This window comes from Miniopterus schreibersii (assembly GCF_964146895.1).
Source record: "Miniopterus schreibersii genome assembly, chromosome: 20".
Classification (NCBI taxonomy): domain Eukaryota; kingdom Metazoa; phylum Chordata; class Mammalia; order Chiroptera; family Miniopteridae; genus Miniopterus; species Miniopterus schreibersii.
Window position 1 is genome coordinate 68,197 of NC_138122.1, and position 144,179 is coordinate 212,375.

The 144,179-nt window shown below is 43.9% G+C and overlaps 1 long non-coding RNA gene across 1 annotated transcript; it reads right to left on the reverse strand.

Moving 5' to 3' along the window:
• Nucleotides 1-33,939: 33,939 nt before the first annotated feature.
• LOC308550040 lies at nucleotides 33,940-72,277 on the reverse strand. Its single transcript, XR_013997830.1, has 6 exons — nucleotides 72,128-72,277; nucleotides 50,728-50,897; nucleotides 48,740-48,854; nucleotides 38,227-38,387; nucleotides 35,095-35,228; nucleotides 33,940-34,013 (listed from the first exon to the last, which is right to left on the reverse strand). It is a non-coding gene; the product is annotated as an uncharacterized lncRNA (long non-coding RNA).
• Between the last annotated feature and the right edge of the window lie 71,902 nt (nucleotides 72,278-144,179).

Consider the following 144,179-nt stretch of genomic DNA (forward strand, 5'->3'; position numbering starts at 1 on the left):
CCACCTCTCGGGAGGGAGAGACGCTCGGCGGCCGTCCTCCCGGCCGTCCTCCCCAGGCCGTTCAAACAGCAGCCAGGAGGGGAAGAGAAGAGAAGGGCGCCCCTGGTGGAAACGGCGAAGCCGGCGGTCTTGGGTCGGTCGAGATCGAGGGACCGGCTCCTTCGCATCACAGGCCGTCCACCTGGACCGGGATCTCTGGCACGGCCGTCTTGGAAAACTTAGACGCCCCCGGCCGGCCCGGGCGTGGCTCAGCCAGTCTGCTGAGTTAAATGGAGCATCCCCCCATCTCCCAAGGTGGTGGATCCGATCACCAGTCCGGGCACATACAAGAAACAACGAAGCCCTGGCCGGTTTGCCTAGTATCGAACACACAATGCAACATCGTACCAACACATCCTGAACCATCACCTGAACACACACCATCTGAACACATCCTGAATCATCATCTAAACACACACGGCAACACCATCTGAACACATCCCGAAACATCATCTGAATACGTACCGCATGGAGCCCAAAGTATAACCTCTCTCTCTGTCCCCAGTTGTTCCGACTCGCCTACTCTCCACGCCCCGCCCTTTTTTTCTCTTTTCTTCTTTTTTTCTTAAGCGGCCACCAGGTGGCGCCCATCAATCAGCAAAAACAAATTCAGCTGGACATTTCCCGGTGACAGCCTGCAGACAGGCAAGAGCGCCCTGTTGCTGGGACAGGACGGATCTGCTCCCCGCCCACTTCCAACCGGGTCTCCTTGCCCACGGCTGGCAGGGGGTAGCGGGTAGAAGGAGCACAATAGATCTGGTTGAATGGGGATGTCTGTGTCATTTTAAGAGGCACCTTCCACATTCACAGAGTTTCTCGAGCAGGTAGCCGAGAGCACATCAGCATACTCACGAATCAAGGCCGGGGAAGTAGGCAGTTCTAAGAGTGCAGGAAAGGAAGATGTCACCGAGAGGCGCACGCCTTACCTCCGCCTTCTCAGTGTCCATGGCCCATGCAGGCCAGCTCAAACCATTCACTCGACATGAGGGAATGAGAGGAAGGGAGAGAGAGAGACAGAGAGAGAGACAGGGACACCTCTGAAAGGGGGAAAAAGGCACAGTTTTATTTCCCTTAACTTTCATGTGGCATGACGCGGGGGGTTCACTGTCTGGGAATCAACATCGAAGCATCAGGATCCCCTGGGACAGGCCACAGTTCACATGTTTCTGGTTATTGATGTAAAATACTGACCAGAGCCAGAAATCAGCACATACTTGCACATCTCATCATATGTCAACCAAGCAAAGTCAATAGGGAGGGGAGTGAACCCAAACTCAGCACATTGTGACAGTTTTCCTTACCCACTATCCTGCAAAGATGCCCAGAGACGGTCTGTCGTGCCACAGCTGTCCACTTTCTAGTTGCTCATCGGTATCCTGCAAAATCATTGGTAAGCCAGGCCGTGACATTCCTTCCTCTGTCAGCAGGTCATAGGGAGCTCCCCAAGATTCCTAGGTCTACACTGAAGAGGGATCCGTGGCATAGCACTAGGGAGTAAGAACAATTCATCCATTACTTATATAACTGCTTTGTCCTCTGGGGTCCTCCCAGGTTTGATCATGTATGTACCACTTTAAATTGATGTTGTAGTCTTCCTGTGGTGGCCTCTTTATGACTCCATAGGTGACGTCACACCCAGGTCATAAAGGACAGCTCAGATGGCGTGGTAACTTGGTGGCCATGGTTAACCATTTCTTGTTTGAAGCCAAAGAAACTGGTTGGGACAAATCTCAGTCCATTTTGAGGGGTGATGAAAGCATCCACTCCTGAACACTTCCCCCTCCTAGCTAGGACTGCTTTGGGCTTTAGATGGAATGGAAGCCACCCTTGACACCCAGATGGACCTCAGCCAGAAACTGGAACTCTTGCCTCCCCACAGTTGTCTGGGGAACCAGGACCCTCAAAGAGCTTGGCCTCTATGGTTCCTTCTTGCCCACCTCTCTACACCCAGTGAACCATGATAATCAGGTTTGCCAGCTTCTGGGCCCAGTTTCTGTTGTTTCCCAGTACTCAGGAGGAAGGAGCAGTGTGGACGGGCTTGCTGGCCTTTGTTCTGGCCCCCACTGTGCTTTTTCATTCAGGACACTAATCTGACAGAAGAGGACACATAAATGCCTATTTTCTGGGTGGAGATGATTTTGCATTTGAGCGATGGTCCAACCACATGGCTCCATTTTTATGAAAGGACTTTCTTTGTCAGATTTGACTCAAAAGAAGGCCAACAGTTGCTACTCAAAAGAGCAATATTTATTTGTGAATGATATGAAGACTTTGGTTGAAAATCCTGAGCATCTGCACTTTGATTCCCTTCCAGGTCTTCCTAAAGCTCCAACCAGAATCTCTACCTGCCAGTGAAACTTCTAGGACCATCACCTCTGCTGCAGTATATGGCCCAGGGCACAGAGCAGCTTCTACATCAGCCTGGACCTGTCCCAGTGCCCTCTCTTTGTCAGAGTCCAGCTTAAAAGGAGCAGATGTTCAGGTCACTCCATAAGTTTGCTGCGGTCACATGCTCCACTGAGGAATGTGCTGCCTCTAAATTCAAGAGGCCCACTGGGCACTGTGCCTCCATCTGGGTGGCAGGTGAAACCTGATGCCACAAATTATTGTTTTGAAACAATTACTGCTCCTACTAAATATGACTGGACCCACAATATTTCATGGAATGAGAATAGTCTGAATTTTGGTCAGATTTACTCCTCAACTTCTGACACTAAAAGTGTATCAAGTCTACAGTAGTGCTGTTCCCACTCATTAGGTCCCATCGGCATAACGTCACCCCTGTAATGCAATGGAGGAAGGATAGAAATGGCCGCGAAGGCCTCTGCAAAAGACGGAGGCTGCGGAGGAGACACACCCAGAGGTAAGGTGACGCAGGTGTACGCTGGCCCTGCCGGCTGAGGGAGGGCAACTCTGGTTGAACTTCAGAGACACATAGGGAAGGATTTGCCAGAACAGCAGGTGGGCACAAGGCGCTGTGTCCACTGAGTTACTCAAGCTAAGTAAACACATCAGTTCAGCAGCCGTGGCCAGAATCACCTGCAGGTAAAGTTTCTGTTAATTCACGACCACTTTCTAAGTTGTTTCTCCTCCTCCTGCTCCTGCTCCTCCTCCTGCTCCTCCTCCTCCTACTCCTGTTCCTCCTCCTCTCCCTCCTCTTCCCTCTTTTCTCCTCTTTCTCCTTTTCTCACAAGCACCATAGAAACTTTACTGAGGAGGTGGCCTGATCTGCACTCCTGCGTCTTTCAAACTCTCGATTTTGGCACAAAGCTCTCCTATTAAACCATTTGTGTGCTAGAGCTTTTCATTTACTACTTACCGAGGGAGAGGCGTCTAAAGACTTCTGTTTAGACTTTCTCACCCCAGTAGCCCTCACTCCTCATGGATCCAGGGTGGGGCTTTCCCCTGCTATGGCTATTTCACCCTGCATTCTAGAACACGGGCAACACGGGATGGGGGTGACGGCATACGCACCCACTTCAAACGGGCCTCAGCCCAAGCTCCACTGGTCACCTAACCCTCAAAGCTCCCAGGCTCCGTGGAGGCCCACAGTAACAGTTTGGTTTACGAGACCAATTATAGTTCAATACAAGTCTCCCGTAGTCCCTGAATTATCTGATTCTTTGCATTCTCCCAAAAAGACAGTTACCCTGCTAAAAAGGACTATCCGTCCCTTGGGGAGAGGCAAGAGGTAAAGTTAAATGTATAAATTTTTTGTTGTCTTTTGGGGGTCTTTCCTCATTTAAGAATTCTGGGTGTGTGACCTGGCTCGTGTGCGGGATTGGTCTATGGGCTGACTGGAAGTTTCTGTGATCCCAGTGGCACCATTGCTCACATCAGATAGAGCATTTCTCCTTCAACAAAGGGAGGAGGAACGTAGTGGGCTTGCTGTCCTCACCTCTAGGAAAACGACAATTGATCAGCCTACACGGTAGGTCAATAGCAGTCAGACGCTTTGATGCTGCCGTCTTTAGTGTGATCAAATCTACAATGAGCTCAATGGTTGCACACGGTTGAGTGCCCCTGCCACCAGGGGATCCAACATCTCCCACCACATTTAGATTTTCTGATTGAGAAGCTTCAGTTCCCAATGTTTAGTCTTCAGAAAAAAGTCATCACACAGCTCTTCAAATACACTGTTTCCACACCTTCAATAGATTTCTCAATGTATTGGTGAAAGGTATGCATATGTGACTCACAGGTGACTCATGTGACCAATCCACTGGAACATTCCTGCCTTGCTAAGCATTTCAAATACTTCTTCTACATTAAAACAAGACACTGTGGTCATTTCCATACCACACTTATTGGGCCATCATTGGATGCATTTTTCAGCCAACAATGCCAATAAACATTTAAAGCCTTTTCTAATGACACAAGCTATAGCACAATCTCTGTCTGGTGGGCCCAAATGAATACATTCCCTCTCATCCAAATTTACCACTGTCACATAACAATTATTTCCACACATATCCCCTATTTTTCTGCTTCTTTAAAGTACAGAACTAACATAGTTCTTCAATAGTGTACCACACTTGCTTAAGGGTCACACATCCCACAACTTTAGGGTCGTTCTGGGCCTTGAGTCTACTCAAGGTGGAAACAGCCACAGGAGGGGACACTACCATTATTACCCATGTGTGTTTACTCTTGCACATTTTTCCAGTCCATGACAAATCCTGAATTATTCTAGTTTCCTCCAATATTGATTACAACTCTACCATAAACCTTTACAGTTTGCCTCACAACTGGTTTGGAACCATTGAGAGAGAAAAACAACTCATGTCACACTGGCTGGTGTGTCTCAGTGGAAAGAATGTCAGCTCAAGGACTGAAGGGTCTGGGGCTCAATTCCAGGTCAAGGGAACCTACCTGGGTTGCAGGTTCAATTCAGGGCCCTGGTCGGCTGTCTGCAGGAGGCAACCAATTGATGTCTTGCTCTCTCTCTCTCCCTCTCTTCTCCCTCCCTTCCTCCCACTCTCTAAAATCAATGGAAAACATATCCTTGGGAGAGGATAAAACAAACAAAACAGCAGACTCAGGTCCCGAGGTTTTAAGCTGAATCTGGAGTCTCGGATATAAAGTAAAGAGGCATACCAAGTGATGAGAAGTAGCATGTCCATGTCAGCTGCTGGGGACCGCTCAGAAACTTTTCAGAACTTCTGTGTCATCACCACAGACATGGAAACTAGAGCCCAGGGATCCCAGGGGACTGCAAGCTGTCCTTACTCCTTCGTCTAGTGATGCTGCAGCCCAGTACTTAGAAATTGTTTTGCTTGGTGGGAGTCTAGAATCAGCACTTGCTTTTGTAACTCTTAACCACTGACTTTCTTTTCTTTTCTTTTCTTCTCACTAACCATATGATAGCTAAAGCCGTCCAGCACACCTTCTACTGCCCAGTCTCAACAGATTATTTACCTGGACCTCAGTGAACAAATGGTAGGTAGACAAAAATGTGCTTATCGTATTCAAAAACAAAAACAAAAATGTCTCTTCTTTTCTTTAACGAGAATGGGACTAACATTTTCTTTTAAAAATTATTTTATTTTAGCCCTGCCGGGCATGGCTCAGTGGTTGAGTGTCGGCCTAGGATCCAGGTGATCAGGGTTCCATGCCCCTCAGGGCACATGCCCGGGCTGGGGGCTCGATCAATGACTCTCTCATCATGGATGTTTCTATCTCTCTCTCTCCCTCTCTCTTTCTGTCTATATATCAATAAAGATATATTTAAAAAATAAAAATAAAAAATAAAAATTTTATTATTAAATTTGAGGGGTAATGTGTTTCATAACATTATATAAACTTCGCTTGTACAGCTTTATAGTACGACATAGCATACTCTGTTATCTCTTCTCCCAAAGTCTAGTTTCCTCTGTCCTGGTGTATTTGACCCCCTTACCCTCCTTGTCCTTTCCTATTTTTTTTCCCTTCTAGTAATCACCATGATTTGGTCTGTATGTAGATTTTGTTTGTTTGTTTGTGATTTTACATTCCATAGATTAGGGAATGCGCAACTTTGTCCTCTTGATTAATAAAAATCTCCACTTTGAGGCTTCACTGTGATGAACAATATGTGAGATGCAAGTATCTTTGTATATTTTTGCCCATGGTGTGAGGCCTGTCAGACAAAGTTCTGCCCAAATGTCATGGTGAAGGATTTTCCAATCATGTTTCTTTCATATCTCCAACTATTGTTGCAAGATAATGACCAAAGCCATGAATCAGTATCTGCTTGTGTATCTGGTAGTTTGCTATCCAAGAAATTGAATGAGGAGTTGAATTGCCCCAAACTCAGCACATTATGATGGTTTCCCTTATCCAGTGTCTTGAACAGATGTCCAGAGATGGTCTGCCATGCTGTAGCTGTCCACTTTCTGATTGGTCATCGATATCATGCAAAATAATTAGTAATCCAGGCCACGATATTCTTTCCTCTGTCAACAGGTCATAGGAGGCTTTCCATGAGTCCAAAGGGATAGGCTGAAAGAGGGATCCATTGTATAGATGTAGGGACTGAGGTCAATTGGACCACCACTTATATAAGTACTTTGGTCCTCCCAAGTTCGATCATGTATGTACCCCTTTAAATTGATGTAGTCTTCCTGTGGTTGGACTCTTTATGATTCTGTGTGTGAAATTACACCCAGGTCATAAAGGACAGCTCACTTTGGATGGTAACTTGGTGGCCCATGGTTAAACACTTTTTCTTTGAAATTGAGATAACAATTATAATAACAATTTGTAGGAAAAATCACAGTCCATATTCAGGGTCATGTGAATCCCTTGCCCTGAATATTGGTCCCTTTTCTAGGGCTGCTTTGGGATAAGAGGGGACAGAAGCCATGAGTGATGCCCAAATGGACCTCAGCCAGAGAAAGGAACCCTTGCTTCCCCACAGTTCTCTGGGAAGCCACTGTCCTTATGGAATTTGGCCCCTAAAGTTACTTTTGGTTTTACTCAAACTCTCCAGAGAAAGCCCAGGCTGCCAGGGCCCTGGGATTCACTCAACATCTCAGAGAGGTTCTGCTCTTCGGAGATAGGCATGGCTCTCTGCAACTTTGAGGCTGAGCTCACAGGCTCAAAGGCTAGGGTTGACTCTGAGAATAGTCTAGACTTTGAGGCTAGCATCAGTCTTTAATGATGTCACACTGCACGTTGGCAAGTCACAAGCTTTGTTCATATGTTGGTAGTGGCAACTTACAATGAGTCTAACTCGCCTGCAGGGAACAGACACTCACCCCCACCCCCCCAATTCTTTCCAAGTTCCATCCTGGGCCTATATAAAGAGCAACAGCTACTGTAGACTGGTTTCATTTGAGTGTACATCAATTTTACATGGAATTATAAAAACTTTTACAGACCTTCCATAGTGTTCCTATAATCAGGAATGGCTAAAGAATGCCTAATTTGCATGGAAAAGATTGTCTTTATTGAAAAAGATATCTCCAAAGTTTTTAAACAGCTATACAAAGATTATACAGGGAATTCAAGGTCCTAGAGCTCAGAAGTCAGCTAGACCTTTTTTATAACAACCAGAGAGTAAATGGCTTATGGTCTCTGTTGAAACTCCAGGTCTGTCCTCACACTTGGAGAGCAGTCATAGACAATATGTCAACAAATAGGTGAGGCTTATTCAAATAAAACTTTAAATGTGGACAATAGAATGTGAATTTCATGTGATTGACATGTATTAGGCTGCAAGGCATCCCTGGGACTTTCTGAGAGAGGTCCATGGTCCATGCTGCCAGGGCCCAGGGCCTCGGTGGGACCCTTGGAGAAAGAGGCTCTTATCTTCGAGGCTAGGCTCAGCTCTTCAGGGATAGGCTCAGCTCTCCAAGGCTCCAAGGCTTGGCTCGCAAGCTCCAAATCTAGGATAAACTCTCAGTAAAGGTAGTTGTAAGGACAGAAAAAAGGCCTCTCTTTTTCTTTGCTGTGGACTTCCACAACTTATGAGAAGCACCTGTAAATAAACCCCAAGACTGTTGGCTTTTTTGTTCAAACTGTTGGACAAGATAAACTACTCTCAAGGCTACATTCTTGCATCCCCCTCCTTCCTGCAGTTTTCACAACTCAGGGATAATTTGCACCAAGGAGTCTATAGTTAGTCAAAATTTCCCTTCCCCGTCCCCTGTAAACAAGCCTGTTTTGAAGTCTTCATAACTTTTCCTCTAATCGTGTTTTACACCCTTGGGAAAAGTACTGATAAGACACCTCCCTAAGAACATCTACTGGACTGTTTCCTGGAAAGCACACATACTGTAACTTTTCCCTTTTTTCTTTTTTTAAATACATCTTTATTGATTTCAGAGAGAGGAAAGGAGAGGGAGAGAGAGAGATAGAAACATCAATGACAAGAGAGTCATTGGGGATGGAGCCCACAACCTGGGCATGTGCCCTGACAGGGAATCAAACCCTGATCGCCTGGATCCTAGGTCGACGCTCAACCACTGAGCCATGCCTGGCTGGGCCATACTGTAACTTTTCAAGACAGCTCCTGGTATCTCCTCTACTTCAAGACAACCTCCCCCTTTCTTCCTTGTCACCTAGCAACAGCAATTCTCCAAAGAGAAGGCAGACCTTTGTTTATTGCCCTGTATTGATTAGCAATGCATTGGCTCTTTCCCCTTTGGGAAAGTAAAATAAATTTATTCTGTGCATCTTTTCTTTTAGTTGGAAATTCTTTCACAGCCCATGTCACTGGCCAAATCCTAACATTCTGGTGGCCCACATGGGGAGTTAACTTCTCCTCCAACATCTCCTCTGTCTCTGATGAGTCATTGATCAGCTGCCTCCTGCACACCCCCCTACTGAGGATTGAACCATGATCTCCTGGATCCTAGGTCTATGCTCAATCTCTGAGCCATGCCTGGCCGGGTAACATCTAAATATTTTAAAATAACATGTGTTATGTCTGAGAATCAAATCCCCTATGCTGCGGAAAAACAATCACTCCAGAGCTGATAATGTAACAGCAAAAGGGACTTTTATTCCAGCTAGCTGGGGTTCGGTCGTATCCAATGCAGTGGAATTCTGACTTGAACCCTGATCTAAATTTACCACAAGCTTATATAGGGCTCCAGTGAGCAAGCAATCATTGTCAGTTACAAAGTTACATGGGTTATAAATTCTTTAGGAAGGGTGGGCTCAGGATGTTTCTCAACCACAGGTGCCTGAAGCTGGAGTGCCCCTGGTATTCGTCAAACCCACCGATTTAAGTTAATTCCTGGAACTGCCTCCACCCTCTGCAGTTTACTGAGTCACTCATGTATGCCTTTTGTCCTGCCCCGGGGCCTAGGGGCCTGCCTCTGTCTTGGTGGGTCCTCACATTCCCCCCTTTTCTTTTTCCTCATAATGAGGAATCGTCCTCATTCATATGAGAGGGTAGGGAGTGCTAGTTGCCGTAGTATCATTAACTGGATGGTATTAACCCTGTCTTTTACAAAAGATATGAGTTTGTTAAAAATGCAAGGACCCACAGTAAGTAATAGGAGCAGGATTATTAATGGTCCTGCTAAGGTTGAGATAAGGGTGGTTAGCCAGGGAGATTTATTGGACCGAGACTCAAACCAGCTCTCCTGGGCTTCCCGTTCCTGTTTTCTCTTTTCAAGCCCCTCTCTCACCTTGGCCGTTGACTCTTTCACTACGCCGGTGTGGTCGGCGTAGAAGGAGCATTCCTCCCCTAATGCCGCACATAGGCCCCCTTGTTGGAGAAATACTAGGTCGAGGGCCCGCCAATTCTGTAAAACTACCTCGGATAGGGAGTTCAGAGACTCGGTAAGGTGGGAGATGGATTTCTCTATTCTGTCTATATCTTCATCTACGGCGGCCCTTAGGGAGCTTAGTCCCTGATGGTGAGTGGCGTGAGACGCAATGCCAGCTCCTGCTCCCGCTAGCCCTAACCCGAATAGGGTGGCTATGGTGACGGCAGTAATTGGTTTGCGGCGCCTCCTTGGAGAGGCAGGGGGTTGGGGCCCCCAGTGAGAGAACATTTCTTCTTCTGGGTGATATAGTACTTTGGAGAGTACCCCAACCATTACGCAACACTCACTACTGGCATCAAAAACATTCTTGCTTAAACATGGGGTCAGCCCTGTTCTAGAACAAATCCACCATCCCCCAGTCGCTGGTATGGTCCATTTAGCTATTAGAGTGGTATTGATTGAGCTACATAGCTCCTGCTGAGTTGGGTATGGTTCCTACACACATTCCTCGTCCGGACACCTCCTGGAGGGTTAATCCAACCCTCCTGTCCCCCCAGTTACACTCAGTAGGAGACGCGTCCTCCGAGGTGGTGAATGTAGAATTTAGACCAACGGCTTCATAGAAAGGGGGTCGGATATCATAGCAAAGCCAGCAGGAGGTAGTTACATTTGGGTTGGAGGTATTCAGAGCGGCATAAGCAGTAGTTAGGAGCTCCCAAAGGGGCTCGTTCCTTTCTCCCGGGGGGGTGGTGGGGGTGGGAGTAAACTTAGACTCGCCTGTAGCCGTGGCTCTATCTGTCTGAGGCTTGGGTGAGGGAGTTATGGGGACGGTTTTGCTTCTATTATGGGGAGGTTTTAGGACTAGATTTGGTCCTACTGCTTGCCTTCTCAGAGGGAGATCTTCCCTTTTAATGAGTAGTAACCCTCCCCTGTCTCTTCCATTCTCCCAATACCAGAAACCCCATGTCTTTCCTGTGGCCCATCCAGGGTCATTGGGGTTGGTGACATTTAGGAACAAGTACTGACAGGTGACCCTTTGGCCAAATGGGTTCCAGTAAACATTAATAGGAGTGCACCCGTACGGGCCCCATACTACCTGGAGGAATTTATCTCTGTTCCCTGGAGTCCAAGCTGTAGCTAAGGTTACACAGTCCCAATAAGCACAGTAGTATTCTCCAGGAGCATTGCAATATGTCCTTCCTGGATTACTGCTGGGGCATAGATAGTAGGCTATTTGATTGAGGCAAGGTTTAATTGGCGCTAGGTCGCATGGGTATGCCGTAAAAGCAGGACCCCCCACAGTTGTTATTGTCTGTATTACCTTCGTGTCTGTCTTCCCATCAGGTCAGAGTCCACTTATAGGGGGTATGAGGACTGGGGTCTGTAGCCCCCCAGTCTGTGAGCAGCGTTAGCAAAGTCAATAGTCCTTGGCCCGTTGTTTTATACATCCTTTCTGCTTATCTTAAGCTTCAGTGGGTCCTCTTGATGAGGCTCAACTCTCCAGCTGGTTCGGGCGTCCTCCTGTTCCCGGGCGCTGGCCTTCCTGACGTGGGAGTGGGGAATCCAGGAACCTATACTGTCAACCTTGAGGGCAGTAGGGGTCATAAGAAGCACAACATAAGGCCCTTTCCAGCCAGGTTCTAGAGTTTTTGTCTGATGTCTCTGCACCCATACCCAGTCTCCGGGCTCAATCCCATGTTTTGGGTGGGAAGTCAGCTCCGAACACCTATGTGCCGCCGCGATGGCAGGCCAAATCTCCTTCTGGATAGCTTGTAATGCCTGGATGGCCTTTGTAAGTTCGGCCGATTCTGACAGAACCTCCCCCTTGGGTTCTGGTCTGGTGGGGTACACGGGGGGGGCTACCATAAAGGATTTCAAATGGCGTGAGGTTAAGTACATATGGGGTATTTCTAACCCGGAACAACGCATAAGGTAGGAGCGTGACCCAGTCCCCGCCAGTTTCTATTGCCAATTTAGATAGAGTCTCCTTGATTGATCTATTCATCCTTTCTACTTGCCCAGAACTTTGGGGATTATATTCACAATGTAGTTTTCAATCAGTCCCCAAGATCCGGGACAGACCCTGTATGATTTTACTGACAAAAGCAGGGCTGTTGTCTGAACCTATTTTCTCAGACATCCCGCATCGTGGGACGATATCTTCTAAAATTTTCTTTGCTACTATGGAGGCAGTTTCTCTCTTTGTGGGGAATGCTTCAGCCCACCCAGAAAAGGTGTCAACTAGTACTAGTAGATATTTACATCCATACCTTCCGGGCCTTACCTCTGTAAAGTCTATCTCCCAGCTTACTCCCGGCTTCCACCCTCTCCCCCTCCTACCTGAATGTTGATGGGTTACTTTTCTAGACTTCATGACCTGGCAGGCACGACACTGGTCGATCATTCCTCTGAGAGTCCTCCTTTGATGGTGAAACCGGAGCTTTGCGGTCTCTGAGAGGTAGCCCACTTTCTTTTCTCCTAGATGTGTAGTCTGGTGCAGATGTAGGATTAGATGTTTTCCCAGGTCCTCTGGCAGCAGCAGTTTCCCTTCAGGGTCTCGACACCAGAGGTCCGACCCAGCCTCGGCGCCTGCCTTCTGAGTGACCCACTGGATAGCGTACTTGGAATACAAGGGGGGGGTAGCTTACCCATGCCTGGTGGTGGGAGCCGCAGACTCAGAATGGAAGTTGGACCGCGTCTCGCCGCCTCGCGCGCCGCAGCATCGGCCGCCCCGTTTCCTGCTGCCTCCGGAGCTCCTCCCTTCTGAGGGCCGGGGACACGCACGATGGCAACGGCTTTCGGTTTCTGTACCGCCGATAGCAGCCGTAAAATGTCCTCCTTGTTTTTAATCTCTTTCCTTCAGCAGTGAGGAAACCGCGCTCCCGATAGATTGCCCCGTGGAGATGCGCAGTCCCAAAGGCGTGTCGGCTGTGTGTGAACAGTGAGGCTCCGTCCCTCTGCCCACCTGAGGGCTTCGGCAGGGCTATCAGTTCTGCTCGCTGGGCCGATGTGCTGCTCGGTAGCCCTGGGCCCAGACTACTTTCCCTTTCTGATCTCCCACTGCCGCTCCGCGTATCGCTCCCCTCGCTCTGCGTGGCTGCTCCCGTCTGCATACCAAGTCAGGTCAGGATTGTTTAACGGCCGGTCCCGTAAGTCTCTTTGAACCGCCGTCACCTCGGCTAGGATTTCTGAGCAGTCGTGTAGCGGGGCTTCCAGATCAGGCACAGGGAGTAGGGTGGCGGGGTTCAGGGCAGCCGGGGCTTCAAACGTGACCCGGGGCGCATCTAATAGGAGGCCTTGGTAGTGAGTCAGCCGGGCGTTGGATAGCCACTTACCAGGGGGTTGCCTTAATATTCCCTCTATTGCATGGGGGGTGGTGATCACCAGTTTCTGTCCGAAAGTCAGTTTGTCAGCGTCATGTACTAGTGTCGCCGTGGCAGCTATGATCCGTAAGCACGAAGGCCATCCTGCCGCGACAGGGTTCAATTTCTTTGATAAGTAAGCAACCGGCTTTCGCCAGGGTCCTAGAATCTGGAGCGATACCCCCTTAGCTACCCCCTTTCTTTCATCTACAAATAGCTGGAAAGGCTTGGTTGGATCAGGTAGCATTAAGGCCGGCGCTTCCAGTAGGGCCCTCTGTAAGCCTTCAAAGGCCTCTTTCATTTCTTTGGTCCACTCCCACTCTTTTCCCTTTTTTGTGGCTGCATACAAGGGCTTAGCCTTTTCGGTGAAGCCTGGTATCCATAGCCTGCAGTACCCGACAGAGCCAAGGAATTCTCTTGCTTCTCTAGGTGACCTAGGTTCCGGGGTTCAAACTACAGTGTCCTTCATTGCCTGGGTAAGCCACCGACTGCCTTGCTTTAACTTGTAATCTAGGTAGGTTACCTCCTCCTGGCAGATCTGGGCCTTCCTAGCGCTAGCCCTGTATCCTAGGTCTCCCAGTACTCTTAGTAGACCTCAAGTCCCTGCCAGGCACTCCTGCCTGGTCCTAGCAGCAATGAGAAGGTCATCCACATATTGTAAGAGAGTTAGTGCAGGCCATTGTGCCCAAAATCCCCTCAAATCCTCCTGTTAGGCTTCATTAAAGAGAGTGGGTGAGTTCTTGAAACCTTGGGGCAGTCTGGTCCAAGTTAGCTGCCCCACGCCTCCCTTCTCCTCATTATACCATTAGAAAGCGAAGATCTCCTGGCTCTGCGGGGCTAATGGCAGGCTGAAGAATGCATCCTTCAGGTTTTGAGTGGTGTACCATATGTGGCCGGGAGGTAAACTGCTTAATAATGTATACGGGTTGGGTACCCTTGGATGAATATCCGTGACCTGTTTGTTTACCTCCCTTAAGTCCTGTACTGGCCTATAGTCCTTGTCCCCTGGTTTCTTGACAGGCAACAGTGGGGTATTCCACGGGGACTGACATGGAGTTAGTATCCCTTGTTGCAAGAGGCGCTTGATATGAGGGGCAATTCCTTTCCTGGCCTCTAACGGAATCGGGTACTGGTGTACTCTTACTGGCCTTCCAGCTGGCTTTAAGTCTATTATGATAGGGGCTCGGTGGGCGGCATATCCTGTCCCAGCTGTTTCTGCCCACGCGTTGGGGAATTCCTTAAGCCAGGCCGCCATGTCAGGAGTTAGTTCGGGGCCGGGGGATGGTTGGCACCGCCTGTACTCATCCTGTAGGGACATGGTTAATACCTGGATAGGCTGCCCTTCTCCATCAGTGACGTGTACACCTGTCTCCTCGAAGTAGATTCTGGCACGTACTTTGGTTAACAGGTCCCGGCACATTAACGGGGCTGGACATTCAGGGATAACTAAGAAGGAGTGCTTTACTTGCTGCTTTCCTAAATTGACTGTTCTTTGGGTGGTCCAAGGGTAGGATTTGGACCCAGTCGCCCCTTGAACAATGCTGGTCTTACTGGACTTTTTCCCAGTGTCCTTGTTGATTACAGAGTACTGTGCCCCAGTATCCACTAGGAAGCCAACTGGTTTCCCCTCCACCTCCAAGGTTACCCAGGACTCAGAGAGGGGCTCCGAGTCCCATTGGCCCTAGTCACTGTCGTCCCCGGCTACAAGTACCCGAGCGGCCTCTCTGGGCTTAAACTCCATGGACTCCTTGTCTGTCCCTCTATGGGATGGGCACTCCATCTTCCAGTGTCCTTTTTTCTTGTAGAGGGCACATTGATCTCTCCCTAGTCTGGACTGTCGCAGGCCTCGGCCAGCCTGCCAGGGTTTCTCCTGCCTAATCTTTTCCGGTCCCTCCCTGGAGCCTGCAAAAAATATCTTGGCTAGTTCTTTCTGGTGTCTTCGATTTTCCTTAACTTGAAATTCCCTATCTTCTTGTCTAATTTTCTCCATTCTCTCCTGATCTTCCCTCCTGAGCCTGTCTGCTCATTCTTCTGGTGTCTCCCGGTTGTTATACACTTTCTCTGCTACTTTTAGTAAGTCCTGCACTGACTGTTCCCCGAGCCCCTCTATCTTTTGTAACTTCTTCCTAATGTCAGGGGCTGCTTGGTTCACAAAAGCCAAGACTACCGCAGCCTTAGATTCTGTGGTTAAGGGGTTCATAGGAGTATATTGCCTGAAGGCCTCATAGAGTCTCTCGAGAAAAGCTCCCGGAGTCTCATTGGCTTCCTGCCTGACTGCATTTACCTTTGCCAAATTAGTGGGCTTTCGAGCCGCAGCACGGAGACCGGCCATTAGAACCTGGCGGTACACTCAAAGACGCTCCCTACCTTAATCTTGGTCGAAATCCCAAGTGGGACGGTCCAGGGGAAATCCTTCATTAATGAGGTTAGGCTGAGTGGTGGGCCGCCCGTCAACGCCCGGGACTAGCTTCCGAGCCTCCACCAGGATCCTTTCTCTCTCTTTGGTTGTGAAAAGAACCTTTAAAAGCTGTTGACAGTCATCCCAAGTGGGATTATGAGTAAAAATGACAGAATCTAAGAGATCAATGAATTCCTTGGGGTTCTCAGAGAAAGGCGCATTCTGGGATTTCCAATTGTAGAGGTCACTAGAGGAGAAAGGCCAGTATTGGTAGGCTCACTGTCCGTTAGCCCCTACAGGACCAATGGCTCGGAGAGGGAGAGCAACTGTAGAGGAAGGGCCCTCTCCCTCTCCTGGGTCTTCTTGGCGCCGTGGTCTCCGCAGTTGTTCGGCAATGCTGTCCCCCCGGGGCCCTGAACTGGAGACTACAGCTTCTGGTCCTGCCGGTGGAGGAGCATAAGGGGGGGAGGACCTCCTCTACATCTAGATCTATGAGGGAAGGATAAATGCCATCATCGGAGAGAATAGGTTTAGGAGGAGCTGATGGCGCTGGCACCGGGCCGTGGGAGTCCATAGGCTGAGTCTTCGCGGTCACTGCCAGCACCTGGGCTCCTGTTGGTTCGGGAGGCAAAAAAGGTTTTAACCAGGATGGGGGGCTTTCAACCATCACCTGCCGTATGAGAATATATGGGAATTGGTCAGGATGTCTGTGGGGTCCACCTCGGTTTACAATTTCCTGGACCTTCTTAATTGTGGGGACATAGAATGTCCCCTTGGGTGGCCACCCTACCCCAAACGTCGGCCATTCTACCGAACAGAAGGTCTGTAGTTTTCTCTTACGGACTTCCATGCCATAATTTTGTCCTCAGGACCTAAACTCGGAAAAATGGTCAACAAAGACAGAGAGTGGGGTGGACTGGGTCTGTCCCATAGCCAGGTCCCAGACGAAGGGTCCAAAGATACCTAAACAGAGCAAACTTGTAACAAAGGCGACAACAAAAATTTGACATGATGTAGACAACAGTGAACAGAAAACAAAACGCCAGCGCGTTCCCGTAATTTCTCTCTCCTACCCACTCTTACCGAACGGTGCCCACCGTTCTCTAGCGGGTTCTGGAGCCTCGGGGACGTCTCCCCAGCTCCCCCGGTGGCCTTCCCCGCGTCCGCACAGGCACACTGCCAGGATTTACGGGACCTTCCTAGGCTCCCTTGCCTAGGGTCAGACGGATCGCTCTATCGATCCACTCGGGCCTCTCGGCCCCTAAGAGTTGCCCCCAAGTAACCGCGGCTCCCTACAGAGTATGTCCCTATATCAGCAGTGGAGGGTTGCCTGATCCTCTGCCTGGGGATCCCGGAAGAGCCCCCAAATGTTATGTCCGAGAATCAGATCCCCTATGTGGCGGAAAAATAATCACTCCAGAGCTGATAATGTAACAGCAAAAGGGACTTTTATTCCAGCTAGCTGGGGTTCGGTCGTATCCAATGCAGTGGAATTCTGACTTGAACCCTGATCTAAATTTACCACAAGCTTATATAGGGTTACAGTGAGCAAGCAATCATTGTCAGTTACAAAGTTACATGGGTTATAAATTCTTTAGGAAGGGTGGGCTCAGGATGTTTCTCAACCACAGGTGCCTGAAGCTGGAGTGCACCTGGTATTTGTCAAACCCACCGATTTAAGTTAATTCCTGGAACTGCCTCCATCCTCTGCAGTTTACTGAGTCACTCATGTATGCCTTTTGTCCTGCCCCGGGGCCTAGGGGCCTGCCTCTGTCTTGGTGGGTCCTCACACATGAAGTGCTCAAACTTTAATTATTGGACAAGTTCGCTTACTTTTAGCTTTAATTGCACGAAGTCTATAAAGTGCAATTTGGAAATGTTGATATAATGCCTTATGATTTGTTGAAGGTGTGTTTCTTGAAAGTAAGGGTATGTTTAAAGTATATAAGCAGAGAAAGACAAACATCACATGATCTCACTTATATGTGGAATCTAAAGAACTTAATAAACTGATGGACAGAAATGACTCAATGACATGGAAGCAAGAATGAGACTGATGAATCTCAGAGGGATGGGGGGGGGGGGTAGGTGGGTGGAGAGGGAGAGATTAACCAAAGAATTTATATGCATATATGCACAACCCAAGCGCACAGACAATGGTCTGGTGAGGGACTGGGGGAGGGGTTGGGGCTGGGTGGAATGGGTCATTGGGGAGAAAAGGGGACATCTGTAATATTTTGAACAATAATAAAAGTATATTCATAAACATCAATAAAAAAATAATGGTTGGTTGCTTTTTTGGCTGGCTCTTAACCTGTCAGTCACTCACTCCTTACATTTTTCTTCCTCCGCCTCCAACTTTCTCAATCTCTTTCTGTTTCTCTCAAGGATTTATTTATGTATGAGTCAGCTCCTTGATGCAGAACTTGAATTCAAGGCACTGTTTTTTGAGTTCCTGTTAGCCACCACCAGATTAAAACATGTTATGGCTGATCTCCAAAACTATGTAGGCTAGGGCCTGGTTAGTGGTAGGTTTGGACAAAAACTTAATGTTCCTGAGGGCTCGCCCCTCCACAGCATGAGAATGGAACTTTTAGATGAATTCACTTCACTAGCCACATTCTGTTCATCATGCCCGGCAACTTTCACTCCCTGCATGAGAAAGTAACTTTTAGATGATCTCAAGCAACAACCTGTTCCTTATATTCAATACTTTCTACTCCAGCTCAGAAAAACTATGCCCTCACCAGAAAGTTCCCTCCCTAACCTTATAAAGAGAATTCCTCCCAACCACTCCGGCTGACTCCACTTCAGCTCAGCCCATCTGTATTCAAATGCTTTAACCATCTGTATTCAGATGCCCTAATAAAATTGTCTTTATCTTCTCATCTGGCCTCGTGTGTTCCTCCTCAGCCAGCCTAACAGTACCTGGTGGGAAGACGTTTTGTGAAGGCAGCCTGTCTCAGGTTTGCCTCTCTTTTCTTTTGCCTCCAAACATTACTTCCCCTGCCCCTTCTCTTTGGACAAACCCAGTAGCAAAAATTGATAACACAAACCCTAAATGAAGACAGAAAAATAAAAAAAACACTTCCTCAGGGCTACTGGTTCTTTGGAACTGCAGGATAGAAATACACAAACAGAATATTACCCAAAGGCAGAAAGAGTCACTATTATGCATACATGGAAAAAATCCCAGTCCTGGTCATGCTCTCCACAAACAAGGTTCTCTGTGTGACATAGTTTGATGGGGTTACCTATGCCTTAGGTGTGACCCCAAACATTCACACTAATAAAGGCCCCCTTGCAATTTTGACAATACTGTTATCTGGAGGGAGAACCCTTGCTTCAGACCCCATATGTTGGGGAGAAAGCTACAGCTACTAATAAGAAAACCCAGGCATTCCAGGTGTAGCCAGCAGCAAATGATCCACATTATTGTGGAGACAACAACCTCACCCTGTGCTACTTTGGCAGCTCCTTCTATGCTACTGTGGATAATATGTGCTCAGGTAAAGCACCCTCCTTACCTTGGTAAATTTGTTACCATGTGGGGGGGTCGACACCAGCCAACCTGGGGAAGTTGCTGGTTACTACAAAAAAAATTTTCTTGATTTGAGATGGTGATCTGTTTCACAGCTTGGAATTAATCCTTCTGCTCAACTTTGAAAACATCCATCTCTGTGCAGGTTCCCCAGAGACACTGCACAAGGTGATGCATTCATTACTGGGGAGTACCCAGGCCCTGGAGGAGCCTTTAACTCACTTGAGCATTAGCAAAAGAGTCCCTGGTGCTTCGGAGGAAAATTGCTGTCCTGAATTGGTGCCCAGCCCCACTACCTCACTGTTTGGAGAGACTTACAGGATTGCTTAGTGAATATTGTGCCTACGATTAAGGATTGAATGACCCTGCCCTGGGGAAATTAACTCCCCATGCTATTGTAAAAAACCTGTGCTTCCCAAGGCCCATGCCCTGTCCTTGCCAGCCAGTGTTCCATGCTACTTTGAGTACCCTGCTCCCAGATTTTGAGGTCCTAGTGCCTGGGATAGAAAGACATAATTTCCATCTTTGAAGTGATTCCAGGGATATAGAATAAAGTCCTGCTCCCACAAATTGGAAGGGGAACATATTCTTTGCATTCTCAATAGGAATCCCAGGCTTGACAGGGGCCCTACCCCACCATTCTGAAATTGAAGAGCTGGTGTCAGGTGAAAGCCATGGGGAAGTTGTATGTGTCGAGGGGCAGTGCCCACTCATTGTACACCACTAGCTCCTACTGAGCTTAAAAGCCAAGTCTAGGTTCTTGGAGCAACTGAGCATGTGATCAATCTAGAAAATTTGGAAATGATCAGTCGTGTGATAGGGAAGCCCTTGGAAACACCTGGTGCTGTAAGTCTGCCCCTCATGTATTTTCTCATGCTCGCCTGCGCCCTCTCAGAACACCTTTTGCCCCTCGTCCCTCCAATGTGAACTTGTCCAGACTGGAAATTTCCAACCATCATAAATCAATAAAAAGAAAGTACACATGAGTTCAGGGTTTCCCAAGACCACCAAGTCCAGCCTAGTGAACCCCAAACAGTATTGCACAAAAAAGGCAACATCTGAGCAGAAATGAATGTCTGAGACGTTGCCTTCCTGTGCTGGGGCACAGGCTTGACTGCCCCGCCTAGGTTCCTGCTTCCCTGCCTGAGGTTACCCAGAGAAACATCACCCTTTGCTGTGAAAACTCCCATGGCAGCACATCCTCAGAGTGTTTCTTCCAGAGACACTGTCCCAGCCTATGTGAATTTCACGGTCTGTGTTGCTTGTAAGCTATTAGACTGTGTTAAAGAAATGGAATCCCAGCAACGACCATAGATTGAAACCTAATAATTTCAGTCAAAAAAAAGGCAATTGAAAACAAAAGCATGTTTAGAAAATGGAGGCATTCCACAAGCTGACTTCCTAGAGTTAAAAATTTTAGAAGTAAAATGTTGTAATTGGCTTTTCATTCACTGAAGATTATTAAATGGACATAATTTGTGTAGACTATAGAAATATAATTAAATGTCAAATTTAACATTGCCTTGAGATTTTTGAAACTGACCCAACATTTTCCCAAAATTTAAGAAAGCTGCAGAATCTGGGCTACACATTACACTTGTGTGGGATCAACTGCCTCCTGCACACCACCAACTGGGGATGGAGCCTGAAACCCAGGCATGTGCCCTGATCAGGAATTGAATCTGCAACCTTTCAGTGCATGGGGTGACGCTGAGCCAACTGAGCCACACGGGCCACAGCTAATTTGGCATTTAAATGAAACAAATGGGCAAATAGAGTTTTAACATCTTTATGACAGAATGTTTTCTATTTCAAAGACCACAGTGTTCATGAGCCACATTGTTACCCAGAATTATTTTAAATCAACCGTTTCCTCTCTTTTCCCTCTCTTCTCCCTCTTCTCTGCCTCTCCCCCACCCATTTGGTCTTTAAAACTTTGACCTCAAAAGCCTTAAAGTTGAACAGGATTCTATTGGTGGGGGGAGGATAGGGACTGGGGGCTGGGGGGTGGCAGGCAGAGGTAGCCATGGAGACAAACATTCTTGTGCAAGATCTGGCATCTTAACGTCCAAAATTTTATATTACAAATTAAAGTATAAATTTGTTTCTTTTTTGAAAAGGTTGACCAACAAACAATCTCATGAACCATACCACCTTTCTTTAGAATAGGAGATGTAAAAGGAAAATCTGTGAAGTCATTCAAGACTAAAACCACATTTGTGTAAAAGTGGAAATTTTCAAGTAATCAGAACTCCATGGGTTCTGTTTTGGGTAAAAACAAATGAACAAAAATTATGATGTACAGTGCTGGGAATAACATTTCACATTGTTCATTTATTTTATATTTTACTTTCCACAATGTTCTTTCCTTCTGTGTTCAAATTATAGTTGGAAAGAATGAGACAACTTCTATCTAGAAAACTGAAAACAGCTCCCTTGACACTATATAGACTCTCCCATGTCAGTCTCTATTTTGAATTTAAAGAACAAATTTTAAATTCTTTGCTCCTCAACTGTCCTGAATATTAACTACCTTAACAGGTGGGAGCAAGGGTACCACCAAGCTTCTATCTGGTTCCTTCACTTAGGTACCATCTGGAAAGTTAAGAATGGATAAATAAAATGGATCCTCCAATAGTGAGGCATTAAAGTTTTCATTGCAAAAGGAAGAAAACATTCCCAAAAGTTTCATAACGTCTCACAAAAAGCTAACTGGTGATATAAACAAGAATGACTGAGGACTGGAGTGTCCTAGCCAAGATCAAAAAATGAAAATAAGGGAAAGACCTGAGCTTTCAGGTAGTACAGCAAAAAAACTGGCTGGACTGAAGGGGGAAACAGAAGGGGCGGGGTGCCAGGCCTAGCCAGCATTGGTCCCTGATATTCAGCCATGAAAAAGTTGGCTCCAGACAAGAAGGAGCCTGAGGCCGTAGGTGCCTCCCCAGGGACCCAGGGAACAACAAAATCCAGAGGTACACCTGCGAGTGCACCATGTCCAAGGCCTCCTTACCTTTGAGCCTCTGCAGGTCAATGATTTGCTGTAGATGCTGTTGCTCACTGCCTCCAACATCCAACTTGGGCTTCAGGGAAGCGGGCGATGCTGCTACTGTCACCGTGTTGCCAGCTGTCACCTCAGGAACTTCGGGCTTGTAGTCTGAGCTTCGGCCCAGCTTGGGGCTGGCATTGGGCTTCGAGCAACAGCTCAGCTCATTGCCCGCTATGTGCCTTCACGCCTTGCTTCTGTTAACACCTTAACTTGTCACCTGCCTTCCCCGCCTTCAGCAGTCCCTCCCCCACAACGATGACACAGCTGGCACCCTCAGGCAGGCACAGACTAGCTCCCTGATGGCCTGGCTGCCGGGCTCGGGGCCCCACAGGGCTCAGGGCCCAGCCACACAGGCTCTGGTGGGTACCACCGCCTCCCTCTATTTGACTAGTATGTGAGGACCGCTACCAACCAAACATACTTAAAAGCGGCAGGAAACAGACCAGTGCTGAGAAGGACAACCACTTGGGGAAAAGAACACAACCAAAGCTGCTGCTCCTTCGGGGCCAACTAAGGAGCATTCTCAACGGAAGAGGATTCTCCTTGCTGGCGCCGGCCAATCAGAACACATTCTGCGGTCACCTGGTTACCAGAGACCAATCATGCAGAATTTTCGTTCTGTGCCCGCCTCACAGAATAAGCGTATGATTGGCTGGCGGCCGGCGGAGTGGCTGAGCGTTAACCTGGGATCCCGGAAGTGGAGGCTGGGTTCCTCAGGGCGCAGGCCTGGGCTGCAGCCTCAGCCCTCACTAGGGGCTGTGCAGGAGGCGGCCAGTCAGCGGCTCTCATCATTCATGTTTCTCTCTCTCTCCCTTCCTCTCTCTGAAATAATAAATACTTTAAAGTAAAGAAAGAAAAAGAAAAGACATGTTTGCAATGCCTCCCCCCGCCCTCTCCCCTCCCCAAGCCCAGACCACTGCTCTCCTTCACCTCACTAGTAGCTGTGCCAGGTTTTCCTTCATTACAGGGGTGAGGCATGCCTGGCCCACTGGCCATACACAGCTTGAAAAATCATTTGGTCTGGCCCTACCAAGTCAACTGAGGTGGGACTCAAAATTCAATTAATCTAGGAGATTTTTTAATAGCTAATCTTTAAGTTGATGATTTTGTATGGTGTGAGAACGACGTCATAAATATCCAAATGGACCTTGGCACATAAAACGTTCCCCACCCCTACATGATTTCAGGCTGCCTGGAGCTTTCTGGTTGTGTGCAAAGTGCAGCAGGCATCTCTTAAGGCAAGCAAGCCGGTTTCATTAGAAACTCAGTTTCTTTGGGCCTCACAGCTGACTGCTTTGATGTGTTGCTCACCAAACTTATGTACACCCTGTTGACCATTTTCCTAACTAAATTATCCTCCTTTTTGCCTTCCAAAAACTGTTAGTTTTCACCTGCATCTTGACCATAGCAACCCCTGCAGCCTTGGTCCTACTCTCAATAAACAGACTCTAAAATGAGGCTCAAAGACACCTTACCCCCCCCCCCACTTCCTCATGGATAAAATCAGAACCAAACTCATCCTTCCCAGATCAGAAATGCAGGAATTCACAGGTTTGCATTTCTCATTTCTGTTTCTCCCTACCACAGAAGGAGTTTCCAGTTTTTCTTTCTTTGCCAACAATAAAGCTTAAAGCATGATTTTCTCACTCAAAATTGAAAAACCCAAAGTGAGGTACCACTATCCTGATTTGATGAAGTTGATAATGATGGTAACATTTGGCAAGCACTTTCTATGTCCCTAATCTTGTTTCAAGTGAGATATTTATTTAACCATCGAAAACAATCCTTATATTGCAAACTTTACAGAAGAAATTGAGACACAGAAGTAAAGAAATGCTTCTGAGGTCACATGAGTTTTCAGGGGTGGAGCCAGGATTTGATTCCATGTAGTGTGGGATAAGGACCTTCTATCAGGAATTTTTTAAAATTTTTTGATGTGGTTCTTTAATATATTTTCTGTCTTTCAACAGTAAATTTCTCATGTTCCAGACACTGTATGTGTGAAACACTCCTGCTTTCAGTGAGTCCAGGCAGGTAGAAAAAACAAAGGCTTAGAGAGTCTCCTGATCTGAGGGCATGAAGTAGGAAAGTACTTTAACCTGGGACTCAAACCTACATCTGTCTGACCCCAAAGTACATGCTGGTGTAAAGATTCTAAGTTTTATTCTGGAAACACAGACCAATTGATGTGTGGGAAAGTGTGAGGGCAGAATGGCAAGAGATGAGGTCAGAAGTGGAGGCAGGGTACCATGTGGTCCTGAAGCACCCTGCAGGCCTTGGAAAGGACTTGAGATCATACTCTGGAGGAGGAAGAAAATCACTGGAGAATCATCAAACCTGACAACCTTTCTAAGGTTCCTACCAGAGGAAATGTGAGGTGGGGTTGCTGGGTTGGGCCAGGCAGGACCCATCGCCTGCATCTGTCCTCATGGAGCTGCCTCTCACAACCCTTGGCAATGATCTTCTGTCCACTGTGACACAGACGCATCCAGATTAAAGGTAATTCCTAAAGGCTTCATTAAGGGCAACCTGTCTGTCTTTGTTAGCAAATGGTGGTGATGGCAGGGGCATGGATGGATCTGTTAAAAGTTAGGGAAAAGTAGAATGAGACTGAAAAAAAAAGTTGTAAAGAACTTAATTTGCCAGCCCTTTCTCCATCACAGCTCAAGGAGAATTTCAGAGTTTTACAGAGTTGAAGGCAAGTCTGTAAGAATGGACTTATTGAGCCCCCACATTTTACAGGGGGCTGGTGACCACTGAACATACAATATACATTGTCTGAGATGCCTAGGGGGTGGATCCAAGACGGAAAGGGGAGGTGGTGACCCAGCCCGGTCTGTGGGGTGTAAGGATGTTGGAAGAACTACACCTGAGAGATTTGGGATCTGATCTAATTCAGTTCTACCCAAACTTATTGAGTTGTTGTGACTTTGGAGTGAACCAGACAGACACTGCCTTCATGGAGCTCAGCCTGGGGAGGAAGCTGGATTTTGAATTGATTACCTGCAATCTGTTGGGAGCCGGTAACGTGTCTGGACATGGTCCACGTAGCCTGAGGGCCTGGAGCCAGGGACTCAACCCTCCCCACAGGTTCCTGTGGGGAGCTGAAATGAAGATAGTTAAAAGGTCTGAGTTCATGCAGGACGCAGGACGTTTACACTGAAAGTGTGTTTGTGCAGCCTGGAAAGAACTACTCTGTATCACCCTCCCCTCCTTACCGGTTGTTTGTTACTCACTCTATAATAAAGGCGTTGAAGCCATTGGGGGCTGCCCCTCATCGGAGGGCAGCCCTCCCGATCCCATAACTGCGTTTGTCTCTTTCATTCCCACCACTCGAACTCAGGTTTGTTTGTCTTTCAGGCTGGTTCCTGACAGCAATCCAAGTGTAGGTTGCTGTGGGAATGTGCATGTGTGTCTGTTGGAGGTTACTACTCAACTTAGAGTGTGTGTGTGTGTTGGGGTGGGGTTGGTGGAGGGCAGTCAGTTAGGAAAAACCTCCCAGAGAAAGGCTGATGCTGAGTAAGAAGCCTGACAAAGTGGAGCCCAATGATTAGAGCTTCTGAGTCTGGGTCAGGAGATCCAGGGATCCAGGGCCTGCACGAATGCACAATAATAAATTTTGAATGAATGAATAACTGAACAAGGAGGAGAGAGTTCCAGGCAAAGGGAACACTATGAAAGTCTGGTCTGAAGAGAGTGAACATGTTAAAGAAACCCAGAGAAAGTAAGTCTGGTTGGAACCTGGGAGGTCAAGGGGGACTGCAGTGAGATGGGTCCAGAAAAGTAAACAGGTGGAGTCTCAAGCCTGAGGGAAGGAGAAAGCCACTGAAAAGTTTGATGCTGTGGGATTTGCCTTTTTAAATTGAGAGAAGCTGGCAGTCAAATGGCACCTGGAGGACAGGGACAGATCGTTTTGGTCTCAGTGTTGCCCCTGGTGCCTGACTCCTCAACCATCCTTTATTGATGGAGGGATAAATTGATCTGTTTAGAACATTCTCAATCTGGACCATTTCCTTTCAAGGGAGTCATGGAATAGGGCCCTTTATAGCTGAGCTGAAAGGACCAGGTCATGGGCCCCTCAGCTCACACTGTCTTGACCTGGGATGCCTTGCCTGGTGTTCACACCAGAGCTGAACTGGGGTATGAGAGAGAGCCAGAAACCCAGAGAGGACTCCTTCTGGTTTGGCTGTGCCTCTCTGTGTGGTCAGTGAGGACGGTCCCTGCCTGAGAACGCCTAGAGGCTAATGATAAGCAAACCTGAGTTGAGCCTTTTTACATGTAGAGTTTTAATAATTGAACCAAGCCCAATGTGTTAGTGTTAGTGCTTGCATTTGTTGTATCAGTGGTAACAAGGGCCAAAGACACGAGAAACTGATTAACATATTTTAAAGAATGGTCTTTAAGGAAGGGAGATGAAATGAAGCTTTGCTGGCACTGGGGGCCTTAAAGTATCCAGTGGGTCCTGCTGTGCCTTGAGACCCTTTTCCTTTGCCTCCCAGTGCTGTGGTTCTACAACTCCAAGTCCCTGGTCTGGACAGGCCCATCTCTGCTGAGCTGTGGCTCCCTGGCCCTGGACACTCCCACCACAACCAGATGGTAGCCAGCAGTGCCTCCATGCCTCTCTGGACTCCTGTTACTTGAGGTGCTGGTTCTGGCTCCCCAAACAGAGACACCGCTCCTGTAACGGACGGAGGAGCCAGGCCAAGATCCTGACCCCTTGGACGTGCAGGACTGCCATTTCTGTCCCCCACGCTCTGGTCTGGCCTTGATAGGCCCAAACCAGGAAGAGATGTTCAGAATAGAAGTCAGTATTGATTCTAATGACTTTGGGTTTATCCAGCAATGCTTGGGGTAGGTGTAGAGTTTTATAACACAATGAGATGTAAGAAAATAATTAATTGTAAATGAATTATGTGAAAATAAATAGCTTTTTCGTGTAGGCTCTTTCCCACAATGTTATGTCAGGGAAACAATGCTTTTGCTCACATCCTCTGAATACCATCACTGCTTCACTCCCGCGCCCCCTCCCGGGCCTGCCTGCCACTTTGAATCCTCACCCTTTGTGCTGTCCTTCCTGCTGTCGTCTCCATTTTCCCTCCTGGTCTGGGTGCAGGGCCATCAGCAGGCCGTGGTCCTTTGTTCTGCTCCCCTCTACTCCTGGTCTGGTGAGTAGGGGGCTTCCTGCACTCTGACACATGCTTTCACTATGTGTAGCATGTGAGTGTGTCACTGAAGGGCTGAAGATGGGTAGGCTTTGTCAGGTGTGATGCAAAATGGGGTTTTCAAATGCGACCCTTCCTGTGTTATTTATTTTATATGTCTGTGTCTTGCCCAAATAAAATCTTATGGGAAATCTCTATATAAAATGAGTTAGAGTAGACCGGTCCCAGCTGAATTTGAAATGGGAGCTTTTAGCCCTGTTCAGCTTTATCTAAGCCCCTCTTCCCCAACCCTCATCCTACTCCCACCATGCGTCCAGACCAGGGTCCCCCACCTGTGGCACTGTTTCCTCATGGTTTTCCTGGGCCTCTTAGTAGCTCATGACCCAGAGGGTCTTCCCAGGATTTGGGTGGGGCCAATAGGAAGCAGCTGCCTTTGTTTCTAACTTGGTTGAGGGTTATCTGGATTGCGTGGGCTTGCAACTTTGTTGTCTTTCATTCTTTGCCAGAGACCTTCTTGTGGTTTCATTCTTAGTCATTTCCTGGGACCAGAGACCTCTGAGGGTCTCATAGAAAGAGTGGTGTGATGGCCTAAGGATCATGTCCACCACTTTTGCAACCCCTTTCCTGCAGGGGCATGAGAACTAAACTTTCCCAGATTCCCTTGCTGCTATAAGTAAGATTCTCATAATGAGCTATGTGGATGTGAGACTGGAAGCCAGAAGGGGCAGAAGACCCTTTTCTTCAGTGGTGGTGGCAGTTATGTGTAGGGTCCAGCAGACACAAGTTTGTGCAGAGGCCAAACGCTACACCCCACAGTCCAGTCACCTGCTTAACGAGCATGGTGTACTTGTGAGCCGTGTGGTTTTCTACCGCTTCCTGGCCTTGGACTGCAGCTGCTGTGGTGTTTAATGTGGTGCCTCTGATTTCTGCAACTGCAGCCATTCCCAAAGCTTCGTAAGCACCTGCTCCTGCTTGAAACACCAAGCGCAGCTTCTGACATCTGCACTGAACTCTGAGTAATAGCAGTGGTGCTCCCTTCAGTTCTGGGACTTGAGTCGTTCATTTTGACAGGTATGGGCCTGCAGGTGGGGAGGTGGAGGTAAGATGAGAGGGTTGAATTCCTATGACCGACTAAGTTCTTCCAGCTTCCTGTGAGGGGGTGGTTGGCTTTATCCAGAGGCCCACCTCCTAGCTGTGCATTTCCAGTTTCTTGGCTCACATTATGGCTGAGGAAGCAAACAGACCCTTGCTGGCAGGGTTGCCACACTCCATCTTAGCACTGGCCCAGCTGACCCTGCTTTTGAGGTGGCAGGGACTCTAATGTACCTGGGTGGCACTTGGCCAGTATTGGTGAAAGCATGGGCTCTTCTAAGGATTGTAATACAGCCAGGTAGAGTCGGGGAACTGGCCTCGTGGGTCAGGGTCTTATTATCTTCTCATTTCCTACCAGTTGTCATGCTCATAGCATCAACCTCCCATGGTGATGGCTCTGAGTCTTTCTCTGGCCTAGAAATCTGGTTTTCATCTTCCCCCAGGGCCATGTGACTGAAGTGTGTCCCAGGCCTTTCATATTTGCATGAAGAGGAAGGAAGCATGCTAGATTTCACTGTTCAATACTGTAATGTTCCTGGGAGGATTTTATCTATGATATTGACATTGTCAGCTTCTGAATCATTTAACTGTTCATCCATACTCATCTCCATCTCCCATTATGTCAGACAGAAATTTATTCATTCTCTTCGAAGCCAAGATGGTTTGTTGAAAAAAGTTATTTTAGTCTTGGGAATCTCAATAATTTATTTCTTCTAAGGTGACAGTGTGTTTCCCTGTACCTCTGGTAGGGACACTTACCTTCCTTCTCCTGTTGAAGCACCTCTGGTCAGTCTTGTTGGATCAGGCATCAGGGGAAGGGGAGGGGAAGTGGCTACCAGGGATGGTCAAGTAGCTGAGTCCTTGTATTAGCAATTCTAGGAGAGAAGGAGGAGATTCTGCTGCTCTTTCCTGGGAATGTTCTTCAGTCACCCTCTCGGAAGACTTGGGACACAAATCTCTTTGGTGAGTCCATCTAGTCTGGGCCTAAATTGAAGCTCCTCTTAGATCCTTGGGGCTGGATGTGAATGTAAAGCTAACATTTCTTCAATTACATGATGGTGTCTCCGAAAAGTCAGTGGTGAAAGGAAACAGTTGCTACAAAGCATATTATTCTAAAAATCTTTTCCAACTAAACTATCTGCATTTTGAGAAGCAGCACAGAAACATTTTCCTTACAAAGCATCCGACTTTGTGCTTTTGCATCTAGATTTTGTTTTCCTTCCCTTGGATTGTAGCGGAAAAGACTCAGGCCGTACACCAGAGGAGGCGAAAGGATAACTTTATTTAACGCATGCGGTCCCAGAGGAGGCAGTCTCCAAATTCTGGGCCCCGAACAAAGGGCTTAGGTCAGCTTTATAGGGTCGTAGGTTGGGCCTGCTTTTGGCGAGAAAATAGTGGCTGGGGTTACAGAGATTAGATAAGGTTACATATACAGTCAGGCAGGTAACCTGATACCTGAAATGGGGAATCTTCCTAAAATGGCGGCGGTTCCTACCTCAGGATCAAACTGAGGGAACAGGAGCTCTCCCAATTTGATGCAGGATAGATGACTCCCTTTTAGTCTCATTTGTAGGAAGGAGTCTTCTGGGTTGGTCTTTTCAGAAGAGGGGGCTTGGGGGGAGGGTGTCCACCGCACATGCCCGCCACCTGGCCCAGTGCCCGCACCACAGACCTGTGGGTGGGGGTGGTTCCCTCTTCTCTTCCTTTTCTGTCCCCAGGGGCTGGCTTGGGGATGGCCCAATGCAAACTGGAGAGGTTTTGGGTTTGTCTTTGTAGTTGACCACTTTGAGCTCAGACCTGTCTAATGGGCTGTTGCAGTGCTATAGCCGACACTATGGTCTTAAGATACCCCTTTCAACTCCAAATACCCTCCTGTATTTAAAGCCTCCTCAGTATTTATCTGCTTATTGTCTGCTGTCTAGTCCCCCCCTCCCCCATGCTGCTATATCCTCTCGTTCCATCCTCACGTTGCACTGATTATAGCTTTATAAGTTACGGCACCTCTTCCCAGCCTAAGAGACGATAATTGCCAACCATTGCCTACAAGGAAGGGCCACATTTATTAACACACCAGCCTTTCAGGATGTGTCCCCAGCTTCTCTCTTTTTTGTTTTGAAGACAAAGGTCCCCAGCATTACACATTTCCTCTGCCTACTGTGCTTCAGCCCAACTGAAGGCCTCATGATGTCTATAGTCATGCCACACATCGCCACTAGAGGTTCTAAACATCACTGTTCTCTGCCCATGTGCTCTCCTGCCTCCTCTCCTGGTGAGCCCAGATCACTGATCAGCACCCAGCTCAACTGTTGCCTCCTTGCTGGAGCTTTCCCAGAATCCTCCAGACAGTGTTAGCTGCTCCTTCTGAATTCCCACAGCATTGTGCACACACTTTTATTTTGGTAATTATCATAGTATATTATAATTTATTCATTATCTCTACTCTCCACCCCATGAGTTTTGGGTAGGCAGGGACTATGACATCTTTGTATTTCCAGTATCTATCATAGTATTCCTAATCAATATTTTCTGGATTAATCCATAAGTGACTGCCTAAAATCCCACCACTAGCAAATATCAGTTATCACCTTTTTTACCCTCTTTTAAAAACACCTTTAATTAATGAGTTATAATTAAAAAATAATAAAATCCACATAAAATTATACATGAATTAAAATGTATAATTAATACATGTATTAATAATGTATATTAAAATAAAATGTATAATTTAGTAGCTTTTAGTTAATTTACCAAGTTGTACAACCATCACAACAATTTAATTTTAGAACTTTATTATCCCCCCAAAAATCTGTGTCCATTGCAGTCACCATTTCTACACCATGCAACATAAATATACTTTCTGTCTGTATAGATTTTGGTTTTCTGCAAATTTCATATAAATGGAACCATACAACATAAGGTATTTTGTATCTGGCTTGTTTTGCTTAGCATAACATTTCTGAAGTTTATTCATGTTGAACATGTATCAGTAATTTATACCTTCTTATGGCTGAAAAATATTACATTGCATAGATATACCAGTGCTTATTTATCCATTCACCGGTTGATAAGACATTCAGGTTGTTTCCACTTTTGGGCTATTATGACTATGCTGTTATGAACATCTGTTTATAAGTTTTTGTGTGTGCACATGTTTTCATTTTCTCTGGGTATATACAGATAAAGAAATTTTTGGGTCAGATGGTAAGTCTATTTAAAAAAATTTTTGAAGCAGCAGCACCATTTTACATTGCTACAAGAAATGCATATTCTTGCCACCTTTTGTTTCTATATGTCCTTTTTATTATAGTCATTCTAGTGGGTGTGAAGTGGCTTTAATTTTCATTTTGCTAATGACTGAGCATTTTTTCATGTGCTTATTGGGCATTTGTAGGTCTTTTTTGGTGAAATATCTACTCAAATCTTTTGCTCATTCCCCCCCACCCCCATTGGATCATTTTTCTTCTTACTGTTGAGTTATAGGAATTCTTTATATACTTTTTATACAACTGCCTTATCAGAGATATGATTGTAAATATTTTCTCTCAGTCTGTGGCTTTCTCTTTTCACTTTCTTGATCGTGTTTGTTGAAATGTGAAAGTTTTAAACGTTTTAAACATTGTATTATTTTTTCTTTTATTGCTGTGCTTTTTCATATCTGAGGAGTCATTGCCTAACCAAAGGTCACAAAGATTTACTTCTATGATTTCTTCTAAGAGTTTTATAGTTTTAGGTCTCATATTTAGATATATTACTCCTTTTGAATTTTGTGTATACGGTGTGAGATAAGGATCCAAGTTCATCCTTTTACAGATGGATATCTGATTGTCCCAGAATCAGTTGTTAAAAGACTGTCCTCCCCCCACTGAGTTGTCCTGGTATCTTTGTTAAAAATCAATTTACCATAAATATACATGGTTTATTTCTTGATTCTCAATTCTATTGCATTGGCTCATATGTGTATTCTTATGCCAGTACCACACTGACTTGATTATTGTAGCTTTGCAGAAGTTTTGAAATTGGGAAATTAACTCTTCTGACTGTTCTCTTTTTTTTCAAGATTGTTTTTGTTATTTGGAGCCCTTAGCATTTCCATACAAATGTTATGATTAGCTTGCCAATTTCTGAAAAAATGCTAAAGAGGATTGTGTTAAATGTATAGATGAGCCTGTGAATTGTTGCCATTTTAACAATATTGTGTTTCTCAATTCATGAACATATCACATCTCTCCATGTATTTAGGTCATCTTTAATATTTTTGGCAATGCTTTTCAGATTTCAGTGTACAAGCCTTCACTTTTGTTCATTTTTTTTGCTAGTATTATGTCTAGGGTTTTTTTTGTTTTGTTTTGGTTTTTTTGGTGCATGAATTTCTTAGATTTTTCTATATACAAGATCATGTCATTTGCAAATCATGACAGGTTTACTTTTTCCATTCTAATCTGGATGACTTTTATTTTTTCCCCTAGTCTAATTTCCCTGGCTAGAATCTCCAAAGCAATGTTAAATAGAAGTAGTGACAGTGGATACATTTTTGTCTTGTTCCTTTTTATTCTTTTAAAAACACAGTTACTTCCTTGCCCAAGTGGCTCGATTGGTTAGTGTCATCCTGATATGCCAAGGTTGCAGGTTCAATCCTGGGTCAGGGTGCATACAAGAATTAACCAATGAATGCAGAAGTAAGTGGAACAAGAAACCGATGTTTCTCTCTCTCTCCCTCCCTCAGTGGCTCAGTGGTTAAGTATCAATTTATGATCCAGGAGACCTCAGTTTGATTCTTGGTCAGGGCACATGCTCGGATGGCAGGCTCCATCCCCAGCTGGGGGCATGCAGGAGGCAGCCAATCCATGACTCTCTCATCACTGATGTTTCTCTCTCTTTCTCTCCCTCTCCCTTCCTCTCTCTGAAATCAATAAAGACATTAAAAAAATATATATACTGACACTAATGCTCCATCTGGTGGAGAGAGCTTCCCCTAGTGTCCTAAGGAGCGTGTCCATCATGCAGGCTCTTCAGTCACGCCACGCTCTGCTGACTGCATACTTACTTCTCTCCGGGGTTTTTTTTTTAAACTGGTACAGAGAATAATAATCTTTGTTTCATGACTTTTCATAATGAAATCTTTCCCTCTGTTTGTTTTCTACCTATCCCACCTTAATTTCTTAATTCTAAACTGATGATTGATTATACCAGAGTATTGGTCCTATGTTCTCTTCTCTTGGTTTCAAATTTTCTCTAAATTTTAAACCACTTCCTCATCTCAACAGCTTTTACTAGAACAAGGGCCTCATACCTGCAAACCTCGATCTTCTTGGATCTCCTGTAAGAACTTGTTTACTTATATCTTACATCTTTAATCTTTGTTTTATTTCTATAGTGATTTTTTTCTCTATAGACTACACACATTTGAAAAGCAGTAAGCCAGTCTAATCAAGGCACCATCTAGAAATACAGATTTGAAGAGTCAGAATTCAAGGAAAAGACCACAGGATGGACACAGCAGTGAGACTGGAACAGAAGGAAGGAGACCACAGCAGTGAGATTGGAACAGAAGGAAAGAGAAAGTATTGCTCATCTGAAGATCATCTTTCAGGGTACTTGGGACTCCAGCCACAGGGAGGAAGCTCTGAAGGTTGGTACAGCCACTCAAGTAGGAACAGATGAGACTAAAATTACTGCAAGAAAAATGAGAGTTTAATGATATATATGTGTCAAAAGGGAAGAACAAAAAAATCCCAAAATTTTCCTTACAGGTCAGTGGTGCTGATTTCAGAAATTGAGTCTAGAGGGGAAACAGATTTTGGGGAATGAGGCATAGCTGAGATCACTTTACTGCTTTGAGTCTGACCTGCCACAATTGTCCAGGTGATGGTGGTCTGTAGTCAGATCAGAATAGAGCTGAGAGGCAACGCTGTGAGATACCGAGACAAGGGGAGTGCAGAACTCAGCAACTGATTTAAAACTACTTGGGTTCAGACACAGAACAAGGCATCACAATGCCATTGGTAAGCTTTCATTTAATTCTTACTTTTTATTTATTTTAACAAAATACACTTTCTTGTTTCTATTCAGAACCAGAGTTGAGTGCACCTGGACAACTGTATGGAAGAAACAAATGCCGAATATTATTTGTCTCCATTTTTGTACAACTATATTTTCTTCAAAATATGAAGGTGTCATTTCAGTAAATTCTCACCTGATATTTGTATGTAAGCTTTTTGGAGGGTTGTTGGTTACCTGGATTTAGATGGAACATAAGTGGCAGAGAAGGTGATTTTACAGATTTGCATTATTTCTGAATAACACATGTGGACCAAAGCCACTGAAAAAATGTAGATAACCAATGCCCACGGGGTATCCTGGCACCTCCATGCCTGCTCTGTAATTTACTCAGACTCCGTCCTGGGAGAACAGGGCCTGGTGGGGTCCTCACACCTACAGTGGGTAAACCACCTGCACAATCCCTTCTGAACATCCCTGTGTGAACATCCTCAGATGCTGCTCACATATTGGAATCTTTCAGGACTGAAATCCAGTACCCTGAAGGTCTTCCTGTCTCTCAAATGTTGAAACATTCCTTTAACTCTGGGAAGGATCCTGTTCTCATCACTCTGCAGCCTTAACAGTTTTTGATAGAGGGGAAAAGGGGATGAACTGAATGACCAGCAGGCCTAGGGCATGAGGATGGGCGGTGGCTTAGGAAGCTGTTTCCCTGCTCACTATCTGGGGAAGAGATGCTGCCTCCCACCTCCTCACCTGGACGGCTCAGACATTCACACAGTTCTGCACGGGTCCGAGCTCCCTGGACCCGCTGGATGAACACTCTGAGGCCAGTCACTTCATGTGACTCCAATCACCTGCACAGGTTACCTTGACGGAGTTTTCAAGAACTGTAACAGGAAATGTACTATTAGGCATGGAACTTAAAAAAAGTCAAAAACTGTCCTTGATCGCAATATCTATTTAAAATGAAGACAAAACAATAAAAACGGAAATGCTTAACTCCTATTAATACTTTTCTATAAGCAGTTATTATTATAGGGTAGCAAAAAAATTCTGTAAGCTCTGTTTAAAGACTAGTTTATCTTTTTAAAGTGTGTTGTAAAATGTTCTCAGGGAATCTTTACAGAAATCTTCATACAGGAGGGTCTGGCAGTCTAAACCTTGGCACATTTGAGTAAAGATATGAGAGATGTTAATTTTCAATACCTGGAGGAGAAGTTAAGGGCCTTCCCTTTGAAATGGAGAAAATTTTCATTTGAAAAAGAGGACAGTGACTGCCAGTGCACTTATGCTCATGAAGTTTTTTTCTTAAACATTCGATTTAAGGCAAATTGCATGAAAGTGGTGAGGAAGCCTATGGAGAAGAAAGGGACTTCTCCCTTCTGCAGAGAAGGGGCAGAGGGAACCAAGGGAGCAGGGAAATGGAGAGACCTCAAGTGCAGTATCAGGAGGTTAAGTCAATATACTTTCAGAGCTAAGAAATGAGAATATAAGAAAGATTGTGTTTCATTCTAGGTTAAAAATGCCAGAGCAATGTTGGGAAAGTCATCATTCACATCACAGGAAGATGAGAGAATCATCCAAAGACGACTTTCTTGGCACTGGTTTTTAAGTACATTCATATTGTTTTTCCAACATGCCAAGCTGGCTCCGTCCCTGGGCATCTACACTACCTGTTCCTTCTGCCTGGAATGTTTTTCCTTTGACTCCCTCACTTTCTTCAAGTCTTGATCAAATGTCACCTTCTCAAAGAGGTCTTCCTGGACTACACCATTTAAAATTGCTATCCACCCTTCCTCTCTACCCACATTCTATCCTGACCTTTCTGGTTTTCCTTATTCCCCTTTTAATGTTTTCCAAAGCACTGACCATATTCTGTTTCACCATATAAATTACTTATCATGTGGTTTCTTTATTTTCTGTCTCTCCTGGCTAGAACATAAGCTTGAGGAGGACAGCTATCTGTGGTAGTTTTGTTCACCGACATACCCTAAGCATTCAGAACAGTGCATGGCACATAGTAGGTTCTCAAATTTTATTGAATGAATGACTGCAGATCAAGGTTGAATTTATGCTTCTTTGAGCTAAGTTAATGAGCTACTTTACAGAGCCAAAGTTAAAAGTTATTTCTAGTACAACTCTAGAGCAACACTAAAATTACTCACAGGTAGCAACTATTGGGCATAGAAGTCACACATCAACCGAAGTTTTAGGGATAAAAATTTCACTAACAAAAAAACCTGAAGAATAAAAAAAGCCAGGTTTAGGGAAGTGTTTTGCATTTCCCCCCACACATTTTCTCTTATAACTGCTAAAGCATCAAGAGTCTTAGTTTTCACAGACATCATAGAAGTTTAGAGCTGGAATGGAATCTCAGAAATCATCTTAGCATGAGACTTCTAGCAACAATATGATGCAATCATTTTATAGCTGGGGAAACTGAGTACCAGAGTGGGAATGTAATATGCACAGTCAGGAAGTGGTGGGGGTAGAACTTTACTTGGGTCTTAAAATTTCAAGTCCAGAGTTTTTGTTTCTTTTTTTTGTTCACTTTTTCTTTTCAGCTAATTACCTGAATGTATTTTATTTTATATCGGTTCAAGTTAAACATCAGAACTCAAATGGTTAATAAATGACTGTAAAAGGGCCAGGGGAGGATTTTCCTATCTACTTAAGCGTTAGTGAGATGCAATTACTTAGAACCTACTAAGGGCTTCTGGCTTCCACAGCCGGCCAGCTTCCTTGAAGAACTGGCACATGATCCTGTATGGATCATGGCAAGCTGAACATGTCTTTTTATTCTGAAGGCTCATGTAGCACCACTGCAGCAAACTGCCTTTTAGATGCCTTCCCCAGCATTTTTTCTTAATTATAATCCTAATCGTTGGGATTCCTAAATCATAAGGTAGACATTCTTGTCATTTTTCTTTAATCATTTAAATGGAAATAAGCCACAGTGCTATCTGGAACAAGGCCACCTCTTATATGCAGTGCAAGAGTGGAAAGAGTGGAGATTTTGGACAGTAGATGGAAATGACTCTTCAGCCTTGTTAGAAGCAGCCTGCAGGAGACAGGGAAGGGGAACCAGGAAACCAGGGGCCTTTAGGGGAAGGCTGCAAAGCCCTGGCTATGGCTGGTAACCATTGCAGGCTGGCCATTCTAAGGGAGCAGCTCTCCCCCTTAATGGGCACTATGAAGTAAAGTCCCTTATAAGACCAGCTGCATAGCTCTCACCTTTCCAGGAAGCTTTCTGTGGTTGAGACACAAAGGAAGACCCCAGAGGAGGACTCCAGATACTATAGGTTGGTGATTCTCTCCCATGGCTTCCTGGCAGGGTGAAGAAGCAGGGCCCACCCTATTTATGACCAATAATATATTCTTAAGGTTTCAATTATTTTTATACTAACACTTTAAAATGAGTAGATTGTAACTACTTTTCTCTTTGCAGCCCATTATACATTCTTGAGTGGGAAAGAAGGTGGTAATACTGTAGCTAGGATAAAAAGTGGTAAAACACTGCTCTAAGGAAACTGATGATAATCTCAACTCTGTTTCCTAACTTCTCTCCTTCTATAGTGAAAGATTTAATTTCCTGCTTTGTTTAAATTCATTTTTCTATTTCTTTTTATCATGCCTATATGTAATCTTTTTTGAATTGGAATGGCTTCCCACAGACAGCAACCTGAAACAGAAATTGTCCAGTAAGTGATACCCTTACCTAGGTCTGAAGACCTTTTTTCTCATCTGGGTTGTGTAATTTAACTAATGGCTCTCAAATTTCTCCTCTTTAATATGGGGAAATAATAAAGAATTATTATAAGGAATCAATTCAACAAGAAAGGCTACATAAAATGGTATTATGCAAATGATATGTGTTCAACATACTTGGATCTGTGAAGGTTATAATTAGCTCTTCCATTGCCAACATCCAAAAAACAGCAAGATGGCAGTTTTGCAAAAATGCCCAGTTTCCTGATTTCATAGCATCTTTGATCATTCATTCAGCAATGGGTCCTTGTCCTTGCCCCAGTGAAATTGATTGCACCCTGAGTTGAACAATAACAACAATGCTGTTTTGTAAGTAATGAAATTATTAAGATATTTAAATATAGTAGACTCTTGCTTAGAATAAGCACATGTTTAAAATCCTCATTCTGGCCTAGCTGGTTTGTTTCAGTGGCCTTGGCCCTTGGGTTGGAGGGCCTCAGGTTTGATTCGGTCAAGGGAACTTTGCTGCATTGCAGGCTCAATCCAAGAGGCAGCCAATTGATGTTTCTCTCTCTCCCCCTTCCACTCTCTCTGAAAAGAATGGAAAAAATATCAGTGAGCGAGATTAAAAAAAAAATTATAAAATGCTCATTCTGATAGATGTACAAATGTTTTGTTCTTATTTCCTTGTCTGTGTGTGTTTTTTTAAAACCACTTTTACTGTAACACATATAAAAATGTGCAAAGAACAAATATACAGCTCTATGAATTATTGCAAATGAACATCTGTGGTTGAGAAGAAAACTTTGCCAACATCTCAGAGACATCTCTCCTATACCCCTTTCCATTCCAATCATTTTCCCTTCCTTTTTCCCAAAGGCATGCACTATCCTGACTTCCAACCTTATAGGTCAGTTTTGAAAAGATTAAAAAAAAAAGTTGAAGTCTACCACATATTTAGGAAAAGTACACAAATCATTAATGCATGACCTACTGAATTCTCCCAAGGTGAATACACACATGTACCACCACTGAGGACAAAATAAAGAACATCATCATCATCCTCCCAGTCAGGATCCATCTTCCTTCTCAAAGGCAATTTTGAATTCTAACACCATAGGTCAGTCTTGCCTGTTTTTGAATTTTATATAAGTGGAATTCTATAGTTTATTTATTTTTATTTGGTCTATTTCAATCAACATTATTTTTTTAGGTTAACTCACATTATTGTGTGTCACTGTGTTCATTCATTTTTATTGCTATAAACTGTGGTTAGACCACAATTTATTTATCTATTCTGCTCTCGATGGTCATTTGGATTGTTTATGGCCCTTGGCTATTATATGCAATGCTTCAACAAACATTCTTGTACATGTCTTTGGGTACACATGTGCACTCCATTTTGTTGTGTATATTCCTAGGAGTGGAACTACTGGTTGGACAGAGTTTGTTTATGTTTAAATTTTTTATAATATCAAACTTTTCCAAAGGGATGTCACCAGTCCACATTTCTCCCAGCAGCAGATGAGAGTACTTGTCTCACCATTTCTTTGCTAACACCTGATAAATGTGTAGTGGTATCTCATTGAGGTTTTAATTGTTTCCTCTTTTCATAGGTTTACTTATTGCCCTCTTGGCTAACTCCCTTTTGTATCTCCCCTTGATCTCTTCTTCCTTTTTTTCTATTGAATCACCTGTCTTTTTTAAAATTTTTATTTTATTTCTCAGAGTTCTTTATATTGGATATAAACCCTCTGTTCTCTTTTTACTGTCTCCATAGTTTTGCCTTTTCCCAGAATAACATATAGTTGGAATCATACAGTATGGAGCCTTTTCAGATTGGCTTCTTTACTTAGTAATATGCATTTAATATCCCTCCATGTCTTTTCATGGCTTGATAGCTCCTTTCTTTTTAGTGCTGAGTAATAGTCCACTGTATGGACATACCACTCTTTGTTTACTTATTCACCTACTGAAAGACATCTTGGTTGCCTCCAAGTTTTGGTGATTATGTAAACATCCATGTGCAGGTTTTTCCATGGATATAGTTTTCAACTCCTTGGGTAAATATCAAGCACTGTGACTGCTAGATAGAATGGTAAGAGTATGTTTAATTTTGTAAGAAAACACTGAACTGTCTTTCAAAGTGGCTGTACCATTGTGCATTCCCATCAGCAATGAAGAGAGTTCCTGTTGCTAATATGCTTTAATATAGTCTGCTTTTATTTTCAGTAATCTGGAAGCAGAAACTAACTTCCCCACAGTGAGTGCCTGAAAGAGAAACTTATAAGTAAGGGGAAGAATATGCCCAGCTACACCAGCTGGCCTGCACCCGAAAGACTCTGCAGAAGACTCTGGAGTAAGACCCAGCAACCACAAGGGGGAAGCAAAGGAGCTGACAAAAAGAGGTGGTCCACAGAGAGCCTCAGATCAGCCAACTACCTAAGGACACCAGAGCCAAACCTAGACAGCTTCTGACATTGGCTGATACACAAGTACCTCCCAGGAGAACTGAAATCAGCATACAAATCAGTGACCCTCAGACAACATAAGCTGCCCAGATGAAACTCAGCTGACTGACTTTTTAAATTTTTTCTTAGGAAAAAGAGAGAAAAGAAAAAAATTTCCTCTTTAAGCTAAAAAAATTTTTTTTCAATTAATTAAAAAAATATATTGTTTAGCTTTGTTTGTTTTCTTGTTTTGTTTATTTGCTTTGTTTTGTCTTTTGTTCTATTATCAAGATTTTCTTGATAGTCAGCTTAATTGCTGGGAAATGATCATTATAACCAATAAGTTTACTACTTTCCTCTATCGTTTCCCTATATCTCTTATTGGGCTCCCTTTGTGCCCTTGCTTTATCTCTCTCTCTTCTTGTTCCATTGGCATACCTTCTTTTTTCTTTTTCTCCCTTTTCTCTTCCTGTCTTTTTCTTTGTTTGTTTCTGTTTGTCTCTTTATTGTATTTAAAAAAAGTTTTTTTTAATTTTCAACTATTTTCTATTCCTACACTCTACCCTTAATTTTTTGATTGCCCTTTTTTCAGAATCTTTTCTCTGCCCCCTTTATCTCCCAGTAGGGTCTCTATTTTTTACTTTTTATATTAGTTTATTATTTTTTATTTTTTGTTACTATTACCAATAATATAATTTTCTCTATATATTTTTTGTTTGTTTGTTTGTTTGCTTTAGCATTTGTGATCTCACTTTGCTTTCCCAATTCTACTTCCACTTGGGATGTTTTCATTGTGATTGTCAAGATATTTTGTAAGATACTGCTTGTTTCCTGGCAGTTTGATTGGGTACTGTCTTGCTTTGCCAGCACCTGTACAACAGCTCACGTGACGTGGTTGGGGCTGAGACACACAGTTAACCAACCTGAGAGGAGAGTCCTTCCAAGAATGGGTCAACACCCTAGACCCAATCACAACAGCAGAGACCAAAGAATTCACAAAAGGGATACTCACAAAAGAGATACACATAGAGCAAAGAGCTCAGAATTACAAGAAAAATACCCCTCTGGGCTCCACTAAACATACACTACAAAATCCCACCCTACAAGACTGGGAGACAGCAAATATATCTAATATACAGATACAAACACTAAGAGCCACCAAAATGGGGAGACAAAGAAACAATCCCAAAACTAAAGAAAAGGGAAAATCACCAGAAAAAACCCTGATAAGATGGAGTTAAACAAGTTATCAGAAACAGAGTTCAGAGTAGTGGTTATAAAGATACTCAAGGAAATTAATGAGAACAACAAAACACTTACTGGAAAGGTCGAGGAACTTAGTGAAAACATGAAAAAAGAGCTAAATACAATAAATAAGAATCAGGCAGAAATGAAGAATATTATATCTGATATCAAGAATATGCTGGAGGGTATTAAAAGCAGGCTAAATGAAGCAGAGGATAGAATAAGTGACTTAGAAGATAAGGTAGAAAAAGCCACTCAATCAGAGAAGCAAAAATAAAAACACTTAAAAAGCATAAGGACAGTCTAAGGGAGCTTTGGGACAACATGAAGCAAAACAACATTCATATCATAGGGGTGCCAGAAGAGGTGGAAATAGAGCAAGGGATAGAGAACTTGGTAAAGAAAATAATGACAGAAAATTTCCTACATTGGGGAGGGGAAAAGACACACAGGTTCAGGAAGCACAGAGGGTTCCAAACAAGAAGGACTCAAAGAGAACCATTCTAAGACACATCATAATTAAAAAGGCAAATGTCAAGGAAAAAGAGAATATTAAGGGCTTCAAGAGAGAGACAAGCAGTGACCTACAAGGGAACTCCCATAAGGCTGACAGCAGATTTCTCAAAAGAAACTCTTCAGGCAAGGAGGGAGTGGCAGGAAGTTCTCAAAGTAATGAAAAGCAAGAACATGCAACCAAGACTGCTTTATCCAGCAAGGCTATCATTTAAAATTGAAGGTGAAATTAAGAGCTTCCCAGACAAAAGAAGGCTGAAGGAGTTCAGTACCACTCAACCAGCACTGCAAGAAATGCTGAAAGGACTGCTTTAAGAAAAAGAAGAAATATTAAGAGAAAGGTACATAAGAAGAAATACTGAGAGAAAAGCATGAAGCAGAAAAATGGAATTAAAAAGTATATATCAATATGACTTTAAATGTAAATGGAACAAAAGCTTTAATCAAAAAACATAAGGTAGCTGAATGGATAAGAAAACAGCACCCAAATATATGTTGTCTACAAGAGACCCACCTGAGAGCAAAAGATTAACACAGGCTTAAAGTGAAGGGATGGAAAAAAATAGTCCATGAAAATGGAAACAAAAAAACAAAAAGATAAAGCAGCAATACTTATTTTTAACAAAATAGACTTCAAAATAAAGACCATAACAAGAGACAAAGATGGTCACTATATAATACTAAAGGGATCAATCTAACAGGAGGAAATAACCCTTATAAATATATATGCACCCAATATAGGAGCACTTAAATATATAAAAAATTTCTTGGTGGACTTTAAGGGGGAGATCGACAGCAACACAATCATAGTGTGGAACTTTAACATCCCACTGTCATCACTGGACAGATCATTAAGACAAAAAACCCACAGGGAAACACAGACCTTAAATGACATACTAAATCTAATTGATTTAATTGACATTTACAGAACATTTCATCCCAGAGCAGCAGAATACACATTCTTCTCATGGGAACATGGGACATTCTCAAAAATAGACCACGTGTTAGGGCACAAAGCAAGTCCGTACAAATTCAAGAAGATTGAAATTATATCAAGCATCTTTTCAGATCACAATGCCATGAAACTAGAAATCAACCATTATAAAAAAACTCAAAAATATTCAAACACATGGAGAATAAATATCATGTTATTAAAAAATGAATGGGTTACCAATGAGATCAAGGAAGAAATCAAACACTTCTTGGAAAAAACCCCAAAATGAACAGACAACTCAAAATCTATGGGACACAGCAAAAGCAGTCCTGAGAGGAAAGTTCATAGCAGTACAGGCCTATCTTAAGACATAGGAAAAATCTCTACTAAACCATCTAACACAACAACTAAAAGAACTAGAACAAGAACAGTAAGAAAATCACTGAGAAAGTAGAAGGAAGGAAATAATAAAGATCAGAGCAGAAATTAATGACATGGAGACTAAAAAATCAATACAAAAAAATCTATAAAACCTAGCGCTGGTTCTTTGAAAAGATTAATAAGATTTATGCACCTTTAGCCAGACTCACCAGGAAACAAAGAGAGAGGACCCAAACAAATAAAATCAGAAATGAAAAAGGCGATATAACAACCAACCCAACAGAAATACGAAGGATTGTAAGAAAATACTATGAGCAACTATATGCCAACAAACTGGATAACCTTGGTGAAATGGATAAATTCCTAGAAGCAAACAGTCTTCCAAAGCTGAATCAAAAAGAGCCAGTAAACCTGAATTGGCCGATGACAACTAGTGAAATTGAAGCAACAATCAAAAAACTCCCAGGAAACAAAAGTCCTAGTTCAGATGGAGTTACAGGCGAATTTTACCAAACATTCAAAGAAAAATAAACACCTATCTTCCTCAAACTATTCCACAAAGTTCAAGAGAGGGAAAACTCCCAAACTCTTTTTATGAGGCCAGCATCATCCTAATCCCAAAACCAGATAAACATACTACAAAGAAAGAAAATTACAGGACAATGTCCCTGATGAACATAGATGCTAAAATCTTCACTAAAATACTAGCAAGCTGGATCCAGCAGTACATTAAAAAGATCATACGCCACAACCAAGTGGGATTTATTCTGGGGATGCAAGGCTGGTATTATATCTGCAAATCAATAAATGTGATGTAAAAAAAAAAAAAAAAAAAAAAAAAAAGGACAAAAATCATATAATCATATCAATAGGTGCAAAAAAGCATTCAACAAAATCCAGTACCCATTTTGCTAAAAACTCTCAGCAAAGTGGGAATAGAAGGAACATACATCAACTTAATAAAGGCTATAACGGACAAACCTACAGCCAACATCACACTCAATGGGCAAAAACGAAAACCATTTCTGTTAAAAACAGGAACAAGACAGGGGTGTCCACTTTCACCCTCTTATTCAACATAGTACTAGAAGTCCTTGCCACAGCCATCAGACAGGAAGAAAACATAAAAGGTATCCAAATTGGAAAGGAGGAAGTAAAACTGTCATTATTTGCAGATCACATGGTACTGTACATAGAAAACCCTAAAGAGTCCATCAAAGTGCTACTAGATTTGACAAATGAATTCGGCAAGGTAGCTGGATACAAATATAACATCCGAAAATTGATGTCATTTTTATACACCAACAATGAACTCTGAGGAAGAGAAACAAACAAAAAACAATACCAATTACCATTGAAAATAAAAAAATAAGATACCTGGGGATAAACTTAACCAAGGATGCAAAAGACCTGTACTCAGAAAACTAGAGGACACTGAAAAAAGAAATAGAAGAAGATATAAACAAGTGGAATAATATACCATGTTCATGGATTGGAAGACTTAATATCATTAAAATGTCCATACTACCCAAAGCAATCTATAGATTCAATGCAATTCCTATTAAAATACCAACAGCATATTTCACAGAACTAGAACAAATATTCCAAAAATTTATATGGAACCAAAAAAGACCCCGAATAGCTGCAACCACCTTGAGAAAGAAGAACAGAGTGGGAGGGATCACTTTACCAGATATCAAACTGTACTACAAAGTCACTGAAATCAAAACAGCCTGGTATTGGTACAACAACAGACATATAGATCAATGGAACAGAACACAGACTCCAGTAATAGACCCATGCAATTATGGTCCGTTAATATTTGACAAAGGAGGCAAGAGCATAGAATGGAGTAAAGACAGTCTCTTCAGTGAATTGTGCTGGAAAAATTGGACAGCTACATGCAGAAAAGTGAAACTAGATGACCAACTTTCACCATACACAAAAATAACCTCAATATGGATAAAAGACTTAAATGTAAGTAGCGAAACCATAAAATCCTGGAAGAAAACTTAGGCAGTAAAGTCACAGACATCTCACGTAGTGCACTTTTCACTAATACATCTCCTAGGGCAAGAGAAACAAAAGAAAAAATAAACATATGGGACTACATAAAACTTAAAAGCTTCTACCCAGCCAAAGAAATCAGCCTCAAAATACAAAGGGACCCCACTGTCTGGGAGAATATATTTGCCAAGAATGTGTCTGATAAGGGGCTAATTTCCAAAGTGTACAAAGAACTCATACAACTCAACAAGAGGAAGACAAACAATCCAATTAAAAAATGGGCAAAGGACCTAAATACACATTTCTCCTAATTAGGACATACGGATGGCCAAGAGACATATGAAAAAATGCTCAATGTCCCTATTCATCAGAGAACTGCAAATTAAAACCACAATGAGGTATCACTTCTCACCTGTCAGAATGGCTCCATCAACAAATCAACAAACAACATGTGCTGGCAAGGGTGTGGAGAAAGGGGAGCCCTGATACACTGCTGGTGGGAATGCAGACTGGTGCAGGCACTATGGGAAACAGTATGGAGGTTCCTCAAAAATTAAAAATGGGCCCAGCCGGGCATGGCTCAGTGGTTGAGCATCGAACTAAGGTCCAGGCAATTGGGTTCGATTCCCGGTCAAGGCACATGCCCAGGTTGCGGGCTCCATCCCCAGTTGGGGGAATGCAGGAGGCAGCCGATCAGTGACTCATCATTGATGTTTCTATCTCTCTCTCTTCCTCTTCTTTCATCTCTCTGAAATCAATAAAGATATATTTAAAAAAAAATTAAAAATGGGACTGCCTTTGACCCAGTGATCCCACTTCTAATAATATATCCTAAGAATCCTGAAACATTAATCTGAAAGAACATATGCACACCTATGTTCATAGCAGTGCACTTTATAATAGCTAAGATCTGGAAACAGCCCAAGTGCCCATCAGTACATGAGTGGATAAAAAAGCTGTGGAACATTTACACCATGGAATACTATGCAATTGTAAAGAAGAAGGATCTCGTACCTTTGGGACAATATGGAAGGACGTGGAGAATATTATGCTAAGTGACATAAGCCAGGCAGAGAAAGACAAACATCACATGATCTCACTCATATGTGGAATCTAAGAACTTAAAAACTGGTGAACAGAATAGATTCAGTGACATGGAAGCATGGATGAGACTTACGATTCTCAGAGGAACAGAAGAGGGTGGGTGGATGCAGGGGAGGGATTAACTCAAGAATTTATATGCATATATGCACAAGCCAAGGACACAGACAATGGTGTGGTGAGGGATTGAGGAGGGGGGGTGGAAGGGGTCAATGGGGAGAAAAAGGGACATCTGTAATATTTTGAACAATAAAAAAATATTAATTTAATTTTAAAAAAATCATTGTTGAAGGTATTACAGATGTCTCCTTTTCTCCCTACACTGACCCCTCTCCTGCCTAGGCCTTCACTCCACTATTGTCTGTGTGGATGGGTTATGCATATATGCATCTAAATTCTTTGGTTAATCTCTTCCTCTCCTTTATCAGAGTAAAAGAAAGTCCTGTTCCTGGTTTTATTTTTCTAAGGAATGATTTCTAGATTCTTAGTTTACTAGAACTATTTTTCCCATGAATGCATGTTGAATTTCAACAAATACTTTTTCTGCATCTGTTGAAATACTTTTCTTATTTACTTAAAGGGGTTTTCTCCTTTAACCTTTGAATGTGGTCAATTACATTACTTTATTTTCTATATTTTAACCATCCTTGCATTGCTAGAATAAACCCAGCACTATGGGAGGGTTTATTTTATTGTTGATTCTATTACTGATGTTATGTAGGAATTCATAATCTACAGAGGGAACAAAAAGGAAAATTGCCGCATCCTCTCCCAACCATGTCATCTGACAAAATCCGGACGTGGAGAGGAAGCTTCAAGGAAGGCGTCTTCTGGGGAGAGGACGTGGCATGTGGGTGGGAGGAATTGGCTTAACGGGAATATCCCTTCTCCTCCTTGGAGGGGGATTTTGGGCCGTAAAATCAATAACTAACCTGGGAATGGTAAACAATGTTCTCACTTCTGAAGAAATCCTGATTTCCCCAAGCCCAGTCACTATCACATGTGCCAGATGCTTTAACAAATAGTTATTAGAAGAAGCCAGGAAAACTCCCCCTGGCTCCCCAATAAGGAATTTATGGAGGAACCAGGGAAAGCTGAGCTCACCCACCCGCCTGTCCTCCAGTGCCCCGCCTATGACTGCAGGATTAGTCGAGGACAAGAAAAAGGCCATCGCCCTTTGCCTGCTGTACAAGGACCACCCTGGGTAGCACGTAGAATAAATGGCAGATTGTGGCATCCCCCTAAAAAGGGCTAACAGTATGGAAAGGCCACCAGACCCTCCTCAGCCTTACACAGGTGCTTCCAACGGGAACGGAATCAGAACAGTTACTGTAAACGGAAGGCACGGTCAGCGTGAGAACCTGCCCTTCAGGAAACGCTCGGCAAGGCGGCGGCCACGCCGGTGCTCGCTCCCAAAGAAACAAAAGCAAAGCATTCTTAGCAGTTAATCCATAGCTATGGCAAAAGGCACTCTGTTCTTAGAAGAAAATGGCAAGAAGAATATAATAGCTTAAGAATAGGTCCATAGTTAAAATATAACCAGAAGAAGTAGTAACCACAGGCAAACATTATATAAAATTTCTGTCTCACAAACTAATATATTCCTGCTGCAAACAAAGCCACATCTACCACTCTATAGGTCACTGATTTTTCCTTTCTCCTCTATTCTAAAAAATAAAAGTAAAAATTATTCTGTTCTGATGAAATCGAAACTTGTATTGTTTAACCTGTGAATAATATTTCTTGCTTGCTAACCGAAAAAAGGTAATCGTAGCCAAAAAAGAAAGTATAAAAGATTATGTTGATTCTCAATAAAGTGGAACAGCGTCACACCACCTCCGAGTCCTGTAGTCTGCTGTCTCCCAGCGCCGACGCCTTGCCCGCCTTCGGCACCCCTGACTCCCACTGCGGCTGGACCGCGGCAGAAAATTTTATCAGGGAGATGCTCATAGGAGTTGTTAAACCTGCTAAATGTGACCTTACCATTCTGAATACCCACTGTCCTGGGAAATCTATGAAATGCGCCCATGGGATCTGAGCCCGTGCTTAAGATAAATACCAGGGGAGTGTTGTATGACATGTCTTGATATAGAGTAGGCAGGTCCATAGGTGCTGTCTCTATAAAGCGTTTTCCAAGGTTTTTTTATTACAAAGTCTGGAACAGCGAAAACCACCTGCAAGATGAAAAGAAAAACATTAAAAAAATGTGTTGCTTGAGTATCCTTCATAATTTTACCCTATTTCCCCCTCAGCTTCTCAGAGGTTGGTGCCCTGCCCTTTGAACTCATTCTTTCTTGATCAGGTATATTTCTTCCTATGGATCAATTTGGAGAAATTGTACCCCGCATAACCGCTGACAGCCATGGTTCTCCTGACTTCACTGAGCAGGATGAACTATTGGATGAGAGGAACGTCCCTCATCCTTCCGTCTGTCTGTAAACCTGCTGTTTCCCCATCCTGCCTCCTTTGGTTCTATCCCTCCTGCATTCTCGTGGACTTTACTGTCAGCCCTTCCATTTCTCTCTGCATTATTGATCTCTCCCTACCATCATACAATTGGGTTCTACTGTCTCCTATTCTTAAAACCCAATCCCGAGCCTTCCCTTGATTGTAGTCCCTTCCCAGCTGCTATTTCGTTTCATTGCTCCTCATTCACAAGCCAACTTCTCAGAAGAACTGACTGCATATATCGTCTCACCATCTTTATCTCATTTACACATCAGCGTCTTCTGACCTCTCTTGGGAACCAGCCTCAGGCCCTGCCTGGCCATTTTCTACACCAATGTGTTTCCTTCACTGATCTCACCCCAGCCAATGGACCCCTTTTCTGCTCTTGCAGATCATGTCTCTCTGTAGCCCATATGGAGCCTTTGTTTGAGATAGAAAGAGGTGTCCTTTTCCAAGATACTTGTGCCAGAAAACTGTCATGATAAATATACAAACCTAACCTACCATATTTATGATGTGAATGGCTGCCTTAAAGGTGGTGCAGGGCACATCCTTCACAGCTGTAGGCAGCACCAGGGCTTTAATGTTAGCCCTCCAGTAGGTGTTGACAGCACCCTGTCCAAACAAGTCTTACCACGTTTTTGTTGCTGTTTGGGGGGGAGAAGGTGGGACATCCTCCCCGGTTCAGGGTGAAGGATTTGGATGGCACCCCAATGTGGCCACACTGGGAAAAGATGTTCACATGCTTTCCCACTTCAGTGAGGCTATATTGTGGTGCTGACTGTAAAGGTAGCCTGGTCCAGAAGGCACAGCGCCTGCAACAAGTCCAAGGGTTTGGAACTTTGTTCTAGCTGTGTCACTGTGTGATTAAATATAATTCCAGCACTAACTTCTTTATTATATTTATTTAAAATATTTTCAATAATATGAGCTATTTATTTGCTTTTACTTTTACAAAAAAGCGCTCATAGTGTTTACAGTAAATAACAGGATGAAGCATCAGTAACATTTCTTGGGGCTATTATGTAAATATAAAAGTGGAACACACTCATGAAATGCTTTTGAATTTAAACAGTTGGAGAAATCTAGGTTTCCAATGGCTTTATTAATGAAAGATCACAAACCATTTGGTTACATGTGCAATTCCTCATGTGTATGAACTGATTTTCTCTGTGAAATGTTTCAAACATGTAGAAAATAACTTTGCATAAAACACACACTTGGTTAGGCTCTACTCTACATAATATATACCCAGCAATACATATATCCAAGAACATGGTCAAATACATAGAATCCGGAAAGGAGATGCATCAGGTAAATCAATAGAGCCAGGTCTCCTGTGGAATTAGCATGCAGTTTCCTGTCTTTAGATTTGCCATAGTGCTATTTGTGTCTCTAGTGGTAAGTAAGGTTCATGATTCCCAGGTGGAGGAAGAGGCCACACAATAGAGGTGAGTGTGTCTGCACACCAGCCCACGGATGCGTGTCTCACCACCATGGCTAACAGCTCAAACTAATCAGTTCATGGATAATAACTAGCTGGTGAGCTTTAGTAGAAATAGTTATAACACAGTCCTCTAGTTTAAAAAAATAACTTACCTTTTCTTCTTGACAACATTTAATAAGGATTAGCTCATGGAAAGAGCTTAATTTTGAAAGCCACGAATCCTGGCTTGTGGCCTCGACTTCCTCTGTCATGAATTTCATTTCTTTCTTCATTTTGGGGCATGCTTCCAATTCTTGTGGGTTAATGTAAGTCTCAAAAGATCCTGGAAACATAATTTAAAAAGATGCCTTAATTAGAGTTATTTTGACTTTGAAATTAAGTAAATATATTTGGTAATTTAAGCATGTCCATATTTACTATAAAAGTTTTCTATAAATGTAAATATACTAATCTCCCCCTCCCAACCTTAATTAAAGAGCAAAGAATTTAAAACTGGATCAGAAAATAGTCAACAGAAAGCCATCTATGAAAAGCAAAGCTAAACAAATAACAGAGAGGTTAAAAATAAAAGGATGCACAGAAATACATCAATCAAATGTGAACAAAAAAGAAAACAAGGGGTAAGGGTAACATTGGATAAATAAGAATAAAAGGCTGATATGATGAAATGGGAAAAATCAGGCCAGTTTTACTGAAATACAGACCTCACAATAAGACACAATAACATGAACCAATATGTTCCAGATACTAGCACAAGAAAATATCAATCACTGCTGGAGTTAGAGAAAAAAAGGAGAAAAAAAAATTGTGGTAGGAAATAACACACCCTGATCAGTCTGTGACAGATGAGGCCAACTGAAACCTCTGGCTTACATAATTTGAACAATATAAATAACATATGACTAAATCGACATCTATACTACGTTATTCCCTGATAAGCATAATACACTGCTCCCCCTCCCCCACGGAGTGGTTATAAGACAAAGGCTTGCATTCCACGTGCCGGCTAGGATCCTACTTAGCCCTTACAAAGGTTGTCAGGTTCACTGGTTCTCCAGTGATTTTCCTCCTCGCCCAGAGTATGATCTGAAGTCCTTTCCAAGGCCTGCAGGGTGCTTCAGGACCCTGAGGTTTCTGCCTCCTCTTCTGACCTCATCTCCTGCCGTTCTGCCCTCACACACTCTCCTAGACATCAATCAGTCTGTGTTTCCAGAATAAAACTCAGAATCTTTACACCAGCATCTACTTTGGGGTCAGACAGATCTAGGTTTCAGTCCCAGGTTAAAGTACTTTCCCACTTCGTGGCCTCAGACCATGGGTCTCTCTAAGCCTTTGTGTTTTCTATCTGCCTGGACTCACTGAAAGCAGGACTTTCACCCATACAGTGTCTGGCACATAGGAGAACGTTACTGTTGAAAGACAGAAAATATATTAAAGATCCACATCAAAAAAATTAAAAAAAATTCCTGATAGAAGGTCCTTACCTCCCACATGATCTGAAATCAAATCCTGGTTCAACCCCCAAACAACCATGACACCCCAGAAGCATTCCTTTACTTCTGTGTCTCAATTTCTTCTGTAAAATGAAGATTGTTTTCAATGGTTAAATAAATATCTCACTTGAAACAAGATTGGTGGCATAGTAAGCGCTTGCCAAATGTTACCATCATTATCATCAACTTCATCAAATCAGGATAGTGATACCCCACTTTGGGTTTCTCAATTTTGAGTGAGAAAATCATGCTTTAAGCTTTATTGTTGGCAAAGAAAGAAAAACTGGAAACTCCTTCTGTGGTAGGGAGAAACAGAAATGAGAAAAGCAAACCTGTGAATTCCTGCATTTCTGAACTGGGAAGGATGAGTTTGGTTCTGATTTTATCCATGAGGAAGTGGGGGGGGGGGTAAGGTGTCTTTGAGCCTCATTTTAGAGTCTGTTTATTGAGAGTAGGACCAAGGCTGCAAGGGTTGCTATGGTCAAGATGCAGGTGAAAACTAACAGTTTTTGGAAGGCAAAAAGGAGGATAATTTAGTTAGGAAAATGGTCAACAGGGTGTACATAAGTTTGGTGAGCAACACATCAAAGCAGTCAGCTGTGAGACCCAAAGAAACTGAGTTTCTAATGAAACCGGCTTGCTTGCCTTAACAAATGCCTGCTGCACTTTGCACACAACCAGAAAGCTCCAGGCAGCCTGAAATCATGTAGGGGTGGGGAACGTTTTATGTGCCAAGGTCCATTTGGATATTTATGACGTCATTCTCACACCATACAAAATCATCAACTTAAAAATGTCAGTGCAAATAATGAACATAATCGTACTGATTATTATATACAATTACTCTGTGTCCACCAGTATTCTAAACACTTTAAACAAACTGACTCTTTAATCTCACAACAGTCCTATGAGCAAAGTACTAGTACTTCCCTATTTACAAATGAAGATACTGAGGCACAGAGAGATTAAAAGCTTAAGGTCACACATCTAGTAAGTAGAAGAGACAGGATTTGAAACCCAGACATTTGGCTCCAGGCCATTTAGAGTTTGTTTATTAAAGGCTGCATATGATTCTATTATACAGATGTATCATATATTATTTAATCAATACCATATTGATCTACATTTATATTGTTTTCAGCAGTTCACTACTACACACTCCTCCTAGTGTTTGCAGTGCCCAGGACAACAGTACAAATAGAGGCTCACATACCACATGTTTAAACATTTAAAGTTATAAAACCAGCTAGCATACTGTTCAGTAAAATACATTCTATTCTTCTGCATGACAGATATAATTTCATAACACATTAAAAAATGTGAAGAGGGGTGGTTTCTCTATTAAGTGAAACAGGGCCAAATATCACAGATGGCTATATTTGTGTTATGCAGGTTTAGGTGTTCTTCTGGGAAGGTTTGAAAATGTCGAAATAAAGACATACCTGATTCATAAATTATTAGAAGTGCATTCTACACATTATTTTTGTGCTTTCACTTAAGCATAATTACTAATTCTGTTGTTATGAACATTTTCACATAGTGTGTTGTATAGATAGTTATGAGCTAAACAATTAAAAATGAAATGTAATTATATTCAAAGTGTACAAAATTTGATCACACAGTCTATTTTCTTTTTCAATTTTTAATGTATTTTATATTAACTTTATTCAGATGACATTGGTTAATAAAATTATATAGGTTTCAGGTGTACAATTTTATAACACCTCTGTATGTTGCACTGTGTTCACCTCCCCAAGTCAAGTCTCCTTCCATCACCATTTATCCCTCCCATACCCTCTTCTACCTCCCCCACTCCCTTTCTCACTGGTAATCACCCTACTGTTGTCTGTGTCAATGAGTTTTTTTTCTTAATTCCTTCACTTATTTCACCCAGCCCCCAACTCTCCTGCCCTCTGACAGTTGTCAGTCTCCTCTCTATATCTAGGAGTCTGTTTCTATTTTGTTTGTTAATATTGTTCATTAGCTTCCACATAGGAGTGAAACCATATGGTATTTGTCTTTCTCTGGCTGGCTTATTTCACTTAGCATAATGCTCTCCAGGTCCATCCATGCTGTGACAAAGGGTAAGATTTCCTTTTTTTCTTTTTTTATGGCCAAGTAGTATTCCATTGTGCAAATGTACCACAACTTTTTTATCCACTCATCTATTGATGAACACTTGGGTCCTTCCAAATCTTGGCTATTGTAAATAATGCTACAGTGAAGGCAGAGGTGCGTATATTCTTTTAAACTAGTGTTTCAGGTTTCTTTGTGTATATTACCAGAAGTGGAATCATTGGTTCATAAAGCAGTTCTAGTTTTAATTTTTTTAAGGTAACTCCAGACTGTTTTCCACAGTGGCTGCAACAACCTGCATTCCCATGAACAGTGCACAAGGGTTCTCTTTTCTTCACAGCCTCTCCAACTCTAGTTGTTTGCTGATTTATTGATGAAAGACAGGCACCTTCTTAAATATATTTTTAAAATTTATTTTAGAGAGAGAGGAAGGGAAAGAAAGAAACATCAATGTAAGAGAGAAACATTGACTGCTTGCCTCCCACACATGTCCCATCCGGGGACTGAACAAGCAACCTGGACGTGTTCCCTGACCAGGAATAAAACCAGTGACCTTTCAGTGCATGGGATGATGCTCAGCCAACGGGGCCACACCAGCCAGGGCAACAGGCCCTTTCTTAAAGGGCCAATGCACAAAATCTCATTTGCAGCCAGTCACCACAAGAGTAGTCAATTATTAGATCTCACACTGATTGTGCTCTACTGTGTGCTATGCACTATAAATACTAAGTGTCTCCTATATTGTTGTTGTGTTTTTCATTAAACCTCATTACAACTTGTGGGGTTGATATTTCTACTGTGCCCATTTCAAAGATGTAGACAATGAGACCCTGAGAAGATGATTCTATGACTTGTCCAAGAGGTTCCCGATTTAGAAACTGATAGACATGGATTCTACTAATGTAAAAACTCTCTGCATGCCTCACATCTGCCAGAATGGCTGCCATCAATAAATCAACAAACAACAAGTGCTGGGGAGGGTGTGGAGAAAAGGGAGCCCTAGTACGATGCTGTTGGGAATGCAAACTGGTGCAGCCACTATGGAAAACAGTGTGGAGGTTCCTCAAAAAATTAAAAATGGAACTGCCATTTGACCCAGTGATCCCACTTCTAAGAATATATTGTAAGAGGCCTAAAACACCAATTGGAAAGTATATATGCACCCCTATGTTCATAGCAGCACTACTTACAATAGCTAAGATCTGGAAACAGCCCAAGTGCCCATCAGTCAATGAGTGGATAAAAAAGCTGTGGGACATTTACACCATGGAACACTATGCAGCTATAAAAAAAGAAGGATCTCTTACAATTTGGGACAGCAAGGATGGATCTGGAGAGTATTATGCTAAGTGAAATAAGCCATTCAGAGAAAGACAAGTGTCACATGATCTCACTAATATGTGGTATCTAATGAACAAAATAAACTGAGAAACAAAATAGATCCAGAGACATTGAAGTATGGAACAGACTAACATATTTCAGAGGGAAGGAGTAGGGGGAGGGAAGAGATCAACCAAAGAACTTATATGCATATATGCACAACTCATGGACACAGACAATAGTGGGTGGGCCTGGGGAGGGGGGAACTGAGGGGGTCAATGGGAAAAAAAGGGGACTTCTGTAATACTTTCAACAATAAAGAGAAAATTTTTAAAAATCTCCCTGCATCGAAAATTTATATGGAACCAAAAAAGACCCCGAATAGCTGCAGCCATCTTGAGAAAAAACAACAGAGTGGGAGGGATCACATTACTAGACTTCAAACTGTATTACAAAGCCACTGTAATAAAAATGGCCTGGTATTGGTACAACAACAGGCATATAGATCAATGGAACAGAACAGAGACCCCAGAAATAGACCCACACCACTATGGTCAGTTAATATTTGACAAAGGAGGCAAGAGTATCCAATGGAGTAAAGACAGTCTCTTCAATAAGTGGTGCTGGGAAAATTGGACAGATATATGCAAAAGAATGAAACTAGACCACCAACTTTCACCATACACAAAAATAAACTCAAAATGGATAAAAGACTTAAATGTAAGTCACAAAACTACAAAAATCCTGGAAGAAAACATAGGCAGTAAAGTCACAGACATCTCACGTAGTGGACTTTTCACTGATACATCTCCTAGGGCAAGAAAAACAAAAGAAAAAATTAACATATGGGACTACATCAAACTAAAAAGCTTCTGCACAGCAAAAGAAAACAGCCTCAACATACAAAGAAACCCCACGGTCTGGGAAAACATATTTGCCAAGGATGTATCTGATAAGGGGCTACTTTCCAAAGTGTACAAAGAACTCATAGCACTCACCAAGAGGAAGACAAACAACCTCATTAAGAAATGGGCAAAGGACTTCAATAGACAATTCTCCAAAGAGGACATACGGATGGCCAAGAGACACATGAGAAAATGTTCAACGTCAGAAATCATCAGAGAGATGCAAATTAAAACCACAATGAGGTATCCCCTCACACCTGTAAGAATGGCTCCAGCAACAAATCAACAAACGACATGTGCTGGTGAGGGTGTGGGGAAAGGGGAGCCTAGTACACTGCTGGTGGGGATGCAGACTGGTGCAGCCACTATGGAAAACGGTATGGAGGTTCCTCAAAAAATTAGAAATGGAGTTGCCTTTTGACCCAGTGATTTCACTCCTAGGAATGTATCCTAAGAATCCTGAAACATTCATCAGAAAGGATATATGTACCTTGATGTTCATAGCAGCACAGTTTACAGTAGTTAAGATCTGGAAACAGCCCAAGTGCCCATCAGTAGATGAGTGGATAAAAAAGCTGTGGAACATTTACACCATGGAATACTATGCAGGTGTAAAGGAGAAGAATCTCGTACTTTTTGGGACAGTATGGATGGACCTGGAGAATATTATGCTAAGTGAAATAAGCCAGGCAGCGAAAGACAAACATCACATGATCTCGCTTATACATGGAATCTAAAGAACTTAATAAACTCATGAATAGAATGTATTCAATGACATGGAAGCACAGATGAGACTGACGAATGTCAGAGGGATGGAGGAGGGCAGGTGGGTGGAGGGGGAGAGAATAACTAGAGAATTTATATGCATATATGCACAACCCAAAGACATGGACAATGCTGGGGAGAGGGACTGGGGGGAGAAATAGGATGGGGTAGAATGGGTCATCGGGGAGAAAAAGGGACATATGTAATATTTAAAAAAATAATTAAAAAAATCTCCCTGTAGAAAATGCAAATCAAAACCCAAAAACCCTGATAATATCAAGTGTTGCCAAGAATATGGAGTAACTGGAATGCTCACTCATTGAGCCACACTGGCGGGGCTAAGCATAACTTTTACATGCACTAGGAAACCAAAAATTTCGTTTGACTCGCTTTATTGTGATATACTCTTTATTGTGGTGGTTTGGAGCCGAGCCCACAGTATACCCAAAGTGTACTTGTAGTGCTTAGAACAAAATTCTAACCATGCATCAGCATGGCTGAATCTCAGAAGCGTTAGGGTGGGTGAAAGCCTGACTCACAAGGCTACGTACTGTGTCATCCTATGTGTAGGACATTCTGGAAAAGGCAGAACGGTTGGGAAGGAAAAGAGGAGTGATTGCCTGGGGCTGGGGCATTGAGGACAAAGACAAATGAGGGGGGGGATAAATGTTTAGAGTGATGAACACATTCTACATCTTGACTGTGCTGATAGTTACACGACTGAATACACCTGTCAAAACGCAAAGAACAGTAAACAAAAAGAAATAAACCAAGTTAAACTTCAACAAACTTAACATTAAAAAAGTCTGTGAAGATAAGCTCACGGGTGGGTAAGCTTACTTAGTCAGAAGTTTTCTGCACTATTTCTGACCAAATCTATCCTTGTGCTAACTGGTAAGCTAATCTGAACTTACCGTCCCATTTCCCTACTGATCTTTGGCAGACAAGTGAATGAGGAAATAATAACCGACAAAAGACCACCAGGCAGGAGCAGCTGAGAGCAGAGATGGTCCACACGTGCAGAGTGACCCAAGCTCCTAACTGGCAAAGTGGTTCCAGCCTCATTATGTCTCTTGATCTGTTCAAAGACCTCAGTTTTACTAGAAGCTGTGGCTGCCTCCTCATTGCCATCATCTGACGGAAAACACTCCCATGTGTTTAAAAAAATAATAAGTGTGAGAACCTTAAGTGCTGAAGACAGTGAGTATAACAACAAAATATTTTCATATTAATTGAAAGACATGGTATTTTGCTATCTTACAACAAAGTCTGTCAGCACCAGTGCTGCCCCAACAGCTGCATCGTTGTTCCCGGATCACCAAAACATGGGGGGAGCTCACAGAGCAGTCTGACTCCCTCCTGTCCCAAGGAGGGGCCGGCGCGGCGGGGGCCGCAGCGGGCCGAGCTGTGGAACAGGGCGGGCGCGTCCAAGGAGTGGGGGGTCAGCGCCGTCAGGCTGGGGCGCCCCGGGCAAGGACCGCACCTGCCTGGCTCTCCATGCCCACTGCCCAGCACAGGGCCTGGTCCGTGAACACATCAGAAGGTGCTCGGTGTTTCTGGAGGGAAAGTGGCATATGCAACACAACTGCTAACGTCTACACATGTTGACTAGCCATGACCATCTCTTATTTAACCTGTTTATTAATTTAGCCCAGTGTCCAGTGAGGAGCAAACGCAGCTCCTCACACTTCCTCATTTCCCACAGTAGAGTCTCATGTGTGCTACCAAGAAAATAAGCACTCAGATAAAATGAGCAAGATTTTAACATTGAAAGCATTTTTAAATGTGAATTTACTATTTATGTATTAGAATTATATATCTTCTCTGATGCCTCCCATTTGCTGATCTCTAAGGAAAGGAGGGAGGTGACCCGTAAGCACAGTGCCTCTTCTGGACACTTCCACACCTTTTTCATAGGCGGTGCCACCACTCAGGAAGAGCTCGTAAGTCCTACAAAAGAAGGGTGCAGTGTGACCGAGGCCTGCGGTGGACGTTCTGAAGCACTGGACTCATCAATTACTTTTTAGCAGATACTTCTGCAGACACCTATGTTTCATTGATGAGTGAGAATGAAAGTTGATCCTTCTGTGGGGCACCATCTCAGTAAATGTCTTTTCCTTTCTTACCTATGAACCATAGAAATATATTTTCCACATTAACATGAGAAAGATTATTGATGTCATTAGTCTTTTGTCATTAAAATGTTTTGTATCATCATTTGAATAAAGCAATATGAGTTTATATTATTTTTAAAATATAAAGGTAACATGCAGACTGCTGTAGAAAGTCTGAATGGCATAGAAATAATAAGGAAAAAACGACAGCCTCCCTCCCCAAGTTTGGCAGTCCCTTGCCCTACCTTGTTTTAGGCAAATACAAACAAATACAGTGAACAGTCAATCTCAAACTGAGCATGCTTTCCTTTAAAATTGCACACTCCTGAAGTGTGGAAAGCAGAAGGTAAAAGGCCTCCCTCATACCACTTCGCCAGCTCCCACTCCTGCTCCTCGGGGCCGCCTCTGGGATCAGTTCACATAAATCCACCCACATATGCGCACAAACACAGTTCCTCGTGAACCAAACTGGAGTCACAGTATACACACCATCCTGCTACTTGCCTTTCTCGTGTAAAAATGTACAATGGAAATGATTCTGTATCAATACACAGGCCTCAACCTCATTAAAAATAAAAAGGCTGTGACTGGCCCCGTTGGGCGCACCAAAAGGCTGCAAGTTCCATCCCTGGTCAGGGCGCATTCGGGAGGAGGCACCCGATCAATGTTTCTCTCTAGCATCAATGTTTCTCTCTCTCCCTCTGTCTTTTTCCCTCCCTCCCTCCCTCCCTCCCTCCCTCCCTCCCTCCCTCCCTCCCTCCCTCCCTCCCTCCCTCCCTCCCTCCCTCCCTCCCTCCCTCCACGATCAATTAAAAAAAACAAAAAAAAGCTGTGACTTCACTTCAGGAAAGACTGAGTAGACACACCTTTCCCTCTTACTAACTACAACTAGAACCCTGAACATTATTATTAAAACCCTAAACCCCCAAATCATGAGAAGCCTGGGCTTCTACATCTACTGGGGAGCTGGGGGAGATGTGGGGGTAAAAAAGTGCCCCACCCCCTTCTGCCTGGTGACATCAAAGGACTAGTCCAGTCAGGACTTTCAATTCTGTCCTGTGGTAAAGGGTTTGCCACCCTGTGGTGTGAGCAGAGGTGGAGGGGGGAGCTTGACCCGAATTAAACCTTTGGGGTTAAAAACTATGATAGTCCCCATTCTCAAATTGGGAAAACTGCAACTTGGAGACTGAGTTACACAGATACAGGGGAACCAGAGACCTGAATTTTATGCAAATCTGCATCTTCATCACCCTCTTCCTGCATGCCCACCTGTATCCCTGTGAATTTCCTGTTTATATCCTACACTTAGATTTCTGTGTGCACCCATTTTACAGTTAGATGTCTGTGTGTGCCCATTTTAGAATTTAGATTATCTTCTTAATTTCTGAGGGTGCTTTTTATATCAGGGATAGTAATCTTCTGTTATGTACATATTGTAAAAACTTTCTGTCTTAGATTTTAAATCTGCTTACAGTGGCTGCCATGAAAACGTCGATGTCCTACCTACAGAAGAAAGGCAGAGTCACAGAGGACCTGGGGACCTCAACTTAGCTTTTCCTCTTTTTGGAGGGAACTGGGCTGTTTCAGCACCTTGAAAATTGCTAATCCCACTGAGAACAATCTCAGCAGACAGTGATGCAAACATCTCTTAAGATCCCTTTTTTATGTGTCACCTCCCCGCCCTAGCAGGAAACTGTACATGCTGTTTTCACACACTGCCTAAGGAACCATAAAATCAACATTCAAAGCCCTCCCCCCACAAGTTATTGAAATGCTAACAGAGCATACATTCTGCAAACCTAAGGTATTTAGATTCTAAAAACTGAATTTCTACAAAGTTACCAAAAGATAATGGCCATCCTTACAGTGGGAAGTGATAGTTTGTGGTTCAGATTTGCATTTCCCTGGTGATTAGATGCTGAGCATCCTCTACATTTTCACTTTAAATGCTACTGAGTAAGCAGCACTACATCTAAAATAAAAACCAGTGATTTCCATTCCTCAGAGATTAAAATTCTATTACACACAGACCTCAATTATTTTACTTGTAAATACAAGGTTTTATTAAAAACCTTCCCTTTTAACTGATACATTAGAATGCTTTGTCTTTCAACTGACATACATTGTGAATATAAGAAATTCCAAGTTCAAATAATATTCCAAGATCTGGAGATGAAGAATTTGACCTGATAAAACAGTCACCGTCAGGCAAGCACAGTAAGGTGCTAATAACCTGAATAGTAAGAAAGCTAAGGTTACCAATAAACATTAAACCTCGGGGGGGGGGGGGGTAGGGGGGGTCAGCTCCATTCACCTGTAAATGGTTTATGCCCTTTTAAACAAACCTGGGTGTTACAACATGTAGATATTTTTAAAAGTCATTTTTATATGTTTATTTGTTAAGTTTTGCATTTAAAAAACTAGTGTTCTCCATCCTCTATCTTAAACATAACATGCAGACATTTCTTTCCAGACTTGGTCATGGGTGAATTAAGGATTTTTATCATGGTTCTATCATAACTTCAGTTTCAAAGTTAAAAATTAAAACAAGAGCATTGTATTTGGTCTCATAAACTTAGTTTGCTGGAACATGGTGCTTAGAAGGTCTGAGTCATGTGTTCCTGCACATAAAGCACATGTAAGCTATTCCCTAAGTAATTATGAGTGTGATGGGACACTGACCCAAAACTCCAGAGACATTTTTGGACACTTTCTGATAAAGAAATACAAACTACTACCACCACTTTTCTCTATTTCTTCCTTCCTTCCTTCTTTGCATCAAAGTAAAGGTCTTTTAAAGGAAACAAAAAGCAGATGGACTGGACTCATCTGAATCAATGATTTGAAATTTAAAACTTAACCTTATGTTAAAGGGAAATACGCTTCCCTTCACTTACCTTGTCCTTGGAGAGGTTAAGTAAAACAAGTACTGTACCTAGGTCCCCAGAGGTGTGAGAAACATCATTTGCATATATAAAATATTTATGCTAATCATAGTTCTCTGTAAATAGAACTAAAATGAAAGAATTCATACACACATTGGTTAATTTTACTGAGGTGAGCCTTGTGAACATCTCTTTCCCTTCCTTTTTTTTCATTCCATTCCCTCTCCAGGGACATTCACATCCCTCTTTCCTGCCTATAAAATCCCATCCATTCTTCAAGGTCTAGTTTCTCTTCTATAAAACTTTCCTGAGCCTGTAATTAATTTCTCCCTTCTTTGTGCTTCCACAGGGCTTGGAGTCCCATAAGTGCTATATTCTGCCATTGGGACAGTTATCAGCAGTATCCACCCTGTAGGGTACTCTGAGGATTACAGGAGATAGTGCACCGGGTTAGAGCTTCATAAACACAGGTACTGTGATATGTGCACAGGTTTCTTCCAAACAGTTCATCTTAGCATCTGAGAAGACATTAGAAAACTCCACCCTAAACACTTCACATACACAGAAGGCCACGTCAGAACTAGGAAGTGTTGTGCAAATACAAGCAGCAGGTGCTTTGAGGACCACAGGGACTTCCAGGATTGTATTCTAGACACACTTGAACACACAGAGCACACAAGCCTGGGGGCCGTGCCCCTGCCACATCTGCTGCCTCTCACTGAACCTCTGTCTTGCTTTCAGACCTCCTGATGCCATAAAAGAGGTTAATGCCGGTTCTTAGGGGGCAGTTCTTAGGGGAACTCGTGTGGCAGGGAAGTAAATACTAAGGCAATGAAAAGTTGGAGGAAGAAAAATTAAGTGAAATACACTACAGACAACTAATCTTATCAAAAGAACACAGATATCTTTGCCTTCACTGCCCCTTGTAGGACTGACCCAATGGTCTGGAACCACCCTGCGTCACTGCAGTCCGTCTCATTCTGGTCCTGATGGTCCCTGGGTGGGATGTCCCAGTCCCCTAGGCGTCACTCTTCATTTCATTTGAAGAAAGCAGGGCTCTCATTAACAAAGTGGGAGCTTTCATTTTTCAAAAACACATCCCAAATGTTATATTTTTGTTTTCATCAGAGAGCATTTTTTACAATTGAATCCTGAAGTCCAATGAAATAGATGATTCACAGGAATTATAATTTTGTCGAGTCAGAAACATGAGTCAAAGTGTTCAAAGAACATTAAATAATCTAAAGATTATAATTGGAATCCATATTTTCTGTGCTAAACATAATTATGTCGTTTCAGAAAACACTTCAACAGCTTCACCTTAGAAATTAATTGCATACCACCTGACAGGTAATAGAAGTTCATATTTCATTCCATTCACTCAGCATGACTCTCCTGGGAAGAAAGGTCCATGTTTGGGGCTTTTTAGCTTGCCATGTGGCTCTGACTACAAGAAGGTTGTTCAGACCTGAAATGAGATTTTCTGATTTGAAATCATGTAGAAAGCTCTCTGAAAGATCAGGAAACTTCCAGGCCCCAAACAGTTAACAATGACGATGCTGTGTGGAGCAGAGAGAGAAGGGATCGTTCACTTCTCACCTTGTGCAATTCTGTCGTTTTTTTCTTTGAATATCAAGGAATACATAACTTTTAAAATGATTAACAAAAATAAGTATTACAGGACTTATTTACTTATTTATTGGTTAATCCTCACCCAAGGGTATTTTTTCAATTGATTTTTCGAGTGGAAGGGAGGGAGGGGAAAAAAGAGAGAGAAACATTGATGTGAGAGAGAGACATTGATTGGTTGCCTCCTGCATGCTCCCCGACCAGGTTTGGGGATGAACCTGCAACTGGGTACGTGCCCTTGACTGGCAATCAAACCCTTGGTGCTTGGGCTGACTGACTAACCACTGAGCCCACCAGCCAGGACACAAGATGAGGTTCTCAGTGTAAGTATAGAAGGCAACTATTTGAAATGATTCTATTTTGAAGGAGAGAGGGTAACAACAATTAAAGGGAGGTCAGGTTTCTATTTGTGACTCAGACTGGAGTGGTGACACTGGTAGACTGGTGAGTCCTGTGTGTACAACTAACACTCAGAGCAACCACTAAAACGCTGCACAGAGGTCCGCTCAGGAGTGACTGTGCAAGTACATACGTTCAAGCAACACCAAGGCCGGAAAAGAAACAGACGGGTGAAAAAGAGAGGAAATAAAGAGAAGACCCCCCAGCAGACTAACAATTTCAGACTCCTTTCCAGTAACTACCTGCTTTTAGATGCTTTTCGGTGCCTTCAGGCAGTTGCTTTTTGTATGTTGCCCAGAATTTACCGTTTTCACCACTGGGCAAGTTGCTCCAAGAGGAGCTTACTCAGCCATTATTGGAAGCAAGCAGTGTCTCATTAATCAATTTTACAAAAATGCTTTTTATTTGTAACAAGGCTTAGATTTATTAAAGTACTCAAGTCAATAGCATCAGTAGTTGTTCTATAGCTTCTCAATTTGGAAAGCTGACATAAATTGCTTTCATATCTTCTACTATTTTTATGTAAAATAACTTCTATTATTCAGAATGAAATTCCAATCTTTGTTATATGTTCTCATATATGAAAACACGGAGAGGTAGAGTGAAAAGTATCATAGCAGATCCAAGGGGAAGGAGGCAATTCATCTCTTCTTGGTCACTGATGACACCTACTAGCTCCCTCATGGCAGCGGCAGGTACTGTGCAGAGTGGAAGTGAGGGAGGGTCCCTGGAACACAAGCTCATTTACTCCCAGTTTAGATGAAAGGACAGCACTTTCCTCCTGCCATGAGTTAGACATCTACTAGGGGTAAGCAAAGCAAAACCCACCAACCCCTCCAGACCTAATCTGTTCTCAGTGTCCCAACCTAACTGAACCTCAGCACTATAAGAACAGATGCCCCCTCCCTCACCTGCGACATCTGATTCACCACCAAATTGTGTTGTTTTCACCTGTCTCATTTCTACCTTCACCTCTCCAATCTAAGTCGTCGCCATCATCTCCCACATGCCTACTATGTTCTTTGTAGATTCTAACCCATTAATTAACTCTCACACTGACCCTAATAGGTGTGTACAGGTGAGGAGAGTGAGAGCAGATCAGGTTCTTGGTCAGCGATGGACAGTGAGCAGCTAGTGGGCCCAGGGTTAATCCTAGGCAGGCTGATTTGTTTTCATGAAGGTGACACTTGCTGTCCTTTCACCACCACTGTGCCAAAGCCCCCAAATGTCTACTCAAATGTAATAGCTTTTCAATTTAAGAAATGAGAGCTGAATGAATATTTAGTTCTCTGGATACAAGTTCATGAAATTACATGCCATTTATTTCAGTACCAGTACACTAAACAGACCAAATATGACATCTTTGTTGTTTGCAATAAAATTCACTTAACACAAAGAAGGCTCCAGGCAATACTAGGGTTGAGAGAAAAAAAGGGCACTAAAATTCTGTACCAATCCTCCCACAAAACCTGCCCACAGGGGGATGTTTTATCTCCCCTGGAGGCTGTCTGGGAGAAAGGGACAAAAAGTGGCAGGTAAACAGGAAGGGAGTGATGAGCTCCAATACAGTGCTGCTCTGCTAAAAAGTTGGAGAGTAGAATTTTTTCCATTTGGAACAGTTGAGAGAATATAAAATAGGCTAACGTTGCTATATTGCCAATAATAGAGTCCAAAAATCCACCTTCTCTCAATGCCCTAAGTCCTCTAGTAATTAAATAACTGGCATCACAGTGAAATGAAAGGTGGTTTTCTATCAACCAAGCCCACCCCACCTCCAAAAAGGGCACAGGAGCTGCAGCAGTTCTGAGGGAGACAGTGAGGGGCAGAGAGGTTTGTGTAAGGAACAGGCTCAGGAAGTGGGTTCTGCATCTGGAGTCCTTGGTGCAACTGAAATGGTCCTGTCCTAGATCATGGCAGGAGGTGGTCCCACACGTATAAGTCACTTTCCAAACACTTGCTGAGTCTCCAGCAGCCACCAGGTCTGCCCTGTGGCTCATCCTGTGTTCAGATCAGGTGAACTCCGGGTATATAAGACATGTCAGGTCCTCATGAGTCCAATCTTTTGTCCACTCAAATTTTTCTGCTCTTGGCCCCTTCCTAGGTCCACAGGTTTTAATGCTAAAAGCTTAAGTTCCCCTGGGTTTCAGGAACCTGCTTGATTAAAAACAGTAGAGACAATTTTAAAAAATATTGATGCCTAGCCCTTGCTGGTGTTTCTCAGTAGTTAGAGCATCAGCCTGTGCATCGAAGGGTCAAGGGTCTGATTCCTATTCCATGGCATCTACCTGGGTTTCAGGTTTGATACCTAGCCCCGTGGGGGCATGTGTGGGAGGCAACCAATCAATGTATCTCAAATGGTGTTTCTCTCTCTTCCTTTCCTCTCCCTTTCCTTTCTTTCCATTCTCTCTAAAAATTCAATGGAAAAAATATACTCAGGTGAGGATTAACAACAGCCAAAATATATATATTGATGCCTAAGCCCCAGCCCAGAGAACTGAGTCAGAATCTCTGGGTGAGGCAGGCATCAGCATTTCCAGAAAATCCCAGGTGACCTGATGGGCAGCCAAGGTCTGCCCAGAGGCTGCCCAACCGGGTCCTGCTCATACCACCACCAGCGTGCCGCAGCTGCATTCATTCCACTGAGCTCCCACTGGGTGCTGGTCCCTGCCCCTGTAGTGGGGAAGACAGACAAAAACTGGAAACCTATCACAATGAATTATTATAAACATCACAAGCCCCATAGAGGTCAATAATGAAAACACAAGAGTGTTTTGTAGTGGGGTTGCGGAGGCCTCTGTGGAGAGGGGCTTGTTCCCACAGAGACCAGGAAGACAGGAAGGGGCCAGGTGGTGTGTTCCTGAGGCCTTTTTTATGGTTCACCCCTCAGAGTTCCCCAGGCAGGGGCTGTGTGAGACATCCAACCACATAGAATTTTTAAACCAACTTCTGTTTGCAATCCCCTTGCTCCTTTTCCCCTCCCAAAGCCCAGAACAGCTCCAAACCTCTGAGAACTGCAAAGGTCTCACCTGTTTTTCAGGTAACCTGGAAAGACAGTGAGAACCCCTATAAAATCAGATTATAGCACACAGGGCTCCCAGCATCTCCCAGCATCTTCCTGTCCAACTGATCCTGTGCTGGCCCTGGCTTGGGGACACATCTCCCTGTGCTTCTGGCCTTGGGCTCTGGGCTTGATGTTATGTTTTGTTTTATAATCTGCAGAGTAGGTGGAGACTCCTTGCTCTGCTGGGTGGGTCCACTATGACCCCACACTAGGCCGCTGCTGCTTTTTGGAAATTAATCAACAGGAGTGGAGGCCCTGAGAGTCCCTGCAATGGGAAGGAATGGGAGCCACAGGAGGATTCTAAACAAGGGACAACACAGTCAGGCTCACCTTCAAATCCCATTCTGGCTATTATGTGGGAATCAGCCCTTACTCATGTGTTCATTGCAGGTGAGGAGGAACCCAATTAAACCAAGGTCTGAGACTCCATCAACCCAGCTCACACTGTTTGCCCCAACCTGGTGATTCCGAGGTCCCACCCCACCCAACTTGCAGGCCCACCTAAGCAGTTTCTACAGCCTTTTCCATATGAATGGCCTGCCTTTGCTCATGTTTCAGATTTTCCTAAAATCTCTCAAAGAAGCAACATCTGGCCTCAGCATGCCACAATCCTCTCACTAAGTGGCCCCAGGTCTGGCACTAGCAGCAGTCAGCCTTGGTTCAAAGCTTGGCCTTGCTGGGCACTTCCAAGCCCAGCACAAGTAGCAGCCATCTGCAGATCACTTTGTAGCTCACGCCAGGTGGCCCCAGGCAGAACACTGGCAGTGGCTGACTTGGTTTGCACCTCTTGGGAAGCCCCAGATCAAGTGCACTCAGTGGACAGCTTCAGACCACATCAAAGCACCACCACCACCCAACCACCTCTACAAGTGACACACTCAAAGAGTGGACTCAGGGCACCAGGAACCTGCTGAAGTAAGTCCTGTTCTGTGGGGTAGACCCTGCACAGCTGATCCCCCATGGTGGTAGGAGGTCAGTGTTTTATGGTTGCAGCCAGTCCTTGCAGCTGATCAGCCTGAGGGTAAATCTCTCCCATTGACGTGCCAACAGCAATCAAGGTTCAACTACAACAGGAAGGTGTACACAGACTACAAGGGAGGGTACACCTTGAGTGCCCAGCTTGGGTGATCCAGGAGGTTACGGCACTCCACCCTACAAGACACCTAATACATTAGGCACTCTATGAAGCCTGGGAGACTTAGCAACTCTATCTAATACATAGAAGAAAACACAGGGAGGCTGCCAAAATGAGAAGAAAAAGAAACAGGTCCCAAATGAAAGAACAGAACAGAACTCCAGGAAAAAAACTAAAGAAAATGGATACAAACAATCTACTAGATGCAGAGTTCAATACATTAGTTATAAGGCTGTTCAATGAACTTAGTGAGAATTTCAACAGCATAAAAAGGGACATGGAAACCATAAAAAAGAACCAGTCAGAAATGAAGGATACACTAACTGAAATGAAGAATAATTTACAGGGAGTCAACAGTAGAGTAGATGAAGCCAAGAATCAAATTGGAATATAAGGAAGCAAAAAACACCCAATCAGAACAGCAAAAAGAAAAAAGAATCCAAAAAATGAGGATAGTGTAAGGAGCCTCTTGGACAACTTAGAGTGTACCAACATTTGCATCATGGGGGTCTTGAGGAAGAAGAGAGAGGGACAAGAAATTGAAAATCTATTTGAAAAAACAATGACAGAAAATGTCCCTAATCTGGTGAAGAAATAGACATAGAAGTCCAAGAAAGGCAGAAAATTCCAAACAAGATGAACCCAAAGAGGCCCACACCAAGACACATCATAATTAAAATGCAAAAAGTTAAAGACAAAGAGAGAATCTTAAAAGCAGCAAGAGTAAAGCAGTTAGTTAACTACAAGGGAGCTCCCATAAGACTGTCAGGTGATTTCTCAACAGAAACCTTCTGGGTCAAAAGGGATTTGCAAGAAATACTCAAACTGATGAAAATCAAGCACCTACAATCAAGATTACTCTACCTCACAAAGCTATCATTTAGAATCAAAGGACAGATAAAGAGTTTCCCAGACAACAAAAGCTAAAGGAATTCATCACCATCCAACCAGTACTGTATAAATGTTAAAGCACCTTCTTTAAGAAGAAGAAGAGAAAAAAGATAAAAAATATGAACAATAAAATGTCAATAAATACTTATATATCAACAATTGAATCTAAAAATCAAAATTAACAAACAGAACAGAACAGAAACAGACTCATAAATACAGAGAATGTTCTAACGGTTGCCAGATGGGAGGGGATGTTGGAGGAATGGGTATAAAAAGGTGAAGGGATTAAAAGTGCAAATTGGTTGTTATAGAATAGTCACGGGATATAAAGTGTAGCATAGGGATTATAGAAATTATATTCTATGAACTATGTATGGTGTGAGATGAGTACCAGATTTATTGGGATAATCCCTTAGTAATTTACATAATGTGTAATCACTGGGGTGCACACCTGAAGATAATAGTATGTCAACTGTAATTGAAAATAAAAAATGGTTAGAGAAAAAAAAAAAAACTTTCTAAAAATTACGTATATGTGACATATGCCCTGCTTACTTCCTAAAAGCATTTGAAACTATTATTATAAAGCCTGAATGCAATGGGAAATTGAAGTTCTCCCTGGGAAAATATTGATGGTATATTGTAATGTATGTTACAGCATTACTTTGGGAATAATACACCAACATTTAAGTGTTTTAAAAGCCCAATTTGTTCTAAAGGTTGAGTTTAGCTGCACACTCAGCCTCATCATGAGCCAGGTCCTGGAAATGTCCTCCTTGTTACTCATTTTTATTTCTCCTCTATCCTCTGTCAGTGCCTAAGAACCCCCCTTTGCCAGGTTTTGCTGCTCACTAGCACCCTCACTAGACACTGATTAGACAGGAAGGACTAAAATGCCCCTGGGTCAGCAGATTCACTTCTGCCTGAAAGTGGCTTTCAGGGATGCTTTTTGTATGTACGGGGGTTGAAGGATTCCTGGATTAAAGTGATGGGTAAATGTTGATTATGTATCCATTCTTCTCCAGCAAGTGTCTACACACACAGTCCAGCCAGTGTATCTCTCTCTCCTGTCTTGGTAAGCAAACCACTTGGAGCCACAATTCCCAATATGAAAATCTTAAAACTACACTGGGATTCTAATTCTCATTTTTAATCCCTTTGCACAGCACTCTTACTTCTGCCCTAATTCTGCCAGTTAGTATATCATTCTTTAAGCTTTTTCAAGTAAGCTCCAACACTATCAGACATATCCCAGGTAAATTGAAAAAACAAAAAACAAAAGGTAGAACAATAAAAATTGGAGAAATTTTTCACTTTTTCTGCTCCGAAGATTTTAACAGGCCTTTCATGATTATCTCACTAAAGCTGCCTGTCAGCTACAAACATCTTTTATTACAGCTTTTTTGAAATGTAGAGAAAGAAAAACACTCTATTTTTTAATATCTTACACCAAAAGCATTGTTCCCATTCCTTTTCCCATACTTTTCCCCACATTCACTACCTCCAAGACTATTTCTATCAGCCCACACTAACAGAAAAATAGAACAGATTGGTGGAAATGAAAAATGGGTCTGGTAGAAATGCTAAGGAATTTGAGTGTTTGGGGCATGAAGAACAGGCTTGCTTTAGTTCTTTGATGTTTGTTTCAAATTGTTGTGTTGCCCCAAATTATAAATTGCTTATAAGTAATTTAATGTGCAAAAGGAGGCACAGCTTAAGAATTTTTCACTTGACCAACTGAGCTTTCAAAAAACCCCCACAACAACAACCTCAAAAGGAAAAGTTTTAAGTAAACTGCTTAACCTTAACCTGGTATTCTTAAAAAACACCTTTGGCTCTAATAGTTGAAAACAACTCAGCCATATTCATGGTACATACAAAACAAAACAAAAACCTGTAGGCTGAATGGAAATAGTTTAGCCAAGGAAAAACGTCTTGGATGTGCTTATTTAGCATCCGTTTCCCCCCCATTTCTTTGTGTTCTTGGTAAGGCCTGGTTAAGTTTCTCCCTGTTTCCAAGAGAAGTGGACCTGTGGTCAGACTTCTAAGCTGTTTACCCCTGACACCCAAACCAGCTATGGAAGCAGAACCTGCCTGCCTGCATCCAGCGGGCATCTACACTGGCACTGTGTGCACACCGGGCAGAACTGGGCTAAACCAAGAAGCAGTCCAAGCCCTGGGGACCTTGTCCTACAATAACAGAGGTACGGGAATGCTGCCCCTGTCTCCTGGCTCTGCACCCTCACAGCGTGTCTTGCTTGTGGGCGCTAGTTAGTACTGCCCCTGAAGACCCAGTAGGAGCAGCCTGAGGGAGGGCTGCCCCTCCGTGATCCACCCTTGGTCCACGGTGCCCCAAAAGCCACCCCAACTCCCCAGCCTGAGCATCTGCTAAGGGGTCCCCAGAGTTCCCGCCAGGGCAGGCCCAACCTCACAGAAGAGTCTAGCATAGTTTTCCGCATATTCCCCGAACCCCCAGACATGCAACCACAGTCTTTTAGGAGGAAAACTTGGGGACTCAAAGAGAGCCTATGGAGGGGGAACTCCTCCAGGTGGGAAGGGGCCTGCGGTGACCTCCACCGGACCCTCACCTGCTCCATTGGACTAGCCTACAGCGCCCTGGAGTGGTTTTGGGCCCAGAGCTCCCCTCCAGGCACCTCCAGGAGTGGTCAGGTGGTTGCAAAACTGCCCAGCAGCTCGGGCGCCTCCCCAGGCCTCCCAACTCCACTCAGCGTCCCCTCCCCCAGCTCTGCATCCCTGCTTCCCAGCCAGGACCAACAGGCCCCGGCCTGATCACCCCACTCCCAGCACGAGCCACAGTACCCAAGTCTCCTGCCCCCTTCCCCAAACCCCCACCTTTGAGTCCAAATCCCCACGCTCACCCCTTCTCTAGAGCGAGGGAGGAGGAGCCCCTGCGGCAGCAGCGGGGCCACACCATCTGGGACCGTGGGTCTGGAAATTCTTCCCCACTGAGGGGCTGCGTGGACTGCAAAGTCGCACAGTCTCTCCCCTAGCGGCCCATGAGGAGTGGAGCCCCAAGTGCTGAGACTGGAAGGGGGCGGGCCTGGGGCGGGCCCAAGGGACAGGAAGGGAGGGAGCCCAGAGGGGCGGGAGCAGAGGCCTGGTGCTCGGAGGCAAGGGCTGCGGGGGCGGGTACCTCTGCAGCCAGCATCCAGCTGAGCCCCCAGGGCCCCACCAGGGGTGCTAGGCAGTCGGCGAGGTAGATGGGGGTGCCCGGGGTGCCGGGGAAGGGAGAGCTGAGAGCAGGAGTGCAGAGGCCATCCAGATATAGGGGCCAAGGGGTCATCGGGAAAGTTAATCACAAAAATTTAAGCACCGCCCTGGACAATGTGGCTCAGTTGGTTGGAGTGTGGTCCTGTACACCCAAGGGTTGTGGGTGTGATTTCCAGTCAGAGCCCATACCCAAGTGGCGGTAGGGTCCAAGTGCAGCGCACTGGAGACAATGGATCCATGTTTTTCTCTCTCCCTCTCCTTTCTTCTCTAAAATCAATAAAATTATATTATCTGGTGAAGATTAAAAAAAAAAATCTAAGCCACATTTGCTATAATCTCAGTAATAATGGGCACTCCTATGCATATTTTCTTACAGGACACATTTTTGAATGAATGCATTTTAATGTAATTGTTTTTGACAGCATGAGCCAGATCATGTCATTACTCTGCTCATAATCCTCAGAGCCCTGCGTTCTCACTGCCTAAGAGCCACCATCCTGCCTGTGGCCCAAGGTCCTGCATGACCTGGTCCCTTCCTCTCTGGCACAACCTCCTTAATCTACTTTCATTTATGCTGGTTTCTTGTCAAGCCGTCTTTGACCCTAGGCTGTCTGGCCTCTTCAGGTAGAGTTGGCTGTAAGGAGACACCCAGCACAAGTGCACATAGACAGTTAATATTTACACTGATAGGAAAAGCAAAATAAGAATAGGGTCAGCTCCTTTGTCCCTACCCCACAGGAAGACACCAGATTAGGGCAGCACAGCAAAGCACCTAAGAGAGGCTACGCCACGGAAAATGAATGTTGCAATAAACTCTTGCAGGAAAGGTGCTTCTATGACACAACCCCTGAGAAGATAGCAACATTCTGCACAGTAAAAAATGCATATGAATTCCAGGATGAAAACTCCCTTCAGAAGGATGAAATGCATGTGTTTCTCTCTGAAAGTACACTCTGCCACTAGGTTTTTGCTTGCTCCTTCAAAGTCTTTGTAGAAACGTGTATTTTCACCTGTGGAATAAGTTTTGGGATGCAGTTTCATCTCTAGCAAGCCTCATGGGCAGCCATCTATTTTGTTTCCTCAGACAATGTGGAAAAAGGCGGATTTTGTATCCCAAATGACTTGAAATCTTGGAAAACGCACACTTCATAACTCTTGCTCAAACACGCTCTTTCACCTAATGCATTGAGAAGATTGAAGAAATCAAGGAAGAAGGGCCTTTTGCAGTCAAATTCAGACGGGCATGTACAAAAGGTCATTTCTATTGGTTGCAGAGTACAAAAGCATGATTGTCTTCATGTTCTCGATGAAACCCTTACATTTCCAAGTACCCTGAAGTAAACTTTGAAGTATACGTTGTGTTTGTGTGTCGTTCTGCACAAGGAGCTCTACGTTGTGTATTCAGTGGTGGAGAGTGACACACTCTACATATGTTACACAGCGTTTTGAGAGCACCAACATGCTTAAAACTGAAACTGCTACAAAGTGTGTGTAGCATGGAGAAAGAGGCATCTTTCGAGGAGAAGTTTGCCTTATAACACATCCCAGAGAAGAGGACCTTTCAAAAATGGACTTTTCAATTTCCCCAAAGATGGGATGACCCTTGAAAGACGGCTTGTCATTTCAAAGAAATAAGAGGAAACCAAAATCCAGGTAGTGTCAGCAACCAGCCTGAAAGACGATCAAACCGGAGTTCGAGTGGTGGGAGTTAGAGACAAACACAGTTATGGGATCAGGCAGGCTCCCCTCCAATGAGGTGTAGCCTCAAATGGCTTCAACACCTTTATTATATAGTGAGTAACAAACAACTGGTAAGAAAGTGAGGGTTATACAAAGTCGTTCTTCCCAGGCTGCACAAACACACTTTCAGTGCAAACATCCTGCCTCCTGCATGATCTCAGACCTTTGTAACTATCTTTATTTTGGCTCCTGACAGAAACCTGCTTGGAGGGTTGAGTCCTTGGCTCCAGAGCCTCAGGCTACGTGGACCATGCTCAGACACGTAGCGGGCTCTCAATATCAAGGTTCATTGTGGGGACGATCGAGTCCCTGACTCCAGACCCTCAGGTGGCGTGGACCATGTCCAGACACGTCACTAACTCCCAACATCTCCCCCTTCTTTAGTTTTTAATTTGAGCCAGTGGACTCCTGTCTGCAGCTCTGAGAGGCTTTGTGTTTCCACTTGGACACAGACTGGGAATAAACATAGGAACATGAACACTCCGGCCAACAACATAATACCAGAATAGAATAATGAAGATAAACTATGTCTAGAGATAATATCAGAAAACTTGTCAAACAGTTCTTTTGCTAAGTCTGCAGGTGAGGTATCTAGAGGAGCAGACTCTATATCATTTATATCAGCATGTAACATCAATAGATACATTGTCTTGACTCCGTATCCCCATAAGATGGTTTTTAACCCTATCCCGCCCCCATTCATAGTGACTATATGGTTTCTTAGTCTGGTCCCATGTCGGCACAGCTGCCTCTTGAGCCCCTCTTGCTCTCGGGGGTCTTCTCCAGGGGTACAGGCTAGGATTGTGAATATTCAGCTTCTTCATTCTGCCAGTTAGATCGATCGGCTCCATGATGTTTTACCAGCTGCTCCGGTAACCACCTAGGTCTGTTCTGATTCCTAGGAAACACACAAACATGACCCAGCCCCCAGATAAGCACGGGATCCGGTCCATTCCACTCATTGGTGAGTGGATCTCTCCACTTAACCTCAGCATATTTTCCACTGGGGGGGTCTCCAATGCCGCTCAGCTGCTGAGAAACCTTCTGCATCCAAATTTAGAAAATTAAGGGTAAATAAAGAGAGATTAAGTATATTACTAGGAGAATGGCAGGTATATTCTCCCTTCTTTACTTTTGCAATTTGAGCCTTTAGGGTCCTGTGGGCTCACTCGATTATTCCCTGGCCCTGAGGATTATAAGGAATGCCTGGGATATGAGTAATTTGGAAAGTTGCACAAAACTCTGGAAAAGTTTTGCTAGCATGTGCAGGCCCATTGTCAGTTTTTATAATTTTTGGAATGCCCAAGATGGCAAAACATAATACATGGCAAATAACCTGTTTTGTATTTTCCCCAGTACGTGCGGTTGCCACTAAAAATCCAGAATAAGTATCCACTGTGACATGCACAAATGATTGGCGACTGAATTCAGCTATATGAGTAACATCCATTTGCCAAATATGTCCTGGGAGCCATCCCCATGGATTAACACCATACTGAGGTGCGAGGGGCATATGCTCAGGACAGTTTTGACATTCCTTTACTATTTGTCGGGCGGCTTCATGAGTAATGTTAAATTGTTTTCTTAAACCTGAAGCATTTTGATGATGCAGAGCATGTGAGGCCCGTGCTTGTTCAATAGAGGAAATAACTAAGAAAGTGCTACGAGTCAACATGTCTGCTTGTGCATTTCCTTCTGTTAAAGGTCCAGGGAGAATTGAGTGAGCTCTGATATGTCCCACAAAACAGGGTGAGGTTCGTTGCTGAATCAGTTGCTGTAAAGACAAGAGAGCGGTTATGACTCTAGAGGGATCCCTGTCAGTCGGGGTAGCCATCTCCAAACCTTGAAGGATAGATACGATGTATTTAGAATCTGTGTACAAATTAAATTTTACATCTTGCAAGCATTTAAATACTGCAATGACAGCTACCAACTCTACTCTCTGTGCAGAGGTTTCTTTAGTATTCAATGTATGGCCCTGATTATTGATGACATAGTTCGCAATTGCAGACATTGACCCATCAGTAAACACTAAAAGAGAATTAGACAGAGGTTCTTTAGAGATAATTTTTGGAAATATCACAGGGTTTTGAATGAATAATTGTAATAATTTGTTTGATGGATAATGGCAGTCGATCTGTCCACTGTAATCTGCAAAAGCGATCTACCATAAAGTTTCATTTTGCCACAACCACTATTGCTGCACAGAAGTGTAAGGCACAATAATAGTGGCAGACTGTTTCCCAAACAGCTCTATAGCTCTTTTTCTACCCTGCAATATTAATTGGGCCACTGATGTGGCATAAGGTGTGATAACCTTTTTTCTGGAGGAAGATAAATGAATCCATTCTATTGGAGCTTCTTGACAAAACAACCCAGTAGGCAAATAATTTGTAGGTAAGATGATTAGTTGCCAGGCTTTTGTGTAATCAACTCTAATTACTTGTTGTTGTGAGATAGCCTTCTCTGCCATCTCTAGAGCCCGTTGCCCCTCAATGGTTAACTCTCGAGAACTACGGGGGTCAGAGTCGCCACGGAGTATGTCAAAGAGTGGTTTTAATTCACTCATGGTTAAGCCTAATGAAGGCCTTATCCAATTAATGTCCCCCCAAAATTTTTGGAAATCATTCAAGGTGGATAGATTGTCTGTTCTGAACTGAAATTTTTGTGGCCTTACTTTCCACCCTTCTATCAATTTCCCTAAGTAATTATAAGGCGTGGTCTGTTGAACCTTTTTGGGGGCTATGACAAGGCCAAATCTATTTAGTTGAAGTTCTAACTCTGAGTAAATCACTTTTAAGTTTTCTAGATCATGATAAGCCACTAAAACATCATCCATATAATGGATTACATAGGCTTCTGGATGTATCTTTCGAATCTCTTTAATAGCTGTAGCCACAAATTTTTGACACAATGTGGGACTATTCGCCATGCCCTGGGGCGAAACTCTCCAGTGGTATCTCTACATTGGTTCCTTAAAATTGGTTGAAGGAACACTGAAGGCAAATCTTTTACAATCTGCAAGGTAGAATGGGATGGTGAAAAAGTAGTCTTTCAAGTCTAACACTATTAAATGGTATCCTGTAGGAATGGCCACCAGAGAGGGCAAACCTGGTTGTAAAGGCCCCGTAATTTCCATAGTCTTATTTACTGCTCTTAAATCCTGCAATAGCCTCCACTTCCCAGATTTTTTCTTAATGACAAATATAGGTGTATTCCAAGGATGATTAGATTCCTCAATATGCCCCTGAGCTAATTGTTCCTGCACCAATTGCTGGGCTGCTCAGATTTTTTCCTCTGTTAAAGGCTACTGCTCCACCCATACAGGATTGTCAGATGTCCAGGTAATAGGGTCAGCTGTAAGGGAGGTGGAAATAGCAGTGACCTTCAGGACAAATTTGAATCATAGCCAAGACCTTGTTTTGTCAGTTGGCCTTTGCAGGAAATGGGTTGTTCTATCCCCTGCCCATATTTGCCTAGTCCCTCCCCTGGCATGTAACCTTGGTCTAACATATGATTAGTTACCTTAGTATTTGGGCTATACAATAACACTCCCATATCTTTGAGAACATCTCGGCCCCACAAATTACATGGCAGAAAAGGCAATACATAAGGTTGAAATTTACCAGACTTTCCCTCTGCATCTTGCCATGTAAGAATTTGTGTGCTTTGCAATGGAGATTGAGTCTGTCCAATTCCCTATAAAGAAGTCATAGCAAGTTTCACAGGCCACTGGGGTGGCCAGTATAACTGACTAATTACTGAAACATCAGCTCCTGTATCCAGCAATCCATTAAATTTCTTACCATTAATCAGCAGTTCCCTTTCAGGTCTCTCAGACCCCACTGTTTGAATCCAGTAGGCTCTATTAGAAGAGCCAAAGCCATGATTTCAGCTCTCCTGTTGAGGTAAAACTTTTCCTATCTTCTTAAAGGGTAATAATATCAATTGTACGATTTTCATTTCAGGGGTTAATGTAATGATATTAAGAGGAGCTATACACATGACCTTTAACTCCTCAGTATAGACAGGATCTATGACGCCTGGAAAAACTTGAAATCCCTTCATTGTTAACCCGCTACGTCCTAATAAGAGGCCTACAGTGTCTCTTGGCAGAGGCCAGTATACCCCTGTGGGTATAGCTTGGGGTCCCATCTCAGGTGTTAATACGTACCGGCGGTGGGACCGAGGTCCAATCCAGCGCTTCCCGGTGTGGCTCTATATAAGTCCTGTAGTCCCTGTTTGGTCCCTGGTAATCCTGGGGTGGGTAGACTGACATGGCCCCAATTGTTTGAGGGGTTTGAGGCTGCCCCCTCTTGTAGTTTTCTGACTGCTGTAAGGGTTTGACATTTATGTCAATTTTTGACCTGCACATATTAGCCCAATGCTTTACTCTTTTACATCTTGGGCAGAATCCTGGTCATTTTACTTGTTCATTGCTCTTATTCCTATTTCGACATTCCTTACTGAAATGCCCTGACTTGCCACAGCTGTAGCAATTACCTCTTCCTTTTCCCTTACTTTTATATTAACTGTATCTTCTTAAGGAAACCAATGACAGACTGTCTCTATAAACTTTAAAAACTTTAAAATCTGTTCTTCAGAAACCTTTGCTCCTCTTGTTCTTAACACAGAATGCAACATTTGAGAAAAAAGCCTCTGTTGAACTAGATTACCCCATCTTATTTTACTCCTGACTATAAAACAAAAATGCTCCTCTTACCTCAATTCTTCTGGTGTGCACCACTTACCTATAGAGGAGTTCCTCACCTTATCTTCAGTTGCGTCTCAAGTACTCAGGTCCGGGTTCGGGCGCCACTTGTCAGGAACCAGCCTGAAAGATGAACAAACCTGAGTTCGAGCGGTGGGAATTAGAGACAAACACAGTTATGGGATCAGGAGGGCTGCCCTCCAATGAGGTGCAGCCTCAAATGGCTTCAACACCTTTATTATATAGTGAGTAACAAACAACTGGTAAGAAAGTGAGGGTGATACAAGGTAGTTCTTCCCAGGCTGCATAAGCACACTTTCAGGGTAAAAATCCTACCTCCTGCATGAGCTCAGACCTTTGTAACAATCTTAATTTCGGCTCCCCACAGAAACCTGCGGGGAGGGTTGAGTCCTTGGCTCCAGAGCTTCAGGCTATGTGGACCATGTCCAGACACGTATAGGGATCTCAATATCAAGGGTCATTGTGGGGAGGGTGGAGTCCCTGACTCCAGACACTCAGGTGGCATGGACCATGTCCAGACATGTCACCGGCTCCCAAAAAGGTAGTGAAAAGAGCACACCAGTATGGGAGAAGTGCATGTGTAGGGTTTCAAACAGCAGCTCTTTGTGGACACTTGGAAACAGCACTGTGAAAAAATTTCGTACAAAGTGGGATTTGGCCAAAGTTCAAAGACCTTCCAAAACCACCCCTAGAGAACTTAGCCAAATAATGAATGCTGTATTAAGCTCCTGCAGGAAAGGTGCTTCTATGACACAACCCCCGAGCACATAGCAACATTCTGCACTGTACAAAATGCATATGAATTCCAGGTAGAAAACTCCCTCCAGAAGGATGAAATGCATGTGTTTCTCTCTGAAAGAACACTCAACCACTAGGTTTTTGCTTGCTCCTTCAAAGTCTTTGTAGAAACGTGTATTTTGTCCAGGGGAATAAGTTTTGGGATGCAGTTTCATTTCTTGCAAGCCTCATGTGCAGCCATCTATGTTGTTTCCTTAGACAATGTGGAAAAAAGCGAATTTTGTATCCCAAATGACTTGAAATCCACGAAAACGCACACTGCATAACTCTTGCTCAAACACGCTTTTTCACCTGATGCATTGAGAAGATTCAAGAAAGCAAGAAAGAAGGACATTTTGCAGTGAAATTCAGACGGGCATGTACAAAAGGTGATTTTTATCAGTTGCAGAGTGCAAAAGCATGATGGACTTCATGTTCTCGATGAAACCCTTACATTTCCAAGTGCCCTGAAGTAGGACTTTGAAGAAGAAGATGTGTTTGCGTGTCTATTCGCTGAGAAAGCTCTAAGTTGTGTATTCAGTGGTGGAGAGTGACACACTCTACATATGTCAAACAGTTTTGAGAGCACCAACATGCTTAAAACTGAAACTGCTACAAAGTGTGTGTAGCATGGAGAAAGAGGCATCTTTCTCGGAGAAGTTTACCTTATAACACATCCCAGAGAGGACGACCTTTCAAAAATGGACTTTTCTTGTTAATTTCCTCAAAGACGGGATGACCCTGGAAAGAAGGCTTGTCATTTAAAAGAAATAATAGGAAACCAAAATCGAGGTAGTGAAATGAGCACACCAGTATGGGAGAAGTGCGTGTGTACGATTTCAAGCAGCAGCTCTTTGTGGACACTTGGAAATAGTACTGTGAAAAAATTTCGTACGAAGCATGATTGGGCCAAACTTGAAACACCTTCCAAAACCACGTCTGGAGATTTTAACCAAACAATGAATGTGGCAATAAGCTCCTGCAGGAAAGGTGCTTCTATGACACAACCCCCGAGCAGATAGCAACATTCTGCACAGTACAAAATGGATATGAATTCCAGGAGGAAAACTCAGTGCAGGAGGTTCAAATGCATGTATTTCTCTCTGAAAGAACACTCAGCCATGACATTTTTTGCTTGCTGCCTTAAAGTCTTTGTAGAAACGTGTATTTTCACTGGTGGAATAAGTTTTGGGATGCATTGTTTCATCTCTTGCAGGCCTCATTTGCAGCCTTCTATGTTGTTTCTGTAGAGAATGTGGAAAAAGGCAAGTTATGTATCCCAAATGCTTGTAATCCAGGAAAACGCACACTAAACAATGCTTGCTTAAACACGCTCTTTCACCTAAAGCATTGAGAAGATTCCAGAAGGCAGAAAAAAAGGGCAGTTTGCAGTGAAATTCAGACGGGCATGTACAAAAGGTCATTTCTATCGGTTGCAGAGAGCAATAGCATGATTGACTACATGTTCTCGATGAAACCCTTACATTTCCAAGTGCCCTGAAGTAGTACTTTGAAGAAAAAGATGTCTTTGCGTGTCAGTTCCCTAAATGAGCTCTACGTTTGTATTCAGTGCTGTAGAGTTACACACTCTACATATGTTAAACAGCGTTTTTAGAGCTCCAACATGCTTCAAACTGAAACTGCCACAAAGTGTGTGTAGCATGGAGAAAGAGGCATCTTTCTAGGAGAAGTTTACCTTATAACACATCCCAGTGAAGAAGACCTTTCAAAAACGGACTTCTGTTGTCAATTTCCCCAAAGATGGGACGACCCTGGAAATAAGGCTTGTCCTTTCAAAGAAATAAGAGGAAACCAAAATCCATGTAGTGAAACGAGCACGCACCAGTATGAAAGAAGTGCATGTGTAGAATTTCAAGCAGCAGCTGTTTGTGGACACTTGGAAACAGCACTGTGAAAAAATTTCGTACGAAGCGGGATTGGGCGAAAGTTGAAAGACCTTCCAAAACCACCCCTAGAGAACTTAGCCAAACAATGAATGTTGCAATAAGCTCCTGCAGGAAAGGTGCTTCTATGACACAACCCCCGAGCAGATAGCAACATTCTGCACAGTACAAAATGCATATGAATTACAGGATGAAAACACTCCAGAAGGATGAAATTCATGGATTTCTCTCTGAAAGTACACTCAGCCACTAGGTTTTTGCTTGCTCCTTCAAAGTCTTTGTGGAAACGTGTATTTTCACTGGTGGAATACATTTTGGGATGCATTGTTACATCTCTAGCAAGCCTCCTGTGCAGCCCTCTATGTTGTTTCCTTAGATAATGTGGAGAAACGCCGATTATGTACTCCAAACGACTTGTAATCCAGGAAAACGCACACTGCATAACTGTTGCTCAAACACGCTCTTTCACCTAATGCATTGAGAAGATTCAAGAAACCAGAAAAGAAGGGCATTTTGCAGTGAAATTCAGATGTTCATGTACAAAAGGTCATTTCTGTTGGTTGCAGAGAGCATAAGCATGATTGACTACATGTTCTCGATGAAACCCTTATATTTCCAAGTGCCCTGAAATAGGACTTTGAAGAAAAAGATGTCTTTGCGTGTCAATTCGCTAAAGGAGGTCTCAGTTGTGTATTCAGTGCTGGAGAGTGACACACTCTACATATGTTGAACAGAGTTTTGAGGTCACCAACATGCCTAAAACTGAAAGTGCTACAAAGTGTGTGTAGCATGGACAAAGAGGCATCTTTCTTGGAGAAGTTTGCCTTATAACACATCCCAGAGAAGAGGACCTTTCGAAAATGTACTTCTTTTGTCAATTTCCCCAAAGATGGGACGGCCCTGAAAGAAGGCTTGTCATTTTAAAGAAATGAGAGGAAACCAAAATCCAGGTAGTGAACTGAGCACACCAGTATGGGAGAAGTGCATGTGTAGGATTTCAAGCAGCAGCTGTTTGTGGACACTTGGAAACAACACTGTGAAAAAATTTCGTACGAAGCGGGATTTGGCTAAAGTTGAAAGATCTTCCAAAACCACCCCTGGATAACATAGCCAAACAATGAATGTTGCAATAATCTCCTGCAGGAAAGGTGCTTCTATGACACAACCCCCGAGAAGATAGCAACATTCTGCATAGTACATAATGCATATTAATTACAGGATAAAAATTCACTGCAGAAGAATGAAATACATGTATTTCACTCTGAAAGAACACTGAGTCAGTACATTGGTACTTGCTTTTTCAAGTCTTTTGAGAAATATGTATTTTCACTGGTGGAATAAGTTTAGGGTTGCATTATTTAATCTCTTGTAAGCATGATGTGCAGCCTTGAATGTGGATTCCTAGAGATATTGGAAAAACGTGGATTTGTTGCCCAAATGACTTGTAATCCACGAAAACGCACTGTTTAACACTTGCTGAAACATGCTCTTACACCAAATGCATTGAGATGCTCCAAGAAGACAGAAAAGAAGGGCATTTTGCACTGAAATTCAGATGAGCATGTACAAAACTTCATTTCTATAGGTTGCAGTGTGCTAAGGCATGAAATACTTCATGTTGTCAATGACACCCTTCCATTTCCATGTGTCCAAAAGAAGGACTTTGAAGAAAAAGATGTCTTTCGTGTCAGTTCGCCCTAAGATTCCTAAAGGAGGTCTAAGGAGTGCATTAGGTGCTGGAGTGTTACACACTCTACATATGTGAAACAGCCTTTTTAGGCCACCAACATGCTTAAAACTGAAAGTGCTACAAACTGTGTGAAGCATGGAGAAAGAGGTCTTTCCAGGGGACATTTACCTCATAACACATCCACAGAGGTGCTTTCAGAAATATACTTCCCTTCTCTATTACATCACAGATGGGACGACCCTAAAAAGAAGCCTTGTAATTGAAAACAAATAACAGGAAACCAATGTCTAGCTAGTGAAACGGGCACACCACTATGAGAGAAGTGCATGTGTAGGTTTTCATGCAGCATCTCTTTGTGGATCCTTGGGAAGAGCACTGCAAAAAAATTTGGTGAGAAGCAGAATTTGGCTAAAGGAGAAAGACGTTCCAAAACCAGCACTAGAGAACTTAGCCAAATAACGAACTTTGCAACAAGCTCCTGCACGAAAGGTGCTTCTATGACAGAACCCTCGAAAAGATAGCAACATTCTACACAGTCCCAAATGCATATGAATTCCAGGATGAAAACTCACTCCAGAAGGATGAAATGCATGTCTTTGTCTCTGAAAAAACACTCAGTCAGCACATTGGTGCTTACTCCTTTCAAAGTCTTTTTTGAAAAGTGTATTTTCACTGTTGCAATAAGTTTTGGGTGGCATTGTTTAATCTCTTGCAAGCGTGATGTGCAGCCTTCAATGTGGTTTCCTTAGAGAATGTGGAAAAACGCAGATTTTGAGCCAAAATGACTTGTAATTTTGGAAAACGCACACTGCATAACTTGCTCAAACACACTCTTACTGTGCTTTGAGAAGATGGAAGAAAACAGAAGAGCATTTTGCAGTGAAATTCAGATGAGCATGTACAAAAATTCATTTCCATAGGTTGCAACAAGCTAAAGCATAAATTACTTCATGTTGTTGATGAAACCCTTCCATTTCCATGTGTCCTAAAGCAGGACTTGAAGAAAAAGTTGTCTTTCGTGTCTATTTGCCTTAAGCTTCCTAAAGAAGCTCTAAGTTGTCTATTCAGTGCTGGAGAGTTACACTCTCTGCATATGTTAAACAGCGTTTTTAGACCACCAACATGCTTAAAACTGAAACTGCTACAAACTGTATGAAGCATGGAGAAATAGGTATCTTCCTAGGAGACATTTACCTTTTAATACATGTCAGGAAGAAGAGCTTTCAAAAATGGACTTCCCTGGGCCATTTCCTCAAAGATGGCAGGGCCCTGGAAAGAAGGCTTGTAATTGAAAAGGAATAACAGGAAACCAATGTCTAGCTATTGCAATGAGCACACCAGTATGGGAGAAGTGCATTTGTAGGATTTCAAGCACCAGCTGTTTGTGGAAACTTGGAAAGAGCACTGTGAAAAAAATTCGTATGAAGCGGGACTTCACCAAAGGAGAAAGACCTTCCAAAACCACCACTAGAGAACTTAGCCAAATAATGAATGTTGCAACAAGCTCCTGGAGGAAAGGTGTTTGTGTGACACAACCCTTGAGAACATAGCAACATTCTAGTCAGAGCCAAATGCATATGAATTCCAGGATGAAATCTCACTCCAGATGGATGAAATGCATGTATTTATCTCTGAAAGAACACTCAGTTTCTACATTGGTGCTTGCTCCTCCAAAGTCTTTTGAGAAAAGTGTATTTTCACTGCTGGAATAAGTTTTGGGTTGCATTGTTTAGTCTCTTGCAAGCGTGATGTGCAGGCTTCAATGTGGTTTCCTTAGAGAATGTGGATAAACTTGGATTTGGAGCCCAAATGATTTGTAATCCAGGAAAACGCACATTGCATGACTCTTGCTCAAACATGCTCTTACACCAAATGCATTGAGAAGATGGAAAAAAACAGACAGGAGGGGCATTTTGGAGTGAAATTGAGACGAGCATGTACAAAAGTTCATTTCTATCGTTTTCAGAGAGCAAAAACATTAATTACTTCATGTTGTTGATGAAACCCTTCCATTTCCATATCTCCTAAAGAGGGAGTTTGAAGAAAAATATGTCTTTCGTGTCAGTTCGCCTTAAACTTCCTAAATGAGCTCTAAGATGTGTGTTCAGTGCTGGAGAGTTACACACTCTTCATATGTTAAACAGCATTTTTAGAACACCAACATGCTTAAAGCTGAAAGTGCTACAAACTGTGTGAAACATGGAGAAAGAGGTATCTTTCTAGGAGACATTTACCTTATAACACATCGCTGAGAAGAGGAGATTACAAAAATTGACTTCCCTTGTCAATTTCCTCACAGATGGGCCGACCCTGAAAACAAGGCTTGTAATTGAAAAGAAATAACAGGAAACCAGTGTGTAGCTAGTGAAACGAGCACACCAGTATGAGACAAGTGCATGTGTAGGATTTCAAGCACCAGCTCTTTGTGGACACTTGGAAAGAGCACTGTGAAAAAAATGTGTACGAAGCGGGATTTGGCCAAAGGAGAAAGACCTTGCAAAACCACCACTAGAGAACTTAGCCAAATAATGAATGTTGCAACAAGCTCCTGGAGGAAAGGTGCTCCTATGACACAACCCTCGAGAAGTTAGCAACATTCTATACAGTACCAAATGCATATGAATTCCAGGATGAAAACTCACTTGAGATGGATGAAATGCATGTGTTTCTCCCTGAAAGAACACTCAGTCACTACATTGGTGCTTGCTCCTTCAAAGTGTTTTGAGAAAAGTGTGTTTTCACTGCTGGAATAAGTTTTGGGTTGCATTGTTTAATCTCTCGGAAGTGTGATGTGCAGCCTTTAATGTGGTTTTCTTAGAGAATATGTTAAAGCGCTAATTTGGAGCACAAATGACTTGTAATCCAGGAACAAAGAAATTAATACTTACAGAATTCCAAGAATAGAAATGTCCAATTTTCTTAAATTCATGCTTAAGTATAATTGCAGTCATTCATTCCATATTCAGAGGATTCATGTTCCTGGTTTTAGCCTGAATTTATTCACACAAGAGAGGCCATGGATAAGCTGTTTTTTCTCAAGAGTGTTTTATTCTCAGTGTGTGTCCTTACTCAAACTTTTCCATACACAGATTTTACATGTTCAGGTATTGAACATCAAGAAAAGGGTACATGCTGAAGTTGCGAGATATTCAAGGGAGATTAAAATCTAAGTATGTCATGGTCTGTAGGCTCCATGCTGAGGAATTTGATACACAGACTGGTACAAATACAGGGGATTAACTACCAAGTAGGTACATGCTGGAAAAAGGCTCTGATTAGGGAAGTTGATTCTGAGGGCAGTCCATCATCACAAGCTTCCAGGCATATTGAGTTGCTGTGTATCACTGATTACACACAAGGATTCCATTATCAAGAATGTATATTCCGGAGGGAAGGTGGCAGCCTTGTGAGAAGCAGCAGCATCCCCGCTCCCAGCCATGGTCTTGATTTCCTCCTAAAATCCTACATAACCAGCTTGAAAAAGAGAAACATACCTGAGTGGACGAAGTGTGAGTAGGGAGAACTGAAGAAACATCACAAAGTCGGGTAAGAGAGGGGGGGAATAGGAAGGGGGAGTCCCCCTGAAGCCTGTGCTGGGCTCCGAGCCTGGAGGCTTGGAGGATGCAAAGCTCCTGTCTCTCGAGAGTGCGGACAGCATCCAAAAGTGGGGAATCCCACACCCGGAGCATAGAGGGGAAGGAGCTCCCTGCACACAGGGCATAGGGACCCAGGGGAGCGGAGAGTCCCAGAGGGGACAGCACCTTCCTAGGAAACAAAGCCTCTAGGGGCGGCTGCCACCAGTGTCTGGTGCTTGCGGTGCCGACCATACGGAAGGCTTTCCCAAGGCCTGTGGCACCCAAGTGGTGAGGGACAAGAGGACTGTGCTGAGCACCCTCTGCCTCCCTGTGGGGCATTGTGTTGAGCCCCAGAAAGTGCTGAATCTGCGTGGCGCAGGGGAAGGGAGGAGCCCTCCCGCCCTGAGGTCCTGGTGCCGGGAGGCTGGGTTTTGCTACCAGCCCTGAGGGTGTCCTCCAGCCCTGAGCTCCCAGTGCCAAGAGGCTGGGATCTGTTACCAGCGCTGAGGGGCCCCGTGGTGAAGCTTGAAGCTGCTCCAGCTTTGCTCAGACCAGAGGTGTGGAGAGCTGCGTGGAGCTACCTTGGGCCCCCTCCCGCTGGCTGCCTTGGAGCAAGGGCAGCGGGACCTTACAGGGCAGACTCTCTGCCTGTGTGTTGCTTTGTGAGTTTGCGAGTTTGATTGCGGAACTGGTTCCCACCTTCCCGGCATGCACTGTGCAGACAGACCAGTGGAGCCTGCCATTGGGTTCTGCACAGTAGATGGTCTGAGGGGGAGCCTGGTGCGAGGAGCCAACCAGAGCTGAGCAGGGAGGGGCGGAGCCTGCTGGCCTCTCCTGCAGCCGGGAGCACCACCCCCAACAGGAAAGGGGCGGGTCCCGCTCACTGAAGCCCCAGACACACTGGCAGGGCACAGTCCTGAGGGGGAAGGAGAGCAGCTCACAGGAGGACTTTGCAAGAATGAGACTCTCAGGGACTGTTGTTTGGGAACTGGAGGAAACACTGAAAACCCCTGCTGGGGGCTGGGTAGGCACAGGGCTCACCAGAATGTGTTCTTAATTGAACCTACTGAGCCCAGGTTGCTGAAACGGCCCAGACAGAAGAGGCAACAGGCTGAAATCAATCTGAAGCTGCAGCAGGACAGAGCCTGGGGAACTAGAATCAGAAGACAGGGGAGGGACTGAGGAGCTGGCAGTGGAGCAGAGACTAACCCCCGCAGAGTGAGTGCCTGACAGCGACACCTCTAAGGGGAGTGACACCCTGGGCTGCACCAGCCACACTGCACCCTAAAGACTCTACAGAAGACTCTGGAGCAAGACCAGACAACTACAAGGTTGCAAAATAGCTGACAAGAGGAGGTGGCCCACGGAGAGCCTCAGATCAACCATCTACCTAAGAACACCGGAGGCAAACCTGGATAGCTCCTCACATTGGGGCGATACACAAGTGCCTCCCAGGAGAACTGAAATCACAAAAAACAGTGACCCTCAGACAACATAAGTTGCCCAGAAGAAACTCACCTGATTGACTACCTTTTTTTCAGCTTTTTGTTTTGTTTTGTTTTGGACTTTTTTGGTTTTGGGGTTTTTTTGGTTTGTTTTTTGTTGGTGGGTTTGTTTAGTTTTTCTCTTTTTCCTTAGGAAGAAGAGAAAGGGGAGAAAATTTGTTTTTTCTTCTTTTTTAAATTTTATAATAATCTTTTTTTAAAAAAAATTTTTTTAAACTTTTTAACTAAAATTTTTTTTTCCCTTTTTTATAAAAGAATTTTGTCTTGCTTAGCTTGTTTTTGGTTTTGTTTGGTTATTTGCTTTGTTTTGTTTTATCCTTGCTTCTACTATCAAGACTTTCTTGATATCCCTGCTTAACGACTGGGACTTTATCATTATAACCAAGTTTACTGCTTTCCTCTATAGTTTCCCCCAAATCTCTTACCAGACTCCCCACCTGCCTGGGCTTTATCTCTCTTTCTCCTCTCAATCCATTGGCATAACTTTTTTCTTCTTTTTCTTTTTTCTTTTTCTACTTTTCTTTCATTCTTTCATTATGCTCCCTTCTGTCTTGGTGTCCAATTGTTAGTTTCTCTTATTCTCTTTATTGTATTTTTGTTTTCTCATTTTCAACTATTATCCTATTCCTATTCTCTGCCTTAATTTTTTGCTGGCCCTTCTTTCAGAATCTTTTCTCTGCTTCTGTTATCTCCCAGTAGCTTCTCTATTTTTTACATTTTAGTTTATTATTATTTTCTAAATTTTCACCAGTATTAACAATATACATCTCTCTCTAAGCATTACTTTTCTTTCGCTCTTTTAAGCATTCTTTTGTGTGTGTGTGTGTGTGTGTGCATTCTCCCTTCATTCTCCCAGTTCTATTTTCACGTGGGTTGTTTTCACTGTGACTGTCAAGATATTTTGTAAGATACCTCTTGTTTCCTGGAATTTTAGTTGTGTATTATCCTGCCTTGCCAGCACCAGTACAACAGCTTACACGTTGAGGCTGGGGCTGAGACACAGTTAGCCAACCTGAGAGGAGGGTCCTCCCAAGGACTGATCTACAACAATCTAGACCCAACCACAACAGGAGAACATAAAGAAACCACAAAAAGGAGCACCCACAAGAGGGACACGCCTAAAGCAAAGAGCTCAGAGGTGTAAGGAAAACACGCCACTGGGCTCCACGGGACCCACAAGACAAAATCCTATCTGACAAGACTGGGAGACAGTAAGTATATCTAATATATAGATACAAGCACTAAGACTTACCAAAATGGGGAGACAAAAAAACAACCCCCAAATTAAAGAAAAGGAAACATCACCAGAAATAGAGGTTGATGAGATGGAGTTAAGCAAATTATCAGAAATGGAGTTCAGAGTATGGATGATGAAGATGTTCAAGGAACTTAAGAAGACTCTAGATGATAAGATAGAGAATCTTAGTGAAAACATAAAAAAAAAGAGATACATACCATAAATAAAACTCAGACAGAGATAAGGAATGCTGTATCTGATATCAAGAATGCACTGGAAGGAATTAAAAGCAGGCTCAATGAAGCAGAGGATAGAATAAGTGACTTAGAACAGAAGGTAGAGAAAATCACACAATCAGAGCAGCAAAAAGAAAAAACACTTAAAAAGCATGAGGACAGTCTAAGGGAACTTTGGGACAACATGAAGTGAAACAACATTCACATTATAGGAGTGCCAGAAGGGGAGAAAAGAGAGCAAGGGATAGAGAACTTGGTGGAAGAAATAATTATAGAAAACTTCCCTAGGCTGGCAAAGGAGAAAGCCACACAAGTTCAGGAAGCACAGAGGGTTCCAAACAAGAGGGACCTAAAGAGACCCACTCCAAGACACATCATAAGCAAAATGGCAAATGTCAAGGACAAAGAGAAAATATTAAGGGCTGAAAGAGAGAGACAAGCAGTGACCTACAAGGGAACCCCCATAAGGCTGACAGCTGATTTCTCAACAGAGACTCTTCAGGCCAGAAGGGAGTGGCATGAAGTTCTGCAGGTAATGAAAAGGAAGAACATGCAACCAAGATTGCTTTATCCAGCAAGGCTATCATTTAAATTCGAAGGTGCAATAAAAAGCTTCCCAGACAAAAAAAGGCTAAAGGAGTTCAGTACCACCAAACCAGCATTGCAAGAAATGCTAAAACGACTCCTTTAAGAAAAAGAAGGAATAGTGAGAGAAAGGTACATCAGCATAAAGGGGAAAAATGGCATTAAATAAGCTGATATCAATAGTAACCTTAAGTGTAAATGGAATAAATGGGCCAATCAAAAGACAAAGGGTAGCTGAATGGATAAGAAAACAGGACCCAAATATATACTGTCTACAAGAGACCCACCTGAGAGCAAAAGACTCACACAGACGAAAAGGGAAGGGATGGAGTAAAATATTCCATGCAAATGGAAAGGAAAAGAAAGCTGGAGTAGCAATTCTTATTTCTGACAAAACAGACTTCAAAATAAAGACCATAACAAGAGACAGAGATGGTCACTACATACTACTAAAGGGATCAATCCAACAGGAGGAAATAACCCTTATGAACATTTATGCACCCAATACAGGGGCACCTAAATATATAAAAAATTTCTTAGGGGACTTCAAAGGGGAGATTGACAGCAACACAATCATAGTGGGGGACTTTAACACCTCACTGTCAGCATTGGACAGATCATCAAGACAAAAAATCAACAGGGAAACACAGACCTTAAATGAATCACTAGACCTAATGGATTTGATTGACATTTATAGAACATTTCACCCCAAAGCAGCAGAATACACATTCTTCTCATGTGCACATGGAACATTCTCAAAAATAGACCACATGTTAGGGCACAAGGCAAGTCTCTACAAATATAAGAAGACTGAAATCATATCAAGCATCTTCTTGGATCACAATGCCATGAAACTAGAAATCAGCCACTATAAAAAAACTAAAAAATATTCAAACACAGTGAGGCTAAATAGCATGTTATTAAACAATGAATGAGTTACCAAGGAGATCAAGGAAGAAATCAAACACTTCATGGAAAGTAACGAAAATGAACAGAAAACAACCCAAAACCTATGGGACATGGTGAAAGCAGTCCTGAGAGGAAAATTCATAGCATTACAGGCCTATCTCAAGAAACAAGAAAAAGGTCTAATGAACCATCTAACACAACTAAAAGAACTAGAATGAGAAGGGCAAGAAAAGCCCCAAGGAACTAGAAGAAAGGAAATAATAAAAATCAGAGCAGAGATTAATGACATAGAGACTAAAAAAAAAAAAATACAAAAAATCAATGAAACCAAGAGCTGGTTCTTTGAAAAGGTAAATAAGATTGATGCACCTTTAGCCAGACTCACTAAGAAACAAAGAGAGAGGACCCAAATAAATAAAATCAGAAATGAAAGAGGTGATATAACTGACCCAACAGAAATACAAAGGATTGTAAAAAAAATATTATGAGCAACTATATGCCAACAAATTGTACAACATGGGGGAAATGGACGAATTCCTAGAACCATACAACCTTCCAAAGCTGAATCAAGAAGAGGCAGAAAACCTGAATAGGCCAATAACACCTAATGAAATTGAAGCAGTAATCAAAAAACTCCCAGCAAACAAAAGTCCTGGACCAGATGGATTTACAGGCGAGTTATACCAAATATTCAAAGAAGAATTAACACCTACTCTGTTCAAACTATTCCAGAAAATTCAAGAGGAGGGAAAACTCCCAAACTCTTTTTATGACGCCAGCATCACCCTAACCCCAAAACCAGATAAAGATACTACAAAGAAAGAAAATTACAGGACAATATCCCTGATGAACACAGATGCTAAAATCCTCACTAAAATACTAGCAAGCTGGATCCAGCAATACATTAAAAAGATCATACATCATGACCAAATGCTATTTATTCCAGGGATGCAAGGCTCATACAACATCCGCAAATCAATAAATGTGATACATCACATAAACAAAATGAAGAACAAAAATTATATGATCATATCAATAGACGCAGAAAAAGCATTAGACAAAATCCAGCACCCATTTCTGATAAAAACTCTCAGCAAAGTTGGAATAGAGGGATCATACCTCATCATAATAAAGGCCATATATGACATACCTACAGCCAACATCATACTCAATGGGCAAAAACTAAAGCCATTTCCATTAAAAACCAGAACAAGACAGCGATGTCCACTTTCACCACTCTTATTCAACATAGTACTGGAAGTCCTCGCCATAACCATCAGACAGGACGAAAACATAAAAGGTATCCAAATTGGAAAGGAGGAAGTAAAATTGTCATTATTTGCAGATGACATGATATTGTACATAGAAAACCCTAAAGACTCCATCAAAGTACTACTAGATTTGATAAATAAATTTGGCAAGGTAGCTGGATACAAAATCAACATCCGGAAATCAATGGCATTCTTATACACCAACAATGAACTTTCAGAGAGAGAAACTAAAAAAGCAATACCATTTACCATTGCAACTAAAAAAATAAGATACCTAGGAATAAACTTAACCAAGGATGTAAAAGACCTGTACTCAGAAAACTACATGACACTGAAAAAAGAAATAGAGGAAGATTTAAACAAGTGGAAGAAGATACTATGCTCATGGATTGGAAGAATTAATATGATTAAAATGTCTATACTACCCAAAGCAATTAATAAATTTAATGCAATTCCTATGAAAATAACAGCATATTTCACAGGCATAGAACAAACATTTCAAAAATTTATATCGAACCAAAAAAGACCCTGAATAGCTGCAGCCATCTTGAGAAAAAAGAACAGAGTGGGAGGGATCACATTACCAGACTTCAAACTATATTACAAACCCACTGAAATCAAAACTGCCTGGTATTTGTACAACAACAGGCATATAGATTAATGGAATAGAACAGAGACCCCAGGAATAGACCCGCGCCATCATGGTCAGTTAATATTTGACAAAGGAGGCAAGAGTATCCAATGGAGTAAGGACAGTCCCTTCAATAAGTGGTGCTGGGAAAATTGGACAGATACATGCAAAAGAATGAAACTAGACCACCTACTTTCACCATACACAAAAATAAACTCAAAATGGATAAAAGACTTAAATGTAAGTCACGAAACCATAATAATCCTGGAAGAAAACATAGGCAGTAAAGTCACAGACATTCCACATAGTGGACTTTTCACTGATACGTCTCCTAGGGCAAGAGAAACAAAGGAAAAAATAAACATATGCGACTACATCAAAGTAAAAAGCTTCTGCACAGCAAAAGAAAACAGCCTCAAAATACAAAGGAACCCCACGGTCTGGGAAAACAAATTTGCTAAGGATGAATCTGGTAAGGGGCTAATTTCCAAAGTATACAAAGAACTCATACTACTCAGCAAGAGAAAGACAAACAACCCAATTAAGAAATGGGCAAAGGACTTAAATAGACACTTCTCTAAAGAGGACATACAGATGGCCAAGAGACACATAAGAAAATGCTCGACGTCGCTAATCATCAGAGAGATGCAAATGAAAACCACAATGAGGTATCACTTCACACCTGTCAGAATGGCAGCCATCAACAAATCAACAAACGACATGTGCTGGTGAGGGTGTGGAGAAAGGGGAACCCTAGTACACTGCTGGTGGGAATGCAGACTGGTGCAACCACTATGGAAGACAGTATGGAGGATCCTCAAAAAACTGAAAATGGAGCTGCCATTTGACCCAGTGATTCCACTCCTAGGAATGTATCCTAAGAATCCTGAAACATTCATCAGAAAGGATATATGTACCCCAATGTTCATAGCAGCACAGTTTACAATAGCTAAGATCTGGAAACAGCCCAAGTGCCCATCAGTAGATGAGTGGATAAAAAAGCTGTGGCACATTTACACCATGGAATACTATGCAGCTGTAAAGAAGAAGAATCTCATACCCTTTGGGACAGTATGGATGGACCTGGAGAATATTATGCTAAGTGAAATAAGCCAGGAAGCGAAAGACAAATATCACATGATCTAGAGCTTAATAAAGAACTTAATAAACTGATTAACAGAATAGATTCAATGACATGGAAGCATAGATGAGACTGATGAATGTCAGAGGGATGGAGGAGGGCGGGTGGGTGAAGGGGGAGAGAGTAACCAAAGAATTTATATGCATATGTACAAAACCCAAGGACATGGACAATGAAGGGGAGAGGGACTGGGGAGGGGGAAGGAACGGGGGGGAACGGGTCATTGGGGAGAAAAAGGGACATCTGTAATATTTCAAACAATAATAAAATTTAAAAGAAATAAAAAAGAAAAAGAAAAAAAAGAAAAAGAAAAAGAATGTATATTCCTTGAACATTTATGTTAAGGATATTCCACTTTCATGGGTCCATGCAGAGGGTTGGTATTTCTTAAAATGGTTCCATTAGCAGAGGATATTCATACTCAGAAAGGTGTAGGATCACATGAGTTCATGCTGATGTGGGAGGGTATACGGTCTGAAGGTACATAGTAATCCAGGTCGATGATCAGGCACTGAGAAGAACATTTTCAGTTATTATACATGATCAGTGTTATACATGATCAAGAGGGGCTAAGATCACGGTAGTTTAAATTCACAGAATACATGATTAGGGGGATCGACAATTAAGAGTGTCCATGCTCAGGAAGGTACTCATATGTTGTTACACAAATTCACAATGGTACAGTCCCAGGATGAACTAAGATCAAGGAAATGACAGAATTCCATGCATTTACATCAACAATTCTATGGATATGCTTAGAAATGACTTCACTGCGTGATTCTATGTTCAGAATTCCTTTCTCAGATTGTTTAAGCTCAGGATGTTCCACAGGAAGACATTCCATGGTCTTGGGGATACATTTTCTGATGTGTGTCATTCTCAGAGTTGTTCACATTCAAAAGGCTCCATGCTCAGCAGAATCCACGCTCAGGAAAGTATGAGATATTATATTAAACACAATCAAGAGGATACATGCTTAAGTGGGGCTATGTTAAGGGGAGGTTACAATCAAAGCAGGTAATGATTAAGGGAATAGACAATTAGAGGATTCATGCTCAGGAAGGGGTTACATAAAATCACAACAGAACTAGGTAAACATCAATCAGGGAAATTCATACTTACAGAATTCCATGAACAGAAATGTCCACTCTTCTTAGAAGATTTATGCTTAGATGTAATTGTGGTCACTGATTCTATGTTCAGGAGATTTATGTTCATGATGTTAATCCTCAAGTAATCCACACAATAGAGGTCATAGATAGGGTGTTTATCATCAGGAGTGTTTAATTCTTAGTGTGGGTCATTATTCAAATGTGTCCATGCACATAATGTTACATGTTCAGGCATTAAACATCAAGAAGAGCATATATTCTCAAGTGGCGAGACATTCAAGGACGATTAAAATAGAAGTATGTCACAGTCAGTAGGGTTCATGCTCAGGCTGGTACACATTCATGGCATAAACAAGTAGGTACATATGGAAAGTGGCTCCAATTAGGGAAGTTGATTCTGAGTGCAGCCCATGATCAGAAGTGTCCACACTTCTTGAGTTGCTGTTTGTCATTGATTACGCCCAAGGATTCCATGATCAAGAGTGTATATTCCCTGGACCTTTATGTTCAGGATATTCCACACTCATGGGTCCATGCTGAGTGTCGGTATTTCTCAGAATGGTTCCATGATAAGAGCACATTCATACTCAGAATGGTGTAGGATCACATGGGTTCATGCTCATGAGGAAGGGTCTATGGTCTGAAGGTACATAGCCAGCTCTCTGCTCAGGCCTTCCATGCTCAGAAAACTACTTATTCTGTTCTTAAACACAATCAGTGGTATACAGAATCCGGAGGGACTAAGATCATGGTAGTTTAAATTCACAGAATACATGATTAGAAGGGTTCGATATTAGAGCCTCCATGCTCAGGAAAGTACTTGTATGTTGTTACACAAAATCACACAGGTATATTCTCAGGATGAACTAGGATCAGGGAAATAATTGCAGCATTCCATGATGTACAGATCAAGGATTCCTAGGTGTATGCTTAGAAATGATGGGGCTCATTGATTCCATATACAGAAGGGGCCATTCTCAGATTGTTTAAGCTCAAGATGTCCCACTGGAAAACATTCTATGGTCTTGGGAATACATTTTCTGAAGTGTGTCATTCTCAGAGCAGTTCCAATTCAAAAGACTCCAAGGTCAGTAGACTCCACGCTCAGGAAAGTATGAGTTATTATATTACACATAATCTAGAGGATACATATTCAAGTGGGGCTATGTTAAGGGGAGATTAATATCAAAGCAAGCCATGATCAGGAGAGTCTACAATTAGGGGTTTCATGCTCAAGAAGTTACATTTACAGGGTTACACAAAAATCACAAAAGAACATTCTCAAAGTAAACAAGGATCAAAGAAATTAATACTTACAGAATTCCATGAACAGAAATATCCCTGATTCTTGGTACATGGTTAGATGTTATTGTGCTCATTGATTCCATGTTCAGGAGGGTCCATGCTCAGGTTGTTGAAGCTCAGGATGTTCCACATGAGCATGGTTAGGGGGTTTCATTATCCAAAGTGCATCATTCTTAGAGGGGTCCATATGCAAAAGACTCCATGCACAGCAGAATCCATGCTCAGCAATGTACATGTTCAGATTAAACATATAATCAAGAGGGTACATGCTCAAAGGGAACTAACTAATAGGGAGATTAACATCAAAGCAAGCCAGGATAACAATTGTCTACAATTAGTGATTACATGTTCAGGTACTTACATGTACAGGGTTAAGACAAAATCACAACAGAACATTCTCTGGGTAAAAAACAATCAAGGAATTTAATACTTACAGTATTCTATGAACAGCAATGTCCACTCTTCTTAGATTCATGGTTAGATGTGCTTGCAGAAATTGATTCCATGTTCAGGCAATCCATGTTCACAGTGTTGATCCTCAAGTCATCCACCCAAGAGGGGCCAAAGATAGGGTATTTATTCTCACGAGTGTTTTATTCTTAGTGTGGGTCATTATTCAAATGTTTCCATGCACATAATTTCACATGCTCAGGCATTAAACATCAAGAAGAGGGTGTATTCTCAAGTGGTGCAACATTAGAGTGAGATTAAAAAATAAGTATGTCACAGTCAGGAGGCTTCATGCTGAGGGTTTTGACGCTCAGGCTGGTACACATTCAGGGGATAAACAAGTAGGTACATACTGGAAAGTGGTTCTAATGAAGGAAGTTGATTCTCAGTGCTGCCCATGATCAGAAGTGTCCACACTCCTTGAGTTGCTGTTTATCATTGATTGTGCCCAAGGATTCCATGATCAAGAGTATTTATTCCCTGGACCTTTATGTTCAGGATATTCAACACTCATGGGTTGATGCTCAGTGTCGGTATTTCTCAAAATGCTTCCATTATAAGAGGACATGCATACTCAAAATGTTGTAGGATCACATGGGTTCATGCTCATGAGGAAGGGTCTATGGTCTGAAGGTACATAGCCAGCTCTCTTCGCAGGCCTCCCATGCTTAGAAAACTATATATTCTGGTCTTATACGCAATCAGTGGTATACATGATCAAGAGGAGCTTAGATCACCGTAGTTTAAATTCACGGAATACATGATTAGGGGGGTCGACTATTAGAGCCTCCATGATCAGGAAGGTACTTGTATGTTGTTACTCAAAATCACACAGGTATATTCTCAGGATGAACTAGGATCAAGGAAATTATTGCAGCATTCCATGATGTACAGGTCAAGGATTCCTAGGTATATGCTTAGAAATGACGGGGCTCACTGATTCCATATTTAGAAGGGTCCATTCTCAGATTGATAAAGCTCAAGATGTCGCACAGGAAGATATTCCATGGTCTTGGGGATACATTTTCTGAAGTGTGTCATTCTCAGAGTCGTTCAAATTAAAAAGGCTCCATGGTCAACAGAATCCATGCTCAGGAAAGTATGAGTTATTATATTACACATAATCTACAAGATCCATGCTCAAGTGGGCTACATTAAGGGGAGGTTACAATCAAAGAAGGTCAGGATCAGGGGAATATACAATTAGGGGTTTCATGCTCAGGAATGTACAGGAAAAGTTGTTACACAAAATTATAAAAGAACATTCTCAAGGTAAAATTGGATCAGGGAAATTAGTACTTACAGAATTCAATGAAACGAATGCCCACCCTTCTTAGATTTACACTTAAATGTAATACCGTTCATTCTTCATGTTCAGAAGATCCATGTTCCTCTTGTTTATCCTCAAGTTATCCACACAAGAGAGGCTATGGATAAGCTATTTGTTCTCACAAGATTTTTATTCTCAGCGTGTGTTCTTACACGTTTCCATGCCCAGATTTTACAAGTTCAGTGATTAAACATCAAGAGAAGAGTATATACTCAAGTGGCACGATATTCAAGGGAGATTAAAATCACAGTATGTCATGGTCAGTAGGTTCCATGCTGAGGATTTTGATGCTCAGGCTGGTACACATACAGGGGATAAACTACCAATTAGGTACATGTTCAAATTTGGGTCCGATAAGGGAAGTTGATTCTTAGGGCAGTCCATCATCAGAAGTGTCCATGCTAATTGAGTCGATGTGTATCATTGATCACTGATTACGCACAAGGATTTCATGATCAAAACAGTATATTCCTTCGACCTTTATGTTCAGGATATTCCACACTTATGGGTCCATGCAGAGTGTTGGTATTTCTCAGACTGGTTCCATTATCAGAGGGCATTCATACTCAGAAAGGTGTAGGATCACATGAGTTCATGCTCATGAGGCAGGGTCTGTGTTCTGAAGGTACATAGTAAGCCATGTCACTGATCAGGCTCAGAGAACATTTTCAGTTTTTATAAATGACCAGTGTTATACATGGTCAAGAGACACTAATATCACGGGAGTTTAAATGAACAGAATACATGAGTAGGGGGATCAAAAATTAGAGCGTCCATGGTTAGTAAAGTACTCGTATGTTGTTACACAAATTCACAATGGTACATTTCCAGGATGATGTAAGATCAAGGAAATTACAGAAATCCATGGATTTACATCAACAATTCTCAGATGTATGCTTAGAAATGACTGCGCTCTGTGATTCCATGTTCAGAAGGTTCCTTTCTCAGATTGTTTAAGCTCAGGATGTCCCACAGGAAGACATTCTATGGTCTTGGCGATACATTTTCTGAAATGTGTCATTCTCAGAGTCGTCCAAATTCAAAAGGCTCCATGCTCAGCAGAATCCACGTTCAGGAAAGTATGAGTTAGTATATGAAATGCAATCTAGAGGATATATGCTCAAATGGGGCCATGTTAAGGGGAGCTTACAATCAAAGTAGGTCATGATTAGAGGAATATACAATTAGAGATTTCATGCACAGGAAGGTACAGGAAAAGGGGTTATAAAACATCACAACAGAACATTCTGTAGGTAAACAACAATAAGGAAAATTAATACTTACAGAATTCCATGAACAGAAATGTCCACTCTTCTTAGATTCATGCTTAGATGTAATTGCAGTCAATGATTCCACGTTCAGGGGATTTGTGTTCATGGTGTTTATCCTCAAGTTATCCACACTACAGAGGTCATGGATAAGCTGTTTATTCTCAAGAGTGTTTTATACTCAGTGTGTGTCCGTGCTCAAAAGTTTCCATGCACAGATTTTACATGTTCAGTTATTAAACATCAAGAAAAGAGTATATGCTCAAGTGGTGTGACATTCAAGGGAGATTAAAATTGAAGTATGTCATGGTCGGTAGGTGCCTTGATGAGGGTTTTGATGCTCAGGTTGGACACATACAGAGGATGAACTAGCAAGTAGGTACATGCTGGGAATTGGCTCTGATTAGGGAAGTTGATCTTTAGGGCAGTCTATAATCAGAAGTGTCCATGCTTATTGAGTTGCTGTTTAAAAATGATTACACCCAGAGGTTCCATGATCCAGAGTGCATATTCCTTGGGCCTTTAGGTTCAGGATATCCACACAAGAGGGTCCATGATCAGTGTTGTTAATTCTCTGAAGGGTTACATTATAAGAGTGCATTCATACTCAGAAAAGCCAAGATCATGAGGGTTCAAGCTCCTAAGGAGAGGTCTATGGTCTGAAGGTACATAATCAGCCAGCTCCCTGCTCAGGCCTTCCACGCTCAGAAAGTACATACTCAGGTTTTATACATGATCAAGAGATTACATGCCCACGAGCAGTTAAGATAATGGAAGTGTATAATCAGAGAGGACATGATTAGAGGGGTCCATGATTAGGGTGTCCATGCTCAAAAACGTACATGTACAGGGGTAAAAAAAACATAAGGGCACATTCTCAAGATGAACTAGGTTCAACAAAATTAATACAGAATTCCATGAACAGAAATGGCAACGAGTCATAGGTACATGCTTAGAAACCATCGTCCTCATTGATTCAATGTTCAGGAGGGTCCATGATCTGGTCATGTAAGCCCAAGATGTTCTACACAAAGAGATTCACTTGTCAGGGGATTCATTCTCTGAGTGGATCTGTACAAATATCCCCATGCTCAGGAGAATACAGTCAGGAATGTACATGTTCAGATACTAAACATAATCCAAAGGGTACATGCTCAAGTGGGGCTATGTTAAGGGAGATTGAAATCAAAGCAGGTCATGATCAAGAAAGTCTACAATTAGGCATTTCATGATGAGGAAGATACATGTCTGCAGGTGACACAGAATCACAAGGGAACATTCTCAAGATAAACTAGGATTAAGAAAATTGATTATTCCAGAATTCCATGAACAGAAATTTTTACACTTCTTAGGAACATGCTTAGATGGGATGAGGTCATTGATTCCATGTTCTGGAGGATACATGATAAGATAACTTTTGCCGACAAAGTTCCAAAGAAGAGAATTCATGATCAGGGGCTTCATTCTGAGCAATGTGCCATTCTCAGATGGTGTTTGTATTCAAAATGATCCAAGCTCAGGTAAGTGCAGGTTAAGAGGTTACACATGATCAAGGACATACATAATCAAATGGGGCTATGCTCAGGGGTGATTAAAATTAAAGGTCATGATCAGATGGGCTGTCTTTTTGAGGGAGCCACATGTACGGGGGACACTACATAATCAATGAGTACATGCTCAAAAGCAGCTATGATTTGGGCCCTGATCCTTACTGCAGTCCAGTTTCAGAAGTGTCTACACTTACTGAAATGATGTTTAGATGTGATTTCCTACAGTGTTGGACATTCAAGAGTGCCTGATTCCCAGGGCTTTAATGTTCAGGATATTCCACACTCAGAGGTCTATGTTCAGTGTTGTTATTTCTCATAACGGTCCCATTATAAGAGCGTATTCACTCAAAATGTTCCAGGAACACATGGGTTCATGTGCATATGGAGGGTTCTATGGTCTGAATGAACAGAGTCAGCAATATCTACAGCCAGGTCTTCCTTGCACAGAACAGTACATATTCAGGTTTTCTCCATGATCAATGGATTACATACTCATGAGTGGCTTAACCATGGTAGTTTATAATAAAAAACACATGATTTGTAGGGACCACAAATAGAGGTTCCATGCTCACCGAGGTACATGTACAGGCATTTCACAATTCACAAGGGTACACGCTCAAAATAAAGCATGTTCAGGGGAAATGATTAGTAGGGCATTCCATGCACAGAAGCATCCATGCTTCTTGGGTGCATCCTCAGATGTAATTAAGCCCAGTGATTCCATTCAGCACTGTCCATGCTCATGTCATTGATGCTCAGGATCCTCCACACAAAGTATACATACTCAGTCATGTTAGATCTGAGAAGTTTTAGATTCTCTGAGTGGGTTGAAGCTCAAAGTGGGCCATGCTCAGGAAAATTCATGCTCAATAAATGACATGTTCAGGTGTTATAGATGCTCAAATGTGTACAGGCTAAGGGGGTGCGATCATCAGGGAAGAGTATAAACAAAGCAGTGGACCATCAAGAGGGTCATTCCTGAAGATTTCCATGCTCAGGAAGGCACATGTAAAGGGAGTAAAATAAAGAAGTACATACTCAAGAGGGGGTATGGTTAAGAAAGTTGATTATTAGGGCTGTACACTTTCCTGAGGGTCCACGCTTCTGGACTAGACACTTAAAAGTAATGAAGCCCCCGGACACACTCAGAGAGGCCACTCTCAGGGATTTTCTCTCAGAAAGGCTCCATCCATAGTGCAAATAACTCTCAGGAGTTCATGCTCACAAGTGCCCAAGCTTGGGGGGTGGGGGGGATTTATTATCTGGCAAACATGGTCACCTAGATCCTTACTCAGATCTCCTGTGCCCACAAAAAATATTCAGTGTTTATACATGATGAATGGGGAACATGAAGCAGTGGGTTAAGATAAGGGTACTTTATAATCAAAGCACCCCATGGTCAGGAGAGGCTACAATTAGGGGGTCCATGCTAGGAAGAGACATGTACAGGGGCAACAGAAAATCACAAAGATGCCATCTCAAAATGAATTTTGATCAGGGGAATTGATTGTTTTGACATTCCATTCTCACAGTGAAGAAATGCTCAGGAGGCTGAATGCTTAGGAGAGCCCATGCTCCAGAGGTTGTTAATGATCTGAAGGAACATAGCTAAGTCCACACTCAGGCTTCCACCTCTTAGAAGTACATATTTAGGGTTGATCCATGATCATTGGGGTACATGCCTGATGAAGATGGTAGCATGGGGCTCCCAGGCCCCACCAGGCTCTGCCCTCCTAAAGCATCTCTGTGAACCCACCTGAACTCCTTTCCTTCCAGCACTGATGCTTTGTCTCAGGACAGAAGCTCCAACCTGGGAGCAGGATGCAGATCTGTTACCACAGGTATGAAAGATGCTTCACTTCCATCTCATAGCTGTGGGCCAGTGGCCTTGGTCAGCTGACACAGAGCTTCTGAAATTTACATAAGCTGCCCTTTCCCTCACCCCCCTCCTCCCTGGGTCTCCAAGTCTTCCCCTAGCCAGTGTGTGTGTGTGTGTGTGTGTGTGTGTGTGTGTGTGTGTGTGTGTGTGTGTGTGTGTGTGTGTGTGTGTGTGTGTGTGTGTGTGTGTCTGTGTATCTGTGTGTTTCTCTGTTTCTGTCTGTATGTCCTAATCTTTCTCAGTATCTCTCTCTCTCTCAGTGTGTCTTGGTTTCTGTCTCTGCCTCTGTCTGTCCTTTCTCTCTCAGGCTCCTTCCACTGAAGGCCTCCCTCACTCCCACCCTTGGGGTAGTACCAGGATTCTGCACACACCTGGAAGCAGGTTAGAGTGGACACAGAGAAACCTGAAGGCTTTTCTAAGGTCCACACCTGGCAATCTATTGTCTGTTTTGCCAAAACTCCACTGACCTACTCAGAGACGTGCAGGGCAGGCTGATGGTTGGCCCGGCAGTGGTCCAAGGAGAAAATCAGACAGCATTTGGTCAAAACGTGATGTTGCCCTGGACATCTGAGCACACTACCCTGATTCCCCAGGTGGCACCCATGGTCCTGTTTAAACTCACACCAGGATCCCGCCATGGGCTTCCTCAGGCATCCTAGCTCCCCATTCTCTAGACATGATTCATACAGATGGTGGGAGCACCTTCCCTATGGAGACAGACAATGGTAAGTTTGCCAGAAAATGGAAAAATAATTCCAGTAGAGTTCTGGGGGAGTGTGACCATGTCAGCGCACAATGGCAGCCTACTTCCCTGTGTCCAGCTCCCTGCTTCCCTATGTCCAGCTCACAAGGTGGCTCACCCACAGGGTGGCAGCACAGATGCTGGAAGGAAGCCACTGGGATGAAGCCCTTGGGCCATTAGCAAAGGCTGGTCCAGGCACCAGCACCTGTTGCCTCCAGTCACAGAATCAATGTTCTTGAAGCGACATGGTAACAGGATAGAAAGAGGAAGACAAATGACGGAGCCTGGTTCACCTCTCCTCTCTCTCTTGGTGTGTGAATTATAGTCATGAATGAACTCAGAAGCGCCAAGAAAACAGCCTCAGAATTCAATGTATAATTAATATTCACACCCTTCACAATTTGTCATTTAGGCCACATTTCAACAACAAAAAAGACAACTCAAACAATGGAAATTCCTCATAAACATGCACTTCAATGGTGCTACTCAGAAAGCATCTCAGTAACAGTGGGGACCAGTCAGCTCCAAGAAGCCAGGAGGTAATGAGAGTGAGGTGGATGGGCTGGTCCCACAAGCAACCCTCCCTGCTGTGACATGAAACTAATTATACAGGAAAACAGCCCTCCTTACCTGTGACAGGGACTTTAGTTCCTGCAGCAGACTCAGCTCTCAGTTCCCAGAAGAGGCAGCTCTTCCTCTGAGGCACCCATGACACCTCCCTCTGGTTGGACTAAGGTGATGTGCTGGTGACATCAGAAAGCAAAGACTGTGAACCACAAACACTGCAACCTGTGACCCTGCTCAGCAATGGGTCCAGGTGGTCTGAAAACAGACATAACAGTGTATTTGTTCCCTAAAATTTTTGACCATACGGCCCCATCTTGAGTAAAATTGTAGCCACACTCCTACTATGACTGTATGTCTATTTACAATGCGAGCATGTAACTGTGGCTATCAGAAGATAATGTGTCTCTCCCTGCCCCCCAGATAATGAGGAAGAAAGGCCCAGGCATCATGCACAGTTTGCTCAGTAGGGAGTTTAGTGAGCCTCAAGTCAAAAGTCATAGTTTGAGCCAAGAGAAGACAAACTACTCTCAAGCAATACAGATATGAGGACAGATGAGAAGTTTTAAAATTTGGGGGCGAGGGTGGCTGCGCAAGAACAAGAGGACGTTTCTGCATATTTAAAAGGAAATCACAGCAAATTACATATTTTAAAACCAAATAGCACACACATCACAATATCCAAAAAACAATGTTTTAAGTTACCTGCCTCAAATGCCTCCAATATCCCTTGTCCTATACTTTCTGAGCTTCATTTTCTATGATGAGACTAGAACACACCTCACCCTTTCCTTCGTGTTCTTAGAGACTTGAGTGCACTGTGAACAGCTCAGAATGGGTTGTTATGGCTTCATATCCTGTTACTGATCTAAATTCTAAACTCTTCCTGGAAGGCATTTGTACACCAGACACGGGACAGTACCCCATGTTTGTGCCCCAACCATGTCTTCCAAGCTCTATGTCCTTGGATGCCAAGTATCTGCAGCCTTCTGAGTCCACCCACCTAGAAGGCATGTGATGGATGGAAGGTGCTGTCAGGAGAAAGTGGTCCCGACAGGGCTCTGCTGGTCACCTACGTGCATGAGCGCTGACATTTAAGTTGTGGGCTTCTTGGAGAAGTTGTGTGAGATTCAGGAGGTGGGGGAGCAGCAGAGGAAGGCAGGGAGGAAGGAGGAGCCTCAGGAAGGTCAGTACCTGGGAGCTTATGGAGGAGAAGCTGGGAAGTGGGACTGGTCTCTCAAGTGCACAGAGGCCCAGGGGGAAGCTGGGGGAGTCCCCAGGGCATTGGCAGAGTCAAGGATCCACTTGCAATTAGTGGGGTGAGGAGGTGAGGAGGAAGAGGGCAGGTGGAAGAATGGGCAGGAAGAAGAAGCGCCGGGGAGCAGTGGGCAGGAGGACAAGGCCTGTTATTTGAACTTAGGTTTCACTGAGAAGAAAGAGGGAAGCCTGCAGAGGGCAATGGTGCAAGTGACGTCCAGCAAGGAACCAGCTCCAAGCAGGGCACAGCCAGCCCATGAGGAGAGACGAGGGAAAGGTAAGGCATGATGGTGAGGGAGGAATAGAGAAAGGAATTGAGGAGCTCCCCTCCCAGGTTCCCCTTCTGAAGCCTGAGAGACTGAGGTCACATGGGAAAGCAAAGTAGAGTCTTCTCAGGCAGAGCTCTGCTTGCACCCCCTTCACTCACAGGCAGCAAAAGAGGCAGGGACTTCACAGCAGACACCTGTCACCTACCCTTACTGACCAAAAAGCTCTGCCATGGCCTGTATGGCACCAAGTTCATTAACGATGGTAACCCCAGAGAGCAGGCACTTGAGTCTCCACCTTGCAGAGAAGAGGCTTGGGCCCTCAGGCCATGGGATTCCCCACACCCCGAACGGAAGGGCATTCGTACAAGGGCTTGAGTCCAAGACAAACTTTCTTTGCTTCCTTCCACCTTCTCCTCCTTGGAGCTAGAAATCTGCAAAGTGGGGTTTGGCCACAGCCAGTAAAAAGGCAGATCTGATGTATTCACCCTTTGGGTGACTCTAAACATGAGGTGCAGGGGCACAGGGAGCCTGAAGACATTTCAGGGTGCTCTCCATCCCTGCCTGAACTGTTGATTTCCTTGATTTGGCTCCTGACAAATCCCACTGTCCCACTGTCAGTTGACAAAACTGTGTGCGGAACACCCCTAAAGCCATCAACAGACCAAATCAAGACCCACAAAGCCCCCTCACCCAAGCCACATGTCCCCGACTGCCCAGGACAATGCTGCCTGCACCCTGTGACCAATACCCGAACTGCAGCCCTCTGCCATTAAGACACGAACCCTGCCCTAGCCAATTTGGCTTAGTGTTCAGAGCACTGCACTGGGGACTGAAGGGTACGTACCAGGTTTGATTCTGGCCCAGGGCACATACCTCCCTTGCAGGCTCAAAACCAGACCCAGTCAGGGCACATGCTGAAGGCAACCAATCTCACATGGATGTTTCTCTCTCTCCCCCTTCAACTCTCTCTGAAAAGTAATAGAATAAATAACCTCCAGCGTGGATTAAAGAAAGAAAACACTTATCCAGGATTCTTCTCTGGCCCTTTGAGGCCATTTTCAAAGGTAATTCAGTTCCCTTTGGGGACTAGAGACACAAACATTAGCAGGAATGACCTTTGATTGACTCACTTTGGAGGTGCTACTTTTGTTGTTGTTAATCCTTTCCCATAGACATTTTTTAAATTTTTCCTTTTTTTTTTTTTTTTTAGAAAGTGGAAGGGGGAGAGTGAGGTAGAGATCAGAAGGGAGGCCGGGGAGAAACACTGGGCAAATGCTCAGAAGGCTTCAAGGTCAGGAGAGCCTGTGCCCTAGACGTTGTTTATGATCTGAAGGAACATAGTCAGCTAGGTCTACACTCAGGCTCCGAGCTCGTACAATACATATTCAGGGTTCACCCATGTTCAGTGGGGTACATGCCTGACAATCCATGTATCATGAGGCTCCCAGCCCCTACCAGTCTCTGTCCCCCTAAAGCATCCCACACATCACAATATCCAAAAAACAAAGTTTTAAATTACCTGCTTCAAACTCCTCCGACATCCCTTGTCCTACACTTTCTGGGCTTTGTGTCCTCTCCTCTCCACATGACCATTTTCCTGCATCATTTTCTAAGATGATACTAAAACATACCTCAGCTTTTCCCCTGGGAAGCCTGGTGCTTCAGTAGAGTCAAGGACCCACTGCCAATCAGTGGGGTGGGGTGGTGAGGAGGAAGCAGGCAGATGGAAGGAGGAACGGGAAGCAGAGGCACCTGGGAGGAGCTGGTAGTAGGAGGAGGCCTCTTAGTTGAACTTGGGCTTCATCAAAAAGAAAAATAGGAGTAGCTGGCAGGGAGATGGTGCAGATTACGTTCAGCAGAGAACCAGCTCCATGCAGGCACAGCCAGTCTGAGATGGACGAACAAGAAGAAAGACATGAGGATGCTGGAGCAGAAGAAAAAGTGTGAGGCATTCACCTCCCAGGTTCCCCTTCTAAAGCCTGAGGGGCTGAGGTCACATGGGAAAGTAAATTTGAGGTTTCCCATGTGGAGCTCTGCCTGCACCCCCTTCACTCACAGGCAGCAAATGAGAGGCAGGGACCTCACAGCAGACACCTGTCACCTCTTCTTACTCACCAAGAAGTGCTGCCATGGCCTGTATGGCACCAAGTGCATTAACCATGAGAACCTCGGGAGAGCAGTCACTGGAATCTCCACCTTGCAGAGAAGGTGCTTGGGCCCCCAGGATGTGGGATTTCCCACAACCCCAGACACAAGGACAGGATAACCAGGGCCGGGGCCATGACAAATTTACCTTCCTTCCTTCCAATTTGTGGGTTTGGGCCACAGCCAGAAAAAAAGGCAGTTTGGATCCGATGTGGTCACTCTCTAGGTAGTCCTGAAGATGAGGTGAGGGGTCCACAGTCAGGGCACATGCTGAAGGCAACTAATCTCACAGGGATGTTTCTCTCTCTCTCCCATAGAAACCCTCTGAAAAGCAATGCAAAATATACCCCCGAGTGAGGATCAAACAAAAAAAGACACTAATCCAGGTTTCCTGTCTGGTCCTTTGAAGCCATTTTTAAAGGTAATTCAGTGACATTTGGGACTTAAGACAAAAACCTTGGCAAGAATGACCTTTGATTCCCTTTGAAGGTGGAACTTTTTTGTTTTTCTTAATCCTCAAGAGAGGATTTTTAATATATATATATATTTTAGATAAAGTGAGAGGGAAAGAGTGAGGAAGTGGTGGAGAGAAGGGACAGAGAGAGAGAGAGAGAAACAGTGAACAAATGCTCAGAAGGCTGCATGCTCTGGAAAGCCTGTGCTCCAGAGGTACTTTTATGATCTGAAGGACCACAGTCAGCTAAGTGCACACTCAGGCTCTGAGCTCTTACAAGCACATATTCAGGGTTTATCCATAATCAGTGGGGTACATGCCTGACGATTCAGGTATCATTGGGCTCCTAGCCCCCACCAGGCTCTGACCCCTGAAGCATCCCTGTGAACTCACATGATCTCCTCTCCTTCCAGCCCTGAGGCTTTGTCTCAGGAGAGAAGCTGCATCCAGGGATCAGGGTGCAGACCTGTTACCAGAAGCAGGAAAGATGCTTCTCTTCTCTCTCACAGCTGTGGCCAGTGGCCTTGCTCAGCTGACACAGCCCTTCTGAAATTTACATGAGCTGCCCCTTCCCTCACCCCCCTCCTCCCTGTCTGCAAGTCCTCCCCGGCTGAATGTCTGTGGCTATTTATCCCTGTATCTCTCTATCTCTCTGTGTGTCTTTCTCTCTCTGTGTATCTCTACCTCTTTCACTGTCTCACTCTTTCTCTCCCAGGCTGCTTCCACTAAAGGCCTTCCACACTCACACCATGCGGTGCTTTCTAGATCCTGGGCATGCTGGGCATCAGGTCAGAGCGGGCACAGAGAACCCTGAAGGCTTTTCTAAGGTTTATGCCAGGCAACCTACCATCTCATTACTAAAACTCCAATGACCTACGCAGCAACATGCAGGTCAGGCTAATGGTTGGCCCAGCAGTGTTCCAAGGAGAAAAGAACAGCTGGTATGGTCAAAATGTGATATTGTCCTGGACATCTGACCACATGACCCCGTTTCCTCAGGTTACACCTACAGTCCTCATTAGGGTCACACCGGAGTCCCATTATGGGCTTACTCAAGCTTCCTGGCTCTGCATCCTCTAGTATCCTGTAGATGATTCATGCAGATAGTGGGGACCATGTTCCCCTTGGAGATAGGGGATGGAAACGGAAGTTTACCAAAAGAAGAAAAAACAATTCAGGTGGAGTTATGGGAAATGTGGCCAGCTCAGCACACACAGGCTCCCTCCTTCTCTGTGTCCAGCTCACATGGTGGTGGCTGATTCACAGGGCGGTGGCAGACATGCTGGAGGGAAGCAGTGGGATTAAAGCAGCTGGGCCATTAGCAAAAGCTCCTCTGGGAGCCCAGGCACTGGCAGCTACTGCCTCCAGTCACAGAATCAATGTCCTCAAAGTAAGTTGGTAATGGGATGGAGAGAGACAAATGGCTGACCCTGGTTTCCCCTCCTCAGCCCTGGGTCCTTGTGTTTGAATTATGGTTATGAACAAACTCACAAGTTCCAAGTAAAAACAGCCTCAGAATTCAATGTGTAATTAATATTTACACCCTTCGGTACTTGTAATTTAGGCCACATTTCAACAACAAAAAAGACAATTCAAAGGATGGGAATTCCTCATGAACATGCACTTGAGTGATGCTACTCAGAAGGCATCTGAATGACACACAGTGGCTGAAGGGGTCTGGGGACCCATCAGCCCCAAGGAAGCAGGAGGTAATGAGAGTGAGGTGGATGGGCTGGTCCCACAGGGACACTTCCCCACTCTGATAGTAAACTAAGTACACAGGACAACAGTCCTCCTTACCTGGCTCCAAAGGTACCCTCAGTTCTCAGATCCAAGAAGAGGCAGCTCTTCCTCTGAGGAACCCATGATATCTCCCTTTGGTTAGACTAAAGATGATGCACTGTTGACATCAGAAATAAAATATTGACCTGTGATCCTTCTCAGCAATGGGTCCAGATAGTCCCTCAGCAGAGATGATAGTTTATTTGACCCGTAACATTTCTGAACTGAATGGCCCATCTTGAGTCAAAATTGGACCCACACTCCTAGTATGACTCTATTTCCATTTAAAATGTGAGCATGATCAATGGAACTGTGAGGGTCAAAAGCCAAAGTGTGTCACCCCCCCAGATAATGGGAAAGAAAGGGCCAGGCACTGTGCACAGTGTATTCTGTAGGGAGGATTGTGAGCCTCAAGACAAAAGTCATAGTCTGAGTCAAGAGCAGACAAACTCCTGTAAAGAAATGCAGAAATGAGGGCAGACTGGGCTCTGTGGAGACTGGAGGCTTTACATTTGGAGTCAGTAGGGCTGTGTGGGAACAAGAGCATGTGTCTAAAAACCTGACAAATACCACACACATCACAACATCCAAAAACAATGCTTTAAATTAACTGCCTGCCACTCCTCAAACATCCCTTGTCCCATACTTTCTGGGCTTTGTGTTCTCTCCTCTCCACGTGACCATTTTCCTGCATCATTTTCTATGATGAGACTAGAACATACCTCAGCCTTTCCTCCGTGTTCCTATAGACTTGTGTGCACTGTGAACACCTCAGAATGGGTTCATGCAGCTTCATATCCTGTTACTGGTCAAAATTTTAAACTCATCTTTGAAGGCATTTGTACCCCAGGAGTATTGATATAACACGACAGCACCCCATGTCTGTGCCCCAAGCAGGCCCAGAAGAGTCCTTACCCAGTGCTCTTTCCCTGGATCCCCAAGTATTTGCACCTGCTGTGGCACCCAACAGGAAGGGTTGTGATCGATGGAAGGTGCTGTCAGGACAAAGTGGTCCCACCAGGGCTCTGCTGGACACCCACAGGCATGAGTGCTGATGCTGAAGCCGCAGGCTTCCCTGGGATTATATGAGATTCAGGAGGTGGGGAAGCAGCAGAGAAAGGCAGAAAGGCAGCAGAAGGAGCCCCAGAAAGATCGGTACCTGGGAGCTTATGGAGAGGCTGGGAAATGAGACTCATCTCTCAAGTGCACTGAGGGACATGGAGACACTGGAGGGAGGCTCGAGTGCATCAGCAGAGTGAGGGACCCACTTCTAGTTAGTGGGGTGGGAAGTGAGGAGGAAGAGGGCAGGTGAAAGGAGGTGAAGGAAGCAGAGGCACCTGGGCAGAGCAGGCACAAGGAAGAGGCCTGTTAGTTGACCCTCTGCATCACCGAGGACGACGAACTATGGCTGTAAATGAGAAAGAAATAAGAGATCCTGGAGGAAGCAATGGCGAAGGGGTTGTCCAGCAGAAAACCAGGACCAAGCAGCCTGGTCTGTATTATTTTGGGAGCATCCCAGGTCTTGTAAGAGCTCAGGGACACAGAAACACTACATGTGCCTGGGACAGAGTCAAGCTCACATTACATGGCAATCCTAACACAGGCAGGCCCACATAAGCTGGCTGCTCTTTCCCTGCCTCCCTCCTTTGCTCAGCTTCCCCACCCTCAGGTCACCCCCACTGGTCTGAAGGTTCTCACCCAGTTGGCTCACATCCCTCAATTCCTGAGAACATGTGCCTGTGACTTTCATGGAAGGAGAGCACTGTCTTGCTAACACCACAGGGAGGGGTTTGAGGGGGCAGTGATCTCCAGCATCCCTGTCTCTGTCCTGTTCACTGTATAGCTCTCCTGTTGTTCATGGCGCAGTTGTCGTCCCCATGCACCCTGAACTCTTTACGGCCATCAGGGCATCTAGGTGGACGTGTAAGAGTCCGCCTGTGGAGAAACCTGCAGGACCAGAGCACAGGGCTAACCCAGGACTGTGGTTGGGCTGATGGTCTAATTATCATTAGTGATGGTTTCTCCATTTGTTAAAATGGCAGTGACAAAGCTTTAAAACTCCTAAGATATACTCGAATATTTTAAGTTAAAACTGACGTGGGGGACCATCCTGTCCCAGTTTCAGAAGTCTGGATGGGATACAGGGGCAGACCTCTGCTGTGGTGGGGAATCCATGACCACCAGTTTAAACCACTTAGAGGGGATTTGGTCCCTGCCTAGTTGTGGTATGGACAGTGCCTCAGGGGGAAGGAAAAATGCCATCAATAGCCCTCAATGTGGTAATTCTCTCCCACAGCCCTCAACTTCAAGTGATGTGTCCATTGTCAGCTTCTCTGCAGGGGACACGGAAAAATGACCCAGATACCAGCATTTGTAGGCCATTTAGAGGCATGTCCATGACACTCACAATATTAAAACTAGATATTGGATATAGTGCTAGAAATCCATAGGTCCAGATACAGTGATGGGTCTCCTTGTGCCCAACTAGAGCCCCAAGAGATAAATATTTTGTACAAAGTCTGAAGATTGCTTCCTTTGAATAGTAGGTGTCTGCTCTATGCCTTGTAGGCAGAAATGTTTTTCTATTCTTGGTTCCCAGTCAGCACAAAATCATGTGATTCTGCAGAATTAAAAGGCAACAAATAAGCTTAGGACATGCAGGCACTTTAGGGAATACAATGGACTCTGTACCATCTCCCCAGTCTTCCTCTCCTGCACTCTGCCATTTCCGTGGAAACCAGTGCATGGGGGCAGGTTCACCTTAGAGTAGGCATCTGAAGACGTTATTTTGTACTTACCTGGTTTCTTATTTTTTATTTTATTTTCTAAAAGGGGGGGTATAGAAAGTGTGTGCCATGTCAATTTTAATTGACTTAATTTGTATGAATTCTATCCATCTGCCTGTACACCAACCTCTGCCCACCTGCATACCTGCCAGCTTTGTTCAAGAAGGAACTTAAGAGGGCTTACTGTGCATGGTAACTTCATTAAAGAGACATATATCTATTCTTTTCCAAATTCAGAGAAAAAATGCATGCTCTTTAATAATGACATGACTGCACTAACTCTAAGTTTCTTCTGCTAAAATATTTTGTTAAATGAACTGAAGATTGTGTTTAGTACCAAGAATAAAAGGTGATATGGAGACCGGGTCTCTGAATGACAAAGCTACCCTGTTATGTGTCAAATAAAGTGCAAACACTTAAAAGGCTGGGTTGAAAAGCTGGTTATAGGTAATTTCTTTTATCTTGCAACAGAACCAAGGATTAAAAAAATGGAATCAACTTTAGAGAAAATGAGAAAGTAGTAAAATCCAGCATTATAAACTGTAATAAAATAGGATTAGGTAAATAATTTCTTAACATGGTAAAATAAATCTATCTCAGCCCCAAAGACTATAAGGAGTGAAAACCTTCCACAAATAATAAAAGAATCTATCAAGCTAGCAGGGTATAAAATTCATGTAGAGAAACGAATAGCTTTAGAAGGTAAAATGTAAAAAAGCTACCCCATTTGCCTGGCCAAAAACAAAGTATCCAGGGTTAAACTGAAGAGCTGTTTTTTTCAATCTTCACTGGAGTATATTTTTTCAATTGCTTTTCAGAGAGAGTGCAAACTGGAGAGAGACAGAAAAAGAGGGAGAGAGTAACACGGATGTGTGAGAGACATATGAATTGGTTACCTCCTGCATGGACCCCTACCGGGGCTGGGGGGTCAGGCAGAAATGGACATATGTGCCCTTGGTAAGATCCAACGAGGGCCAATTCAGTCTGAGGGCTGATGGGCTAACCACTGAACCAAACCCGCTAGGGCTATAGAGGTGTTTTTAAATACCCTGAAAAGTTCTCCTATGTAAATGACTATAAGTTGAGAGACTTATGATGTCAGTTTCCCCAACTTGTTTTATACATTAATGAAAATTTAATAAAAATAATATAAATCCAGGTTTTTCTGGATCTTTCCTTTTATTTTTATTATTGTGAGGTAAGGACTAGACTATTTGACTAAAGTTCAGATATAAAATAGAAAGTAGAAGAGACAGAAAATCCTGTATAGAAAGAATTAGAGAGGGAGGCAGCCCCACTAGGTCCCAAATTCTACAATCGTCCTAATGAGAATGTGGCTTTGCCTCATGAACAGACATGCAGAACAACACACAAACACTGAAGTGCAGGGAGACACAAAGAATGTGGGACATTAGTATATAATAAAGGTGACCTCTCAAATAAGTAGTAAAAAAATGACTGTGATAAAAGGCATTCAGACAACTGAGTCGCTATCTAGCAAAATAAATAAAAGACAAAAGTTGCATCCATATCTCACACTGTACATAAAAATTAATTTCAGGCGCCTCGCCCAGCCGAGGCAGTGCTGAACCCCAGCGCGCGAGGCCCCCAGGCCCCAGCCGCCCCTCCCCCCCACCCCCCACCCCCACCCCCACCCCCCCTACCCCCACCCCACCCCACCTCACCCCTCCTACCCCCCCACCCCCGTCTGCCCCCACCCCACCCCCCGCACCCCCCGCACCCCCCCACCCCCCACCTGCCGGGGACGCGCAATGACCAGCAGGGAAGGAGGGAGGGAGGCCGAGGAGCGCGGCCGCCATGAGCCCCCGCAGCCCGGCCCGCCGGGCCCCGGCCCCGCCGGCGGCTCGGCTCTGAACCTGAAAATAAAACTGGCCTGTGGGAGGGAGGAGCGAGCAGCGCGGCGGCCGGGCGCCGGGCGCGGGGCGCGAGGAGAGGTGCTGCGTCACGGTGCCAACACCGACTCCGGCCTTTGTCCTTCGTGGCGGGGGCAGTGCAGGCGCGCCCCCTGGCCTCGGGAGCCGGCCACGCGGGCCAGGCCCCCCCAGCCCGAGGGGACAGGGGCGCTAGGCTTGGCGGGGACGTGTCCTCGTAGTCTGAGTCCCCCCTTCTCCAAAGCACCTCAATGTCTTCTCCCCACCCAGGCTCAGACCTGGAAAAGCCAGGGAGGCGCGCAGGCAGCTCCCTGGACGCCCCGGGGCGCTGGGGAGCCTCTTTCTCGTCTCCCGGGCAGAAGGGGCAAAAAAAAAAAAGGGTCGGAAGAGCCCTCCTCGGCCCCCAAGCCCTCCCGCGCCGGGCTCCAGAAACCTTCGCCCCTCGGCTCCCACACATTTGCAGCCTTTGGCCTGCTCGAAAAAAACACACATTTCCTCCAAGGGGCAAAAGGCACATTTTTTTTTTTTTTTAAACTTACCCGTAAGCTCGGCCCGGTGCCAGGGAGTCTGGAAGATCAAGCTGGACGGAGGTTTGGGAGATGTTATTGGGAAAAAAAAAAGATCTTTGTCCGGGATTGTTTAGTTGGGAGTATCTGGGGGAAATGGTGGTGCCTTTGTTGTTGTTACCTTTTTTGGGGGTTAAGTTACACTCTCTTGGCATTTTCTGCTCCTTCCACTTCTGTAAACTTTCCAGGGTTGGGTTGGCAAAAGGCGGCTTCGCTGAGGACTGTTTACTGCTCTGGATATAGCAATGGTGTGACCTTCATTAAGAGACAAAAGGCGAAAACACACAGTCAAGTCAAACAAAAGGAAAAAAAGACACGCGGCCATCCCAACCACCATAGCAAACACCCTGCGAGTTAACAACGTTGGTGTTTGGCTTGAACCAGCCAGGACTTGTTTTCCAGTTTTAATCTAGTTTCCTGTGATGGCTTTTTCGTCTCTTTACACAAAGAGATCTTCCTTTCCCTCACCCACCCCTCTACAAAAAAAAAAAAAAATTAATTCCAAGTAAGTCAATTATTTATATGTTAAATATAAAATCATGAAAGTACTAACAGAAATATGAGCAAATTCCTTTACAACTTTGTAGTCAAAGGAAGACCCTTCTAATTCTAACTGAACACCCCAGTGCAGTAAAAGGATTTACAGTTTAAACTACATAATAAAATTTATGCATGAAAAACCTGCCATCAGCATATTTATAAATCAAGATAGACAAGAAAAAATACACCTTTCACATCCAATTATAACCTGTACCCTTAATATATCAAGAGCTCTTAGAATTCAATGAACAAGACAAAGATCAGCAACCCAAAAAGTCAATGGGCAAACACTTTAAGTAGATACTCCAGTGAAAAGAAAATACAGAAAGATGCTCAACCATATTAACACAAAACCTATTCGATTAGCAGAAGTCAAAATCTGTATAATAGTTATAAGAAAGGAGATGCATGCATTTTTATACATTAGGTGCCTACCCATTTGGAGAATAATTTGGAAACAGCTATAAAATTACAAAGGCACAGATCTTTGGAGCAATTTTACTCCTAAGAATTGACTCTATATATATGTGCAAAATGGAACATATCAAAGCTTTTAGGACCGAATTGCTGTTATAACAAAAGATTTGAAGCAACTTCAGTGTCTATCAATAGAACACATCTGAAATCCTATGCAGCTTTTAAAAACAGAAAAGCCCTCCATTCACTACTGTGGGAGATTATCCAATATATACCATTAACCAAAGAGCCAGGCGGAGGACAGTTATAAAATATGCTACTGCTTGTGTAAAAAACAGAGAGAAAGTGAGCATGCACATTTATATTTGTTCACATATACACGTGGAAACTACGGGTACACTAGAAACTAATCACAGCTCCCATCCTTCACATATAAAGAGCTCTGAAAAATCAATAAAATATTAAAATTACTGGTTGTTTTTTTTTTAAGCCCACGTGAAGTGTTACCCATTCAACAATTCCAATTAAAAATTAAGTTTTAGAGGGTAAAATTTTCTTTTTTATTTAGACATGTTTTTACTTTTGGGTCCCAAATTATGAATATTATCATTTTCCAAATAAACAAACTGCAAGTGATTTCATACACAAATTATTTTTGCACTGTGGATAAAAATTTTAACATACATATGATGTGGTTTGTATTTACTACCAAATGAAGGCAACTCAAACACTACAAAGTGTAAATCCTTACAGTGTGATTCTGTTTTCTATCTTACTGATAAGGACGCGGCAAGAGCACTTTACTAGCTAGTTCCTTGGAACCCAGCATCTGATCATAATCTGCAGAACCTAAAGCAAGTTTATCAATTTCCCCCATAACACCACAGGCCCAGTTCAGCAGGAGAAAGGTAGCTGCACCACCTCCTGTCCTTATCTTAGAGCTGCCAGCCCAGCCCTGCTTCTGAGATTGTAAGGACCATGGACACCTGAGTGTGTGGAATTTGACAAACCAACCCCCTGCTGTGGAAAGTTGGGGGACTGTAGATTTCTACTCTGTGGGAGAGTTTGCATTCCCCACCTGCTGTACTTTTCTGTTCCCTTGGCCCTCACAGAGCTACTCTAACCCAGACGTGAGCAGCCGGCCCACTCCTTTCCTGGAGCCAGAGTGTGGCCAGCCAGTGAGAGATGAGAGCTACCCACAAAACAGCAGGTTTGGGGAATTTGTGTTAATCCTAGTAAGTTTGAAACTCAAAACCCTGCAGTGCTGACCAAGGCCAACCCCTGGCTTGGCCACCCTCTGCCTGTGTCCCTGTCACTCAGATTCCTCCATCCTCATGTTGACTTGCAGGCCTCAGCATCCAGTTCAGGAGCTTTGCCAACTGCACAGCCAGTGTGGCCACTGGAGTCCAGTCGCTGCTGAAAATTCCCCCTGACTGGCTCGAGCTGTCTGAACTGCCACAGTCCTGACTGCCACGGATGTCAGCCACCATGTGCGGTTGGAGTGAGGATCTGCTGTGAGGAATTCAAATGATGTATATAAAGTGTTAGTATGGACAGGAACCATACCATCTGGTCACAATGACAACCCTGCTGCCCTCAGCCTCTACGCCTGTTTCCATGTCTTGCCTTCAGCCTGGGTGGCTTCTGCCGGAACCTGCAGCTGCTGTCCTTGTCCCTGACTTTGAAACACACCCCTGGATTTGGAAGCTAGCCTGGCCTTGGGTTGCCGGCCAAGCTCTCCAGGTACCCTGCCTCTGTGTGCTGCCACCTCCCCATTTCTGTCCCCAGCTCTGCCTCCTGTCACCTGGATCCCTCTGTGAAACCTTGTGGTCTTACTGCTCTGACACATGCACAGGGAACAGCATGAACTCAACTGTCTCTCTCACCTGCTCCAGTGGGCACCTGGAAAACAAACATTCAACTGGACCTGGAGAAGTCCTGGGACCTTGAATGACCCCACGATGGGACTGTGTGAAGGATCGACTGGTGCCTGTGGTGAAAGAGCTCACTCCCTGTGAGTGTGACTCAAGTCGAAGCAGCTGCTGTCTCAGCACTCAGCTAGGCCATGGTGACTTCTGTGGTCTCTAAGGAAACCAGGCCTTTAGTCCAGTAAGTTCTAGACTGGGTGGGGTTGGGGGTGGGGAGAGAGTTCTCATGGCCACAGGGAAAATACCAGGGGGAGGGGGAGAGAGTTGCTGCCACCCAGGCTCTGATGTCACAGTGTGTTCAGCAGTAAGGCGTGGTGGGCAGAGCCTGTGAAACCTTCTTGGTGGCAAAAACCACGACAATAAGTAGAAACACACAGGGAATGTGTAAAGGAGGTCATCTCAGGAGTGAGGATTTGATGCCGACAGGTGGGCCATGAGGTGGTGCTAACGAGTAGCCACCAATATCTGCACGGGAAGGACCACAAAAAGCTGAAACACGAAAATGTGTTCACTTTCTCAGGGGCCTAAAGCAATTCCAATTAAAGTAACTGATAAAGACTTTAAAAGATGCTGTTTGGGGAAGGGGGTAATGGAACAGGTATCATCTTAGAAACTGCCGGGAAGAGTACAAACAAAGGGGTGCAGCTTTGTAGACGAAATGCAGAAATTTAGAACCTCACAGATATCACTCAACTCAAAGCTTGAGGTGTTTGTCCAAAACAGTAATTTCCTAAGGATGCAGCACATTCTAAAATATATGACATCTGTGAATAAACAGCAATGGTGCCCCAGCCAAGTTCACCTACTATCATAATTGAGATCCAAACATGCATTTGGGTCAGGAGGACCTGTATTCCCACATGCGGAAATTACAAACAGTATGTTAAAACAATGTGTACCATAACTTTCCTTAAAAATAAAAATAAGTATTTCTCTCAAACTAAGAATCAGAACTGCATCCAAGTGCTCCTTCCAAAATGGGGTGTGAGTCACACACCTGCTGAAAGTGCGCAGGAAGTTCTGTCCCAGCTGGGAGCACAGGCTTCTGTCTCTCTCTTCCTGCATGTGTGAAGAAGCAAGGATGCAGCGTGTGTGATTATTCTGAGCAGTGAGCACTTCCAGTGTGGCTCTGGGACAGAACAGAGTTGGGACACAGATGCTGCAGAATTCAGGAAGTGGCCAGGGCCACCTTTGGGTCAGAGCATGACTCGGTGTGGAAATATCCTACCAACATCCTCCTGTGGCCATCAAGCTCAGACCTGGAAATCCCAGGTGTGTGGCCAGCTTGCGGTGCTTTTAGTCACTAGTACAACTGTTAAACACGGCAGGCATTCAATCCACGCAGACTTAACTGTGGGCAACTGTCATCAGACAGACCAGCATGGACACAAAGATTACTGAGATGCAATTAATAATTCCTCCTGGGGAGCTACAGTGGATTCTAATGCTACCAACATGCTTATATAAACTAAAACACAGAAAACAGCTAAGTCTGCTATCCCTATTTGCTTAATAATGTTTTAACAATTTTCAGGATGAAACTTACTTCTCAATAGGAAAGTTATCCAAGTCATTAACACACAGTGATTCTCAGGTATGTGGTGATACAGCTCATTCATGATTTTTATAATTAGAGTCGCAGGCCTACCTTTCAGCATTGCCATCTAACCTGAAAAATAGAAACTATTTAAATATACATGACAAGAACTAAGATACCCAATTAGCACCTGTGCAAAATACTTTTGTGACTGGTTTACTGAGCAAAGCACTTAATCTCCAAACTTGTTTCCCAAAGTATAAAATGAAAAAGCCACCATCGGAGCCATGGCAAAGGTCAAGGGTATAACATGCTAACAGCAATGCACTGTGGACAGAGATGACCTGTGAACCTGTCTGCTGATTCTAGGAGCCCAAATTTCCCTCTGTTTCCACTTCTCTCCTGAGAGTCAGACCCCTTTCTAACTACCCACTAAGTATTTCCAGTGGACATTCTCAGTCTCCTCAAATACCTACCAAGGACCGAGCCCGGAGCTGGGTGAACACCGCTCTCCTCTCCAACCCCAGCTCCACAGTCCCCAAGGCCCAGTTGTCTGTCCGCGGCATTTCCTTGTCCAATGGCCTTGCTTAGGCTCACTGACAGCTATGAGGGCTGCGTGTCCCTGGATGGAGCTCAACTGGCTGCTTCCCTTTTGGTTCTTTGTTCAAAGGCAGCAGAGGCAATATCCATGCTGTTCTCAGATCTCAGCACCTGAGACTAAGAAGTCTGCCTGTCTCGGAAGGTTTTACAAGAAGTTCTAGAAAATATGTGTCTACGTTGTTATGTATGCTGCAATCACTTCGTAGAAAACGTGTTTGTAATGCTGTTACAGGTGTTACGTGTGAACACTAGGCGGTGGCGTCAGTTACTCATTCTAATCACATTCGGACAGGCCAGAGAAACCACCTAGGGCAGGGGCAGGGCACGTGCAGGCGGCTCTGAGGCTCCACTGCAGGTTCCTCTCACACCCTCGGGTCAGGCCTGGGCCCAGTGTCCTCCCCTCATCAGGACTGGCCTTAGTGGGCGCCTGCCTCCAGGAGGCCACGGAGGAAGTGAGCCTGCTGGGTGGCTCCAGGCCAGGGCAGAAAGGGGGGCCCTTCTTTGGTCTTCAGGCCACAAACTCGGGGTGAAGCCACAGTGGCCTCGACCACCAGCCCCAGCAACGTGCCCAGCACCAGGCTCTTCTCTCCTCAGGTGGGACACCAGCCCCAGAGCTGCTCCTTAATTTCTGCCCCACAAAAGTATAATCTAATTAAGTGACTGCTGTCGGCAGCTCTGAACGTGCGCAACTGTTACCTAGCCTAACAACCGGAGCCACCACCTGAAAGTAACGGGGCGCAAGATCATCCCCTAAATGAAAGTGGGTGGGCGACAGGAGGGAAAGCAGAGGCCGGGGAGGAGGCGACGCTCTGGGACGTCCCCGTGGGAAGCGGAGGGACCAGGGCGGGATGCGGCGCCTGCAGCGAGAGGGCCTGGCGAGGCCTCCGGAGAAGCCCCTCCTGAGGCTCCTCTTCCTCCCGGTCATTTCTCCTTGGGGACCGTCCCCTCTCCCTCCCGGGTTCTCTGCACCTGGGCCCCGCAGGCAAGTGCCGGGGTCCGTCCTTGTAGGGAGTTGTGGTCTCGGAAAGCTCAGCGTCTCACAGGCTCCGGGATGCTCCGCCCGTCTCCGTGGAGACCCCTTCTCACTGCTGTGCTTTTCCTGAGGCGTCGTCAGAGCGACCACAGGACACGCGGGGCACGCGCCCCAACGGCTCCGCCCTCGTGACTTCCGGTCTTCAGGCGCCTCCGCCCTCGCCCCGCCCCTTCCCCCCTGGGGCCGCACTTCCGGGACTCGCGCTGTGGCTGGAGCTGTGGGAGCCACGGAGAGTGGGTGCTGTGCGGGTGGGCGAGGGCGGCGGGGGGAAGACGTGGGGCCGGGGCGCAGGGCTCCCCGGAGCCAGGCCCTCAGCACCCCGAGGGCGCCTCAGAGCGAGGGGAGGCCTAGCGGGTTGGCAAGAAAGCAGTGAGTGCGCAGGCGCGGGCAGGGGTTCGGAGCCTGTCCCCAGGCGGGGGCGGGGCTTTCCCGGGCCAATCAGAATCCAGGGCTTGGGGTGAGGCCCCCCGGAGGGCGGGCCCGCGGTTCTCCCGCGTGATTTTATTACCCAGGGACCCGCAGCAACTTCAGTTTAAGGGAAAAGAGAAACCGCAGCTCCTCCGGCGGCCTCAGGCCGCGCAGCCTGCAGGTTTCCTGGGCCCTGCGCGGTGTCTGCTCGTCACAGGAACGGTTTCGTTCCCTTAGCGCCGCCCGAGCGGAGGCGGTGCTGCGGGGCCGGGGGCGCTGCGGGGAGAGACCCGCTGAGGAGCCGGAGGGCGGGAGACGCCCCGGTGCAAACACAGCCGCGGGCTCCGCGTGTGAGTGACACTCGGGGAAAGGGGGCGTGGAGGGCGTTGGGCCCGCGAACTTACTGTCTGAAGCTGAGGGACAGTGTCCGTCAGGGTCACCGGGCCGCAACGCCGGGGTTTCTGCTTGACCATCTTCTGAAAACCATTGTTGTAACCAAGACTCCGTCTTTTATTGGCACTTTAACAGAAAAGTAGTTTTTTCTACGGATACAAAACTGTGTAGTGGCAGAGCTGAGACTGGACGCTATGTTTTGGTCCAGTTGCCTGGAAGGGTTTCTTGTCACACCTACTAAAAGGGGAAACACTAATTTTGAAGATGCTATAACATTTCAGAGAAGAGACTCCTCAGGAAAAGTCCTGGCAGCAGGTTCTCATGGCAGCTCTGCGGTGTCCGCGTTTCCCAGAGGGAAGAGCGGGCTCAGGGAGCAGCACAGGCCGAGTGCACACAGCAGGGACAGCGCAGAGCCGGGCTGGAGCCCCGACCGGCCGTGCTTCTTGGCAATCAGTCTGGGTGCCAGGTAGGCCACCTGCGGGTAATGAAAACTTCTGTAGTGTTTTGAGGCAGACAAAGGTGATTTTTGCCTACTTACTGCCTACTAAATATCTGAAGTGGCCGTGAAAAATTAAGCCTGAACCCAAAAGGAGGAGGTGCACAGGTACACTTGGTACTGAGGCCCAGAGCTGGAAACAAGGGGACATGGACCAAGGCAGTTGTTGGTTATTTGACATGGATGTGATTGATCATCATTGTCTTTAAAATCTAGGTGCTAGCTCTGCTGCTGCAGCTCAGCGGCTGAGTGTCGACCTTTGCACCAAGGGGTCGCAGTTGGATTACTAGTAGGGCCCTGTAAGGGTTGCCGGCTGGATCCCCAGTCGGGGGCGTGCAGAAGGCAGCCCATCCATCCATGTTTCTATCCCTCTCCCTTCCTCTCTCTCTAAAATCAATTTTAAAAAAAATCATTTAAAATCTATCTTCTAGAGGTAAGAAATTTGAAAGATTAATAATTGGGAAGAGACTAAGAAAATATTTCACAAATGCTCATTAAACGTACCCGAGGACAATGAGCGCACTAATAAGTCATTTCTAACTTGCAGGTAGCTGGTAATTCCCATGTTCCTGAGCAAAGGAAAAATTAGGACACACAGTCTAATCAATCTTTTGATTTTATGCATCCTGCATCCATGTTTTTTCTGGTAGCATACCTCAATTTTCATTTGTAGAATTAACTAATTCCCCACTGGATAGCGTTTTGGTGGGAATGTCACTTTACTTAACATTGTGAAGAGACCAAAACTAGATGAATTAGACGAACTGTTCCTGGAGTAGTTCGAGAAAATGGTTGAGATTAGTTCAAAATGAGAATGGCCTGAAAGGCCTCATGTCTGCAGGCCATTTAGCCTTTTCTTCCATTCTCTGGGAATTTTTCCCCCCATTAGTTACAATTTTACTTAACAAGGGACCAGTTCCTATGGCTTGCAACCAAATATCGCAAATTCTCGAACAGGTTGCCAGAAATTGAAAATTTGATTAGTCTCACTTGTATATATGCACTTGAAAATCTTAAATACTAGAAATAGCATTTAGAAATACTTTAGTGTAATGGCATCTCGTAACTAAGCTCAGTTTGTTCTAGGATCATAATTAGGCTCAATGTAAGGAAATGCCACAGCAATAGGTTAAATAACTGAACTCAGGTTCTTTTAGATGCAAAAAGTTGATTATATTTAAAACATATTTCTAACTTTTAGAAGTGATTACAAAGATTATTTCTTTATAAGGGGGGCATATACTCTTAAAGAGAATACTAAATTAGGCCAATATTATATATAAGAAGAAAAAAGTAGAAATGTGAATTTTCAGCATATTAGAATCTCTTAAGTGTCATTTTCAAACCATACCTGCATGCCCCATCCCTAAGGAAATCCTTGCAATTGGGAACCACTGTTAATGATACAATGTAGTTGTATCCCTAAAGTATATTGTGGAGGGAAAGATGGCAATTATCCTAAAGGGAAGCATTCTCTTAATAAGAGATAATGAGGATTTTGTTTTTAAGTGGCTTAGGGAGATAATAATGCCGCTCTTACTCAGCTAAAACACAAAGCAGTCTGACAGGTGATCAAACAAGAAGATTCATTTCTGATGAAGGACTTCTAGCAGCCAACGTGGAATAACTACCTCCAGTCAGAAACTACTGAGAATAACAAAAGGTATGAAGGAGTTGTTTCCCTTGGTTGGATGTAAGGCAAGACAGGATAGTGATCCCCGAGGGAAGAGAAATAGGAAAGATGAGTTCCAAGATTACCCCTAATGGACTGAGGGATTCCAGCCCACGTCTTATGGTGAGGTCTCCCTTAGCTGGGAAGCATTTGAGAGCCAGGGTTGGTCAAGGTGGCATGAACGTGTAGAGCACAGTGTTAGGAGAGAGCTGTGCAGACAGCTCCAGATACCTGCAGAGGATTCTCCTCAGGTTTCCAGCATAGTGCACTCGTGTCTGGAAGGGGAAACACCTGTGGCCTGAAAAAGAACCACCCAAAAGGAGCAGAAAAAGAAAATCTTTCACTCACACAAGCTGTGTTCCCACCAGTAAAAGTGGAAAACTATTTAAATTATAGGGCATTGGTTACAGTGCTAAGAAGTGTATTGTCTCAGTAGTGGGGGTAAAATATACAGCAAGCAATAAGGTAAGATTCAGTGTCTGATATCCAACTAAATAGTAACAGCCTATTTAATAAATGGTGTTAGAAAAATTGGACAGATATGTGCAAAAATAAATAAAACTAGACCACCTTCTTACACCACACACAAGAAGAAACTCAAAAGGGATTAAAGATTTAAAGATTTAAGGCTTGAAACCATAAAAGTTCTAGAAGAAAACGTAGGCAGTAAAATCTCAGACATTTCTTGTAGCAACATATTTTTTGATATATCTCCTCAGACAAGGGAAACAAAAGAAAAACAAATGGGACTACATCAAACTAAAGAGGTTTTGCACAGCAAAGGAAACCATCAACAAAATGAACAGACAACCCACTGAATGGGAGAACATATTTGCCAATGATACATCTGATAAAGGGTCAATATCCTCAATTCATAAACAACTTATAAAACTCAACACCAAAAAAAAAAAAAATCTAATTTAAAAATGGGCAAAATACCTGAATAGACATTTCTCCAAAGAGGACATACAGATACCAATTGATATGTGAAAGGATGCTCAACATCACTAATCAGAAATGCAGATTAAAACCACAATGAGATATCATCTCCCACCTGTCAGAAGGGCTATCATCAATAAATCAAATAAGTGTTGACAAAGATGTGGAGAAAAGGGACCCCTCCTGCACTGTCAGTGGGAATGCAGATTGGTTCAACCACTGTGGAAAGCAGTGTGGAATTAACTAAAAAAAAATTGAAAATGGAACTGCCTTGTGACCCAGTGATTCCTTTTCTGGGAATTTGTCAGAAGAAACCCAAAATACTAATTTGAAAGAATATATGCACCCCTATTTCATTGTAGTGTTATTTACAATAACCAAGATCTGGAAACAGCCCAAGTGTCCATCAGTAGGTAAGTGGGTAAAACAGCTATGGCACATTTACACAATGGAATACTAATCTACTGTAAAAAGGAAGAAGATTTTACTCTTTGCCACAATGTGGATGGACCTAGAGAACATCAGGCTAAGTGAAGGAAGCCAGTCAGAGAAAGACAAGTACCATGTGATTTCATGCGTGGTATTTAGAACAAACTAAACTACCAAACAAAATAGAGACAGGTAGCAGGCATACAGCTCAGGAGGTGGGAGGGAGTGTTGGGGAGGTGGAGGAACTGAGCAAAAAAGAAAAAAAAGAGAACTCATGGATATGGACCACAGTGTGGTGATTGTGGGGTGAGAGGGGATGGGTAGAGGAGGAAGAGGGATTAGAGGGGATAAAAGGTGATGGAAAAATTAAAATTGAAAATAAATAAAGGTAATTGACTGATTACATCCAAAGTAATAACACTGTTGGTTTTAAAGCACAAAGGGCAGAGAGGTGGGAGGAAGGGAGAAAGTATATTGTTGGAGTGCTCTTATATGTGAAGTGGTGTAATATGACTTGAAGGTAGACTGTGAGAAGTTAAAGACATGTACTATAAGTTCTAAAACTACCACAGGAAAAGAATGATGCTAATAGGTTAACAAATTACATAAATGGAATCATTAAAAAGACTTAATTCAATCCCTGGCCAAGTAGCTCAGTTGTTTAGAGCGATACACCAAGATTGCAGGTTCTGTCCCTGGTCAGGGCACATAGGCACATACAAGAATCAACCAATGAATGCATAAATAAGTGGGACAACAAATCGATGTGTCTCTCCCCTCCCTCTTCTTTCTAAAAGTCAATCAATCAAAAATACTTAATTCAAAAGAAAGCATAAAAAGTACAGGGACAAAACAACAGATGGGACAAATAGGAAACAAAAAACATGGGTTTAAACAAATCACATTAACCACATTAAATGTAAATCATAAACATCCCAACTGAAGTTCAGAAATTGTTGGACTGGTTATACAGGCATGATGAAAACACATTCAGTCTACAAGAAACACACTTTAAATGTAAAGGGACCAATAGGTTAAAATGAAAATGCTGAAAATAGTTATATCGTGTGAACACTAACAAAGGAAAGTTGGAGTGCCTATATTAATATTAGAGAAAATGTATTTTTAAATAAAGAATATTGTGAGATAAAAAGGGTAATTTCATAATGTTAAGAAGTCAGTTCATCAGAAAAACAAAACAATCCTAAATGTTTATGCACCTAAAATCAGAGCTTTGAAATACAAAAAGCAAAAGTTCATATGTTTCTTGCTGAAATAGACCCATAATTACAATTGTAAATTTCAGTTCATCTCTCAGTAATAGAACAAGGAAACAAAATCAGTAAAGATATAAAAGACAGACAATACTGTAATTCAACTTGAACGACTGGACATCTATAAATACTCCAACTGAGGTTGGAGCTGGAGAGAGATGGTTGAAGATGTCGAATGATTTGGACATGGAAAGTAAGGGGAAGAAAGCTCTCTGGGAAATAGAAGAGCCCGAGAGGGTGATGCAAAGAGGAAGGACAAGTCACGTGGGTAAAAATGACCCAGGGAGGAGAAAACAGTGGAAGAGCACATCCCACCCTCCCAAAGACCATCCCTAACCCGTAACAATATTATTTGAGAATGACCCCATTCCCTGGAGCCATTGACACATTTTCCTCCTAACAGGAAGTGGATGCTCCTTACTTTTATTAAAAGAAACAGCCCCACTGAGTTTTTCCTCCCTGCATAATTCCAAGGGGCTATGATAAAGGAATATTGTTCCATGCCCTGCAGCAGTTTTTTGTTATCTTTCCTCCTTTCTGTTCTGTTCTAAAGTGTAAAGATACAGCGTTATGTCACAAACCGTGTATAAAAGTCCCTCAGTCCTAACACTATAGGATAGGGACCGAATATTAACTTTCACCATTATCTGATCTCTGACACACTGGTGAATTGTGAGGTCCTCAGTGGCCATCTTGTCCCTCACTGCTCCCTACAATGGCTACTGGATCTGTATCAGTGATGGCATATTCCTCTTGGAGTTAGTCCAGTCCACTGTTTAGTGGCAGGCACCCCTAGCACACATCTTCAGAGACAGCCAAAAGGACTGTTGACAAGGACCGCGTGGGTACGGTTTTCTCAATCTGGATGTCGGAAGTCAGAACACGTTCTAATGTAGTCTCTCCAAAATGTTTTAGCAATGTTTTCCACAAGAAAACAAACATCCAATTTGAGTTCGTAAGTCTTCAGGAAAATGTCAACTACTTAAAACGATTCTCCTACAGGAATAAAAAGGTTTATTTACTTAGGTTTGACCATGAGAGCTACAGTGACCCATGACTGAGAGCTCTAATTCAAAACTAGAAAAATCTCTCTTTTACAGTTTAATAAGTTTTGAATTTTACAGTAAGCCAAGACTTTCCCTCTGGCACAGATACTTATTTATACAGGTACAAATGTGATTCACATCAATGAATTTGGTAATAATTGTGCTTCCAATCTCTTTATGACCCAAATTCAACATTACCCATTTCAAAAATGGAAAAATCCTGTTTGAATTGCTTGCATTGGATTTTTGAACACTAGGTGGCACATATTAGTTCACAGACGAGGAACACTAACCACACTGGATTGTTTGAGGAATTGCAGCCAAATGTACACCCTTAGAAGAAAAAAGGAAAAACAATGGATGTGATTTGGGAAGGTATTGAAAAGATGAGGGAGCAAATGATTTTTCAGTGATGGTTACACAGAAACAAGAAGGTGATCTGTATAAAGTGATCTTTCTCATACATCTGCTCCAAACAGGGAGACAAGGAAGTTATTAGCTGCTTGCTAGGTCCAACCCCCAGATGTCTGTATCAGCCTTGGCAGAATTGAACCAAAATGTCTCAAATGGTAGGTGTACCACCATCATTAGCTACTGTCTGGAAGCAGAATTCCCCTGCTACACTCAGCAAGCATTCAAAAATGTCTGCTTAAGAAATGTTCCCTAATATTCTCTTAATAAATACAAACAGACCACATATTGTGTCCTATACCGACACTGTGGCAGCACACAACACACATACAAGTACATGCTTAAATATATGCAACACACCTATACACACAACAATGCACACTTATACACATAACACACAACTGAAAACATCTGCCCTTACATAGTGACAACATACAACACATTTATACACAACACACTCATAAGAGACTGAAATTCACAACATATATGGCACATACAACATGTACACACAACACACACACTTAAGCACAATATATATATATAGCACACAGAAGCACATACACACATGTTCATACATACACACACACACCAACAGCTCAATTATTTAGCTTACAAAGATGATCCACCTTCAAATAAGGGTAGAACCTAAAGCAAAGGATGGGTACAGAGGGGAAGACCCCGTAGATCACAACTTGCCTAGGCCTCTGGTCATCATCTTAGCCTTAACGGCTATGAAAAGAACCATTGAAAACTTTGATTTAACATTTTCCTTATCAAAAAAGTAGCAAAGATAAAGATTACATGAATATTTTGTTTAAAGCCTTTAATTTCTCTCATGCATCATAAAAATATATAGGAGATCATGATAGAAATCTCTTTCAATTTGCTTTTGTTATGTCACTGTGTTTGCAATACTCTGGTACATTTAATTATTGAAAGAGAATTTGCAATGTTCTGGGCTGTGCAGTTCCTTCTCTCTGTAGGTTAACTTTATAAAGTATGTCCAGGGTTAGAACAAGGCCTGTTAGACTTGGTGCCCAGGGATGTTTGAATTGGTGGCACCTCTGTTTTTTATGCCAACACCTCATGTCCTATTGATCTGACTCTAACAGTGTATCAGTTCTTTTGATAACATCATGTGTTCTGTAGACTTTCACCACTATCAGCTTTTTTGATGACATCATGTGTTCTGTAGAATTTCACCACTATTTAAAGTAAAGTAGAGCCATGTATTCGTTTAAGGTAAAGGTAAGTATTGGCTTTACAGATGTTAATTTTATCTTGGGCTATCACTCTCCTGTGATGGGTATCACATATTAAAGATCTAGGACCAAAAAGTTCGAGAGGTGGTGGAGTTGCGTAAACCGCATTTTAAATGCCATTTGTCCACACTCCCCCACACTCTGATCAACCTGAGAAAGAAGATACCTGCCAAGAAGGGATCCTGGTGGCTAACTGGGCTCAAATAGAAAAACAGAACCTAAATAAAAACAGAGCCTAGAAGCTGTTTCTAAAGAGATGCCTCTCACGCAAACCACACTTCAGAGAGAAGCCTGCACTAGATTGTCCGCCTCCCACACTGATCTGCCTGCCTGCACTGTTTCTGCCTCCAGAGCCAGCCCTTGTAAACCAGTTCCTGGAGTTATGTTTCAACCAATAGGACTGAAACTTTCCCTGTCCAATCAGAGCTGTGCAGCTATATCTTCCTCATTAACATCTTCACTGACCAATCAGAGCAGCTCCACTCCAACCAATCAGGACACTGCTTTTTTGACCAATCAAAGTGTGAGAATTTGGAGCCTTTATTTGCATGCAAAGCTCATGGAATTGCTGCTGCTTACCATGGATTCTGAATTTCTGGCGCCACTTGCCAGTGACTAGCTTGAGGTTGCATGGTAGGATCAATATTTTTCTTTTAGAAATGGTCACATGGTGGGAAATTCATTCTTTGCCTAGCTTTTGTCTATATTATAACTTACGGTGGTCTTTGAAGACCAAAATCTATGTAATTTAGTTTCCCAGTCCCTTGAGGGGAAATACTGGTTTTTAGAATGCAATTTCCATCTCATTACAGAGCGAGTCTTTGATAGTTAACGCAGCTGGTAGTTTCCTGCTGAATAACTAAATGTGCACAGAAAAGCCTGCAGATAGCTGGGACATTGCACTCTGAGTGCTTTGATTTTCACTGATCATTAGGATGCTCATTCTTAGACACAGTATTAAAACCTGCCCATTGTCCACGGGGGGGTGTTCTCGCCACATTTTTCTTCGTGAGGAAACTGGGGTCTTTAACAATTTGTTCACTTCCTTGGTGAAAACCATTCCTTGGTAACTGGAAATATGTTTTAGAAATTACTGTTATGTGAGATGAAAGGTGTGACAACTAACCTTATTGTGGAAGAGATTTTACAGTACGTATGTATATCAAATCATCACATTGTACCCCTTAAACTTGCACGTGATATACATCAATTATCTCGCAAGAAAGGGGAACAGGTCCTGGCCCGTTTGGGTCAGTGGTTAGAGTGTCAGCCTGCGAACTGAAGGGTCCCAGGTTCAATTTTGGCTAAGGGCACGTGCCTCAGCTGCAGCCTCAGTCAGGGCAAGTGTGGGAAGCAACCAATCGATGTGTCTCTCACGTCGATGTTTCTCTCTATCTCCCTTCCAAGCTCTCTGAAAAGCAATGGAAAAAATATCCTCGGGTGAGCATTAAATAAATAAAAAGAAGAAAGGAGGAGAGAAGAGAATGATAGCACTCATAAATAATAGGATTTCAGTTAAACATTTATTCCCTAAGCTGCTCTGAAGAGTATGAATTGGTACAACCTTCCTCACAATCAAGTTTAAAGTATACATCAAAAATAATAAAAATTATTCATATTCTTTAATAATTCCATTTATAATCTACCCAATGTACATATTTAGAGAAGTGAATAAAGAAGTAAATATATGCACAAAATGAAAAATAGACCTAAATATAAGAGTTACCATGGTAAAACTCTTGGAAGAAAAGTATGGCCTGTGTGATCTTGGGTTAGGTGATGCTTTCTTAGAAAAGCACAGCAGTCATTTTTCCTTCTTGCCTGAGTTTAAATCTTGGTGACTCAGGAATTAAGACCTGAGATTGCGAAAAAACAGTCAATCGTGAGAGCCAGGAGCAGCCTGCATACCAGCTGGCTCCCCAGGAATGCTGTTTATATAATGTACCCTCATGAAAAGTAATAGCATGGAACCAAGGCAAGAAGCACAAAAGGGGGGAAGAGCTGTCCACAAGTTCCCTTTGTAGGTATTTGTTTTTCTTCTTTGGTGCAGCTCTTTTTTGTTTACAGCAAGTATCTTCATGCAAAAACCCTAGTTGTCAACATTTTACGTTCCTCGGAGCATCCTTTGCAAACATGCTTCCCCTGCACTGTTGAAGAAGCCAGACCCTGGAGGACTGAAATTTCACCCACCCTGAGTGTGCCTGCTTCCTCTAGCATCTCTCTCTCTCATCTTTAATGCCTCTGATGCTTTTTTTAAAAACAGTGTGAGTATAATCTGTCTTGTGTCTCTGACCCTTGATACTTGCAGTCACTTGTGTCTCCATTGACCCTGATGACAAACCCAACTCTATGCATGTTTTCTGGTCTTGCTTTTAATTGTGTGTATGCTGAACATGGGGGTATGAAAATACCTGTATATTTTCCATCTCTTATTTTTTCCCATTTACTCTCAATATATTAATTTAAACAATAACATTTGTAGAGTATAAGAATAGCTTACAAACTTCTCTTATTTGTAATCCACTCAAAGTTTTCAAGAATAACCCCAATCCTGTAGGTCACGTTGCTACTGAACACATTGCTGGCCATTTTGAAATAACCCTTCCCAGTCGTCAGGAATTGGGCCAGTAGCCCCAGGATTTCCAGCACTGCAGTGTCTTTAAGCCAACTTGCTGGCCACCTCCCCAGTATCGTCACACTGTCTGGAGGGAAACCCAGTTATATTGACTGTGGGAGGAAAAAGCGAAGACAAACTTTGGCCATCTCTCTGCTAGCACCTTCCACCCTTCCTCCAGTTTTCCGGGAATTTGCTCACTCACTGCCACCTTTTGTATTTGTTGCTTGGTCCTCTCTGGCCCTTTTCCCTGGCTCTTTGTTGCCTGATCCTCTCTGGCCTTTCCCCTGGCTCCAGAAGCCTAGTTTAGAACCCACTATTGTGGTCATCTGAACCTTACCCCCTTCCTGCCTGAGGGGATGCCCCAGCCACCAGCCAGGAGAGCCTCTCCTGCGGCCTCATGTTCGGAGGCCAGGCTGTCACATGGACGCAGTCACAAGGCTCAGCCCTTGAGTTTGGAAGTCAGTGGTGATGGCGGGACGATGGTGGGCAGATGGCAGGTTCCTCCTGGTGCTGCCGGTAGAGCAGGGCGAGTTTTCACCACCCAACAAAAGAGAGTGACACAGCCCCTTAGCTGCAGAGCAAGGCTGGACCCTGAGGGAGCCAGGGCAGGCCATGACCCGATGGAATCCCCCCTGAGAAGGGAAGGCAATGCCAAGCTCTTTGCCATTAGCTCCCATTCGCGCAGAGGCACTGGCTGCGACCTAGGGGACCCTCTCCGCTCAGGCAAAGCTGGAGTCAGGAAGAGTGGCGTGAAGTCACGTTGGGTGCTCAGGCACAGATGCCTCCCATTTCTAACTGCCCTAGGGAACTGTGTGAATGTGACTGTCCTCAGTGCTGGCGTAGGAGACCAGAAGCTAGGTTCAGCTCAATCTGCATTTAGAAGTTTGTCAGGATGACAGTAGTATTTAATACATTAATATGCACATAATAAGTGCCCTCTCCTCCCCGTTCATCCCCAACACACTCTCTCTCTCTCTCAATAATTTGTTTATTGGTGGCCACGAGGCTGCTGTCACACTCAGGGCTGCAGATTCCCTTCACAGCTCCATCCTGACTCTGTGTGTGACCACAAATCTAAGCACCACTCAGACCCAACTTGGCTCCTGTCCACGTCTTGTGCCTCTGGACCCCCCTCCCCCAGCACAGCGCTGTGTCTTCCTGGAAAGTCCCTCTCCCGTCCTGGGACTGGCCAGAGTGTCCTGGTGGAGTGCTTGGTCCCGTGTCGCTGGACGTGCCTTCTTTGAAATTTCCTAAGGCCCCTCCAGTGCCCAGGACCAGTGTGTACGCCTGTCCCTGTTTTTCCTTTTTGGGGTCTCTGGCCCTGTACACCTCCCTGCCCCTTCGCTCCCTGAGCAGATCACTCCTGCTGGCCAGACAGTACTTCCTTTGTGGGGCTGTAGGATTCGGCTGACAGAGCAGAGCTGATCTAGGTGAGTCACTGGAGCCCTGAGTGGTTCAGGGCTTTGGGAAACTATCAACCCACTTTGGGGTTTTGAGACTCATATTGGGCCTATGACTCTTGCCTGTCTGTGTGTCCCAAGCAGAGGGTCCTTCTCTTCCATCGCACCAACTCCAACAAGGGTGCCAGGAGGTGTCCTTCACCCTAGATCCCCCACCCCTGCTGGCACCTGGGACAGTCACCCCTTGCCCTCTGCAGGCTTTGCACCATGTCACACAGTCTTCTGGGGATAGCTGTACCCATCTCCTCTGAGGGCTTTTAATACTGTTATTCTATAAGCCAACAGTCCCCTGTAGCTGATGTCCTCTCTTGTCTCATGGATATAATGACAGCATCTTGTTCCTGGTCTATCTTAAGCTATTCGAGATGAGCAGTGGACATTCCTTGGACAAATTGTACTGCTCTTCTCTCCTCCCTGTTGGTGTTGGCGAGCAGAAGGCAGAGCTGGATCAACATTGAAAGAGACAACACCAGGAATGCACCTGCCTGGACTGCCTGCAGAGTTCAGTAGAAGACACAGCTGGAAGATGTGTTGTCCCTAAAAACAGTACCACCCGAATGTCTCCCCAGAGTCTCGCCAGCTGCTGTCATTCATGGGAGCACGCACAACAGTCAAGTCTGCATGGTGGTCTAGGGCAGGGGCACTGATTTTTCAAACTAGAAAATATTCCTTCACTCTTTTTTATTCACATTAAAAAAAATCAAAATTCATAAGATGTATAAAAATCAAGTGGCCCTTTGCTTTACAAGAACATTAAGCTTCAGAGTTACTTTATTCATATATATATGAATATATATATATATATATATATATATATATATATATATATATATATATAATCTTCATTGATTTCAGAGAGAAGAAAGGAGAGGGAGAGAGAGAGACAGAAACATCAATGATGAGAGAGTCATTGATCGAGCCCACAACCGGGGCATGTGCCCTGACCGGGAATCAAACCCTGATCGCCTGGATCCTAGGTTGAAGCTCAACCGCTGAGCCACGCCCGGCCTGGCCAGAGTTACTTTAAATAGTGAAATCCACTGTTTTGTCATAATAATCTTCAGATGGTAACCACTTGAGAGGAGAGTACAGGCCACTGCTGCTCCTAGGGAGCCGGGAGCCAGAGGAGTTACAGCCGAGAGAAGTTCAGGAACATGAAGATGGAGATGCTGAGGCAATGAACTGCTGTAGTCACGCACAGTGAGATGCTGACAACGGTAAAGTGATTCTAGGAACCTCCTTAAAACCATCTTATTCTGTATCCCTTTACTTAAAACACAGCGGTGGCTCCCTTCAGGTACAGAATCAGCAGCACCCGCAGCTCGGCAGGGCTCCTTCACTACCTGTGGAAGCTTGTGTGCTGAGCGTTGCCCCCCACTGCGCCTCATCCCCAACCCTGGGGCTTGTGTTCCCGCAACCTGCAATGTGTTTCCATGGCTCTGGCCGTTGTGCAGGCTCTTACCTCTACCTGGACTGCCTGTCTTGCCTTCCCTCCATCTCCTGCCTCTGTCTCCTCCACCTCCCACTGCCAAGCACATCTTGTCCTCATGATCAACTCCTACACATCCCTCAAGATCCACTTAAGGATTCCTTTTTCTGCAAAGCCTTCACTCTCTTCCCAAATCTGATCCATCTCTCTGGCTACGGGCTGCATGCCTGTCCCTTGGGAGACACCCAATAAATATTTGTTGAAACGCACACAACTCTATCAACTAGGATGGCTGTATAAACGTTCATATTCCTGAATTTGAAATGCTCATAACTGGTTATTTTAATATGAAGTATAATTTAGAGCCTTTAATCAAAAGTAACAAAATAAAGGTAATTTGATGCTATGTTTTCAGCACTTATTTGAATTTGCCACAACAAACTTCCTGATTGGGGCAGTTAGGGTGCTGAGACTTCTGTGATTTAATGAAATGCTCCAAACCTGTGGCTCTCTTGAGACTGACTAAGACCTTCTTTTATTTTTTTTCCCATTAATTGATTAAATCTAGACTTATGTGAGCTTGGAAAGTTTCCAGGCATATCGACCATCTGGCTCTACTGTGTCCATTTCCAGAATAGTGTAAAGATTTTAGAGAATGTATGATCAGATTTCTTTCCAATAGTTTCAAATTGAGCTGAATAAATTAAAACGATAGTCTCTTCTCAACCTTGCTGCCTGTGGGCAGTTCATGATGCGCTTAGTGAGTGACAACCCAAGGCTATTTGCAATCCAATATCACACAGAATAGGCTTGAATGATGAGAGTATTAGTGCTCTCTCCCAAAAAGAGGTGACTGGTATTGACAAAAAAATCATTTATAATAGAGGAGGGAGAAAGATGAAGATACACAAGTAGAGATGCTATATGTTATCTATTATTTACCTAAATTTGTGCTCTAAAAGCAACCAGGTCAGGGGAGAATCCTGTACTTGAGTAAACAAGCGGAGACCACTTCAGATTTGTTAATCTAAAGCACACTGATGAACTCACTCTGTGACCAGGTGAAGGTCAAGGTGTGTCTCCCTCTGTCATGTGTCCCTCTGGTGTTTCCAGAGTGTTCTTATGTTGTGAATGTTGTCCACTCATTATTTTAGTCTAAGCGGTAAACATGAGGGCAGAGACGTGTTCATTTTGGTATCTCCAACAGCTAGCAGAGTGATTGGCATATGGTAAGTATTCAGTAAATATGTGTAGAATAAATTGGTATTTATACAATGTCATAGGTTTGTCTCTCTCACTTCCTGTTGTATCTCTAGCACCTAAAACAGCATCAGAATGTTGGAAGCTCTCTGGACATATTTCTTAAATAAACAAATACATGTAGAGATGGTCCTTTCCACCCTTCACCTTTGACATGAGAATATAATACATGTTATGTGCCCAACACAGTGCCTGGCATTAGGTACTCACTGTGTGTGCTCTCATCAGCTTTGAAAAGCAAACTGATGTGTCCAGGTAGAGAACCAGCCCTGCCCTCACTGGATACAGCAGACCCTCAGGGAATGTGGCTGCCATCAGGCAAACAGGACATTTATCACCTGATAGACATGTGCTTATCAGACGTGCTTGGTGATACCTGATGATTGTGATGATAGAATGGCACAGCCTAAAAGTCTCTGAGAGACCACCTAATCCATCCCTCAACTCACAAAGATAAGAAATAGCCTGTGAGCAGGAAGCAGCTGGCTATGGGTCCAAAGGTGTGTTTGGTGGCTGAGTGGAGGTGCAATTCAGGCCTTCTGTCCTCTGATCTGGAGCCGTTTCCACTGTACCAGGCTGCTCTGATAGTAGTTTGTGTCCATAATAAGGAAAATATTAGAATTTTCACTTATCAACTATATAGATGATTCTCATCTAGAGACCCCCCTCCCTAAGAAATAAAAGAGAGAGAGAAAGCCATTACTTCTAAATGGTCTTTGCTGGGAGAGCTTGGAGAAGATAGCTGGGATTGACACTGAATTTTGTAATTCCTCACGAGTTTAAAGATTCTAGCATGAACTTAGAGGTGCAGCGCTTGCCAGTAAGAGGCCCTGAAGGCCTCGCTGCAGGGCGTTCTGACAGGGCCTAGAATCAGTACATTCCTTGAGGGCCCGAGGAGTGAAAACAGTTTGGAAGCAGAGAGCCTCCTTTAGGACAAGGAAGGGAAATGATTCCCAAAAGGTGAGGAGCCCCAAGGAGCCCCGGTGTGGAGGGCTGGCCCCCGAGGTGGAGAAGGCCAGTCTGAAACTCAGCCGGTGAGGCAGAGCCCAGCCATTTGGGAAGGCGGTTCCAGGAGCGGAGCACTGGAGCCTGAGTCCAGCTCCACTGCTTACTTGTGTGTCTTGGGCAACATTTGAAATTTCAAAGCTTTGATTTCCTAACTTGTAAGATGGATGAGATGATAATAGTAACAGCACATGTGAAGTATTTATCACAGAGCCTGGCACTTAGTGAGGATAAGTTATTGAAAACTCTTAGTTGGAAAATATTCCACAGACATAGAAATGTCTAGGGAAAGGTCTTCTCCTTAAAGCCAAGCGCCCTTCAGCAGGAACGAATTTGCCAGGGTTGTGCTGACCCTCGAGAGAAAGAGGTCCTGGAAACTTGGACTCCCTGTATTTAGATTGCTCAGCCTGGCCGTGAGCACACAGCAGGTGACAATTACTGGTGCCACACTTGTCTCTTCCTTTTCCCTGCACAAAACTGCCATTCATCTCTGTCGCCTGAAGGACAAAGCTCTGCTCCTTGGTTTGACCATCCTGGCCTCTCTCTTTAATGCCAGGGAGAGATTAAGGCACAAATGCCTCATCTCCCAGGGTCCTGACCTGACAGGGATAGGAAGGCATCGCTTTTCCCTGGAATCCCAGCTCTTCTGGATCTGAACTGTCCATATGCCCTCCTGGCTGGGAAGCAGGGCTGTATTGTAAGTGCAGTCCATTTTACTATAGTTGACATTTCTTTCTTAAAACAGCTGCTCCACAGAAGTGGGGAGTGTGCATCCCCCCCAGCTCAGCCCCAGCCCCTCACTGTCACAGAGCTCTGCGCCTCCCTCCTGAGCGCCTGAGCACCGGTTCCAGGCAGGGGAAGGAAAGGGGAAGTGACTGGGTGTCCTGTTACTTAGAACTCGGAGCAACAGAAAGATATCCTGGGAAACTGAGTCAAAGTGAAATATTCTTGGGAAAGGCATAGGTGAGTCATGTTTACAACATCTGGAGAACTATTTCATGAATCCCAACAATGTACAGGTTCTTCAGGGCAAAGGAAACAAGTATCTGTGTCTTAGGGGTGGGGGGCATGCTCACAGCGGACACTCCTAGGTGTGGCTCTGGGCAGGATGTGGCTGTGAAGTGTGTCTTGTGTGCCTTTTTACTTACTGACTTTCCTGGATGTCTCCGCAAGCCTGGGAACCATGCTGAGCTAATAAATGAGCCCAACTCAGTCTTTCCATTTAAAACTAAGTCAAGCTTGACTTTATGCTTTTCCAAGAGCATTTGGATTTTAAAAGGTACTTATTAGAGAGAACAGGCTTAATTCAAAGGAATGGACTCATAAAGGTGGCATTTCTGGCCACAGTGAGGCAGGTATGTGTGGCAGCCTCAGCCAGTCCCCCCCTCCCGCAGGTTGTATGTCTGGTCTCAGATCAAAGGCTGTGGACAGGGCAGCTCTAAACTCCCCTCCTTCTCTCTCCTGCTCCCTTGCTTTGTAAAGTAGCTAAACTGTCTCACTGTGATCTCTCAACAGACAGCAGGTAGGAAGTGAGGTTTTCAGAGACCAAAACCTAGAGACGGCACATAGATGTCGCCGTTGGGCTCATTTTATCTTGTTTCTCTTACTCACCAGGAGTCCTGTGCTTCTTAAATGCACCGTTTCCCTGGAAGGAATGGGGCCTTTGGCCTCAGAGGCTGAGTAGCAAACCTTCTTTCTCTGAGTCCTGCAGACTGTTCATTTCCAGATTTTTCACAGGAAGCAGGTGCAAGCCGTCCATGCTTCCTTAATTTTAAACAAGCTTGGCCCCTGCTGAATTGCAGTCCCCCACCTGTGTCCCTCTGAACTGCTGTGCACTGGGCTGTGGGGCCCCTCCTGGCTCTGGTATTGGCCAAGGATACTCTCTCTGTGGGACACCAGTCCTTCCTGCTCCCCTGAAAAACTCTTAACTGTCCCTTAGGACAGGGCTCAAAGTATGGTCCACAGACCAGCACTGGCCTAGGACAGTCGGCGCTGGTTTGTGACAAGATAAGGAGCTTGCATCAGAGCCTAAACTGACTGAATCACTGAGCATGCCATCCAGTTAAGTTCTCTCGCTTCCTTAGCAAGACGGCCGGCCTTGCTGCGGGAGGAGTGTGTCCTTGATTTACCTGCTCACATGTTCCCTTTCCCACCCCAGGCTGGCTCTTTGGGGAGATCTGCCTCGGTACAGGACTTATCCCTCCTCCTCTGGGCACCCCCAGCTCCCCACGCCCACCGCATCTCTCCCTACCCACCAGTGTCCAGACACCAAGCCAACTGTGGTTCATGTCTCAGGCCTGCTATATATGGGTGCCTAGGAAATAGGTGCTGAATTAGTAAATGGATGATTTTTCCATTATATTCAACACTCACCATTCTTTTTGTATAGTTAACACCTTGGGGGAGATTTCGACTCTTTGTCTTCTTAATATTTTAAGTCCTAACTAGGATTTCAGAAATAGAATAGATTTAGTCTTTCAGATAAAATACCTTTTCCACAAATATCACACAGGAAATGGAAACAGGTGAAGTCATGCTCTCTTCACGTGATCCACCCAGTTACTACCATCGCCCGAGGTCGTAAACATGCAGCTTGAGTGTGAGCAGGGTGTTAGGTCTCAGTCCCTGCGCTCGGCTCCCAGCTATGCCTGTCTCCACTCTGGAAGTTTCTTGGAGTCCAGGTTGTGTCTTCACCCACTGAGTGATCTCTGGCTCTGAGCTGCGAGGAGGGAGTGGAGCATGGGGCTTACCCTCCCCTCATGCTTCCTGGACACTCCTGTTCTTTACTGGAGAGTAAGTGTCCTTCCACAGTCTCTGGAGCCCTGGGGGCCGCAAGACGTGGGTGTAGCTGCCACTGGCCAGCAGCTTCCGTGGTACGTGCTGTGCTTGTTTTCCCTCCTTTGTCATCATAAGCTTTCTTTCTATTAAACAGGTCACCAAGGAACCCAAGTTTGAGAATGGTCATATATCCATCACCTAACAAATCAATGGCTCTCCACCAAAAATAAAGTAGGTGAGAAAAATAGCCCCTACCCCCCAAAATATAGTGTAAAGAAGATCTAGTGAATCAAATTCTGAGCCTCTGCCTTTGGCACAAATCTCTTTGCTCATTTCTTTCTCCATGCATGTATATTTGCCCCAATATTGTGTGTGTTTAAATGTTTTGTTTTGTTTTATTTTAGAAAGAGAGGAAGGGAGAGGGAGAGAGAAAGAGAAGCATCTATGTGAGAGAGAAACACCAATCGGCTGCCTCCATGCATCCCAACCAGGGGCATGTGTGCTGACTTAGACTTGAACCGGTGACCTCTTGGTGCATGGGACAACGCTCAACCACTGAGCAGCACCGGCCAAGGCTGTGTGTGTGTGTTTTAATATTCCAGGTGCAGCTATGAACATTTTAAAAGTTGACTTTCCCTGTTCCTAATACTGACTGACACCTGCACATTGGAAACTAAAATTATCAGAAGAAACCTTTAGATGGGAACCCCCGGGAGGTAGGCGTGGCCTGGGTGGGATTTGACTCTGGTTACAGGACTAAGTCAATAGGCTTATTTTCTCTCCCCTGAGAACATAGCTTTACTCTGGAACCATTCCTCCAGCAAGTAGGACCCAGATTAAAGACACCGAGGTGGCTTGACTGTTGCAGCCTCTCATTCGCTGGCCAAGGAGGCCTCACCAGCACCAGTCACCCAAATCCGACATTTACAAAGTGCTTTCAAAAGGTATAATGTACTTTTGTTTCCATTATCTCTTTTGATCCTTCAACACAACACATACTTTAATTGTGAAGATGAAAAATTTGAGACTCAGAGATTTCAGATATTTGGTCCCGAAGCACACAGAGAAAGTGGCAAATCAGGACTCCACACCTCATGTTTTGACCCAGTTCAGTGTCTTCTCCAAGGCCTTTGGCCTCCAAAAGCTCCAGTGAGCTGGGAAGGAGAAAATGCTGGGCTTATAATTGGTGATCACCACACGGTTTCTTTCCCTGACCAGTCAGGGTAGATTGAGGGAAACCGGCCCCCCAGCCTGCAAGGGTAGGTGGGACCCGTTACACTGTACTGGTGGGACCTGGTGGCCTTCAACACGCCTGTTGGTGGCCTTTGACATGGCCACAGCTGATTCTGCCAGTGCCCATCAGCTCTCTGGGGCAGGTCGGGGCACCTGTACTGGGTACGGACACGTCCACAGCAGCACTTTCCGTGGAGCCTTCCTTTTCTCCAACACCCAAGCTGATGAAATGTGACAAACAGCTTCTTCCAACTGTTGTGTGCTTCCAGGAACAAGATGCACTTAATGGTTCGGGTATGGATGGAAGTACCAACAGTAGACACTTAATTACATTGAATGTTCATTTATAAATGATATCCCTTTGCTATAACTTCCTACAGATATCAGTATTTGCAGCTGAAATCATCTTAGAATTAAAAGAACAGATCCTGAGATGTCCATTAGCCTCATCAGTTGAAGTCAATTATTTCACTGGAGCTAAAATGCAAGCTGGAAAATGCTAGGTTTTCAATGTGGGAAAAAAATGACTGGAAAAGGTGAGTGAAAATTTCATTTGATCTCACAGAACTTGGTTGTGAAGGTTTCAGTGAAAAGGAAACATAATTATAATTAACATCTAAAATTGCCTACCATTGTGCTTGCCCAAGCTATACTGATCTGTGCCTGAATGTCTGAAAGCTGAATTTTTAATGATGCAGTTACTTAAAATGGATTAAGATAAAACCTTTTGTCTCCCCTTTCTGTTTAGATTCCTCAGACCTCAATCCTAATGATGCCATTGTAATTAACCTAGTTACTAATAACATGAATAAAGGGAAGGCCAGACATTATAGACGTGCTCCCTGCAATATGTGTCTGTAAGTCACACCCGGGAACAAGTCATTGGCCAGAATGAGTGTGGCCACTCAAGCTCAAGAAAACCTGGGATATTAGTCCATTGCGGGGGGGGGGGGGTCCACATGGCCTCTAACCCTGTCGAATTCCTACGTGGTGACAGCATGATCAATGATAAAGCAAAGGGAGCCAGAGCTGGGACTGGAGGTTCCACTGTGCCTTTCAACCAGGGGTCCCCCATGGAATTCAGGGCAACTGTTACAAGAGGAAGATGGTCCCTCTGTCCTGACATGGAAGGCCATTCATGGAAGACCAGTGACCACATCCAGCATGTTTAGAGGTTCCTTATTACTTAATATGTTCACAATAGTCTCGCATTATTCAACTTTTTGTTGTTAATCGTAACCCAAGGATATTTTTTCCATTGATTTTTAGAGAAAGTGGAAGGGGGGGGAGAAAAAGGGGGAGAGAGAGACATCCATGTGAGATGTGAAAGAGACACATCCATTGGTTTCCTCCCACACTTGCCCCAAGTGGGGCCAGAGATCAAACCTGCAACCCAGGTACATGCCCTTGACTGGGAATCGAACCTGAGACCCTTTGGTATGGGGGCCGATGCTCTAACCACGGAGCCACACTGGCCAGGGCCCAGAACCCATTTGTTTTATAACTGGAAGTTTGTACCTTTCGGCCCCCTTCACACATTTCTACCATCACCTACCCCCTACTTCTGACAGCCACCAATCTGTTCTCTGTATCTATGAGTTTCGTTTTGTTTTTAGATTCTACACATAAGTGAGATCATACAGTATTTGTCTTCCTCTGTCTGACTTACCTCACTGAGCATAATGCCCTCAAGGTCCATCCAGGTCATAGAAGGCAGGATTGTCACAAATGGCGAGGTACCTGACAAGGACAGCACTCGCTGTGCTCAGCTTGGCCATGCCCCTGGCTGCTGCTGTGTGAAGTGGCCTAGTTCAGCGGTATCGATTCTGGATGCACGTTGCTTTCCTGCCTCCCACTCTCTCCCATGAGAGAGCTTACCACCTTTGCCATTATTTTTATTCTTAATCCATTGTAATTTGAGCACCTTCTTGGGCATCATATTTTGAAAGGCTGCAGAGGGCCTCCACTTAAACATTTCATTGTTTTTGTTGAGTTCAGCAAGAGTGAGAAACTTAGACCTGGGACAATAAACCTCTCTCTGCTCCCCTCCTCCTGGGGTTAGAGGTGCAGCAAGAGGCTGCCCCGCCCTCTGGCCAGGACCAGCACATCACGTTCGTGTGCAGCCTGACATGTCCCGTCCGGAAGACATGTTGCCCAGGTATGAACTCAGTCTTTTTGGTTGTATCCTAAAACTTTCATTTTCTCTTCTGATTCATGTTCATAACTGGCTGGGAAAAGCCACAGGCTCT